Source organism: Rhinoderma darwinii, chromosome 5 (genome assembly GCF_050947455.1).
Source record: "Rhinoderma darwinii isolate aRhiDar2 chromosome 5, aRhiDar2.hap1, whole genome shotgun sequence".
Lineage (NCBI taxonomy): Eukaryota > Metazoa > Chordata > Amphibia > Anura > Rhinodermatidae > Rhinoderma > Rhinoderma darwinii.
In genome coordinates, this window is record NC_134691.1 from 115,410,161 (window position 1) to 115,554,339 (window position 144,179).

Consider the following 144,179-nt stretch of genomic DNA (forward strand, 5'->3'; position numbering starts at 1 on the left):
CACCGTTTACATTAATCTGATGCAGCGCCGTGAAAAGGCTATTGCATCAGAATAAAGCCCACTAATGACCGCCGTGAAAAGGCTTATCGGCGGTCATTAAGGGGTTAAAGGCTAATATTTTTCGTAGGCCATTAGATACCACCATGTTGTTATTGCAATGGGCCTACACAGCAAAAACATCAGAGAGCACCCAATAAAACAACATAGAGTAAAATAGACACCCCAAGATATTCAACGAGGGACATATTTTAAAATACATTTTGTTCCAAAAAATATATATGTTTGAAATTAAATGCCAAGTCAAATGGAAAATGGGGGAAAAATAAAGGTGCAGTTAGGTCCAGAATTATTTGGACAGTGACACAAGTTTTGGCATTTTAGCTGTTAACCAAAACCATTGAATATACAGTTATATAATCAATATGAGCTTAAAATGCAGGCTCTCAGCTTTAATTTGAGTATATTCACATCCTAATTTGAGGAAGGGTTTAGAAATTACAGCTCTTTAATATATGGCTGCCTCTTTTTCAAGGGACCAAAGGTAATTGGACAATTATGTCAAAAGCTTCATGTGCTATTCACTCATTAATCCATCATCTACTAAGGTAAAAGGTCTGGAGTTGATTCCAGGTGTGGCATTTGCGTTTGGAAGCTGTTGCTGTGAACCCACAACATGAGGTCGAAGGAGCTCTCAATGCAAGTGAAACAGACCATTGCTACGCTGAAAAAAATGAAGAAATACATCAGAGAGATAGCACATATATTAGGAGTGGCCATATCAGTTTAGTACATCCTTGAAAAAAAAAAAAAAAAGAGCGCACTGGTGATCTCGTGAACTCCAAAAGGCAACATAGAAGATGATCGCAGAATCCTTTCCATGGTAAAGAAAAACCCCTTCACAACATCTACCCAAGTGAAGAACACTCTCCTGGAAGTAGGTGTATCAGTATCTAAGTCTATCATAAAGAGAAGACTTCATGAGACAAATGCAGAGGGTTCACCAGAAAGTGCAAACCATTAATCAGCCTCAAAAATAGAAAGACTTTGCCAAACAACATCTAAAGAAACCAGCCCAGTTCTGGAACAGCATCAAACTAAGATCAACCTGCACCAGAATGATGGGAGGACGAAAGTATGGAGAAGGCTTGGAACGGCTCATGATCCAAAGCACACCACATCCTCTGTAAAACATGGTGGTGGCAGTGTGATGGCATGGGCATGCATGGCTGCCAAAGGCACTGGGTCACTAGTGTTTATTGATGATGTGACTGAAGACAGAAGCAGCCGGATGAATTCTGAAGTGTTCAGGGATATACTTTCTGCTCAGATTCAACCAAATGCAGCAAGGTTGATTGGACGGCGCTTCACAGTACAGATGGACAATGACCCAAAACATACTGCGAAAGCAACCCAGGAATTTTTTAAGGCAAAGAAAGGGAATATTCTGCAATGGCCAAGTCAATCACCAGATCTCAACCCAATCGAGCATGCATTTCACTTGCTTAAGACAAAACTTAAGGCAGAAAGTCCCACAAACAAACAACTGAAGACAGCTGTGTCCATGGGTTCCAGTGTTTGGTGATGTCCATGGGTTCCAGACTTCAGGCACTCATTGCCTGAAAAGGATTCTCTACAAAGTATTAAAAAAAACATTTTATTTATGGTAATGTTAATTTGTCCAATGATTTTTGAGCCCCTGAAATGAGGAGGCTGTTTAGAAAAATGGATGCAATTCCTAAAGGTTTCACAGAATTGTCATGTAGGGTTCGTGGACCCACTGGACTGTACTGCCTTGGCCGTATGGCAGCTGGCCAACAGGGCGCAGATCAGAGTCTATAGTTTATATAGGGTACCTGTGGCAGCTCGGACAGTAGCAAGGCAGGCTTGGCAGGAACTAGGCAGCAGGTAGACGTCAGGCGTGGAGAAGCAGGACAGGCGTGGTATACAGCACGGCTACAGCTAAGCACGGCACTAGATCAGGATACAGGTTACAGGAACAGGAACAGGAAACACTGGGAGCAGGAAACACTAGGGGACCATTTGCAAGACAGACTAGGAATACAACAACAAAGCTCAGGCGTGGGAGGATGGGGCTGGGACCTTCTTATAGCCCAGGGTACTCTGGACCAATTAGCTCAATCACAAACATTCTTGCGCTCTGGCTTCTCAAGTCTGAACTGAGCTCGTGAGCGCACCCTGGTGGTCACTGTGGAGCAGGACGGCCGTATGTGCAAACATCTCTTGAGCGAAGGGCGTCGACTGGATGGAAGGAGTTTGTTGTCAGCGACCACAGACGTTACAGTATCCCCCCTCTACGGGACCAGAACGAGAGAGAAACCTCTTAATGAGGGTAGGTGCATTGAGATTCTCCTCTGGCTCCCAGGACCTCTCTTCTGGACCAAACCCCTTCCAATGTACTAAATAAAAGGTTCTTCCTCTTACTTTTTTAATGTCCAAGATCTCCTTAACGCCGAAGGTGTCTGAAGGGCCACTGGAGGCAACCGTAGGGCTTGGAGCCTTGGTAAAGCGGTTCAGAACCACTGGCTTCAGGATAGAAACATGGAAGGAGTTGGGGATCTTGAGGGTAGGAGGCAGCCAAAGCTTGTAGGCGACAGGGTTGATCTGCTGCAGGATCTCGAAGGGACCGAGAAACCTGGGAGCAAATCTGTACGACGGCCCCCTCAGCCTAATATTCCTGGAGGACAGCCAGTCCTTCGTGCGAGGAAGAAACTGAGGGGGTTCTCTTCTCTTTGTGTCCGCCTTCCGCTTCATGCGGTCGACCGCCAGCAGGATGGAGGATCGAGTCTGCTGCCAGATTCTGCAGAAAGTCCCGAAAGGCTGTGTCAGCAGCTGGCACCTTGGACGTAACAGGGACTGGGAGAGGAATTAGTGGGTGCTGGCCATAGGCAATAAGGAACGGTGTCTTCTGTGTGGACTCGCTGTTATGATTGTTGTAAGACAACTCAGCCCACGGAAGCAACTGCACCCAGTCATCATGCTGTTTGGAGATGAAGTGGCGTAGGTAGTTCTCCAAGATCTGATTGATCCTCTCAACCTGACCATTGGACTGAGGATGGTAGGCTGAGAAAAAGTCCAACTTTATACCCAGGAGTCCGCAGAGGGCTCTCCAGAACATCAAGGTGAACTGAACCACCCGATCAGACACAATATGCTGCGGCAAGCCGTGCAGGCAGAAGATGTGTTGGATGAACAGCTGGGCCAGCAGAGGAGCAGAAGGAAGACCGGTCAGTGGAACGAAGTGGGCCATCTTACAAAATCGATCCACCACTACCCAGACAGTACTGCATCCGGCAGAGAGAGGCAGGTCCGTAATAAAGCCCATAGCTATATGGTGCCAGGGGGCATTGGGCACAGGCAATGGCTGGAGCAGACCAGCAGGTCTGGAGTGAGTGACCTTGTTGGCTGCACATGCTGAACATGAAGAAACAAAGTCCATAATGTCCTTGGGCAGCGTGAGCCACCAGAAATGACAAGCAATCAGATCCCGAGTCTTATGGGTCCCCGTGTGACCTGCCAGTCTAGAGGAGTGTCCCCAGCAGAGCATTCTTCCACGGTCAGCCAGACGCACAAAAGTCCTCCCTGGAGGAATGTCCCCAACTTGCAAGGAATTGACAGAGACAATGCAAGATGGATCAATGATGTTCTGTGGAATCTCCATGGTGTCTTCTGTCTCTAAAGACCTAGACAAGGCATCGGCCATCACATTCTTGTCGGCCGGGTGATAATGGATCTCAAACTGGAACCTGGTAAAGAACAGTGACCACCTGGCCTGACGAGGGTTCAGCCGTTGGGCCGTCTGAAGATAGGTAAGGTTCTTATGGTCCGTAAAAATCAGGATGGGATGAGCTGCGCTATCTAGTAGATGTGTCCACTCCTCCAGAGCCAATTTGATGGCCAGTAACTCCCGATCCCCAATCGAGTAGTTGCGTTCTGCGGAAGAGAAGAGCTTAGAAAAATATCCACATGCCATTGACTTGCCCTTGGAGCCTCTCTGGAACAGGAGTGCACCAGCACGGACAGAGGATGCGTCCACCTCCAACGAGAACTGTAGAGAGACATCTGGATGATGGAGGATAAAGGCTGACGTGAAGGCACTCTCCGGGCTATTGAATGCGGACTCTACATCAGGAGTCCACACCTTGGCGCTCATGCCCTTCTTAGTGAGGTTAGAGATAGGAGAAGTCAGTGAAGATAAGTTTGGAATAAACTGTCTGTAAAAATTGGCGAATCCCAGAAAGCACTGTATGGCCCTCAAGCCTTGAGGGCGTGGCCATTCCAGAACAGACTTTTCCTTTTCAGGATCCATCTCGAGACCTTGATTCGAGACGATATAGCCCAGGAAGGGTAGAGCATGATTTTCAAACACGCACTTTTCCAACTTAGCGTACAGACGATTCTCAGTTAACCGCAGCAAAACTTGATGGACATGTCTGTGATGAGTCACAGGATCTGGAGAAACAAATCAAGATATCATCAAGGTAGACTACTACACCAACATAGAGGAGGTCACGCAAAATGTCATTAACAAACTCCTGGAAGACCGCGGGAGCATTACACAGGCCGAAGGGAATTACTAGATATTCATAGTCTCCATCACGGGTATTAAATGCAGTCTTCCGTTCATCACCCTGGAGAATCCGGACTAGGTTGTAAGCCCCACGCAGGTCTAGTTTGTAAAAAATCTTGGCACCACGTATACGATCAAACAGTTCTGAGATCAGCGGCAATGGATATTTATTTTTCACACTGATCTGGTTGAGACCTCGGTAGTCAATACAAGGACGAAGGGAACCATCCTTCTTTTTGACGAAGAAGAACCCGGCTCCTGCCGGGGAGGAAGACTTCCGTATGAAGCCCCTCTCCAAGTTCTCTGTCACATAGGTCGGAAATGGACAGAGTCTCTGGCAAGGAGAGAGGATATACCCTACCACGGGGAAGGGATGCACCAGGAGTCAGCTCGATAGGGCAGTCATACGCCTGGTGTGGAGGCAATGTCTCCACCTCCCTCTTGCTGAAGACGTCCGAAAATGCAGCATAATGACCCGGCAATCCTGCCAATGACCGAGGCAGCGAAGGCTGAGCCGAACGAATCTGCACCAGGCATCGGCTTTGACACTCAGGGCCCCACTGGAGAACCTCTCCAGAATTCCAGTCCAGAACTGGGGCATGTAGTCAGAGCCAAGGCAGGCCCAGCAACACAGGGTTAACGGCTTTGGCTAGGACATAGAACGACAGGAGTTCGGAGTGAAGAGCTCCCACTTGGGGCCTCAGCGGCTTGGTCACAGCTATAACTGGGTCTGGTAGAGGTAGTCCATTCACTGATGCAACTGTCAATGGCCTCTCCAGAGGGGTAGTGGGTAATTTAAGAAGATCCACCAGGTCTCTACGGATGAAATTAGCAGCGGATCCAGAGTCCAGATACGCAGAGACCTGTTGCGTTCTCTCGCCGGACACTATGGTCACTGGTATGGACAATTTAGACAGAAGTCCTTTCTTACCCAAGGTTGCCTCTCCTAGCAACCCTAGGCTTTGGGATTTTTGGGGACACAGGCGCACAAGATGGCCACCGAGGCCGCAATATAGACATGTCCCGAAGTGCGTCTGCGTTGTCTCTCCTGGGTGGATAGCTTACATTGGTCCATCATCACACACTCCTTAGGAGGATCGACATCTGAGGACAGCAGGGGTTGCTGCAAAGTAGGGACCAGACTAGGAAGGCCTCCCTCCCGACGAACCTCTTGGAGGCGTTCTCGGATCCACATATCAATCCGGGCGGACAGAAGGATGAGGTCATCCAGGGTAGCTGGCAGGTCTCGAGCGGCAAGTTCGTCCTTAATTTTAGGAGACAGTCCATGCCAGAATGCAGCCACCAGGGCCTCATTGTTCCATCATAGTGCGCTCTGGCTTCTCAAGTCTGGACTGAGCTCATGAGTGCACCCTGGTGGTCACTGTGGAGCAGGACGGCCGTATGTGCAAACATCTCTTGAGCGAAGGGCGTCGACTAGATGGAAGGAGTTTGTGGTCAGCGGCCACGGACGTCACAAGAATATTTTTGTTCAACCCTTTGAATTAAACCTGAAAGTCTACACTTCAATTGCATCTCAGTTGTTTAATTTCAAATCCAATATGGTGGCATGCAGAGCCCAAATCATGCAGATTGTGTCACTGTCCAAATAGTTCTGGACCTAACTGTATAAATATCCTCTTTTGAGTTATGGGACCAAAGAAAGTAATCCTACCCCAGCCCTGTGTTTCAATATGTAAAAAAAATTAGATAAAAGGACTAAATAAAAACATTTTGCTTACAAAGGAGACTAGATATATATATATTTTAATTACTGAATAGCAAATTCAAATGCGTGCTTGTTTACGATAGATTTTAAAACAGTCTCCAATACGCCATGGTGGCAGTGAAGGGCAGTTAGGGCACAAATATCTGGGATGTCTTTTGTTTTGTGTTGAGGGCATAGCCACAATAAAATGCCTTTCTATCAATCTTCTTATCCCCTCTGCTTCCAATGGTAATGTGGGGCTTATAACTCGGTACATTAATTTCTTAATAATATTTTATTGATAAAACAGAAATGTATGTGTTCCAGTCTAGACATTTTGTACACCACATAGGAGATGTACATTGCCATCTGCAACTGATAGATGGATATTTTTTTTGTACCAGACATAGGACTTCGTAAGGTTTAAACACCTAGTCAGATCCAAAGAATAAACCTGAAAGCACTCTAGTAATCCTTGATTTTCAAAATAATTTTATTGTATTTAATTCGTAAATTTCGTCATACGATTTTTGGCGATTTTTTTGTGGACGTTTCGGCCCAACCTAGGCCTTTATCACAATCGCTATAGAAAAAATAATAATCATATAATACATATACTGTACAAGGTGATGCATCAAAACACAATAAACAAATGAAAAATAACATTACATATGAAAAAAATTTAATTGCAAGATCCTTTTCTAGCAATAGTAAAAGGTACAGAAAATTGCCATAATCAACAATAAATATATACATCATCGTGATAACGGTAGGTATTGTGACAATATATATGTCAAATAAGTATTATGTAAATATCCATAATATATTCAGTGAAATGTAACTTATGTATCATGTTAAGAATTTTATAATAGGAAAAGCTTCTATGAAGATAAAGGAGACAATATAGCTCAAAGGAAACGTCATGCCACTTAATTGTGACGATAGGTATTTAGAAGGGGAAGTTATACCAAGAAGGGGGGTATAACTACTCAGTCACAAGAGACCATACCATAAAATACCGGTATACAATGTGCACAGAGTCAAACAAGTAAAGAAGATAAGAAGAGGGAAAAAAAAAAAAAGGTGGGGAAAGGACAAGAACACATGAATGCATGAATGAAAAAACGAACTATATGATTAAATCAACAAGCGAGCATACCTGAATGTAGTGGTAATATTGGTATAGGCTGCAGCGGCGTCTGCCAGACGCTCTAATGTCAGAGTAATGTCTGATGCTGGAGTTCCTACAAGAGATGTTGATATAGCCCGGCGATACCGGATATCCGGTGTGTGGAACGCAAGTGACACTCCGGCGCAAGCACACTCAGCCTGGCAACAGTGTGTGTTTGAAACGCAAGCTGGACTCTAGATGGATACTAAAGGTCAATGACGCCAGGATGATGTTACGATACTGTGATAATCAATATAGTACAATAGAATAGTAGGATAGTATATGTATATTAGATAGGTATATAACTACAGAAATCCTAATGAGGTATATATAAAAAAACGATGTATATATGGATTAAGTTCAATATGATCGTGCATATTGTAAAACAATTGAAAAAAGATTATAGTTAATTTTGTTATAATAAATATATGAATATATGAATAGTATGTAAAGTGGTTTCAAATAAATTTTATTAGTAGTGAAGAAAGAAAAGAAAGAAATAATAATAATAAAACATAATAATAAAACATATTTATATGAAGTATAATGCGATAATACAGAAAAGAAAGAGGAAACACGTATAGAAGGAGGAAAAAAGGAAACAAAGGAGGAAAGAAAGGGGGGAAAAAAAGGTGAACCGGTTTTATGGTACCTGTATCTGGTCATCTAATCGATCTCGTGTTTTTCTAGCGAGCCTGGAAATAATTAAATATATATTATAAACGGGAATACCAAAAATAAAATAGAAATGTGAACAATATCTAGGAAAGAAGATCATATTCTCTATTGAGACCTTTAGGAGACAGAGACTCTAGTGTATGTATCCAATACGATTCTCTCTTTTTTAATAAATTGATATGGTTGCCTCCCCTCCTGGGTCTATGTACCTGTTCGATAACTTGAAATTTTAGTTGATTACATTTCTCAAAATGGTCCGGAAGGGGTAGCCAAGTTTTTTTGCATCGTATAGTGGATTTATGACTAGACAATCGATCCCTGATGTGTTGTGTGGTCTCACCCACATAGACAAGACCACAAGGACATTTAATTAGATAGATCACAAAATTGGAATCACATGTGAAAAAGCCTTTTATCGAAAAGGTCCTATTACTATGTGGGTGTTGAATTTTATCACCCTTGATAATATTAGAACAACTTGTGCAATGCAAACAGGGAAAAGTGCCGTTACGTTTGGTTTGTAAAAAAGTTTGTCTGGGGACCCATGTAGAACTGCCAATATCAGCTCTAATGAGACGGTCACGAATGTTAGATGATCTTTTTGAGCACATCATCACTGGGTTAGCAAATTCAGTAATTTGAGGATAAGCAGTATGTAATGTTGACCAATGTTTCCGAATATTCTGGTATAGTTTGGGTATTATTGGGTGATACGTAAGTACTAACGGAAATCTATTCTGTTTAGGTTTTTTTATAAGTGATGTGGCGCTGTTGATCGCAAGTGATCTATCCAATTCTTGTGTTAACAATGATTTAGGATAACCTCTCTCCTCAAATTTTGTAGACATTTCTTGTAGTCTAGTAGTTCTAATGTCGATGTTAGATACAATCCTAGAGACTCTTGTGAACTGTGATCTTGGTAAAGATCGTAACGTGCTTCTCGGATGACTGCTTCTATAATGTAGCAGACTGTTTTTATCCGTTGGTTTGGAATACAGATCAGTAGTCAAAAAACCATCATTATCTTTTATGATGGTGGTGTCCAAAAAACTAATGTTCTCATTGCTAAGGCTCATGGTAAATTTTAATTCCTCTCTAACCTGATTGATGAAATTGAAGAAATCATCTAGAGATCCTTAGGGACCATCCCAAATACAGAAAATGTCGTCAATATATCTGTGCCAACATATGGCATGTTGTAGAAATAAGGAATTTGTGTATATATATTCTTCCTCAAAGAGAGACATATATGCATTAGCATAAGGTGGAGCTACATTAGAGCCCATAGCTGTCCCGCAAATCTGCACATAAAAGTCATCACCAAATAGGAAGAAATTTTCATGTAGGATCAGATAAAGTAGTTGAAGGCACAGGGATATTGAGTCTGTATTCATCGTGGTTAAATTTAGGAGATGTGTGACAGCTTGAATTCCCTTTTGATGGGTTATGGAAGTGTATAGACTATTGACATCTAAGGTAACTAAAGTACACGTGGGATTCACCCTTGAGAGCTCATTTATTTTACTTAGAAAATGACCTGTATCTAAGATGAAAGATTTTGTAGTTTTGATTAGAGGTGTTAATATTTTCTCAAGAAAGATGGACAACGGTGAAAGAATAGAGTCAGTTGAGGCTACTATGGGTCTGCCAGGTGGATTATGCAGGGATTTGTGGATTTTAGGCAAGATATAAAAAACAGGTGTTATAGGATGAGGGTTCAATAGAAATTTAAATGTCTTATCATCAATTGTGTCCCGTTTTTTTAAATCTTCCAAGATAACAGAAATTTTAGCACGAATTTTGGTTGTTGGGTCGCTATCAATTTTAATGTAGGTAATACTTATTTGACATATATATTGTCACAATACCTACCGTTATCACGATGATGTATATATTTATTGTTGATTATGGCAATTTTCTGTACCTTTTACTATTGCTAGAAAAGGATCTTGCAATTACATTTTTTTCATATGTAATGTTATTTTTCATTTGTTTATTGTGTTTTGATGCATCACCTTGTACAGTATATGTATTATATGATTATTATTTTTTCTATAGCGATTGTGATAAAGGCCTAGGTTGGGCCGAAACGTCCACAACAAAATCGCCAAAAATCGTATGACGAAATTTACAAATTAAATACAATAAAATTATTTTGAAAATCAAGGATTACTAGAGTGCTTTCAGGTTTATTCTTTGGATCTTCAGTGTGAGTTTTCCAGCCCGAACCTCTACAGCACCATTACAGCGCAAATTTTAAGAGTGCATCCTTACATATTGATAAATATTATCGTTTGGTCTTGATAAGGTGCACTCTGATCCAGATGACGTCTGAAACGTTTGCTTATGACCAATCAACCACTACGTCCATTTTATCGCAAGTTACTAATTCTGGTGAGTTTCTCCGTATTCCACCTCAAGAATTACGCACGAGGGACTACGAAAAGGAGTTACGCAAATTCACCTCTCAAGATCTACATTGTGTCACCTTGGCGGAGTATCATCGTCTCTGTAGAATCCCACGGGGTCTACGTAGCCACCTGAGACCAACATTGTTTTCGGAAGACCGACAATATTGCGATCAATTCCAGAAAATATTAAATAAATGTTCCCTGGATTTGATCATACTCACAGTTGAATACCTACAGAAGTCTATCAAGGAATCAACAGAGAAAATTAAAAATTTGGAAACACAACTATCGTCATCCTTGTCTACTAGTGAATGGGAATCTTTAAAGAATCGCACCGATAACGCTATTAAAAAATATACCAAGGAAGTCGAGCTGAGGAAAAGGGAGAAATTCCAAAGAGACGCTAACGATTATCAAAACAACACAGTTTATAGATGGTAGGAATCCTCCGGTTCATGGCGGTCACACAGAGGCTTTGCGCCCGGCAACAGGTCCACTTCAGGGAGCGATACATCTATAGAAAGACCTACCTATCGTTCTCAATGTTTTTTAGGGAACCGCAGGGGCAGAAGCGCCCAACCCGAAGGTCAGACAGGCGAAGGGAGAAGTCGAGAACCTGGCATACAGACAAGGTCCCAGGTAAGAACTATAACTTGGTGGTGAACATCTCTTCTCATACCTTGGATCCTGCGGAACTCTCAGTTCTTCAAAAAGGTTTATCCTTTTGTCCAACCACCTCGTGCAACTCGTTTGCCTTGGAACAAGAACTTAACAGTTTTTATAGAAGTTTAAGATTGAAAACACATTTTGGTCTCTCAGATGTTAATGTTAATATCAATCCTACTGTATCTACGGTTACCCCCACACCACTATCTATCGATAAGCTAGGCTTACGTATTCGAAGTCGTTTTTCTCCACCCAGAATATATCATGCTACAGAGGCATTCATAGATTTGGTTAAGAGGGACACCCTATCCCTTCTGGCGGAGTACAGATTGGGACGATACCCACATAAGCATAATCTATCTAGAGTTGAATCAGATGCCCTTAAATCTTTAAGCAATAACAAGGAAATCATCATTAAACCAGCTGATAAAGGTGGAGCGATAGTGGTGTGGGATAAAAAAGATTATATTATAGAGATAGAGAGACAACTTTCTGATGTCAATACCTACATTAAAATTGATAGCGACCCAACAACCAAAATTCGTGCTAAAATTTCTGTTATCTTGGAAGATTTCAAAAAACGGGACACAATTGATGATAAGACATTTAAATTTCTATTGAACCCTCATCCTATAACACCTGTTTTTTATATCTTACCTAAAATCCACAAATCCCTGCATAATCCACCTGGCAGACCCATAGTAGCCTCAACTCACTCTATTCTTTCACCGTTGTCCATCTTTCTTGAGAAAATATTAACACCTCTAATCAAAACTACAAAATCTTTCATCTTAGATACAGGTCATTTTCTAAGTAAAATAAATGAGCTCTCAAGGGTGAATCCCACGTGTACTTTAGTTACCTTAGATGTCAATAGTCTATACACTTCCATAACCCATCAAAAGGGAATTCAAGCTGTCACACATCTCCTCAATTTAACCACGATGAATACAGACTCAATATCCCTGTGCCTTCAACTACTTTATCTGATCCTACATGAAAATGTCTTCCTATTTGGTGATGACTTTTATGTGCAGATTTGCGGGACAGCCATGGGCTCTAATGTAGCTCCACCTTATGCTAATGCATATATGTCTCTCTTTGAGGAAGAATATATATACTCAAATTCCTTATTTCTACAACATGCCATATGTTGGCACAGATATATTGACGACATTTTCTGTATTTGGGATGGTCCCCAAGGATCTCTAGATCATTTCTTCAATTTCATCAATCAGGTTAGAGAGGAATTAAAATTTACCATGAGCCTTAGCAATGAGAACATTAGGTTTTTGGACACCACCATCACAAAAGATAATTATGTTTTTTTGACTACTGATCTGTATTCCAAACCAACGGATAAAAACAGTCTGCTACATTATAGAAGCAGTCATCCGAGAAGCACGTTACGATCTTTACCAAGATCACAGTTCACAAGAGTCTCTAGGATTGTATCTAACATCGACATTAGAACTACTAGACTACAAGAAATGTCTACAAAATTTGAGGAGAGAGGTTATCCTAAATCATTGTTAACACAAGAATTGGATAGATCACTTGCGATCAACAGCGCCACATCACTTATAAAAAAACCTAAACAGAATAGATTTACGTTAGTACTTACGTATCACCCAATAATACCCAAACTATACCAGAATATTCGGAAACATTGGTCAACATTACATACTGCTTATCCTCAAATTACTGAATTTGCTAACCCAGTGATGATGTGCTCAAAAAGATCATCTAACATTCGTGACCGTCTCATTAGAGCTGATATTGGCAGTTCTACAAGGGTCCCCAGACAAACTTTTTTACAAACCAAACGTAATGGCACTTTTCCCTGTTTGCATTGCGCAAGTTGTTCTAATATTATCAAGGGTGATAAAATTCAACACCCACATAGTAATAGGACCTTTTCGATAAAAGGCTTTTTCACATGTGATTCCAATTTTGTGATCTATCTAATTAAATGTCCTTGTGGTCTTGTCTATGTGGGTGAGACCACACAACACATCAGGGATCGATTGTCTAGTCATAAATCCACTATACGATGCAAAAAAACTTGACTACCCCTTCCGGACCATTTTGAGAAATGTAATCATAATCTTTCTCAACTAAAATTTCAAGTTATCGAACAGGTACATAGACCCAGGAGGGGAGGCAACCATATCAATTTATTAAAAAAGAGACAATCGTATTGGATACATACACTAGAGACTCTGTCTCCTAAAGGTCTCAATAGAGAATATGATCTTCTTTCCTAGATATTGTTCACATTTCTATTTTATTTTTGGTATTCCCGTTTATAATATATATTTAATTTTTTCCAGGCTCGCTAGAAAAACACGAGATCGATTAGATGACCAGATACAGGTACCATAAAACCGGTTCACCTTTTTTCCCCCCTTTCTTTCCTCCTTTGTTTCCTTTTTTCCTCCTTCTATACGTGTTTCCTCTTTCTTTTCTATATTATCGCATTATACTTCATATAAATATGTTTTATTATTATGTTTTATTATTATTATTTCTTTCTTTTCTTTCTTCACTACTAATAAAATTTATTTGAAACCACTTTACATACTATTCATATATTCATATATTTATTATAATAAAATTATCTATAATCTTTTTTCAATTGTTTTACAATATGCACGATCATATTGAACTTAATCCATATATACATCGTTTTTTTATATATACCTCATTAGGATTTCTGTAGTTATATACCTAACTAATATACATATACTATCCTACTATTCTATTGTACTATATTGATTATCACAGTATCGTAACATCATCCTGGCGTCATTGACCTTTAGTATCCATCTAGAGTCCAGCTAGCGTTTCAAACACACAGTGTTGCCAGGCTGAGTGCGCTTGCGCCGGGGTGTCACTTGCGTTCCACACACCGGATATCCGGTATCGCCGGGCTATATCAACATCTCTTGTAGGAACTCCAGCATCAGACATTACTCTGACATTAGAGCGTCTGGCAGACGCCGCTGCAGCCTATACCAATATTACCACTACATTCAGGTATGCTCGCTTGTTGATTTAATCATATAGTTCATTTTTTCATTCATGCATTCATGTGTTCTTGTCCTTTCCCCACCTTTTTTTTTTTTTTCCCTCTTCTTATCTTCTTTACTTGTTTGACTCTGTGCACATTGTATACTGGTATTTTATGGTATGGTCTCTTGTGACTGAGTAGTTATACCCCCCTTCTTGGTATAACTTCCCCTTCTAAATACCTATCGTCACAATTAAGTGACATGACGTTTCCTTTGAGCTATATTGTCTCCTTTATCTTCATAGAAGCTTTTCCTATTATAAAATTCTTAACATGATACATAAGTTATATTTAACTGAATATATTATGGATATTTACATAATACTTATTTGACATATATATTGTCACAATACCTACCGTTATCACGATGATGTATATATTTATTGTTGATTATGGCAATTTTCTGTACCTTTTACTATTGCTAGAAAAGGATCTTGCAATTACATTTTTTTCATATGTAATGTTATTTTTCATTTGTTTATTGTGTTTTGATGCATCACCTTGTACAGTATATGTATTATATGATTATTATTTTTTCTATAGCGATTGTGATAAAGGCCTAGGTTGGGCCGAAACGTCCACAACAAAATCGCCAAAAATCGTATGACGAAATTTACGAATTAAATACAATAAAATTATTTTGAAAATCAAGGATTACTAGAGTACTTTCAGGTTTATTCTTTGGATCTTCAGTGTGGGTTTTCCAGCCCGAACCTCTACAGCACCATTACAGCGCAAATTTTAAGAGTGCATCCTTACATATTGATAAATATAAACACCTAGTCAGACAGGTCAATTTCCCCATTGTATTTGTTATAATGGACAACGCGACTGGGTTTTTGTTTTTTAGTGGTTGACCCCTTTTCTTTTACTGGCACCGTGACTTCTGTGTGAAGAGTACTCAGCATAAGTACATCTTCTTTGTCATTTTATCATATTGCCAGCTGGTTACCAACATCAGATTCTCCTTTTTGTAGTTTCTTGACCAGGAGTGATTGTGGAAAATGTTTGCATTTTTTCCTGAATGTTCTACATGCTGCCGTATTTGACTCTTGCAAGCCTTGGAAAAGAGGAATGCTTGTATAATAATTATCGAAATATAATTTCTACCCCTTCTTCAACACTGGGTCCAATAGCTCCCAGACCGTTTTTGCATTAGTCTCTAATCCAACTGGGCATCCTTGGCGATTTAGATGACAGTTTGTCTCCGTTCCGTAATAGTTCCGTTGTTTTGACGAAATCAATAGTGGAGTCGACTGCGCTATTTGTTCCGTTAAAACAACGGAACCGTTGCGGAATGGAGGCAAATAGAAACCATTAGCAATGGAAGCATTACCATTAAAATCAATGGTAATGCAAACAGAAGCTATGGTTTTTGTTTGCCTTTCCGTGGGTGGGTTCCTCTGATGCAACCCATCAACGGAAAGCAAACGCTGGTGTGAACACACCCTTATTGTGTCTGCTCTAGTGGCAAGTGTGAAAACGGAAATATGTTAAAAAAATTTATTACATGGAAAGTCACATATAAAACATAAACACTACTATTTGTTTTTAAAAAATGTTTATAATAAAATCTGATTTAAATAATATGAACACAACACTAGACTCATTTACTCTCTCCCCCCAAATTTGTTTTTGAAGTATGGCAAGAGGTAGGGGTTCAATTTGTCCCCCCATGGTAAAAAGAGAACTATTGGTATAAAGGATAGAAATTCGTTATTCTAGAGCAGGGGTCGGGAACCTATGGCTCGCGAGCCAGATATGGCTCTTTTGATGGCCGTATCTGGCTCGCAGACAGGGCTCCTACCTGTCTATGGGAAGGATGCATGCACCGCGCTCCATCAGCCCGTGCACCGCGCTCCATCAGGCCGCGGTGCACGCTGATATTGGTAGTTCTTTGATGGCCTGATAAGCATTGGCGGCAGTGGTGAGCGGCAGGGAGCATGGACTACATTTCCCATAACTCCCTGCATAGCCGCGCCGTCTGCAAGCACGCACCTGCGTCCCCTAGTGAAGCGGCATCTGCCTCCTCCCTTGTGTCTCCCTTGGACGTTAACGGTAGGAAGTATTCTATTCGTCGTTGGTTAGCAACAGCATTAAAACGTTATTATGTTATAAAAAAAAGAGTTCGGAGATTTGTTGTTCTTTAAAATTAAATACAAGTCAATGTGTGCACTTTATGTACAGTGAGACTATTTAATAAAGTTCAATTATTTATTACGCTGGGTGTGCCTGCTTGTATGTACCACTTTAAGTAGTAAATGCTTTAGTTCCCTATGGGTCTGAGCCTCTCTTTTTTGTTCATTTTCTGTAAGACCAACACTTTTAAAAGGGCCACTGACAGATACAATTGCTCCAGCGGTCACTTAGTACACAAAGGAGTGTTCCTCTCTGCTGCACTAAGCCACCGCTGGACCTAAACAATAATTCGCTGTAAAATAATAAAATAGATAATTGACATAACTGACAATGCGTTGTGTGACATGTCCAACATTCCAGCTTCTTTCTTCTGCGAATGCCTCAAAGCTGGCATTCTCTCAACATCAGGTGGGAAGAATGCCAGCTTCCAGTCATGCGCAGGAAAAAGAAGAAGCCAGACTGCTGGACTGATGTCATGCATCGCAAGCTCACAATGTAAGTTATTTATTTAATTTTTTTACTGCTAATTACCATTGTTTCAGTCCAGTTGTGGCTTTATACAGCAGGGAGGAGCATTCCTTGCTGTACTAAGTGAACATTGGAGCGATTGATCTGTCAATGGCCCTTTAAACATATTGTACGGCTCTCGCGGAATTATATTTCAAAATATGTGGCGTTTACGGCTCTCTTAGCCAAAAAGGTTCCTGACCCCTGTTCTAGAGTGTTACGTTTGAAAAGTGTTATAAGTAACAAAACTATAGGAGAAAAAATTTGACCCGTAAACTTTTTTTTTCAGGTGCCTCACCAGCCAAGCCATGGAGACATGTTGTGTGGATAAAGTCTTACAGAGTTCTCATGAAAATGACAACTAAGTGCTAGCCAAAATGACCCTAGTGCGTACAGTCGTATAACAAAGATATATTGTATAGCAATACCAAACACAGAATGTTTAAAGGGGGTTTTCCAAGCATGTTGGTGCCCACTGTAAGGAAGCTAAAATGCCCCTCCCCATTATACATAATGTCTGGAAATTTACAGACAATTGTTATAGCTAGTTAGCACCTAATAGTCTTGGTGGTTTAAGTCCAAATAGGTGCAGAATTCTTTATAGGAGGTCAGAACTATGTTTTTCTGAAAAAAGCTTTAGAAGCCTGCTTCACTTTAAGCCATACGGGGGAATTTCTTAAGACTAGCGATTCACACACCAGTCTTAATCTAAATAGCGCTGGAGTTAAATGACCTCACACGCCTCTTAATAAATTAGGCACATCTGTCATCGACTAAGCAGCAGAAAGGAAAATCTATGACAGGTTCGGTCCTTGGACAACGTCGGATTCGAGGACTACTTCGATGATGGCGTTTTTTATTATCAATAAAATGGTTAATGAGGGTTGCGTGTGGGTTTTTTATTTCAATAAAATATTTTTTCTATATCTTTGTGTTTTTTTTAAAACTTTATTACTACCACCTTAGTAATGGCCGCCGGCTGATTGAAAGCGTTCATTACTAAGGCGGGACTTAGTGTTAGCCAGTGCAGAGGCTAACACTAACCCCCATTATTACCCCGGTAGAGCCGAGTACGATTTAGTACTTGACCATCTGTAGTCATGGTAGGGTAATGGGGTGGCCGCAGGCTGGTATTATCAGGCTCGGAAAGGCCAGAAACACCGTTCCCCCCCCACGTAATGCTAACCTGCTGCTGCTTTATTGTATCTGGCTGGTTATAAAAGACCCACGTCATTTAAAAAAATAAATAATAATAGTAATTGTAAAGAACGATGTGGGGTCCCTCCCAATTTTCATAACCAACCAAATACAACACAGCAGCAGCTGCCTGGCATTACCAGAGTGGGAAGAATCACTGATTTTGGCCTTCCCCAGCCTAATAATACCAGCCTGCGGCCGCCCTGGTGCCCGACCATCACTGGTGGTGGGTACCGGGGTAATAATGGGGGTTAGTGTTAGCCTCTGCACATTTATAACATTAAGCCTCGCCTTAGTAATTGACGTTGTCAATCAGCCAGCGACCATTACTAAGGCGGTAATAATAAAGTTTAAAAAAATACAAAGACAAAGGAAAAATATTTTTATTGAAATAAAAAAATCCACACAACCCTCGTTATCCATTTTATTGAGAATAAAAAAACGCTGTCATTGAAGTAGTCCTCGAATCCGACATAGTCCAACGACCGAACCTGTAAAATAACACAAACACACAAAAATAATTAGTAACACATAAAGAAGCAAAACAATTATTATTCTTACCTTTCCTGGGTCCAGCACTGGAGCCGCAATGTCAGCGTGCTGGGCCCTATATCTAATCCTATCATGTGTGATACTGTCTACTGAGCCACTGTATCTAATCCTATCCATAGATTATAGGGTTGTAGTGCTATAGATATGCTGTCTCCTATACACACATATACACACACACACACACACACACACACACACACACACACACACACACACATTTTCTTTGGGGGACACATGTATTGGGGCTATTTCCCGTGACATTTTAAGACCTTAGTGACGCCCCTGGCTGCTAGTGCTGCATCGTTGGGTCACTTAGGATTAGGAGACCCAGCGATGCAACTGAAAGCTGCGGGCTGTCGGACATGAGATGTTTACGGGGGGGCCCAATAAGAATTTTGGAAATGAGGAATAGCATGAAAGCAAAGTAAATGGTGCCGGCATTGAAGCATATGCAGAGAATGAACGGCGCGGGCATTGAGGAGGCTGTGGACCAATAGGATTCCTCAAACCCGGGACTTCTGACGTACACCCGGGTTTGAGGCATCCTATTGGTCCACAGCCTCCTCATTACCCGCCCCATTCATTCTTTGATTATGCTTCAATGCCCGCCCTATTTTCTTCGTGTCCCTTCACATAGCTCAGCAAACACTAAAGAGAGGGACCGCAATAGTTGGTGGGCGCATTAGGAATCAATACAAAAAAATGCCTGCCGGCAAAATAGGCCCTGTTTTCCAACTACAAAATGATTTAAAATAACAAATTTTTATTAAGCTATTATAGCAAAAGACAGACTACACAGAAATTAAAAGGTTCAAGTCCGCAGCTGACAAGGATCAGCATAGTGCAATATGTAGCAATTGTATTGTGGGGATACAGAGTGTCAGCGGCTGCAGAATGCCACACTCTAGTTCATAAATGAATGTAGGAAGTCAGCAGGAACAAGTGTTTAAAATTTCAAAGAAAGCCCCCCCGACATGTTTCGCTACAGATGTAGCGTCTTCAGGGGTATCGGGGCTAATGACGGCGCGCCGCGGATTTCCCATGGTTAAATGCACGATAAATTGGCCACACATGTCCCTTCATTATTGCCTAGGCCAATAAGAAACGAGACAGAGGACCGTGCCCCCACCTCAGTGATGGACAGATAGTACTGCGAATGGTAAGTTCAGCAAGGAACCACCAATGAAAAATTGCGTGTGCACGCATGCGCAGTACACGATACGGCAAAAGTAGAGACAGAATATTACAGTCAGAGAAAAGCAGACCTTGGCGCATGCGCGAAAAAACGTGCTTCAAACGTCAGTGGAGCCGAGCATGAATAACACTGAAAAACAGTGTACTTATCACCAACAACTGCAGTATAGGAGGCCTGTGCTCGGGGAACATAAGTAGCAATTAGTATTGTAAAGGGATAGAAACTGCCAATGCGTCAGCTAAGTAAAGGGAGGGGGCAGCAACCCCTCTCCGCACTTATGCACAACATCACCACTAGGGGCAATGAGGGGAGCAACCACACCAGTCAGTTTGTAGTTGCAATTCTCACAAAGAGAAACCGCAGCGGTAGCCGTCAAGAAATATAGTCTGAATTAAAGATGGTACTAAATAAGATATTAAGTTATGAGGTAATAAAGAATGGCAAAGTGGATAGGTTATAGTCATTGTTTGTTTCAATACCAAAAGCATCTTCTAGGATAATGTGCTCAAAGGTAAAGAGCACATAAATACAAACTGACCAGCCCGATGGTAATCAAGCGGGTCAAAGATGCTAGAAAAAAAATAAATATATAATTTTAATGAGAAAGATGTCCAAAGGGTCAAAGAAACGCCGCAAAAGTGAACCCCTCATTGAGGCCACGTTGACGAAGAGATCCCAAGCGATGGATACAACGTGCCTCCTCCTGTAGCAATCTACGATCCAAATTGCCTGCTCTAGGGCCAAGTTTAATTTGAGTAATACCCCAGAATTGTAGTGAACGGATATCCCCGCTATGTATGAAACGGATGTGTCTGGACAGTGGTGTATCATCTTTATGATGTATGGTACTCAGATGTTTCGAAATTCTCCTCCTTAGCTCCTGTATAGTTTTACCCACATACAGCTTAGGGCACGGGCACTTTGCTACATAGATTACGCCTTTGCTCTGGCAGTTGATGAATTGTCTAAGTTGATAGGATCTACCATCCAGTGGGTTAGTAAATTGCTTGACAGTAGGCATAAGGTAACAAAAAGAACATCGGCCACATGGATGGGAACCAATAGCCGATGATTTCAGCCAGCATTTCGGTGCAACAGTAGATCTAGAGTGGTCGCTATGCACCAAATAGTCACGCAGGTTCCTGCCTCTGCGATAAGTTATGCTGTGGGTAGGGGGGACCACATCCTGAAGGTCAGGGTCGGCCAAGAGAATTGGCCAATGTCGATGCAGGATCTCACGAACCTGGTGAGAACCAGTGTCGAAAGTACCAATGCATCGAATGTTGGTCGGTCCCATAGACTTAATGGTAGTCAAAGATTGTTTAGCACCCTGGGGTTTCCGTTCACATAACAGTTCCTTTCTATTTGTGGCCCTTGCCCTAGCGTATGCTTTGTGTAGCCATTTCCTAGGGTAACCACGTGCCAAGAATTTGGAGAAAAGTCCATCACACTCCAATTGGAAGGACCGCTCATCGGAGCAGTTCCTTTTAGCTCAGAGGTATTGCCCTATAGGAATACCCTTCTTTAGAGCGGGAGGATGGTAACTTTCCCAATGTAATGGGCTGTTAGTTGATGTTGGTTTCCGTGAGATATCAGTGTGGACACCACCAGCAGGATCCAGAGAGATTTTAAGGTCCAGGAAAGTGATCTCTTTTTCATGTATAACGTGAGTGAATTTCATGCCCACCTGATTAGTGTTAAGTGTGGCCATGAAATCATGAAATAAAGTTAAATCGCCGTCCCATAGGAGGAGAATATCGTCGATATATCTCCCCCAGAAAAGAATATGACAGGTGTAAGAAGCTAACTTATCAGTAAAGACTATGGTGTCTTCCCACCATCCCAGAAATCAATTTGCATATGTTGGTGCACAGACGGTGCCCATGGCCGTTCCTTTTATCTGTTGATAAAAATTTTGGTAAAATAGGAAATAATTGTGTGTCAGAAGAAATTGAAGTAGAGACAGTAAAAATGGATTATGTGCATGAAATTGAGTGTCCTTTGTGCTAAAAAAATGTGCAACTGCAGTGAGGCCAAATTTATGCTGAATGTTGGTGTAGAGAGACTCTACATCAATACTAGCAATAAGTGTGGAGGGGGTAACGTGAATCTCCTGGATCCTGTTGATGGTGTCCTTGGTATCTTTCAGGAATGATGGTAGAGAGGTGACGAAAGGGGAAAGGATCTCGTCAAGATACATGCTGATACACTGAGTAAGGCTATCATTGCCTGACACAATGGGCCTGCCTGGAACTGGGCGGGATGCCTTATGGATCTTAGGCAGAGCATAAAAGGTCACCAACGTAGGAAAAGTATTGTAAATCCGTTTAAATTCCTCGCTGGTGATCATTCTCTGTGTCTTTGCCTCATCAAGTAGCGTGTGCAGATCCTTAAGAAAAAGATCAGTGGGGTTTTTTTCAAGAATGATGTAAGTGGTGATATCATCCAATAATCTGTGAGCCATAGCAACATAATCGTCCAAATTAATGACCACAATATTGCCCCCTTTGTCAGAGGGTTTGATGGTAATTTGGTGATTGTGGCAATGTTCATCTAGGGCCACCCTTTCTGGCTCGCTGAGGTTAGCAAGTGCTCTAGTTCTATCCATTTTGATTCTTTTCAGATCTGCACATACCAGCTTAACGAAAATATCTATGTGGGCATATTGTGAGAATGGTGGAGTGAGCTTCGACTTAGGGCGCAGCGAGGAAAAGGGACCAACAGCTGCAATGGGCCCAACTTCATTTTCATACAGGAGAGTTTCAATATCTTTGAGTGTATTGGCTTCGGCCCTATCAATATCTCTCGTGCTTAATGCATTATTTTTAAAATACTTATGTAGTGCCACCTTTCTGGCAAATAGATTCACATCCTTTGTCCAGACAAATTCGTCGAACAGAGGAGTAGGAGTAAAAGATAGGCCTCTACGCAATAATGTCAATTGAGAGTCATTTAGGTGAACAGAGGATATGTTATACACCTGCATTTCGTCACTTCTAGTTGGAACGGAGGGAATACATTGTGGTACCATTAGCCCAGGTTCCACCGGGGGTTGGCAGTTCCTAAAAAAGGAAACGTGTTGAGGGGTCCACTTGTATTGTTGGTAATGCCGGTAGGGCATCTGGTAGTAGTAGAATTTTGGCTGGAGACAATGCCAGTTGTTCGAGGAGTTGATGGTATAATTGAGGTAGTGTAGTCTGTCTTTTGCTATAATAGCTTAATAAAAATGTGTTATTTTAAATCAATTTGTAGTTGGAAAACAGGGCCTATTTTGCCGGCAGGCATTTTTTTGTATTCACATAGCTTAGTGCTCGTGCACTGTCTGCCGCAAAAATTGTGTCTACCTGGAAAACCCCTTTAGTGCCATAATACTGATGTATAGCTGTTAATAAATGCCCCCTATCGAGTTACATAATTAAATTCTATTTGCCTAGATTTGCCTAGAGCTACCACTACGGGGAGCTCGCTTCTTAGGGATTTATACAGCTCCCATTAAACTATAATAAATCAATATGCAGTGAGCTCCCACGAATGGCTTTAGAAAGAATTGCATAATTTAAATCAGCTTCTCATGAAAAGCTCATGGGGAGGTGGTGCCAGATACTAGGAAACCGCTCCTATGTGTGCCCCTGACCAAATTGAGACCAGTAGGAGTTGGTCTCAAACATAGTCTATTTGGAAGGACGTTAATATCCGCTAAATATCATGGATGAGCGTTATTTGTAACTCCTGATTGTGAATTGGTAACAGGTATTGTATGCAAAGATAAGGTAGAACCTGAGGCATATATATGTTGTGTAATTATACATGACTACCCCATAATGTATAATCTTAAGCCTAAGCAATGCCAACAACTGCTAATGTTATCTGGAATCTGTCAAGACTTTATTCTTTGGTGTAAAATGTGTAATATGTTAATATAAATCAAAGTTTCTTTCATATACATTTATGTACAGTATGGAGATATATATACAACAAATTTCCAATTTGGAGGGGTACATAAGCCCATCCACCCCAAACAGTAAAGGAGTGAAAGTATACAGGGAACAGTCTTCAGGTTAGGGTACAATACTGCATAAAGTATATCCTGATTTATCAACACTGTTAAAAAAAATTACCCAATATTTTGGAGCGCAATAAGATCACAACAGTAATATGGCACAGACGAGACTGAGACTTCAGTGGTGCATAAAATAGTTTTCTCTCTAGAATATATTAATACAAAATGTCTGCTGGCGTAAAGTGCAATTACTGTTGTGCAGTCGTGTAAGGCAGGGTAAGGCTTGGTGAAGTCCAGAGATCAAGTTTCAGATGGGTTTGGATTTACAGAATGGGGTGCTGAAGACTATGGAGGGAAAGAAATGGTTATCAGAGCATAAGTTCTCAGGCATCCTAGTGCGTCAAGTAAAAAAATATGATGTCTTCAAACGGCAACAGGTCCTTGGTCCCATGATATCAAATAGAAGGGTATTTCCTCTAACTTCAGTTTATCTAGTCCAAATGTTTATAATTGCAAATAAACACCAATAAGGCATAGGAATACTCAGAAATAATGATACTGAATGTAAGGGCGTTCCCGATCTAATTTTCTGGCTTCCCTCAATTGAACCTTCGGGTCTTAAGATTGAGGAAGAACATTTGACCAGTGGTACTTGGTATGATGTTGCTCTTTTTTCAGGTCTATCTGGACTCGAACCATCGCTTGGTCTTTGGCCATTATAAAGCAAGTACCTTCCTTGTGAATCTTGTTCCATCCTGAAGAGCTCATATTCAGTGTGGGGAAGCCTGATTCCTAAAGCCACGCAGCCATTGGTATGAGTTACATCTTGTTCCAGGCCGACATTCCATGATTTCTCTGTTCCACACTCATTTCCATTGAAAACATTTAGAAGAGAAGCTGTAGCATAGTCCATTGGAGTCACTTTCATGTGATTTACTGTAAAAAAGGAATCATTCATTTAAATTATGAATGCTTTATATACTTCCTGTAAATAACATGCCAAAATACATCATAAAACACTAATATATGTAGTAAATGGGTTCTACTACAGCATCCATAGTAACTGCCCAAAGGTAAAAGGGGCCTACTCAGGTGCTGCAATGTACCTTTTTGTAAGAAAAAAAACTCTGGAAGCTTTCTGCTGTCTACAGATGTTTCCACCTTTAACTTTTCTTGAATTTGTCTACTATTTGTCATTATACCAATTCAATACTGTAAATGTATAAGTTTTTTTTAACATAGTATTCTATGGGAGACAGATATCTAACGGATGGTATCAGTCACAGCCATCCAGTAAGAAATTATACATTATATGTATAGTTTTTTCAAAATGGGGGTCTATGGGCGATGGATGGCTGATGGATAGACAGCATCCATCAGGCGTATGGAGTTTTTTTCTTTACATGTTTGTTTAACACCTCAGGATATATTGGGTTTAGAGAGACGTTAAGGAAGGACACATCTGTAGCTCTACTAAGCAGTTTATTTGTGAAGAAGATCTAGTATATGACTACTATTCATTCTTGGTTACATTTCAAGGAATAGGTCCATTCTTGACTTTTTTATGTGGCCTTATGAATTTTAGTTATGCCCCGTTCTTCTGTTTCTTTTTTGTTATATATTGAAAGCTAAAAATGTAAACCTATGGATGGAATGATGTCATTGCTCCCAAGGATTACCCACCTTTGAAGACAAATTCTGTTCCTCCCATGACCTTAGTTGAGTGCACGCCTCTGCTGTAGCGGCCTTTGGCATAAATGGTGAATGTAGGATGCTTGCATATTGGGTCAGAGTAGTGATAGTAATAACCTTCCCAGGTATGGTTTTTGTCATGGAAGATAAAGTGTCTGGTGAGGAAGAGGACTTCTGGACGTACTTCACAACGTTGGCTCACCCATTCCCCATTCAGTCCAATAGTCAGGTCTGCATTGGGAGGTAATATTGGAGGATGATGCTCATCTGACCGGAAGATGATTCTACAGGAAATGCAGGACTGGTCATGGTTCTGAAACACAGCATGAAGATATGAGCATAGATACACACTATTCAACGCCTTTTTTTTTTTTTAATCAACTTCTTAACATTAAAAAAATTAAAAGTACTAGTAATGACTAGGGCCACCAATTACCCTCACCCCTATACAGGGTTGTATATTATTACATTAACTATACTGAACATATGATCATACACCAAATGAAGAAAATTATTGGGACACACGTCTTAATCATTGAGTTCAGGGTCTTTCATTCAGTCCCATTGCCAAATGTGAATAAAATCAAGCACCTAGCCATGCAGTCTGCCTTTACAAACATTTGTCAAAGAATGGGTCGTTCTAAAGAGCTCACTGAATCCCGGCGTAGTACTGAAATAGGATGCAGCAAGTCAGTTTGTGAAATTTCTTCCCTCCTAGATATTCCATGATCAACTGTTAGTGATATTATTGCAAAATGGAAGCGTTTAGGAACCACAGCAACTCAGCCATGAAGTGAAGTAAAGTTACATAGGGGGGTCACCGCGTTGCCAACGCTCTGCTTACTCAATAACTGCAGACCCAAAACTCCTCCGGCCTTAACATCAGTACAAAATTTGTGTGCCGAGGGCTTCATGGCATGGGTTTCCATAGCCAAGCAACTGAATGCAAGTATTACATCACCAAGCACAATGCCAATGGACTTGGAAACTTGGAGACGTGGAAACGTGTTCTGGGGAGTGATGAATCACACTTCTCTATCTAGGCAGTCTGATGGACAAGTCTGGGTTTAGCGAATGCCAGGAGAACGTTACCTGCCTGACTGCATTGTGCTAACTGTAAAGTTTGATGGAGGAGGGATAATGCAATGGGGTCGTTTTTCAGGGGTTGGCCGAGGCCCCTTAGATCCAGTGAAGGGAAATCTTAATGCTTCAGCTTACCAAAATATTTTGTACAATTGTATGCTTCCAACTTTGTAGGAACAGTTTGGGGAATCCCTTTTCTGTGACAGTGCCCTAGTGCACAAAGCGAGGTCTTTAAAGACATGGCTGGGTGAGTTTGGTGTGGAAGAACTGGACAGGCCCGCACAGACAACCTCAACCCCATCAAACAACTTTGGGATGAACTAGAACTGAGATTGTGAGCCAGGCCCCCTCATCCAACATCAGTGTCTGACCTCACAAATGCTCTTCTGGATGAATGGGAAAAAATTCACACAGACACTCCAAAATCTTGTAGAAAGGCTTCTCAGAAGAGTGGAAGATATTTTAGCTGCAAAGGGAGACCAAATCCATATTAATGCCTATGTATTTAGAATGGAATGTCATAAAAGCTCCTGTAGGTGTAATGTGTAGGTGTCCCAATACTTTTGTCAATATAATGTATATTTACTGTAGTAGTATAACACATGCAAAGCATTTAAAAGGTATAAAAAGTGCTATGAGCCCCCCAAGAAAAGATAATGGGGCAGATTGATTAATGCTGTCTTACCATGTAAACAGACCAGGCAGTCAGAAGATGCGCCAGATTTATCAAAGTGGTGCATGCTGTATGATAAATTTGGTGCATATTGCTTGACCTGCCTTGGTTTTGATTTTTTTCCCGTTTATACCACCTGGATTTAGCTTCTTTTGCAACAGAATTTTGTGCCAGATTTTAGTCGCAATTGTGGCGCACTTTGTCACATGTCAAGCCAAGACCCCCCTATGGGTCTGTTATATGGACCCTTAGGCACTCGGTAAGGAACTGTTTTCTTCCTTAGAAAATACGGCATGTGATTGGAACAAGCCACAATTTTTTATTCTCACATATTCTGCATGGTTCCGTGAGAAAAATAAACCTTTGTGTGCCAACATATAAAATTAGATGTACTGTATATACTGTAGGTACAGTATGGCACAATAATAGGTTATGTGGCAGTAAATGGGAGAGGAATCCTCCAGCTCACCAATCCTATGTCCGAGCCCGGACAGCGCACGGATCCTCGTGGCGGCACACGATGAAGATCAAAGCAGAAAAAGAGAAACCTGATACAGCGCTGGGTTCAAAAGGAAGTAATATTCCAACTTTATTCCAAATATATTAAAAGGTCCATATAGAAAGGGGAGGATGTATCATATAGCAGGCCTACGCGTTTCAGACAAATCACTTGTCCTTACTCATGGCAAGACGCCATGACTAAGGACAAGTGATTTGTCTGAAATGCGTAGGCCTACTATCTGATGCATCCACCCCTTTGTATATCGACTTTTTAATATATTTGGAATAAAGTTGGAATATTACTTCCTTTTAAACCCAGCGCTGGATCAAGTTTCTCTTTTTCTGCTTTAATAGGTTGTGCTCAGTATTACAGATCCATATAACAGGAATCTGTAACATGGTCACGTGCATGGGCCCTAATAGTTATTTTCTCTGAATAGTCTCCAATTTGATCTCTCTGGGCTTCTTTATTGTTTATTAACAAGGATTAAACTGTATTTCTTAAAATCTTCTTAATAGTTACTTACAACTATAAGTTTATTAAAGCAACCATGCAAACACAACATCAACATGCTGTACCCATGTTCTAAAGAAAAACAGCAACAACATGGTTAAGCTTCGTGTGGCCAGATACTGCAGCTTGGCATGTGTTTGCCAGGGCACTTCAGTGCTGAGGAGTCAAGATTAAGGAAAAGGCTGTGTTTGATGTTATATCAAAGCCCTCTTTGATCATGATTAGAATATTGTGCTGGTTTCCATAAAGGAAATGTTTGTCTGCAAGATCTGTATCACTAGAACTTGTCACATGTAATGTTTTTTATAGTCCTTTGTTAATGGCAAGAGACAAAAATGTTTTAGCTTTAACATAAAATTATATTTTATGCATAACGTATATATTATTCTCGAATACAGTATTGCTATTTATAATAGTAATAATAAGCTCTTATAATAAACATCGGATTAACTGATTTACAATTACAGCATAGACACAAACACCTAAATATTGATGATATAATGAATAAATTATACCGTTGAGAAATAGTTTTTGCAATACATATGAGATACTATTATGACCTTTATGGGATAAGTTATTAGCAAGATCAATGGGAGATTTCTTTTACATCAAAATGTTGGAAACATGTGGCTTTAATTAATGGATACAACCTAAAGGCTTGAGCACTTTAAAGCCATATTTTATTGCTATAAAATTAAATGTAAATATTTCAGCAAAGTCTTTTACCATTTTTTGTATACAGCTCCAATGCCATTTCATGCATCCTCTTGGTTACAAGCTACAAACCCAGGCTGTGTATGGTCTAAACCACCTGCACCATCAACACATATAGGCCTGCAAAGGAACCGTATGCACAGAACATTGGGATATTTTAAATCAAAACTATTTCCAAACTTATTTTTTTACATTACATGTTTTTGAGCCTATATATATATATATATATATATATATATATATATATATATATATATATATATATATATATATATAAAATGTATCTACGGCAATTTTTAGGATTTGCTTCTAGAACGGATATTTAGATCTGACATTAGAGTGAATTTATTAAGACTGGTGTAAGTCTTATTCTCAAGAACATTGGAGTAAAATATGCCTAATTTATTTAGAGGCACATGCCTCTTAATAAATTAAACGCACCTCTAGCCATCCGTGTTCCAGAAACTCAAATCTACGGCAGATGTGCACTGCGTAGATTTGCGCTGTAATTTATGCCAGGTTCTGGCGTAAATTATAGTAAATTTGTTGGACCGCAGTTAGCCTGTCCCTATTGCTAAGCAACAGTCCCCTTTTAAAAAAGTTCCTGGTGCGATGTAAAAGTAAAATAAGTAGAAAAAAATTATCACAAAACAAGCGTGCGCCATAATGTGCGTCTTTTTTTACGCAACTAGTCTTGTAAACCTCATAATAATTTTCCCCTATAGTGTCTTTTGCCTATACAGTATTTTTAACAGTAAAGATTATAACAGAGTTGTCTCATGAAAACAACCGCTTTTCAAATGCAAAGTGGTTGTTTTAGGGCTGATTTGACTAACCCCTTGTGATCAGCTGTTATTCTGGAGGACGAATCGTGTGGCCAGACACTTTCACTTGCATTCAATGACCATAAATTTAATGCATGGGTGAACCAGGTCTGCCAAATCGGGAGCCACTCTTAGATAGAGGCTTTATGTTCTAGTAGATAGAATAGAGGCTTTATATTCTAGTAGATAGAAGGGGTCCCCGAACTATGATGTTCATCTGCCCTAATAGGGTGTGTGGACAGGGGATGCCTCCATGAGACAACACCTTTAAGCTATATCCGAGCTCAATACAAATCTAAATGAATGGAGATGAATTGTGTTAATTTTCGAAAGCGTCAGTCAGAATGTGAATACTGTGCTATGTGTATTCTGTACTCAGTAGTGCTGCTTAACTGAAGATGTCAGCTCTGTACACAATATAATATGAATTGTTGCACAGTAAACCAGTTAAGCAGGTCAGCTCTGTATCTGTTGGCTGGGATCCTTCCGGCAGTTCAAAAAAGTCTTTGTGTTATTAGTAGAAAATTACATATTTTTGGCAACAGCGAATAATATAAATACAATGTAAATAAATATGTGCCAATGTTAGAGCTTTTGATGTTCTGTAATGAGAATAGTATCACTGAGGATATCCTGTATCCTTGAGAGACAAAAACATTTGGAGGAAGACAAATGAAAAAAGAACAGATGAGCAGTTCTTCCATATACAGCGGAAGGCAAATATTTTCTTATATGAATAATAAATGTAGACATGAAGATTGATGTGAATCCTTTCTACCAGGTAGTGATCCTAGAGTCTCATTCTTAAACTGTATGTTTCTGTGGATTTCGGGTAAATAGATGTTGACCAGAAAATTATCCAACCGACTGCTATCTAATGTGTATAGCCAACTTTAGTTGGAAGAACCTTTTAACACTACCATTGTTGCACTAGTCCAGAAGTGGGGAACGTCCGGCCCGTGGGCCATATAAGGCCTGCAAAATCATTTGGTCTGGCCCTGCCGACACGCACCGATCTCACTCAGACCACCTCGTCATTCGCTACTTGGCTCCATCCGCCCTTCTCCTGCTCCTAAATATGAGTGATGTCACTCACATTTAGGAGCAGGAGGAGGGCGGACGGAGCCAAGTAGTGTCATTCACTACTACTGAATGTGGCGGCGTTTTGAGTGAGGTCGGTGCGTGCTGGGAGTGGACCAGTCCAGTCCAGCACACACCGAACTCACTCCTCCTCCTGCTCCTAAAATTTTGAAATTTAGCTGAGGCCTCATGTAGAGTTAGGACCTAAATGCATCTGCCGCGAGCCACGGCCCACTCAGACACGCCTCATCAAAGAGAAGCATTTCCAGCCATCACATTAGGGGTGAGTGAATTAAATATTTGACTAAATATAGCAGGCTCATTTTTAAGTCATTATCATTATGCTCAGCAACTTCTTTGCATTTTGAACCTGCTTTCCTGCAATGTCTGGACAGATTTCATACTGTGCCAAGTTCTCACAGTATTCCACTACATGATATAGAATTATCCCTTTCAAGTTTTTAGTTCATAAATATGGCTGAATATATTTCTATATACAATTCAGGAATATGACTTTTCTGTTTTGCTTTCAACCCTGATTTATGATCCAGAATCTGATAGCATAAAATATACTTCATATTTCTTTGTATAAAAGAAAAAATGACATCAGTGTCCAATTTTATTTTTGGCATTGAAAGGGAAACTTCAATGCAACATACAAGTTATCTTGGTCTGTTGTAACTAGCAAGGACTATACAATCATTAAAATGTGTAGCGCTGTGAACCTGAACGACTCCAACATTGCTAAGAGCACAAAGATCAAATAAAATAATTGATATCCTGAACATAAAAGGAAGCCTCAACTATTATGAGGATCTCAATTAATTTATAAAGAAACATTCGACCTAGATATGTTTAGCAATGTGCCATATGGATGAAAAACTTAAAGGGGTTATCCTACTACAACAACTTGTCACCTATCCACAGAATAGGTGATAAGTATTTGATCGCTGGAGGTCACACCACTGATCACCTCCCGCTCCATTCATTCTCTAAGGGAATGCCGTAAATAACCGAGTACAGCGCTGAAACAGCTATCACCTATCCTGATAGTTGTTGTGGTGGGATAACCCCTTTAATTATGAACCATTATGAAAAGTCATGTAACTGGTTTGAGAAAACGAAGTGTGGCTGAAGAAGTCAAATAAGCTTAAAGAGGCTCTGTCACCAGATTTTGCAACCCCTATCTGCTATTGCAGCAGATAGGCGCTGCAATGTAGATTACAGTAACGTTTTTATTTTTAAAAAACGAGCATTTTTGGCCAAGTTATGACCATTTTTGTAGTTATGCAAATGAGGCTTGCAAAAGTCCAAGTGGGTGTGTTTAAAAGTAAAATTCCAAGTGGGCGTGTATTATGTGCGTACATCGGGGCGTTTTTAATACTTTTACTAGCTGGGCGTTCTGATGAGAAGTATCATCCACTTCTCTTCAGAACGCCCAGCTTCTGCCAGATCACGCTGTGACGTCACTCACAGGTCCTGCATCGTGTCAGACGAGCGAGGACACATCGGCACCAGAGGCTTCAGTTGATTCTGCAGCAGCATCGTCGTTAGCAGGTAAGTCGATGTAGCTACTTACCTGCAAACGCTGATGCTGCTGCAGAATCAACTGTAGCCTCTGGTGCCGATGTGTCCTCGCTCGTCTGACACGATGCAGGACCTGTGAGTGACGACACAGCGTGATCTCTCAAGAACACGCTATCTGCACTGCCAGAAGCTGGGCGTTCTGAAGAGAAGTGGATGATACTTCTCATCAGAACGCCCAGCTAGTAAAAGTATTAAAAACGCCCCGATGTACGCACATAATACACGCCCACTTGGACTTTTGCAAGCCTCATTTGCATAACTACAAAAATGGTCATAACTTGGCCAAAAACGCTTGTTTTTTAAAAATAAAAACGTTACTGTAATCTACATTGCAGCGCCTATCTGCTGCAATAGCAGATAGGGGTTGCAAAATCTGGTGACAGAGCCTCTTTAAATCATAAATACTGTAGAGAGTGCTGAGTAGTATTGTATATATGGAGAAAGGTATTTTACCTCCCATAACCCTAAGCATAGCTCTGGGCCAAATGCAAAATATGTACCAGGGCCCCTCACCTACCATGTACCATGTATAATAAATTTGTTTTTTAATGTGGCATAGTTACATATTTGATAAAAAACACAGGTCCATAAAATTCAACCTATAATCCTACAGGGTTGCTCCAGAGAAAGGAAAAAAAAACAATGAGACAGTTGCGAAGCGCTTCATTCTTCCAGACTCCAAATATGGCAATCAGATAAAATCCCTGGATCAACTACCCATTTCTAGCATTCTAGTACATGTAATGTGGGATATTATATATGTCAAGAAAGGCATACATGACCCTCCTTAACTTGTTAAAAAAAATCTGCCATCACAACATTTTTGGGCCAGCGAGTTCCATAGCCTAACTGCTTTTAGTAAAGACGTTTATGATGATGATGGTGAAACCTTCTCTCCTCTAAATGTAGTGGATGATCCCTTGTTATAATTTGTACACAGTAATTAAATCGCTCCTAAACCACCTTCATTACACACTAAATAACTCCAAGTTTGATAACTATTCTTGGTACTGCAATCCACCCATTCCATTAAAGGGGCTCTCTGGCAAATTATTTTTTTTTGCATATAATGCTAACTCACCAGCAATATTCTAGCAGTGTCATTTGTTTCTTCCCAGCTTCGTTGCATCTATACATTTTGAACCATTTCAATATGGGCAGCTGTGTCATGTGATCTCAGTCTGACCTCCAAAATAGACCATGGTCTCATGTGTAGACATGAGGTCATTTTCTTTTGTGCGTCTGACTTTCTGTGAACTACAGGATTACATCATCACAAATCAAATCCCTCCTGGCATAACTTAGACACCTCCCCTGCACACCCAGCTCCATCCTCCCTGTTGCTCTGTATGTCCCTCCATGCAAATTGTGCTACTAAGGCACAAGGAGTGCAGTAAAATAATAGGCGCGTTCATACGATTAGCAGCAGAGTTATAAACCTCCCCTGACACACACTGCCTTTCTATACTATCTGTGATTACTGTGTGCAGAGTCCAGTGTATTTCTACGAGATGCTGCTTCATACTGCCTCACTTAAAAACTGAAATGAAGAAACCTATCACTACTAGAATGCAGAATTCAGAGGAGAGACTGAGGCTGCATCACATAGGATACACTAAGACTCTGCAGTGTGAGGACAGAAGGTATATTTCACTTAACTATCTCTTGCTTCACTTAGATCGGACACAGAGCAGAGCACGCACAGTGAGATAAGACTCTGCCCCCTCTGTCTTTGCAAAGCTAGGAGCATCATGGGAAATGTAGTCTGCATTAGGGGAACCATATCAGAGGGGAAGAAGGAACCAAGATGGCAGACAACCCATAAATGATACATCAACTTAAACAGGTATACACAGGGCATACACAGGAGCCCCTACATTATTCTTTAATAGCAGCCTATGCTGCAATATATATATATAAAAAAAAGAAAAAAATAGCTGGAGTGCTTTTATTTCCTTGGCCGCACTCCATTGCAACCGATCTAGTTTATCTGTTCTTCTTATACACAGGTTCTCATAATTGTATAATTGTGCACAATATTCCATGTGTGCTCTGACTAGTGGTTTGTATAGAGGCAAAACTATGTTCTTGTCATGTGCATTTATGCCTCTTTTGATGCATCCCATGGTTTTATTTGCCCTGGCAGCAGCTGGATAACACTGGTTACTAAAGTTAAGGAGGACCTGTCAACTCTCCTGACATGTCTGTTTCACGAAATAATTTTATTTACATGGAGCAATTCTGTAGCATCTTTTCTTAGAACTCCAATTTTTGACGTTCCTTTGTTATTCTTCTTGGAAATGTATAAATAACAGATTAAGACTGTGTATAAACACACTCTTTTGACAAGCGGAATAGTAACACCCAGTTGTCCATTTATTCAAAAATTTCTAGGAAGAAAAACAGAGAAATAGCACAATGTAGAGTTCTAAGAAATATGCTCCAGAATTGTTATTTCATGGGGAATGCAAATATATTTACTAAAACAGACAAGTGCTGATTAGTCCTCTTTATAGAGGCCCTGTCACTACATTATAAGTGTCCTATCTCCTACATAAGGAGATCGACGCTATAATGTAGGTGACAGCAGTGCTTTTTATTTAGAAAAACGATCTATTTTTACCACGTTAGGAGCGATTTTAGCTTTATGCTAATTAGTTTCTTAATGCCCAAATGGGCGTGTTTTACTTTAGACCAAGTGGGCATTGTACAGAGGAATGTATGACGCTGACCAATCAGTGACCAATCAGCGTCATGCACTTCTCTCCATTCATTTAGTCAGCGCATAGTGACACTGCGTTGTTCACTATGTGCTGTCTTATACTGACATATTAACGTTACTGAAGTGTTTAGACAATGAATAGACATTCCTTCCAGACAGGACGGGATGTCTATTCACAATCCCGGCACTTCGTTAAAGTTTCTGTGGTACTTACAGCAGAGCAAAGCGTAATCTCGCTGTAACCTGTCATTTACAGCGTGATCTCGCGAGATTACGCTTGCTCTGCTGTAAGTACCACAGAAACGTTAACGAAGTGCCGGGATTGTGAATAGGCATCCCGTCCTGGCTGGAAGGAATGTCTATTCACTGTCTAAACACTTCAGTAACGTTAATATGTCAGTATAAGACAGCACATAGTGAACAACGCAGTGTCACTATCCGCTGACTAAATGAATAGAGAGAAGTGCATGACGCTGATTGGTCACTGATTGGTCAGCGTCATACACTCCTCTGTACAATGCCCACTTGGTCTAAAGTAAAACACGCCAACTTGGGCATTAAGGAACTAATTAGCATAAAGCTAAAATCGCTAATAAAGTGGTAAAAATAGATAGTTTTTCTAAATAAAAAGCACTGCTGTCACCTACATTATAGCGCCCATCTCCTTATGTAGGAGACAGGGCACTTATAATGTGGTGACAGAGTCTCTTTAAGTTTACCTTCTAATAATATCCCAAAATCCCTTTCAGTGACACTTTTAGCTAGAGGCCTTTGAGGCCCCGTCAGTCACCAGGGCCCTGATGCAACTGCTACCTTTGTACCCCATTAGATACTGCCCATAACTATAATTAACTATTGAATGAAAGTATGTGCCGTAATCCACAAAACTAATGGATACCATTTGCTTGGTTAAGCACAACATGAAAAGCTTACGATTATTTTAATCTCTAATCTGTGTTATGTGTCTTTCCATAATGCACAGGGATAAAGGCCCTTTTACACGGGCCAATGAACGGGCATATGAGCGCTTGTTCCCGATCATTGCCCTGTGTAAACAGGGAAACGATCAGCCGATGAACGAGCAAATGTTCGATCATCTGCTGGTCGTATCGTCTGTGCAGCATAAAATATTATCATTGTCGGGAGAACATCTCTGTGTGTAAGCAGGGAGATGTGCTGCTGACATGATGGAAATACATGTGGACGAGCAATTGTAGTAATGCCATTGACTCCACTTGTAAAGAAAAGGTATACTTTATTTTGCAGGATCAAATATGCCTTTCACGACATAAAAAACAGGTATACCGACATATACTGTCCAAACGTCTGTAAAAATTAAGCTTTTGGCATGCAATCTCATTGTGAACAAAGCTTTAGCTACAGGGGAATTAAAATAGATGGCATTGTCAAGGACCTTGGCTATTTTAGAGGTTAATGCTTGAAGTTTATTCTGTAATTTTGTATACAAATCTTTTATATGGCCTTGTCATTTGCCCCATTGTCGTAAGAAAAACTATTTTCTTTTTTTTTTAATGGTCACCCACTTATCCCTTTGTCATGGGCCTAATGAGGTTTAATGTGAATCTACACTTTTGTGATAGATATGTCATCCCTACACCTGCTAAGATCAGCATTTTATTTGAAGATTTGAAAGTTGTGTACGTTTTTAAAGTATTATTTGTTATAAGACATTGTTACATATGATATATAATACCAAGATACAGATATAAAACGTTGATTCCTGTGGATTTCTACTTTCATAAATGACCTGTTTATAAGGGTGTATGATGTATTATGCATTGTGTAACCCATTTTAATAGGGCCCCATGCACATGGCTATATTTAGGATCCATACCAAATGGATCCTGATTATGACAGCAATAGAAATCTTTGGTTCCATACTGTACCTCAGTGAGCTTCTGAATTTTGTGTGTAAATTGCAATATGTGCATGTCATATTATAGGGGTATTCTTCCTTAGTAGCATTTCTTCAAGGGGAAAATATGTCAAGCGTCTTTACACTGTCTCGGCAGGCAATGTGTAAAATTAGCAGACACTTCAGTGAAAGCGTTAACGCTGCTCCAAGGGTCAATCATAACATGCGGTGTTGAAGTTGATTTATATTTGGTAATTATAAAAACAAAAAGTTAAATAATGCTGAGTCTTGGGAGGTAGGGTAACCTGCTATTCTTTATATTTAGCTTGAGAGGTGAATTTATCACCTTGAAGTTAGATCAGGACTGCAAGAATCTGGAGTGTGGCCAATTTTCTCGAGGGCTGATTTTGTGGTTATGGCAGCTTTCCACATCATGGCGAGCCTGGACCTTTCATTATCACTCATTTGAAGCCACAAGTGAAGCCACAAGCAAGTTGAGAATTAGACACCGGTGTTCGCTCCCCTGCTCAGCAAGCTAAATGTTTAGTTTCTTTGAGTGCTTGTTTTTTTATTTCATCCACTGATTACTTTTGCCTGAACTTAAACTATATGAGTATTATTATTTTAAAAAGTAAATTTAATGAAATAATAACAGCACAAAGGCAAATTCTGCAGTTCACTTTATGTTATGTCTTAACATGTTCACGTTACCCTAGGGAGAAGTTAAAAGCTTAAGGAAACATGTATGTGTCTCAATATTGTTTCTTAGATTAGTGTACAGTTACTAAGTGTGGTCCCTGAGGAGCAACGATTAGACTAAATAAAAGGAGACAAGTGGCAGGGAAGGCTAAGTCTTATCTGTCTGCTTGTGCTGTGCTTAAATGGGTTGTCTCATGAAGAAAACACCCCATCCATATGATCTATTAGGGTATATTGATGACATAGAGGGGGATTCCTTATTCGGAAACAAAGAGCTGAGCCGCTCTCAATTTGGCAGAACTGACCTGTCCATGTAATATTACTTTTATGCCATGTCTAGCTAGAAGTGGCTTCTCCTACGATAACAGCTGTTCACCAGGGGCAAGAGAAGTCAGACCCGTGGCGATCAGCTGATTGCTGGGTCCAGAGCCAGAAATTGCAGTTTGTGGGAACAATGCAAAATCTGTAACAGTGCCCCGCCTAACGTGTGCCATTTATAATACTGGTGTCTTCTTAGGCTTTGTTCACATATCCGTTAGGGCTCTATTCTGATGTTCCGTCTGAGCTTTCCGTTGGAATGGAGCCCTGACTGAAACAAACAGAAACCATAGATTTTCGTTTCCATGACCATTGATTTCAATGGTGACGGATCCGGTGCCAATGGTTTCCGTTTGTCTCAGTCTATGGTTTCCATTTGTGTCAGTCAGGGCTCCGTTCTGACGGAAAACTCAGACGGAACGTCGGAACTGAACCCTGACACAGATGTGAACGCAGCCTTATAGCTACACACCTGGCTGGGTAAATTATATTATCACATGTCCATATTCATAAAACACTATAGGTGCTTGACCTCGACTAGAAATATTTAACTACTGTGCACTATATCAAAACCTGCTCAATGCTAAATATTATGCAAATAGACTAGAGACAAGAGAAGTTAGGAAGATACAGGAGAAAATTGTATGTTAACCTATATACCGTATGGTATGAAACTAGGTACACTGAATTTCTAACCCACATTTAAGTCAATGGTATAATAATAGACCAAATGGAAAATTTATTACAACCCATTCCTAATACATTTCTAATTCTCTTTTCCAAACCTCTCAGATTAACAAAAAAAATAAAAAATAATAAGGGTATGTTAACACGGGCTATTTTCAGCCGTTTTTCGGACCATAAACGTCCCGAAAAATGGCTGAAAAATCAGAATGCCTACAAACATCTGCCCATTGATTTCAATGGGAAATACGGCGTTCTGTGCCGACGGGGCGTTTTTTTACACTTCGTTTTCTAAAAACGGCACGTAAAAAGACAACCGCGAAAAAGAAGTGCATGTCACTTCTTGGGATGTTTTTGGAGCCGTTTTTCATTGACTCTATAGAAAACCAGCTCCAAAAACGGCCGTAAAAAAAGCAGCGAAGTTGCTAAAAAAACGGCTGAAAATCAGGAGCTGTTTTCCCTTCAAAACAGCTCCGTATTTTCAGATGTTTTTGGTTAAGCGTGTGAACATACCCTGACTGTCATAAATTGTGTGAGAAAATGGTTGATAACTGGATATTGAAATTTCACCATTGGCTCATGACCATTGACATTAATTAAAGCGGCATATTAGCTGGTCTGTCTTTGAAGTGAATTTTTCAACACTTTATATTAGGCCATCTATCTATGCTAGCTACACTAAGCAAGTTGGTACAATAAAACACACAGAAACTTCTAATCAAAGGGCGCTATGCAGTATATTCCCATTGACTGGTCAGATCAGAGGGACCCTGGATGGCTCAATGACTCTTTGACAACTAGGTTGTCAATCAGCTGACGAGGAAACCCTGTTTTTGATACCTTATGGCACTCCAGTTGGGAGCTCAGGTACCTGTTAGTGGGAACTACTAATGGCAATCGTATAGTGTTGCTAGAGCATATGTTGGACACTTTATTTTTCTTTTAAAGAGGTACACAGAATGGTTAGGTCAAAATATGAAAATGTATATTTAGACATGTGAACTACAGAGCCATTTCAAAAAGCTAAATTCACAATAGACTATTGTCTTTGAAATAATAAAAAGGTAGATGTACCTTGGCATTTTGCAGAGCTGGTTGATAACTGGATGGTCTGTAATACATTCTTTGGTTGACGTCCGTGTGAATATCTCCAAGGAATAGTTGCTCCACTAGATGATCCAGGTTATGGTGCAAGTACTGTTTTTCCACTCGGATAAGTTGAAGTTCGTGCATTGCAAAATTCAGAGCCTCTAAACATTTAAAACTGTTGTCTTCCTTCCACAGATCATAAGTGACATCTGTTTTCCATGGCTTGTCTGCAGGTATGATGCCAGTACATGTTTGGTTCACCAACCAAGTGAGGTTCTCAGATACACTTTCACTGTGAGGTATTAATTGCACATGATGAAGTTGGTAATCAGCTTCGGTCCCACCACGGACAATCCATGATGCCTGGCGGAGACGGATCTTGCCATGGATAACCAAAGTGTAGGTGGGATTTGTGCAGTGGTTCCCTCCGTAATAGAACTGATATGCTTTGAATGTATTATTGTTATAAAACTTGTAGGATCTTGTGATGAATTCAGGTCCGGACCGAACTTCACATCTAAATTGTTGATACAATTTATAATTAATAAAATGTGTATTAACTTTTTTAATACATTTTCATAATAAACAGAAATACAATCATGCAAATAAATGGACAATTGGTATCATTTACTTTTTCTAACATTATTCAAAGTTGCAAATTTGCAGTAAAGACATAGCAACCAGTTGCTCTACATTTATTTAAAAAAAAGTGGTGAAAAACCTTTTAAAGTGGTGAAAAACCTAAAGTCTAATTTTCTTCTACAGTTCTAGTACACATTCCACCAAATTTATGATTAGACCAACATGTAAGACATTCTACGCTTTCAAGTAATGCTAAAAATTGTCATCTTCATTACTGATTACACTTTGTATGGCAGCTTCGAAGATTATAATAAATGACAATTTTGTACAATAAATTTGGTCATAGAGAAGCAATTACTAACGGGCAAAAGTAGTTTGGCCAGCGCTTAACACTCAGGATCCATTAATGAACATACTTGTTCGCATGGCTGAATGTGCACGATGTTTCTATAAGAGAGTGAGCAGCATGACATCTCCTGCTCTCTTCTATAATAGGATGAACACCAATAGATAATTGGCTACCAGTTTCCAACATAACTGATCTTACCACTTATAACACATGGTCAATGGGATCTACCAGTACCCACAGACATGTTGGTGGCGGAAAACAGGATCTGCTGACCAAAAACAATCTCGGCAATTATGCCAATTAGTTACCGCTGTGAATTAATGACATCATCAGACCATTGGTGTAGAATGTAGCCCATATGTATTATAAGCTACATATTGAGCATAGAAACACAGAGCATACAGATTTGTACAGCCTCTGCCATCTCTGTCTAGTCTCTTCTCATGAAGCTATAAAGTACTACAGCAGGCTTCATATGGTGGTCACTTAAAGAGGACCTGTCAGTGCTCCTGACTTACCTTTTTTAGTAAATATTTGGATTTCCTATGAAAGGGGATATGTCATAAATGTCAGATAGATGTGGGTCCCACCTTCTCTAGAACGGGGCCCCCTGATCAACGTTCTAGCTTTTTGTACTCACGCTGACTCCCGGCCACTTCCTGATTACATGGTCGGGACATGGTCGGGAGTTACGGAAACAGCGTAACTCGCTGAGTTACGCTGTTTCCGTAACTCCCATAGTAGTGAATGGCAGTTATGGAAGCAGCATAGCATGCGAGCTACGCTGTTTCCGTAACTACTATTCAGTTCTATGGGAGTTACGGAAACAGCATATCTCAGCGAGTTATGCTGTTTCCGTAACTTCCGACCATGTAATTAGTAAGTGTCCGGGAGGCAGCGTGAGCACAAAAAGCTAGAACGGGGTTTAGGGGACCCCGTTCTAGAGATAGGTGTGGGTCACAGAGATGGGACCCGCATTTATCTGACATTTATGACATAAATGTTCCTCATGGGAAAACCGCTTTAAATAATAATTCCAGATCAACTTTTCTCAGAACTCTACATTGTTCCATTCCTCTGTTATTCCTTTTACAAATCCATGAATAACTTGACAACTGGCACTACCATTTCCCTTCTCAAAGGGGTGTGTCCCTACACAGTCTGGCACTGTTAGCACTGATTGGACATTGTCAGACTGCATGGGGACACCCCCCAACTGGTAACAACCAGTTGCCAATTTGTTCATAAATTTCTAGGAGGAATAACAGAGGAATGGTACGATGTAGACTTCTAAGAAAAGATGTTCCAAAATTGTTTTTAAATAGGGAATGCAAGTATATACTAAAATAGACTTGTCAGGAGAGGTGATAGGTCCTCTTTAACTAACATTAGTGTGGGATTATAAATGATGTGCATCATGGTCAACACACAAGAAAAAAAAAAATAGTTGGTTGTGTAACAGATCCTCATACTTTAAAAGTGATTTCCGAGTGGAGCTACTTTTTAAATAGTTTGACGAGACTTGTAATAATCAGTATAATAACAATAAGGCATATACAATAATCTGCTATTAATTCTTTTAATATAGGAAAACATTTAGACCTATGCTAGCCAAAGAAAACACCCTGTAATTTACCGTCTGTGTGTCTGTGAAACATTTCACAACTTTTATGCTTGATTATTCATGCCTTCAGGTTCGTTTTTTCAGTCAACATTTTAATGCCTATTACAATTTAATGCTGATATTTGTACATATTTTTCCAAAGATGCAAATCTGCTGTAAAACTTATTTGCTTCTGCTCTCTAGGGTGAACCTTGCAGATACATTGAAATTGGCAGTTGGTTATTATGGATTTAATGTACATGAGCAATATCAGGAAATAAACCTTAAATGGGTTGTCTTCTTTCAAAAACCTTATTAGGGCATTGGGAATTATTAGCATGGAGTACCTCATTCAAGACTTCCATCAACTAGCTGGAGCAGAAAATGGCTACAAACAGCGTCACTTACTCAGGAGGACCCAGGATATTCATGTGTTATGTGGACAGCCTATTTATTTCAATGGCACCATGTTATGCTTCATTTACCCTGTGGTGGCACTGCAGGGAAATGAATGCTTGCTGGCAGGTTCGCCTGCAGATTACAGCTGATCGCTAGGGGTAACAGGAGTGAGACACTCTGTGTCATTAGCTTGTTTTCAAAGGGAACCTTCCAAGAAAAAGTGAATTGTCCAAAGCGGATAACTCTTTTAGTGGGTTAACTCATTCTGAATTTTTTTTGCTTTTTTTTGGGAATAACTGAGCACTGCAGGTAAACTTCAGATGTGGTTAACAACTTATGTATAGTTATCTCATAACAAATCATCTGTCAATAGTATATAATGGAGAGAGAGTGACTAAGTAAGTAATTCTATGGCATAATGGGTCAAACATTGTATCATTTACTATGAGTCTGCGTCTGTGCTTTGATGTTTCCCAGTTGTTCTATTTTGTCTTGTTGTATTGTACCCAAGGATTTTTTTCCCCCTTAAATATGAACACAATCTCATATTCTTCTATAGAACCACAACATCTAAGTGTTTATATAATCCATTCTGAGTGGTATGTCAATTGTGGGGAATGTAGTTTTCAATGAAAGCTCAGATACATTAATAGCCACAAAGCATAATAGGGTGGGTTCTACATTCCAAAACCCCCAAAGAGCCCCCTCTGACAACAAAATTAAAACATGTGAGTTACAGCCTCATAAGGAATGAATGTACTTGATTCTAAATATAAATGTAAAAGAAACAGCAATGGTTTGCCAAAGTACTTCTAGAGCCAGACAGCAAGGAAACTCTCTATAGACAGGTTTCCCTAGTGTGTCCTATGCCAGACCACAAGGAAACAGGAGACAGCTTGTTGTGGCTGCGGGCTCCACCACTTCTTGAGTGGACACAGCAATCTTCAAACCAGAGCAAGCGCTATGACAGTGTCGCGGTTTTTCTTTGGTGGTTGAACTGCAGACAACGCAGGTTAACATTCTGATAGCGACGGTCAACAGGGTTCAGTGCTTTTGGGGTAGTGATATCATATGTCTAAACAAGTTAGATGTTACAAGCTGTATAGAAGAAATACATGAACATAAAATAGAAATGTGACCATAAAACTTTACACTTTTGTCACAGGACTGTCCTAGTAGATCAATTTAAATTCAACGGATACAAAATTTGGCATGACTAAAACCTTTTTTTACTCTATCTGTAGGACAAGCCTTGTGGTTCAGAGACAGAATTGCAAAGATAGAAGACTGACCCCTGTCTCATCATATACCTGGATATTTTACGATAAACAGGCACATAACAAGTGACCATTGGGCCCTATACCAAGAAATTATGATAGATATAAAAGGCTTATGATTATTTCGTATTCCATTTTCTCATTTTCCTGGCTTGCTTGTGATCTACATTGAATTTCCTTTCCTCTGCTCCTACTTCTGTACACTAAACCCAAAGCAACTGCTATGCCTGCTACCATTGCTTGCTACCATTGTAATTATTTCCATAACTACTTATAATTAATACTCAAGGAAGAATTAAATCAATTTCTGTTTAGTGCCCAGTTGAGCCATTTTTGGGGCAAAATAGTAGACCTATGGAGAGAGAGGGCCTTTACCAGTAGCTGTAGTTAAGCAATGTAGAGTGTGTGAGGCCACATGACAGGCCAACCAACTGTCAGCATCTAGAGGAACCTGCTAAATTATGTTTTCTTAAAGGGCAGGACAGGGTCGGAGGTCCTCATATTCTTTAGCGATCATTTTAATTAAGACATAAAATTTAGGAAGATTATAATGCCACTTAATGTAAAATATATCATAGTTACATAGTTGATAAGGTTGAGGAACACAAATATCCCCCTTAGGCATAGGCCAATTGCCTCATTAGAGGAAAAATTCGTCCCTGAATCCAAATATGGCAATCAGAATAAATACCTTGATCAACTTCCCATCTCGAGAATCTAGTACTCATAACCTGTAATATTATGTTATCAAAAGAAGGACGAAGGCCGTCCTTCAACTTGCTCAAAGAAACAACCATCGCAACATCATGTGGCAGATAGTTCCAAAGTCTCACTGCTTTTACAGTAAAGAATCCCTGTCTATGATTATGGTAAAACATTCTTTCCTCTAGATGTAGATGATGCCCCCTTGTCATTGTTACAGGTCTAGCTATAAAAAAAATCATTAGAAAGATCTTTGTACTGTCCATTCATACTTTTATACATTGAAATTTGATCAACCTTAAGCCGTCTTTTCTCTAAACTAATTAACTTCAAGTTTGATAACCTTTTTTGTTACTGCAATCCACCCATTCCCTTAATTACCTTGGGCGCCCTCTTTTGCATTCGCTCTAGTTTAGCCATGTCCTTCTTAAACACGGATGTCCAAAATTGCACACAATATTCCATGTGTGGTCTGACTAATGATTTTTATAGAGGCAAAGCTATATTCTTGTCATGTGCATCACGTCATGTGCATCACGTCATGTGCATCTATGCCACTTTTGCTAGATCCCATGATTTTATTTGCCTTGGCCGCAGCTGCCTGGCCCTGGTAAATTTAAATTTACTCTCCACCAATATCCCTGAGTCTTTTTCAGTGACAGTTTGACCCAGTGTTTTACCATTTAATGCATAATTATAGAATATGTTTCCTCGGCCCAAGTGCATAACTTTACATTTATACACATTAAACTTAATTTGCCATTTCTCTGCTCATGCCTACAGCTTCCCTTAAATCCCTCTGTAATATTATATTATCCTCCTCTGTGTTGATTACTTCACAGCGCTTAAAGGGGTTTTCCAGAACCATATAACTAATATCTATTTCACTGCACATATAAAAATAATGTAATTTGTAAAATACTTAAGTTTCGAACACCCGATTCCAGCGCCGGTCACGTGATGCATCTCCAGCAGAAAAACTTCCGGCGCTACTCCGTACATAATCTTTGACTTCCGTTTTCCGGCCTGCTCAATGTACAGGAACGTCATTCCTGACGTCATTGCACACTGAGAGAAGAGGTGGACCGGATACTCTGTCTCCGGCGTCTGAGCATGCGTGGTTGCTCTCATAGCGTGTATGACAGGCCTTGCTCCCAGCGCATGGCATGCTGGGAGAAAAGCGATGAATGCTGGGACTAGACCGGAAGCTGTCATAAGAGGCATGTAAACAGAGTGCGGAATGTAAAGAGAGAACGTTTACAGAACGGAAAGAAACAGAAAACTTCAAAAAAGTATTTAGATGAGTATATTTATAGATTAAAAAAAAGGTCGGACCATTAGGAACATTTTTTTTTAGATCTCGGAAAACCCCTTTAATATCATCAGCAAATATTGAAATTATACTCTGTAAACCCTCGACAGGGTCATTAATAAACATATTAAAAAATAATAACCTCTGTGGAATCCCACTGGTAACTGTGACCCAACCTGAGGATGTGCCATTAATAACCACTCTCTGTTTTCTATTACTGAGACCGTTTTTAACTCAATTACATGTCTGTGATATAATTTCCTTTGAAAATTGCATAGCAAATTATTGTCAATTTATCATTTACTGAGTAGGTATAATGGAAATCAGCAGAACATGTTCGAAAAAGATTTCCATTAGAAATCATTAGAAATGAGAAGATGTATATAATATAGACAACAGTGGTTTATTCGATATGCTTTGTAAGGTTAACAATAAACAATAAAGTAAAGGTAATGCAAGAGCTCAGTCGTTCTGATTTGACATGTGCTGATGGTAGCAAAGTATGACTACTCCAATGACAGTAATGCACCATGTTGGGGGTATTACTTTGGATTGCCCACTAGTGACCTGAGAGAAATGTTGTATCTAAGGGTCCTTTTACATGGGTAGATTTTTTTCCTGTAACGAGCAACAATTGACAATATAGCAAGTCAAAAGGCACTAATTCCATTTACATGGTACTGTATGTGCCCAAACGATCTAGTGCGATTGTATGGGCACACAGTTTCAATATTGTCGGCAATACATCCTTATTTAAACGGGAAGATGTACTGCCGACAACCGACCATTTTAATGCCCACATAAAAAAGTCAACAGCCGACAATCGATTGTTTGCTTGTTTGTGTCGGCTGATCGATGGGCATCTTTACACAGACCAACGATCGGGATCAATCATTCGAATGAGCACTCATTTGCCTGATCATCTACCCATGTAAAAGGGTCAATATCTGTTAGGTCACAAACAAAAAAAAACTTTGCTCATGATTGCAGTGTGGAAAAAAATATGTCAAACAATAAGGTAGATGTCTTTACCCTGTAGAAACCCAATGTCCTTCGATGTATGGAGGCATCTGCACAGTGACCCGGGCTCCATTGTGCAAATGTTTCAGCATATGTTGACACTGTGATTCTTTGTAAGTCCTCCATGCTGTTTTCTCCAGAGATCTGGGATGCGACCTGCTGTCACTTAATAGTAAGTTGGACCCTTCTCCTAAACCTGTGTGTGAAAATAAAAAATATAAAACAAATTGATTAATTGAATCATGCATTGAATATTCTATTTTGTAAAGCTATATTTTCGCAAATAGATATACAATGACATCAGCCAATATGAAAGATTTAATGAGGTAATATCAATAAGCGAAGTTCATGTCAGGACATGTGGGATTAAGTAATATTATTAAGGTAACTAAAACAAGCTGGTATAATGTAATGGTGATTGAAGTGAAGATAAAATCTCAATTACATGTTGTCGCTATATTGTCAGCAACTATAATATCAAACATCTATGTAATATACAGTACATTTATAAAAATGTTACTGTTTTCCAGTTTGTTTTTTCTAAGTAAAGGTTTAAAGGGGTTTTCCCATGAGGGACATTTATGACATATCCACAGGATATGTCATAAATGCCGGATAGATGCGTATCCCACCTCTGTGACCCGCACCTATCTCTAGAACAGGGCCCCCTAAACCCTGTTCTACCTCTTTGTGTGTCGGCTGATTTCCGACCATGAAGGTGAAAACAGCGTATCTCACTGAGCTCCGCTGTTTTCGGAAGCCCCATATAACTGAATAGTAGTTACAGAAACAACGTAGCTTGCATGCCACGCTGCTTCCGTAACTGCTATTCACTAATATGGGAGTTACGGAAAAAGCAAAGTTCGGCGAGTTACACTGTTTTCGTAACTCCCAACCATAAAGTCAGGAAGTGGCAGGGAGTCAGCGGTAGCCGACAAAGCTAGAACAGGCTTTAGGGGGCCCGGTTCTAGAGATAGGTGCGGGTCCCCGAGGTGGGACCTGCATCTATTCGACATTTATGACGTATCCTGTGGCTATGTCATAAATGTCACTCGTGGGAAAACCCCTTTTAAACAATACTAGTTGAATACTTTTAATAAGCAGGGTTTCTGATGGATTTTATTATGCGTTATTTTTCTAAAAATACATAAGACAGACCAGCTAGTTAACATACACCTTAGGCTTGCATCAAGGTATCTGTGGGTTAATGCGGTGGACTACAGAGGATATTAAGAGCAGGAAAATTCCCTAGCTCATTCCAATAGTTCACCAGTCTGTGTTCAAACAAATACATGCAATATAAAATATAATAGACATATTACAGATCAATTAACAGCATCTTGATGACTGTTTTCAGGTAACAATGGGAGATTTTATATGACAAAAATACTATATTTAGCACTTGCTGACTATATAGGCAATGTAAATGAAAGGTAGAACTTCACTTTAGATTCTAAAACTAAAGCAGTATATATTCCAAAATTAAATGCAAGACAAGTTATTGAAGAAACAGTTATGAATTATCAAATATAGTAGCATTTTTACCTTATTAACTCTACATAGTGTTAGATACAACTGGACAGAGTTATCATGTCCATTTATAGATAAATGGGCAAATATAATTTATGTGGCAACCTGTATTCACACAAACATGCAACACTCTTTTAATGACAAAAAAAATAAGTGGTCCATTGTTCGAGACAATACCATCCCAGATACAACAAACATGAATGTGACAGCTCGGAAATTAGTTTTATGTGGTTCAAAGATTCATCATATCACACTAGAAAAGAATTTGCCCTAATTACCAGACACACATTTCCAGCATATTGTCACATGTATTGAAGAATTGGAGCCCAGCATTGTAATTAGGGTAAATGCAATAAGTAAATGTCAAGAACTTGCAAGTTATTGCATTATAGAAATGCAACCTAACTAGCAGGATTTTTATTTATTTTTTGTAGGTAAAGCAGGGACTGGTCCCAGAAAGCGAAGAATAAGTTAAGAATGTATCCTTTTCCCCTTCTACTTTCTCAGACCCATTTACCAGATAATCTAAGTAAAAAAATCACAAGTAAAAACCACATACTAAGGTCAGCGTGTGAACCTAACTTAAAATGGGAAATATATAGTTCTAGTAATTAATTAATAAGTCTATTGTTATATCAGAGCAAGTGGTTATGAAATAACGGAAGTTACCTGATGTGAGTTGTATGAGATATATATTCCAGAGGTGTAACTTGAAGCCTCTGGGCTCTGAGGCAAAATCCGTATTAGGCACCCCCCAAACATCATGTTCCATTTTTAGTACTGGTGTCATCCTATGTGGAAGAAAGACCTTTGGGACCCACCTGGCACCAGGGCCCAGGGACGGCAAGTCCGTCACCCGTATTGTTGCACCCCTAACTACTATTAGTAATCATAAATATACATGTAGAAGAAAAAAGAGAAATGATCCAGCGCTGTATAGGGCTGTTGCCCAAGCTGTATAGGGCTGTTGCCCAAGCCTACGCGTTTCGAATGCCGACAGTGTTCTTATTCATGAAAGAAATGGTATTTCTGCCATGAATAAGAACACTGTCGGTGTTCGCAACGTGTAGGCTTGGGCAACAGCCCGCACTTCAAACCACCCTGACCCTGCATCTCTTGCCAATTTTTAAAGAATTTTTGAATCAATAAAAGTGGGAACGAAGCATCCCTTTTATCCCTATACAGCGCTGGATCATTCCTCTTTTTTCTTCTACATTATCTACCGTGGGCCGTCGCGGGGATCCGAGTGAGGTTTTCCATTCGAGACGCAGGATTGGTGAGCTGGAGGTTTCCTCCTTCTTGCTTTTCTCCATAAATATACATATATGATCATAAATATACTTGTAAACATTTGTAAAACTGAAAAACTGCTACTTGGCCTAAGGTGTACCCTTACATTACAATTCATCTTAGAAGACATCAATTGCTTATTCATTATTTTGCTTGTTGCTAATTACTTATTGTAAGCTTATATGGGAAGATTTCTCTCCTAATATATTTCTCTGTGGCAATATATATATATATATATATATATATATATATATATACACAATGATACCAACATAGCCCAAGTCTATATTTGAGAAAGATACTACTTTTAAGTGATCCACAGATTTTAAATTATTATACAATCTAATATATATTTTGGAAAGTTTGTTTGAAGCCTGATTTTTCAATGGTTTAAAAGCAGTCCATGTGACCGCTGCAGCCTGTGATTGGCCTGTGATTGGCTGCAGCGGTCACATGAGATGAAACGTCATCCTGGGAGGCCGGACTGGAGGAAGAAGCAGGAGTTCTGGGTAAGTTAACGTTTAATACTTTTAACTCCAGCGGTAGGCACTGTCCCGGGTGCTGAAAGAGTTACTGCCGATTAGTTAACTCTTTCAGCACCCTGGACAGTGACTATCCCCTGACGTTGCCTAGCAACGCTCCCGTAATTACGGGTGCACACACGTAGCCACCCGTAATTACGGGAGCCCCATAGACTTAGGCCTCATGCACACTTCCATCACCGTTTTCACGGCCGTTTTTCACGGATCCGTGTGTTCGTGATTGGAACCGTGTGCTTCCCGTGTGTACTCCGTGCACACTTCCGTGTTTCAATATTGTGAGTGATGCACATGCTATTCCCCGTCCAGCGGTACTCACTGTCCAGGGTGCTGAAACAGTTACTGCCGATCGGTGCAGCCCCTTAACTCTTTTAGCACCCTGGACAGAGACTACTGCTGGACAGGGAATACCATGCACGGCGCTCACAATATAGATTAATAGTCCATTAAAAAAAACCTGCAACAAAAAAAAGTTACTACTTACCCAGAACTCCCTGCTTGCGTGCTTCTTTCTCAAGTCCGGCCTCCTGAGATGACGTTTCAGACCATGTGACTGCTGCAGCCAATCACAGGCTGCAGCGGTCAAATGGTCTGCCGAGTCATCCAGGGAGGTCGGACTGGATGTCAGAAGAGGGACGCGTCACCAAGACAACGGCCGGGGTACGTATGAACTTATTTTTCTTAATATCGCTGCGTTCCAGCACTGATCAGCAGCCTCTTCTCTCTATCAGTGCTGACAGAGAGAAGGGGCTGCCGATTAGTGCAGTATCTGTCTGTATGTGTACCTCTGCCCGACCGGCCGTTGCTAGGCAACGGCTCCGTCACACACGGACAGCACACTGATGCCTTCCGTGTGCCTTCAGGTTTTTTGACGGCCCCATTGACTTGCATGAGCCTCACACTTACGGAATCTCGGACCAAAGAAGGACATGCTCTAATTTTGTCAGAACGGAGCAACGGAACCATCCAAAAAACTGAAGTGTACATCGGACCCATTGAAATGAATGGGTCAGGGTGCTAGCCGTCTGAAAAATGGCTAGCACCCTGAAGAAAAAGACTGAAGTGGGCATGAAGCCTTATATGGGCCTGCCAGTGCCGTAATTATGGCCTGAAATAGGACATGTTGTAATGTCGGGGTAGGGAGACAGACAGGTGAGCCCTAATCTACCCGCCACTCAGTCCCTGCCTACTTGCACGGCCCGTCCTAGGTGACGGCGTACAACTGGGCGACGGTCCCTACGCTCAATATGTGCACAACAGACAAACAGACAAGGGTACACAGAAGCTAAGGTAAATGGGGCAGTTGCCCACAGCAACACCGTGAGCAACAGGAGTAGTGAACGAGCCGAGTCAAACCAGGAGTGTACGAGGTACCAAACGCAGAGCAGGAGTGCAGTTAGTAAAGCCAGGGTCAAAATGAAGCAAGGTCAATAGTAATAGCAGGAGCAGCAGAGCCGGGAAACAGGAAAGAATCACAGGCAAAGACAAGCAGGAAATGAAGGTATAAATAGACCGAGGGCGGGAGCTAGAACCGTCTGGCCAGGCTGTGATAGGTTCTCCCACTCCTTAGCTTACCAGCCTGAGTGGTAGCAGATCGAGTCACTCTATCAGACCTAGGAGCAGATGCAGACTGATTAATCACGGGCATCGACACAGAAGCTGTGTCTGGCAGATCCTTTACACATGTTCTATATTTTTCAACGGCCCGGGCACCTTGCCGTAAGCAAACGGGAAGGTACCCGTGGCCAATAGAAGTCTATGGGCCCTTAATTACGGGCTGTAATTACGGCCCGTGATTACGGGCGTTTTTACGTTCAGTGCATGAGGCCTAAATCTGTAATGAATATTTTGCTTCATTTCATTTCTTTTATGCTTCCAATAACATTATTTACACTCTCTAGCAATTCAATTCATACTGAGAGGTATTTAAATAGTGAGCTTTTACTCTATCTATACCGTAAGTCAACCTCCCGAACAACGCCGGGTATAAAAGCTAGTTAATTATAATTTACAGTATTGCTCCAGATAGTCAGTCTAGTTTATAAATGAAGCTGTTCTATATTTTTAATATTTGTTTTTTATTGCACTGAGTGTATGTCCGGCCACTAAATAATGCTCCATAATCCTTATGTATAGTATGTAAAAAGGGTGAACTGTAAATCCTCCATTTGCAGACAATGGACTGCCCATGTATAATTTACACGCTTTCTCATTTCATTAAAAGGACTCATTGAGTTATATGAGAGACTGCTTAGTAGTTTGTTTTTGTCCTGTGCATACTATATGTATAATTGTGACTGTGTATACTGTAGATATGTTGCCTTTTTGCCTTTACTTTACATTTTGTCCGGACGGTGGGCCGCGATGCCCTGTGGTGCTGTCATGACAAGCTGCTATAGCTGGACACAGGAAATGTGAATATGATATGTATGCAGCTATTATATCAAGTTCTGTTGCAGATTGTGCCTTTGCCACTAGGTGTCTCTGTTGCTTGAGCTTATATAAGACACTGACTGCAGAAAGTTTGGCCAGAGTGACTGAACAGCCACATGGAGTGCTAAAGGAGCCTGCTACAGTGGGAGAGAGTGGAATAGCGCTAGATTCAGCCACTGTGAAGCAAGCCATGTGGGTTAAGGGAGAGCAAGTGACTAAGAGGTTTTATTGAGAGGAAGATATCAGTGTTAGTGATAACCATATAGAGAGTCAGGGGGGTCTGTGTAAAACAGCCTTTATGTTGCAGTCAGTGGCGGATCATCATTAGGGCGGTTCCCAGGGGGCCCATGGCCGCCTGAACCGCACATGATTGCATGGGCCTCCTCATGCCCGGTGGCGTCACTAGCACCGGAGGGGGCCCTGGTGCTAGCGACAGACACATTCACTTGTATCTGAGTCCTCTATAAGACGCTAGGAAGACTCCCTGCGCAGGCGGGCGTGATGACGTACTGCATCATGCCAGCCTGCACATGTGTCCAGCCCATAGGATGCGCATGCGTCCGACCGGAATGCGGCATGGTAAGTGCAATATATATATATTTTTTAGGGGGGGGGTAATATACAGGGGGAGTGCTGTGTGGCAATATACAGGGGGGGAGCAGTGTGGCAACATACAGGGGGGAGGGCTGTGTGACAATATACAAGGAGGAGGGCTGTGGTAATATACAGGGGGGGAGCGCTGTGTGGCAATATACAGGGGGGGAAGTGCTGTGTGGTAACATACAGGGAGGGGCTCTGTGTAGCAACATATGAGGGGAGCGCTGTGTGGAAACATACGGGGGGTGCTGTCTGGCAACATACAGTGGGAGCGCTGTGTGGCAATATACAGGGGGGAGCGCTGTCTGGCAACATACTGGGGGGGAGCGCTGTGTTGCAACATACAGGCGGGAAGCACTGTGTGGCATCATACAGGGGAGGAGCGCTGTGTGGCAACATACAGGGGGGGAGCGCTGTGTGGCAATATACAGTGGGGGAGCACTGTGGCAATATACAGGAGGGCACTGTGTGGCAACATACAGGGGGAGGGCTGTGTGGCCCTATATACGAGGGGGAGTGGTGTACCCCTATATACAAGGGGGGGGCTGTGTGACACTACTTACAAGAGGGGGAAGGCTGTGTGGCGCTATCTACAGGGGGCTATGTGTGTGGTGCTTTACTTTACAGTGTTTGACACAATTATATTCAGGGGCACAATGTTTGGTACTATTTTATTTAGGAGCGCAGTGCATGGTGCTATTATATTTAGGGGCACAGTGTATGGTGCTATTTTATTTAGGGGTAATGATAATTTTATTTTTGTTTATAGGTGTGGAAATGTTAGAAAAGTGAGGAGCCGAAGACATCCGAGTGGCAAAGTCTGCAGAAATGGGTCATGGCCGGGAGAAGTCGTCAAGATCCCTGGACCGGATGGAGAAGAAAAGAGGAAAAAAAACGACTAGAATCTGAGACGCCATCACCTATGAGTCACTGGATTTATAGAGAATCTGTCACCTCTCCTCGCATGTTTATTATAGGAAATCCTGTATTTCACAAAAAGTATTTGTCCAGTCCAGGACTGATAGACAAATGCGTGTTACCATTCCCCTTGTCAGGAGGATGTGTCCCTGCACAGTGTGATGCTGTCAGTATGTAGGGACACAGTCCTGTGACAAGGGGAATCGTAACACCCATTTTTTAATGCTCGCTCAGAAAGGTAGTGTTATCAATAGTTACTGTGTGGCAGGGCGGCGGTGGAGAAGAGGGGCCCAAGTTTGGGTAACATCTCAGGGCCTATGGTCTACTTAATCCGCCACTGGTTGCAGGCTCTGGTGAACAGGCTCAAGGATTACTAGTCCCAATCAGAGCCTGCTGGAAGAGGTTTGGAACCTTTTGAGAGAGAGCGGGCAAACCGTATGAGGTGCTGGACAGGGCAGCTGAGGAGGAAAGGCAGACCGTGTAGGAGGGTGGCCTGATGGTGGCTGAATGACTGTTGAGGACTGGTTGCTCTGCAAGCCTGAAATATGGCCAAGTGACCCTGGTGAGAAGGCTACTTTGATCCTGTTTTGACTTGGAGTATAGAAGGAGACATGACACAGGGTCTCGAGAATGCCTTGTAGAAGTGCCTGTCAGCCGTGACTGGTGGTAGAACATTGGGAGGTAGCACCCTTAAGTACCTAACCGTTGAGAGTCACGAAGACGTGATAAGAGGGAAACACTGCAATGTTACATAAGTCAGAACCCTTGAGAGTCAGGGAACTGTGTCTAGAAGATTATCTCTTGTAGACTGAAACCATTGAGATGGAAAGACGAGATACTGAGAGACAAGGTTGAAAGGAAGTAGAGAGCCTTAGAGACAGGTGTGGAAAAGAAACAGACATCTGACGGGAAGTCGGAAAATCTGTGAAGAAGTATGAGGCTGTGTGACAAAACAGCCTGGGTGTGGTTTTAGAAAGACAAGCATATACCTTTAGAGAGAGAAATCCCTGATTGGTTAAGTGTTTATCTGATTAAGTATACTTGTAATGTTTAAGAGACTGTCACTTATGTGTTATAACCGCTAAGTTACTGTGCCTCAAAGAGAGTAAATAACCATATGCTTGTGTGCCAATGTAATAACAGTTGTGTTTAGTAAAAACATTCTTTTTAACATTCAATTGGCCTAGGATTGTGTTTTATTAAAAGGAAACCACTCGAAAGAACCCCGCTATACAGGTAACTGCACTCTCTCTTATATAAGGTCAGTAGATATGAGCGCATTGATTCAACAATAATCGAATTCGGTCCCAATTCCCAAAAGTTTTGGACTGAAAATTTTGGGTTTCACGGTGAACCACTCGCGGCCAAATGGAGTCTGCCGGCACTTAATTACTAATACATATATAGTTATTAGAAGAATAGCGCCAATATCTTCCTATGTGAAACTCCCTTTCTGAACACAGCTGCTGATGCAGGGGCATATGTTCAGGCAGGTTCATCAGTGGCCTCCATTAAATAACATGTGTTTTCAGGGCAATCGGGGCACTTGCTAGTTTGACTGAATCGAATGAGAAGGCCGATTCCATCAAAACGGTAGGCCGATTCCATCAAATCGGAAGGCAGATTCAATCTAATCAGAAGGCCGATTTAATCGAATCGGACCCGAAACAAATTTTGGGAAATTTGCTCATCTCTAAAGCTCAGTCATTTTTCCTCCATACTTCTGCCTTGAGTTTCTAACACAAAAAAGCAACTTCCTCTCAGTTATATTAGTTCCAATTGCTCTATTATTACCAGCTCCAAATACAAGGAAAAGCTCCCACCCATATCCCTATCACTGTGCAGAGACATGTTTGATTGAATCGATGCCTGGAGCTCTGCACTCATCACTACAGAGGTCAAATCTTGCAGATTTTCATTTTCAGGGTGTTGTGAACAAATACATTGTGTGTGGCATTGTAAGATACCCATAAACAGGAATGTATATAGTGGTATCTAGGTATTCTGGGAACTGTAGTTCACTGATAACATTGAGGACGTTACTACATGCGTGGGAATTAGACTCCCCCGTTCACATAAATTAATGGAGTGTGCAGCCTGGTGCATTGCAGAATGGAAAAAAGCATAAGGGATTAAATCTCAACAAAAAAATAAATAAATAAATAAACCCAATAGCAATTTCTTGGTAGATTCTTTGACACGTTCTTTATTTTATTTTTTTTTAAATATCAAGGTCACTGGAAGTGTCTGAGAATAAAGGGTCTGCTTTTTTCCAGAAACATGGACAACTCTGGGCTGTGTCTAGAACTAAAGTTCAGTATTAAAAGAGACTTCCTGACATGCTCTACTATACCTGATTTTTAGTATTTATGCAGTGTTATGTAAAGTCATCCTCTGGTTGTGTTCAGGTCAAGATTTCCTATAATGATAAGCGTATGACATTATGTGCACATACTTGCCAATAATATCAGCAATGGCTTTACTTTGAGATGATCTCACCCTGGATTTGGATTTTGTCTTGTTATTATAGTTATAATAATTGTTATTGTGATAGCTACTGTAATCTAGAATATATTCTTATGATTAACATATATATATATTTTTTTTACACAAACCGACTGCAATTTATTACAAGGATGCCGGGAAGATTATAATTGCTGCCGCTGCCTCTCGGGGCAGCTTGCTACACATGGATTTATGCAGTTCCCATTGAGCTATGGGATGTATAAATCTGGGTGCAGTAAGCTCCCCCTAGTTAGGGGCACAAGGAGCATGAATTTCATAATTTATCTCCGTAATGGGTAGAAGGAGGTTTGGAGTTCCAACCTCTGTAAAGCTTTATGTTGCAGCAGTTTGGCTGTGGGCCACCTAATGCTCTGGGTCTCGGGCACTGCCTGGTTAGCCAAATTCTCAGTTTACCCTTGCTCACAGTTCACAATATCTCGTTAATTAAGACTGTTAAAAAAAATGTGTATGTACGACGGGTCACAGATATTACTGTTTTCACCCCCACTGAAATTTGATATAACTATACATCATAGTTGGTAGGGGGGAGTACGGAGCGGGCTCACTTACTGAGCCTGCTCCATTCTCAGCGGGTGTTGGCTGACAATTCCCTTCACTGTAACCACTGGGATCTGAGTTACCTCAGAGTCAATAGCGACCACGTCATCTAAGTCGTTAGAAGTGATAGAGGGGCCCCTGTCATTCCATCGCGCTCCCCCTACGACCGCATGGGTGATTGTCATGGCAGCATGGGGGCCTTATGAAGGCCCCTAGGCCTGCCATGTTTCTGCTCCTTAATAGGAGATGGTAAACAATCGCTTGTTCAAGTCCCCTAGGGGGTCTAAAAAAATATCTAAGAAATAGTTAAATAAAGTTTTTAGCACTGTCCAAAAAAAGAAAACAATAGACCCTTTTCCTAATTTTCCCCTTAAATAATGTAAGAAATAAAAAAAAAAATATAATTGGTATCACCGCGTCCAAGTCTAAACTATTACAAAACAACATAATTTAACCCGCAGGATAAACGACGTAGAAAAGTAAAAATAAATAGAAAACCGATTTTGGTTACTTTAGCTTCCAATAAAATGGAATAAAAAGTGATCACAAATGCGTATGTACACAAAATTAACCCCTTAACGACAGCCCACTGTCTTTTGACGGCAGGCGGTGCAGGTGCTTAGTCTACATCGACGTCTTTTGGCGTCGCTGTAGGAGAGGCTGATGAGCGCTCCTGTAAGCGCTCATCCTCTAAGGAGCTGTAACTTACAGCTCCTGATCTTAGAGAAGCCTCCTGAATACAGCTGGGGTCAGAAAACATTCGTCTGTGACCACTGCATGATCAAAGGGAACTCCCCTCTTTGATCGCGTCACTGGAAAAGGAGTTATCCAGGTTTTGAAAAATGTTTGCTAATGTGTTAAAATGAGATAAATTAACAAAAGAAGCAGTGCTCATCTATCCTTTTTCCCCGGCGATACAGCACTGACACTCCAGCAGCACTCCCAGTTATTTACATGCATGTAGCATGTGACCACTGCAGCCAATCAAAGGGCAAAGCAGTCATTTTTTAATTCTCCTGGTTTTATGCCAGAACTACGATGTCACCACTTAGCGCTCTGAATGGCTGCAGCGGTCACATGCTACGTGCATGTACACCATTACCGGGAGGGTCAGCTCTGGATCACCAGGGGAAAGGATAGGTGAATACTGTTTCTTTTGTTAATTTCTCATTTTCAGCCTTTTGCAAAACACAGATAACCCCTTTAAGTTTTATTTTTGGAGGCGCAAATGCTGGGACTATTATTGTGTGGGAGGACACAAAGGGGTCACAAAAGGGAAAATTGTTACTCAGGGCACTGTTACTATGGGACATGTAGGGCGTAGCATTACTTTTTCAGGGGCACTATTACTTTGTGGGGCACAAAGGGGGTACTATTACTTTTGGGGGGCACAAAGGGGGCACTACTACTTTGTAGGGGATTATAGAGGGAATTATATTGGGATTATTATTATGGGGGAGCATAAAGGTGGCAAGTATTATTTGTGAAAGGCATAAAGTAGTTATTACTGTGCGGGAGCACAGAGGAGGGCACTATTACTGTTGGACATAAAGGGGGCATTATTACAGTGTGGGGGACACAAAGGGGGAATTACTACTGTGTGGGAGCACAAGAGGGCATTATTACTGTGGGGCTCAATGAAGGCAACATTAATTTGAGGGCTTTGCAAAGGGGTTATTATTACTATGTGGGGGCACAAAGGAGGGCACTTACTCTGGGCCACAAGTGGGGCATTATTTGTGGTAGGCACAAACGGGGAATTATTACTTTAACACACTAGTACTGTGTAGTGGGCACTGTGAGGGGCACTAGAGGTAGCAGCAGGATGGGATGTTTGTTTGCAGAGATGAGTCATGGCTAACAAAAGTCTTCATGGTGATCCGGACCCGAAAAGAAAAGAAAAAGCAGACGACTACAATCAGAGAAGACTTCACCTGTAAGTCATTCGATTTAACTATACTGTATTACTTTTCACTGTGTAGAACAGGTATCTGACCTTTATTTGGTGATGGAAATATTTGAGCTAAACTATCAAACATAGACCTGAGCTGTGTTATAATAGTTTTCTTATAGATGTGTTGTCTCCGATTTACATATAGATTTTTATGTCTCTGATCTTTTAAGTCCTTAGCAACACCCCTGATATAAACTCTATGACATATAAAGTTTGTATTCCCCTAGAAACTAATGAAAATATAATAAAATGAAACAATAAATGCTGAGTGGGTATGTGCAGGTTTTCGTATCTGCTGTCAGGATGCAGAGCTTTACAGTCCTTACAAGTTGATAAGGAATTTTCTCAGCTATAATTGCCATGCTTGCACTTGGCAAATAGGGCAGGGCAGGGCAGAAAGCTATTTCTATTCGCAGTGAACAGAGGAACACTATGCAGAGACCTGGCTGTGGAGACAGTGACTGAGCAGGTGTATCCATCAGCACTCAGTTCATTAGGTGGATGTGCACATTGCTATATACTTTGAACACCAGGTGGCGCTATACTATGAAAGTTAATATGATAACTTTTTACTGGATTGTGTTTTCAACAGCATATAAATGTGTACTAGCCGCTGAGGGTTAGGTTCTATTTTAGGAACAACGTTTTAAAAAAGACACCTGTGCTTTTGATATAGGGCCAGCAAATAGGATTTATCTATAGGTATTAAAAGGGACAGCATACGTAACATTGATTCTGACACTACAATCCATTGCTGATGTCATACCTGACCCACTACTATAGTCCATGCTTATTTTCACTCACGAAGAGAACAAGTTTTGGATTTTTTTTTTTTTACTGTTTACTAACAGAAAGTTACCTTGCAATTGGTTGCCCAGTTCTTTCCAGTGAGTCTCAATAAATAATGCAAAAGTTTGACAAATATTCAACATGCAAAGAATCTGGGCTGGCAAAACATAACCAAAATGCCTTTTGGATATTTGCACGAGGACAACTGTAGGTGTTGCTCTGCGGTACGGTTAGTAGATACATGGAAAACAAACATGAGAGGAGAAATCTGCAGTACTCACCCAGTACTTTTTCATTCTACATGGCAGTATATTAAAATATAAGTATAGCAAAGACATGACAGAGCTGGTCTACGGCCAGAAATAAAGAACAAAAAAGGACTTGGTGAGTGCCATGGTTTTCTTATGTTTGACAAATAGGTTGTATTCTAATGGAAACCTTATGGCCTTATGCACACGACCGTAGCCATGTGCACGGCCATGATTTTCTGGTCGGCCGGCAGTGGAGTGTCAAATCGCGGGCTGTGCACATGGCCGCTTCCATTATTTCCTATGAGCCTGGAACGCAGAACACGGCTGTAGTAAGACGTCCGTTCTTTCTGCGGTCCGGGCTCCTGGGCCATGCACAGACCGTGGAAACCACGGTCGTGTGCATGGCCCCATAGGAATGAATGGGGTCGCAATTCTCCCGTGGATTTTCGGGGGAATTGCGGCCGCAAAATCACGTTCATGTGCATGGGGCCTATGTCTTCAAACATTTCAAAATCTTTAATTTATAAAGAATTTAGCAAACAAAATTACAGGAAAATATTTTTCCTAACAGAAAAAAAATGCAGCAGAAAATGACGCAAAGGTTACACATTTTTTTATGGTCTCTCAACATTGCGTTATTTATGATGAGGGGTTTGTGCTTCGGGGAAGAAGCTGCTTGTTTATTATAAGAACTGGCTCTTTTTGAAGATGACAAGAAGTGAAAGATAAAAGGAACATTTCTGTCTCAAGTTCTTTCTAAAGTAGATCTCCACTGATACAAAGAACAAAGGCATATTTTGTCAGTGAAAATAACCCCCATGTAGCTCAGCACTTGTGGTAGGGCAGACATCTTCAGAGAAGCTTTTATGACCTAGCTAGCATTTGTTTGCTCGTCTCGAAGTCAAGATACAGTAATATGTAAAGGCATATTCTATTTCCACTCGGATATGTCAGTCTGATGACTGGATGTAAGACTTGCTCATGTTATCAACACAAATATTCCAGCTGGGGGAGGGGATTAACAGCTACAAAGCACAGTGTATATTTCTTGAAAAGTCATGCTTCTTAATAACAACTTTCAGTCTCAGTTTTCCAAATAATCAAATGTATTTTTTCTAAACTTATAACTTAAAATAAAAGAGACATTTTGATCGAAAACCGGTTCAGTGTTTATAAAGTTATGCGAATATTGCAGAGGTCATTTTAATTTATCATCATACTTATTCGGGTGTATGTATGAACAGTGTCTCCTGTACAAAATTGTCATTCTCAAATGGATTAAAGACCATTTAACGGGAAATACCAGTTTTGTTATTATTATGGCTACAGTTCCCAACCAGGACTTCATGAAACCCAAACAGGGGTTGTTTCAGTAAGCTGCGCTGTAGCTTTAAAGTGGGGTTCCCTGATGCATACATCTCTCTTGTCTATACAGTTCAGTCAGCCAATAATACTTGTTGTCACTTGTGGAATGTCTTTCTTAGGGCGGGTTCACACGTGGCGGAATTTCACTTAAATTCCGCTGCGGACACTCCGCAGCGTTAATCCGCAGCGGTGCCGTTTGTCCATTGACTTACACTTTAATTTAGCAGTGTTCGTTTAGACGAGGCGTAAAATTCCGCTGCGGAGCATAGGCTGCGGAGCGGAATTTGGTGTCCGCAGCATGCTCTGTCTGTTGCGGAGCAGTGGCGGACTCATGGCGGAATTTCTCCATTGACTTCAATGGAGAGTCAAAATTCCGCAATGAAGTCCGCAGATCTTATGTGTGCTGCGGAGCGTATTGGTTTTACTACCATGACATTTCTTCATTCTGGCTGGACCTATGTATTTCTAGGTCTACAGCCAGACTGAGGAAGTCAATGGGGCTCCCGTAATGACGGGAGCGTTGCTAGGAGACGTCTGTAAATAGTCACTGTCCAGGGTGCTGAAAGAGTTAAGCGATCGGCAGTAACTGTTTCTGCACCCGGGACAGTGACTACCGATCTCAATATACATGTATCTGTAAAAAACATATAAGTTCATACTTACCGAGAACTCCCTGCGTCTGTCTCCAGTCCGGCCTCCCAGGATGACGTTTCAGTGTAAGTGACGGCTGCAGCCAATCACAGGCCAAGCACAGGCTGCAGCGGTCACATGGACTGGCGCGTCATCCAGGGAGGTCGGGCTGGATGCCGAAAGAGGGACGCGTCACCAAGACAACGGCCGGTAAGTATGAAAATCGTTTACTTTCACTAGGGAAAGTGCTGTCCCTTCTCTCTATCCTGCACTGATAGGGAGAAGGGAAGCACTTTTCCCGCAGTCCGCAGCAGCTAGTCCGCATCAATGTACTGCACATTTTGTGCAGATCCGCAGCAGAATCTGCAACGCAGATTCTGTGCGGCATTGATGCGGACAGTTGCGGAGGAAATCCGCCACGTGTGGTCATGCCCTTAAAGGGGTTTTACCAGAATCCACAATTATCACCTTTCCACAGGATAGGTAAGAATTGTTGAATCCCTGGGGGCCCCACCAGTCGCGAAAACGGGGATCCTGAATCTTCCATTCAACCTTACTGCACCCCCGCAGTGAGTCGAGCAGTTTTTTGCCGCTCCATTTAATGTCTATAAGAAGTGCGCGTGGGGCACAGGGTACCCTACTTGGTCTGTATGTCCCTTGTTAATTGTCATTGTACTGACTTGTTGTACTGGTTTAGATACCATAGAATGAGAGAAAGTTCCTCTAAGGGTATGGGCACACGCTAAGCTAAAAACGTCTGAAAATACAAAGCTTTTTTCAAGGGAAAAGCTTTTTTTAGCAACTCACGTTTTTCACTGCGTTTTTTACAGCCATTTTTGGAGCTGTTTTTCTATAGAGTCAATGAAAAACGGCTCCAAAAACGACTCAAAGAGTGACATGCACTTCTTTTTCGCGGGTGTCTTTTTACGTGCTGTTTTTTGAAAATGAGGCATACAAAAAAACGCCCCGTCGGATCAGAACGCCGTATTTCCCCTTGCAATCAATGGGCAGATGTTTGTAGGCGTTCTGATCCCGTTTTTTCAGGCGTTTTTCGAGGCATAAACGCCCCGAAATACGCCAGAAAACACTACGTGTGCACATACCCTAATACTCTTACTCTTTCATGCATATACTTAAACCTGCCTTTACTATAATTATTTTGCATGCTTGATGTTGGCCATTTTTTTATCACGTGACCATGTTGGCCATTTTTTTATCTATTATGTGTGATGTTCCTCTACCTTTTCGGGGTCCTTGATAAGTTTACTATAGATTATCTCATTATTTTGTTTTAATATTATACCCGAGTGGGATGACTATTTCATACAACAGATTTTTGTATCCTGGCAAAATTGGGAATGAACATGTCTACTCTCTCATGGGTGTTTTTGAAGAACCGAATAAGGGTTTGCCCGGGACACTGCTGTATCAAACACCCCCAATCTTGTAGTGGGACTGGCACCTGCCTCTTATATTCAGGGGATTTAAACAGTGGTTTCACTTAGCACTATGGTCCCACAAGATTTTTGCCTTCAGCTAACTGCAAGCACATGTTTACAGACACATTCAAGAGCTGTTTAATTGTTTTGTCTTGCACTTACCCGCATGTAATGTAGCGGAGAACGTCAAGGACAAGTGCCATCCACAAATGCTTTCATGCAGAAACCACTTATATAGTGATACATGCTATGTGGACCTGATAGACACCTGCAATTTATTTTACTAAGGCTAAGTTCACACTACCGTTGTCTCCTGTTTAGGTCTCTTCCATCAGAGGAAGAGATGACCGAAAATCCAAATGGAAAGGATCGCTTCTGTTTGGATTACCATTGATTTCAATGGTAATTCTTTTGTTTCAGTTGGATTCTGTTTGCCTCCGTTCGCTAGGTTTCCGTTATTTTTTACATTGCCTAGAACTCTTAAAAAGCAAAAATACTGTTTAACAGCGTTTTTTTTTACATAAAGGGAACTGCACAGATGCTGACACATCTGGTCCCATCCTTTCTGTGTCGGGGGCTTGATAAAAACAGTGGTCAGCATGAACGCAATTCTTTTCAATACAATTATGCGAGAAAACTATTGTCATTGTGTTGAGAAATATGCCCCATTATGCAAATAGAAATACATATTTTTACATTCATAAACATGTAACATCTGACCTTTGCCGTTTTGCCGATATAACAAATGCAAATGAAGAACCATACAAGATAGAGTTTAAATGTGAAACTAATGTACACAGTGTACACAAATGGACGAGCAACAAAATAGTTAGAATAAATGATTTTCATGGTTGACTTTTGAGATAATATTTCACATAAGCAATGGAAATGGGTGATAATGGACACGTTCCAGCTGCAATTCTCTGACACAATGCAGGATCTACAATATTTTTACTTGTAACATTTCCCCAAAGGAGACCTTGTTCAACATTAAGGAACTGTCTGCATTATTGCACGGAGGATTGCTTTTTATAAAAGGCAGTTTCATGAATCTGGGAGAGCTGCTTCCAATCAAGTGTTCTTGGTCTACGTTTCATAGTAGGAATATATAAGTTTACTTAATCAAATAAAGAAATGGCCTGATGATGTCTGAATTTTCAAAATACTGAACTATTCCTGTTGGCATAGAATTAATGCACATAAAAGGTCAAGACAAGTTTTCATTCCTTTGCTTCTACTGCCAAAATTTTGGGTGGGCTTTTTGGACTGAATTTTATCATTCTGTGATTAAATTATTGTTTTGGTGTGAAATAAATAGCTTTCTATAGGCATAATTATAAAACAAATAACATGACTTCTAAGTTAAGGCTCCTTTCACACTACCGTTAAGCTCCGTTTAGTTCTCGTCTGTCCGAGGAAGAGATGTACAAGAGTCCAAACGGAAAGCATCGCTTCGTTAGAATTACTAATGATTTTAATAGTAATTCTTTTGTTTCAGGTGCAATCTGTTTGCCTCCGTTCGCTAGGTTTCCGTTTTTTTCACTGAAGGAAAAGTGCTGCCGATCTGACATTGATGGCCTATCCTAAGGATAGGCTGTCAATATAAAATGCCCGGAGAACCCCCTTAAGGCTAGGGCTTCACAGCAACCTGAAGTCATGTGGTAACTGTAAAAAAATCACGCTTGTGAAGGGTCTCTAATTGTTGCATATGGAGGAAATAATTACAAGTAACTTTGTGGCTATTTAAAAAAATTCGGACCTTGTAGGAAACATTGCAAAAGGTATAAAGCTGGCTTGCAACGTTTTTCCCTAGAGATAACAATTGAAGTTGCAACACTAATTGGGAGCCCCAGCCCTAAAGCTTTAAAAGAGTCATGGCAAGTTTACCCTCACATATATGGTGCCCCTTTCTCCTGGTGTTGGTACAGTGTATGACCAAGATAGAGAAGTGCAGGTGTTATATTAGTACAATCTCCTTGAGAAATGTCCCAGAACTTACTGAGCAGTAAAGTCCTATTACATTAAAATATCAGAATTCCCAAAGGTGGGACTGTTTTTTTGCTGAGCTTTGATGGGAAGCAAAAACATACAACAAACCACTGAGCAAATATACTTCTGAGTTGAGACCGTATTCACTAAGAAAATGTTGAGCTGGAGATGAACTGGCTGCAGATGTCCCAGACATGTGAGGTCGGGGAATGCACATGTGACAGCTTGATGATATTACATGCCTAGCCTCAAAATACACAAATTCTGTCCTATTTACAACTGTATAATCTACCGTTGTGGAACATAAGATTAGATTAGATGCCAGGCAGAACTGCACGCCAAGGTCCATGTTTTGTAGCTTTGGTTGTATAATATATATACATGAAATGTAAGACCTGAAGTTTTCTGCAGCGGCGGACATACTATGTGTGCAACCTGTGCATATGCATGGGGCCCAATAGGTAAGGGGTCCACTGCCAACTTAAAATCAGCTACCTGCTGTCTATTAGAATACATGCAAGACTTTTATACAGATGTGTCCACCCTTATTTTTGCTTGAATTTGGTTAAAGATTCCAATTTATCATGAAACAAATTCAATACAATTTCGGGACATGCTAGCAAAACCCTTGACAGTCTGCAATTAACACCACAACCACTTGGTGGCCACGCGTAGACTCATATAGCATAGACAACTTGTGTATCAAGAACACATGGTTTTTTCAAAGCTGGTTACCTTATGCCACACATCTCTGGGTATGTTGAGATGAGAGGAAAGGTAAGGAAGGACACATCTGTAGCTCACAATAATGGGTGCATAGTTAGACAGACATACAGATGTGTCCTTCCTTAAAGGGGTTGTCCGAGATTTTATGACTTTGTGTTAATGCTTGTAATTTATAAATGTAAATACATTTGTAATATACTTACATTTTCTAAAGTGGCCCCGTTTCCAGATCCTGCCGTGGGGAACATGACGGGTGACGTCACTCTCTGCTCTGGCCGCTTTGTTGATCTAAATCTCAGACAACTCCTTTAACTTTCCTCTTATATCTATATATCCTGAGATGTGTGGCGCAAGATGACCAGCTTTGAAATAAAACATGATTTTGTGATACTCTGTTACGAGTTGTCTATGATATATGTTCTATGTGTGACCACCCAGTGGTTGTAATGGGAATTGCAGCATGTCAAGGGTTTTACTAGCATGTTGCAACAATGTATTGAATTTGTTTCATGAGAAATTGAAGCCCTTAAACAAATTCAAAGCAAAGGTAAGGGTGGACACATCTGTAAATGGGGTTCTTTATGATAAACTATTGGAGAGGATAAGGCCCATATATTGTTCTTTCATGGGGCCCTCTGTTGACTGTGTCTAACATTGGTTTTCTGAATCTAAAACATGAGACACTATCCCAGAGAAGAGACCTGTGTCTTAGATAAGTGTACGCCTTTAGAACACATATTTTAGCTGAACACTGAATTGTTTCCCCATTTCATCTATTTGGCAGCTGTTGTTTTGATCTGTCTGTGGGCTCTGAATTTTCTCAAGGTTATGATGGATTAAAACTTCTCTGTAATTCTAAGCAGATGGGTTTAAGAGAGCAGCCCTATAATTATTCTCCATACCCTCTAACCACAGACTTCATCTTGAATCCCAGGCAGATGATCACAGAGGTACCTAGGTATCTTGAAAGTGTAGCAAGGACCAATTAAAGCAATCTACAGTTGTTATGTGAGTGACACATGTCAGAATAGATGATACTACATCAGAATAGTAGATAAAATATATCATTCATTATTACAGTATCCGTAGTATTATACTACAGGTATGACCCGTGGTGCTGACTACTATGTTAGTCCAAACCTTTCATATACATCATATGTATAGATAATTTATGGGTAGGTGGAAAGGAAATCTAATCTCCTGGATAAGACATCAACTGTTTTCTGGCAATTTTGTGTTCTCATACCCTCAGATGTTTCTCTTTTATCCTGTGTTTCTGCACCTGGAAGGACCGAAAACGGCCTAACATGGTAAAAATGTATAAAAGGTACACTGATTTACTTTTAACAACTTATTATTCTTCAGTGCGTTTAAACTTTAGTAGAGAGAAACTTTTCAGAGCTGCTGACTGGTTGAGAGGGATCATGTGATACACCATGTGACTCCACAAAACCAGGAAGTGCTTTCTATTCAGCTCCCGTTAGGCACTTGGTGGCTGTTTAGCGGATGTATTTACGCTCACTAGTATAACTCTATTAGGAGATCGCACTGAATCTCCCATTTAAAGTGGACCCTCATGGTGACAGGTTCTCTTTAAACAACTGTTTATAAAACAAAGAAAGACATTTAAAATAGCACAGTGCCAAGTTAAAATGAAAGGAAACAGTAAAACCTCCTTTTATAACCTGATCAGTGTGGAGTAGATTAGGTCATAATACATGCCGGAATCTATCTTCTAAATATCACGATACCCATTATTTTATGTAAACTATGGAACTATATACACCGCGTTCCAAATTATTATGCAAATGTTATTTTTTGCTGATTTTCCTAAATAGTCGATGCAAATGACAGTCAGTATAATCTTCAAGCCATCAACCGTTGGAGTATAATATTGAACAAATCTCCTAATGATAACAGGTTTTTTTTTAGGAGTAAAAAGCTCAAAATGCACTGTTTCAAATTATTATGCACAACAGAGATCAAAACATTTTAAAGGTTGTAAAGAGAACTAAAATGGTAATTTGTTGAATTTGCAGTATCAGGAGGTCATATTTACAGAAATCAAAAGCTCTTTCAATAAAAAAAAAAAAACTTAACAGGCCAAGTTACATGTTAACATAGGACCCCTTCTTTAATATCACCTTCAAAATTCTTGCATCCATTGAATTTGTGAGTATTTGGACAGTTTCTGCTTGAATATCTTTGCAGGATGTCAGAATAGCCTCCCAGAGCTTCTGTTTTGATGTGAACTGCCTCCCACCCTCATAGATATTTTGCTTGAGGATGCTCCAAAGGTTCTCAATAGGGTTGAGGTCAGGGGAACATGGGGGCCACACCATGAGTTTCTCTCCTTTTATGCCCATAGCAGCCAATGACACAAAGGTATTCTTTGCAGCATGAGATGGTGCATTGTCATACATGAAGATAATTTTGCTACGGAAGGCACGGTTCTTCTTTTTGTACCACGGAAGAAAGTGGTCAGTCATAAACTCTATGTACTTTGCAGAGGTCATTTTCACACCGTCAGGGACCCTAAAGGGGCCTACCAGCTCTCTCCCCATGATTCCAGCCCAAAACATGACTCCGCTACCTCCTTGCTGACGTCGCAGCCTTGTTGGGACATGGTGGCCATTCACCAACCATCCACTACTCCATCCATCTGGACCATCCAGGGTTGCACAGCACTCATCAGTAAACAACACGGTTTAAAAATTAGTCTTCATGTATTTCTGAGCCCACTGCAACCGTTTCTGCTTGTGAGCATTGTTTAGAGGTGGCCGAATGATAGCTTTATGCACACTTGCAAACTTCTGGAGGATCCTACACCTTGAGGTTCGCGGGACTCCAGAGGCACCAGTGGCTTCAAATACCTGTTTGTTGCTTTGCAATGGCATTTTAGCAGCTGCTCTCCTATTCCTATTAATTTGTCTGGCAGAAACCTTCCTCATTATGCCTTTATCTGAACGAACCCGTCTGTGCTCTGAATCAGCCACAAATCTTTTCACAGTACGATGATCACGCTTAAGTTTTCTTGAAATATTCAATGTTTTCATACTTTCGGCAGCAGAGAGATCCTTTTTCTTTCCCATATTGCTTGAAACCTGTGGCCTGCTTAATAATGTTGAACGTCCTTCCTAAGTAGTTTTCCTTTGATTGGGCACACCTGGAAAACTAATTATCACAGGTGTCTGAGATTGATTACAATGATCCAAAGAGACCTAAGACACAATACCATCCATGAGTTTAATTGAAAAACTAATAATTAAATGTTTATGACACTTAAATCCAATGTGCATAATAATTTGGAACACGGTGTATTGGTCAATGATTTTTACATGAGCCAATGTGTGTATATGTGTTCTCGTCTGAACTCCATCTCTTATGTCTAGTCAAATAAATCTAATATTATAAAATTCATATTGGCCATGATAGCTACTATAATGTTGTCTTCACTGAGCTGAATTGTAGTACATTTGCTGTTATGATCACCAATATGTGTTTTTAAACGATTTGTATGAGATTAAAAAATGAACTTCTTTTTTATCCAAAAACAATGCAACTACAACACATCAACAACAACACTAGCTTTGGACTCTGCACATGCGGCAGATTTTTTTCAGAAATCCATGCACATGCTGCAGAAACAACCCCATTCAGATTTATGCAACAAATGTATTGTGTATGAACATACTGTTTACAGGCCGTAACTCAGGACCAGGCCAAGGTAAATGATACAATGTATTGACAAACGTACTCAACTTTTATGAAGATTATATATAAAGAGTACAACACAATATCCAAATATGAACCTATAAAACAAGGTATAAACACATGTATATTTCTTATAAGCGTTAAAAGGAAGTGAGATTAGTTTGGAACAAAAGCTGGAATCACTCCACAGCCCATTTACAAGAGGATCCCAGGGACGGTATTGAGCTACTGGGCATGTGTGACCACCGACACTGGACGCATTAGGTGGGCGTTCTGAGAGGGAATCAAAACAACACCATGGGGCACCACCTGTGTTCCCTGTAAGCCGTGCGCTATGCAAAGAAAAGAGTTAAAACAATATGCTAATGAGGTCAAGCAGCCCAATAGCAGCTCTACCTCTCTGCAGGGTGTGGAATTTGTAACCCTGCCATTTCCAGAGCACACAGCTTAGGGGGAACAATGGGCGCCACAGCTTAGAGGGAACAATGGGCGCCACAACACGAGGAGTATTTTTTTTAAAATTTCTGAATTGAGAAATTGTTATGTTTTGTATGATCCAACAGAGAAGTGTAATATTGAATCGTGGGACTACCCCTTTAATTAATTGAATTCCTTCAAATTTTTCAGCTTTTGAATAGATTAATTTGTATTTAGATTTAACAAAAAACTAACTTGAGTCTGTGACAAGGACAAATCTCTTATAAATCAGGTAATCTTCAGCTGTTCTAATATTTCTATGGTCGAATATAGGTAAGCTAGTGAGTGAATTTGCACCCACTAAATACCCACTGGGCAGAACTTTGTCAAAAACCTTACTCAGCCTAATACCCTCTAGAGTTATCTGAAGATTGTAATGAGAGTATTAAAGCAAATGTGCAGAGAACTGATGAGCGGATGATGTCACTTAAAGTTTCTGAGAAGGACAATGAGCCTGATCCTGTGCTTATCACTCCCTTATCATTGGTCATTCATTTTAGATCTATCAAGAAGAAGACATATGAAAGTAGAATAGAAAAAATCCTGGTAATCTGTTAAATACGCAGTTGTATATAACTGTCAGTTCCACTTTACATTTTCTGTTAGTTTCCCTTTAACAACAGTGTACAAGCTCGCTCAGTAGCATGTGTTGTATGAACATTCAGTGTTGCCCATAATCATAGAGCCCATGAATACGCACATTGTGCTGCTCTCTGTATATATGGAGGTGTTGGCATATGTGTGAATATGTCACTTGACAGATTTTTAATGAACAGTATTATGAGGCTCGCATCGCTTCTGTGTATTGATATAAGCGGATCTCTACTTGCAAACCAGTCTATTAAGTATCTAAACCTAGAAATCATTAACATCTAGATGTGCAGAGGCTGAATAGATGGTCCTTATAGGGGACCATTACTATTTATCTATCGATATGTGTATACTGTATGTGACACCATTTGGCTCCTAACTATGGCCACCCTTAGGGCTGAAGGAAGCACCAGAAATCCTATTAATTGTAAAGCACTTTTTAATATATTATGCATGGAGCTGTTATTTGGTGACTATATGTTGGTATTTGCTTAGGCATTGTGTGGCTCAGCTGTTTAGGCAGTGCACAGTATATAAGTTTTGCAGCGTATGGTGGCGGTGGCTGCAGTGTATAGCATTGATATTTAGAAAACTGTATAGAAGTGCTATGAGGTCACCATACGCCACTGTATGTTACTTATAATTAGGCACGGTTTGGTACTTTATGTTTATATATACACTGTATGACAAAACACTACATTCCGGAAGGCGGGCACCAAAAGAAGGTACTGCACTGGACCACATCGAATATAAGGCCGGCCCTGCTCCTTACCCATTACTATGCTGTTAGGTTGTTGAAGGCACCTGTGACATCAGAGTCACCTATTCTTGCAAGAGTCATCTAATACCCAATGGAGTGGTCCGCAGTTTCCTGTAAGAGTGTTACGGATACCCTATGAGACTTGGCAGCCCAGTACCAGATGGGAAGCGATGTACAGACCTACTGAACTGTGTGGAATAATACACAATTTTGGGTTAAACATAATACATATTTTTACTGTTCTTTTACTTAAAAATGCAGAAATGCTCACAATGTGTTGATGGTCCTACCACTATAATCATGTGAGTGCTAAAGAGGGTGATTATACTGTGGCCTATTCATGGATAGAATTCACAGAGAGAAAGAAGGGGCATCACACAGCTAAAAAAGAGTGAAGTGAATGGTGAATCTCTGGTTGAGGAAAATAAATTCTCCATAAAAAAAGGAAGACCATATATATTCCTATTTGAAGTTTTGAGGTGCGTCTGCATAGGTGCGGCTACATAATGTGTTGTCTTTGAAAAGACGCTCCTGAATGTTGCTCTTTGGAGTTGCTATCTAAACCTTGAAGTGCAAGGTATTATTTAAAAAAATGGAAGATTATTATTAACAGTCAAAACAATCAATAAATTCTAACCTTAAATTAAATCCTGATTGTATATCCCAGTGCTTGCGCTGTGCACACTTACTGTACATATTATATGATGTATTAGTATCATACAATAGCGTTGCTGTAATTTATACTGCAGGTTCCCATTAACGTTGCTGTAATTTATACTGTAGGTTCCCAATCTGTAGAATGTGTGCCCCAGAGGGTACACACCATGTCTCCACCTGCACTACCCTCATGCTACACTTCTGGATAGGGGTTACTTTGGCTAGAGACATTGAGAAATACTGCCATAAAGCACACGAGGAACTTTATATATTTGCACAATAGTCATGTCTGTGACAATTTGCTTATCTAGAATAAACAGATGATGGATTATTTGCAGCACTCAAGATATTATTGAAGACTTCCTGGGCAACTGTGGAATGTACAGCAGTCAGAGGGGTATTGCCTCCTAGCCCTATGAGCTAACAAGTTAAAATCCTCGGAAAATAAAGCCTTGCTAATGTTAACTGGCCAATGGACATGGGGACAGCAGACTTAAATATGACCTCACTTCTGCATCCACATCTGATCTTTTTCACACAACTTTCTAGACAATTTCTCAAAATAACTTTTAAGAGGAAAAGAAAAACAAACTGTGTGACCTGAATAATCTAAATGCACAGCCGAAAACTTCACAAAGTTGAGCAAAAAAAGATTTGGAACCAGTCTCTGGCAAACAGGTTACAGCTAGAGTGATTGGCGATCACAAAGCATAGAATAAACAGCCAGGATTATTGCACAAGTAAAGTCAAACAGCATGCTCCTGGCAAGCAACGATTCTCATGGCTCGCAACGAAATGATATTCTTCATTCAAACACTTCTAAATATGTGTTGACTGAACCCAACGACTACAAAGACAAGATTGCAAACAAACTGACACAAGGAACTTTACTTTTAGACTAATGTAATAAATGCTTGACTTGTTTTGTAAGATGCTGAGACCGAATTTCTTTCACCCCACTAAACACTGAGGGAAATCAAGTAATTGAAGAATGACAATGGGAGCAATGCAGCGGCTCAACTTAGAGATTCCTAAGAAAACATTGTTAAGGGTCTCTAAGGGGCCAGCTCTTACACAGGGAATACTAATTCATCAAGCAAGTGTATTATAGCCAGTATATCTCAAGCCTTTCATTATTCAATCAATCAATCAATCAATCAATCAATCAATCAATCAATCAATCAATCAATCAATCAAAGACCAGCATTTACAACATGAAAAATACATTGTGATGTGGAGTGGGAAGCCCCGTGAATATACAAATATGCCACATGCCATATCTTCTGTAGATCACTGCAGACATGTCAAAATGTGTTGTGAACCCCCAGAAATTAGCTAGTTGGGGGAAGGATTACTGAAGCTACTAGCTAAGGAATATATTGTACTAATTTGGGAAACAGAACTTTCACTCCATCTGTATTCACTGTGCAGTTGAATTTTATATATTGGTGTCCGGGAGAAGACATCTTTGGCGGGGGTGAGGTTGACTTTAGTGTTCTTCAATGTGGTTAGTGATAGGAAGTCCAGAAAAATGTCTGCCCTCATGATCTCTACTTCATGTCACATATCTGCAGTCCTGAGAACCTCCAGAAAGGTTTACATATGTGTGTGAATGATCGCTCCACTTATATTAGATATTACGTTTAGAGTACCTGCTAGCCATATTTATACAAGTCCTTTACTTGTCTTGGAGTTATGTCCTAAAGATGGTAATGTCAATGATACTTAAAGGTACTATAGTTTGGTAAGAAAACATACGTCAAAGGAAAGTCTTACATTATTGTTCATTGGATACCAAAAATAATAATAATAGCCGTGTATGCATTTAGGGTAAGTTTTCTGTATTTCTTCTAGTATAACCTGGTTGATCATTACCTTTTGTGATTTGCTTGCAAATCACAGTTTGATGAACAGTTTGTTGGATAGGATGTGGAGTAGTTTAGATGGTATGTGGCCATTTATGGTCTATTCATAGATATCAATAGATCACAAACTGAAAAATCATCATTTAAGATCAAGTAACTGGTCAATGGATAAGGTTTGGATAATGTTCACAATATTTGGAGACCACTTTTGCTCATTATACCTGTATATGATTGAAACCAGCAATGTTCCACAACTAATTCACAATAATGTTTTATATACAACATCAAGGATGCATTCCTACACCAATGACCACAGTGTGAGTAATCCTAATAAAACCAGAATAATCTATTTCATGTAGAATGAATGTACTAAGAACATTGACAGATGGATCATCGTTCAAACATCTGATAATCTGAAATAGCAATGATCTAATAATGATTATAAAAGGTCATTCTAAAGAAAGAAGACAGTAAGGTTTACAGCAGAAACAGAATGTAGTGGACGAAAGATAAGCGTTTCTATATATTTCTCTTCTCTAATTGTTTATACCTTCCAATTGTCCAAATCACTCTGTTCTATTATGTTTTTTTGCATAATGATCTTTTGGGTATTTTAGAATATTCTAGGCCACACACTGTTTTGCCATTTTAGATAGATAGATAGATAGATAGATAGATAGATAGATAGATAGATAGATAGATAGATAGATAGATAGATAGATAGATAGATAGATAGATAGATAGATAGATAGATAGATAATACAGATACTGTAGATAGATAGATAGATAGATAGATAGATAGATAGATAGATAGATAGATAGATAGATAGATAGATAGATAGATAGATAGATAGATAGATAACTTGAATCTCCTTGGCCCCAAAGCAAAATCTGTCACAGGGCTCCCTAAGTAAGGTACCGCTGTCCTCTTATTTGGTAGAGGGACCAACTGTGGTGCCCCCTCAGGCACCAATGGCAGGCCAACCTTTGTACCCCAATAGAAGACCTATCTTTTTACATTTGGAAGTGATCTGATATGTGCAGTTATATGTCGATGTAGAAGAAAGGTGCTTTCTGAGCATCACATTCTTTAACCAACCTGAGTTGTGAATGGATACACCTTTATTCCCTTTAAAAACGTCCTCTATATGTATTTTAAGATAGTCTGCCATTATTTGTCCAAATTGTTAGAACTCAAAAAGTTTTTCGTTTTTTTAGAATTCATAAAGTTATGGCCCAATTACACAGTGATTATTGGTCCAGTGTAAATGAGATTATTTATCAGGGAAATTGTGAAACAAACATTAATATGATCACTCGACCAGATATATGAAATCCCTTGAAGTCATTGTTTCTATATTTTTCTACACTTAAATAAAGTATTACGATGTGGTCATAATATTGTGATGGCTCTGTGTGAACGGCCTTTACAATTGTGTCAACCACACATCAAGAGAAAAGCATGTATGGGTATTAATGTGATGGCTACGTAGTGAGTTAAGTATTTTTATCAGAATATAATCTAATCTATTGTGACCTCCAATAGCACCAGTATCTTCTGTACTACTGCCAGTATTCCCTGAGCTACAGTACATGTTGTAGGAGAATATTAAAATGAATGTATATGAAGGCAGGCACTATGTACAACAAAGTAACACAACTCCAGATTGTAGCAGCCAGAAATATACACACACATACCAGACGTGATGAGCACTGGAAGCAAAGAAACGATCGCTGCAAGACACAGGCATGGGATCTCCATGGCTTCTCACTTTTACTGAACCTTGTACAATTTACAATCCAAGCATCTAGATTATAATCCAGCAGCAGTATCCCCTGGGTGAGAGGAGTCAATGCCCAGGGCTCAGTGCAGAGCGCTCACTGCCATCCATACACTGGCTCTATGAGCCACACTCCAGCTTCAGTCCTCTCCTCCTGTATGTTCAGACTATTGCAGGGATGAGCTTGTCTCCTCTCAGTGGCTGAGTTCCTTCCTATTCACTGCTATATAAATGGAGTGGGCGTTGATGGGGGAGGGGTGTCTGACATCTCAGCCCTGTGATCAAGTCTACACCAGAGTCCTGATAAATTGTAGCTGATGTGATGTGTATCTCAGTGTGATACCGGTGATACCACTGTGAAGTTATCCTTAGAGTCATAACACAGATTTATACAGACCATAGACAAAATGATTTGTGCTAAAGTTTAACATTTATTGCAGATGCTATCTATCTATCTATCTATCTATCTATCTATCTATCTATCTATCTATCTATCATTATCTATCTATCTATCTATCTATCTATCTATCTATCTATCTATCTATCTATCTATCTATCTATCTAATCTATCTATCCCAATGAACCATTTTGCATATGGCTTTAATTAAATTATGACACAATATAAGGATGTTACAGGTACTTAGAATACTGTAAATGGGAAATAGCAGATTTATTACGTCATATAGCTTTATCAAATTGCATTAGGTTCTTAAAGGGAGTATCTCAGAAATTACTTTCATATGAAAAGTCCAGAAATTCTGTAAATAGCTGTTTCAAAGTAATTTGCAGTGTTTATAGAATATCTGTCTCACCTTTTTTTCTGCTGCCCTGTGTTCCCCTTGGTGCTGCTGCTGATCTGTACTGCTGGGGAAAGGTTCTGAGCAAACTCAGAGGGGGCATGTGCAGGAGACATATCTGCTGTCAGGATGCAGAGCTTTATAGTCCTAACAAGCTGAAAAGTAGTAGTTTCCTCCACTATACTACCATGCTACTACTGAGGCTCTGCTCCTTCCCTGACTGCTCTACAGTGAACAGATGATCACTATTCAGAGAACTGTCTGTGGTGAGGGTGACTGAGCATCAGCAGTTGTGGACATGCACATTGCTATACACTTTGGGCACCAGGTGGCGCTTTACTATGTAAGTAAATGTCAGAACTTTGGATAGTTTTTCACTGGATAGTTTCTATACATGGCAAACATTGTTAATTTTTTATGATCTATACCAGTGGCTCGAAAGCCAAATGTGACTCCTAACCGCCTGCTGTTTGGCTTGCCATAGGAACTTTGAGGTGTAACCATATGCTCTTGCTACATTATGATATCCACATTAACAGTATTACAGACATATCCTATCCCTAGGAAAGTGGCAATTTGGGTGGTGGAATACCAGTGTGTTACATTTCAAACTGAAATATTAAGATTTTGTGTTTCTCTACGTTTCATATGTTAACAATTTTATAATTAAAGGGAGTCATCAGTGCATGCGCAGTAGTGCCGATTACAACGGCGGACATATTGTTTATACTGCGCATGCGCCGACTAAGATGCAGGAATGTGCGCGCGTTCACTACACTACGGGGCCAGGCGTGAACTCGCCGAGTACACTGACTGGCCCATGTCAATCACATCCAGCAGGGAGGGATGGGGGGGTTGAACAGGGCAATGATGCGCTAGCATTTTGGTGCAACGGAGACGCCCTCATTGCATCGAAATGCTAATTTGCATAAACTTAATAAAAGTGTTTCTAATGATTAATGTATATATTGGTGATCCAGATATACTAATTGTTTTAGATTCTCTGTTTTTGTTTTTGTTTTTTGATGTTATTAATAAAGATTGTCTATTTTTCATATTTGATAAACACGGACTCTTTTGTTCTCTAGTTTATACTATTCATTGTTAGAGTCCTTATCTCTAATTAACTTGAGTGGGTGTTTGAGATCTGCTTCCCACCCTGACATTTATATGCCCTGTGAGACTTCTTGTCTAATTACATATTTATAACGTAGAAAAATGGTTGGTCACACTTCTTAATGATAGTACCGGTGAGATGAATAAATCCGAGTGAAATCTTTTTGAATGTGCATTTCCATATATAACGGCAATTGTTTAATATATACATTGTTTTTACCTTTCTTTTCAAAAGAGCCTCTAACAGTGTCCTATATGCATACCTTATGGAACCGCTATGGGTGATTCTCTATTCATGAAATCTGTTCAGCATTACCCTTACCTAGTGACCTTTAAGACCACCCCTGTATTTCTTTACACATGTTCTTCACTAACTGCCATTCAGAAATCAATGCTGCTTTACAATAAGCAGTAATCAGTTTCTTCTGTAACTCCAACCTAAAAATGCATGAAAATTAGTTCTGCGATTCTTTTCTTTGCAGTCTGGGAGAATAACAATTTTATGAGTCAGGCACTTTGAATAGGAACAAAAACAGATCTAGGCCATTGAGTGCCCAAAGAAAGGACCTTCAGGACTTCTTTACTATTTAAACCTAATAAAATTATTCTATCTATCTATCTGTGGTAACGCGGGCGCCGAGTCGTGGTGGGCGGGGCTCTCTGAGCTGAAATTGGTTTTCGCGCCCTTTGGTCATGGTGGCGCACTTTCTCTCTCCCGCTCCTCGGGCCGCAGAACCAGTGAAATAAGTGTTGCTTGTGGGATACACTGTTCTCTGTCCCCTGGGATGTTATGTGGTGTACCCCGAAATAAGGATGTTCCAGGAGACAGGGTTCAATAAACTTTCACAGTAGTTTTACTGGGCACAATATGCTTGGTGGTTACTTTTGTTACAGAGGCAATGTCTTTAAGTAGAATAAACATATCACAGGGTATTGCAAATGGTGGTACCCTCTTCACCTCCCTGACTCTGTCTGTAATTCCTCCAAGTGTGCTGTGAGCTCTGGTCCCCTTTCTTCTCTATACTGTGCTGGAAGGTGCGCTGCTGACTGTCCCAATCCAGTTGCACTATCACAGAGGAATGGTGTCCCTTGGGGATTCTAGGCTGTGTGCAAGCTCCTTGCTTTGCTCTAGGCACTCTCAGTAGTGTCCAAGCTCCTTGTCTGGCTTCTGTACCACATGCAACACACACTGACCTGCACTCCTTTCACTTCCACATGGCTGTAGCTGATCCTCTCACAGAATTCCTCTCAGTTCCACATGGCTGCTGCAGCACCTCACTGAATACAATTTCAGACACTGACTTGTCTGCTCTCCTCTGCCTGCACGCTGCTGCACACTTCTCCTCACTTCTGCACTCCTCTGCTCCACACTGCTGCACTCCTTTGCTCCACACTGCTGCACTCCTCTGCTCCACACTGCTGCACTCCTCTGCTCCATGCTGCTGCACTCCTCTGCTCCATGCTGCTGCACACTTCTCACTTCTGCACTCCTCTGCTCCACACTGCTGAACTCCTCTGCTCCACATTGCTGCACTGCGTGATGTTTGTTCCTGTGTCCCAGATAGCTACACCCCTTCCCTCTCTCTGGAGAATACATCTCAAAGGTGAAACAGCCCATTTATGTTTCTGCTGAGTCATATAGGGAAGTGAATTCAGTACCAACCATGATTACAGAATAAAGCACATTAAAACCTGCATACTAAAGCAACAGTACAATGACAGTAAATAAACAGAAATTTTCCTGGGTATCACATTCGTCCCTGGTAAAATCAGGGTCGTCCCCGACACTGTCTCTCCTGCAACGAAAACGGGACAAAAATATGCAATATAACATATTCACATATCAAAGGTAATCTTTGCATCATAACGGCATATGTCCATAGTGCATTCCTGAAAGGCAAAAATATTAAGGCAATACTGTAAAACTAGTGTCTCTCAATATATCCGGCAACAACGTCCATATGGCAAGACATCTTCTGGCGCCATTTGCAAGGCGCATGGTACAGCCGACAATCCTTGCGATGCACTTCAATAGACTCAATAGAGATGTGGCGCAACGTGCGCAACTTGGGTTTCAAAGTAAAGTCCAGGATAGTCTCTGGGTCTCAAAAATCAAATCAAGGCTGCACCAGCCAACTGGGGGGGGGGGGTTACATGTAACTATAGGGCTCCATAGAAATAGTCTGTAGCATAGAAATATCTATTCAATCACAGTATCGTTCAGCCATTTTACCTTTGGTGGCTCTCTCCGACCTTCTAGGAGGATCACAAGTAGTAGGGGGCTGAGAGTCAATAAGTTCACAATAGCTTGGAACAACTTCTGGGTGGGACTCAATCGGCACACTTTGGCTATGGACAACTTGTGGGACACCTAGTTGCATCCAAGGACCGAAAGGCCAGACAAACGGGAACAAGTTACCTGCATTTTCCATGGGGGACTCCAGTCTTCCCTCAGAGGGTGTCTCATCTGGAATGGTTTCCTCTCTAGAATCCTTCAACAGGCAAAGTTTCAGCTGATTACGGTGTACCACCTTGGTACTCTCTACGTTTTCTTTTCCTATCTCGTAGATTTCTATTTCTGGATGAGGAATGGCTTTCAAAGTGTACGGCCTTGGTTCCCAATAGTCATCTAGCTTGCTGGTTCTGTGGTTCTTCTTTAACCAGACTCGATCCCCAACTTTCAAAGGTTCAGCGTTGGCATTGGAATTATAGTCCTCTTCTTGTCTCTGACGTACGACTTTCATCCGGTTCTCAACCATTTCATTGGCTTCATTCAGGCGACGCTGATGGTCTGCTACTCAGTCTGTTCGTGGTAGTGGATTGATGGTATCGCTGACTTGAACTTCCATAGCTATATCAGACGGTAGTTTGCCTTGACGACCAAACATCAGGAAGTATGGAGTGTATCCGGTGGAACAATGGACTGTATTGTTGTACAAATAAGTTAGCTCTGGAAGAAGAATGGGCCAATCTGCTCTTCGATGAGTAGGCACAGTTTTCAGCATTTCTATCAGTGTCTTATTCATTCTTTCACAGAGTCCATTGCATTGTGGATGGTACGCAGTTGTTCTTAACTTCTTACAGCCATAGAGGGTGCACAACTCTTGAAACAATTGTGACTCAAACGCAGACCCTTGGTCCGTCAAAATCTGTTTAGGATATCCATAAGGTAGAACAAAGGTTTTCCAGAAGACTTCAGCTGTGGTTTTGGCTGTCAAATCCTTCACGGGCATTGCTACAACAAACTTTGTGTAATGGTCAATGATGGTCAGAGCATGGGTGAAGCCAGTTCTAGTTGGCTCCATCTTCACATGGTCAAGTGCAACTAATTCCAGCGGCTTATGACTCACAATCGGATGTACTGGCGCTTTCTGGCCAGGTTGCTCTCTTCGGCTCACTGTACAAGAAGTACATTCTCGACACCATTTTTCTATGTCCTCTCTCATTCCAATCCAGAAGAACCGTCTTCTTATAGTGGCTTCAGTCTTTTGACACCCAAAATGACCAGACTGGTCGTGGTAAGCTTCGAGGACTATGCTGGCGTCCTGCCGGGGCACCACAATCTGATTCACACGTTCATATGTGATTGGATCTAGAGTGCGTCTGTATAGCTGACCCTTCCCTATGAATAGCCATCTTCTCTGCCTTAACAGTTTGACCAACTCTGGATCGGCACTGATACGCTGACTCCTGCTGAGTTTTCTTCCAAATTCAAGAAGGATTTTTAAACTTTCCAAGACTCTGCTTTCTTTCTGGACCTGAGCCCAATGTACTTTCTCTGTTTGTAGATTAAGAGGCACTTGTTTAGATGGGGGCGGGGTTCCTCTCCTTGTTGTCATGGGATTTTGGTTGTCAAATTGTGCATGACCACGCAGACCCATTCGTGCCCTGCACCATATCATAGTCTCTGTACCTGGTTGCAGCAATATTGGTCGTCTGTCAGTCACTCGGACCTTGCAAATTTCTCCATCTGGGTTGGCAAATTTCTGGTGTCCATGCGACAAGCGGAGAGTTTGCTGGATTACTCTTCTTTCTGACGATGGGGCTAAGCCCAGATCCTTCTTCAGGGCCACCATGAGTTCCTCAAAACAGTTCTGCAGCACATTCATGCCTAGGACCACTGGGGGAAATTCATCATCATGAACGTCAACCACTATCAGGCCTTGTTGTGGGAGTTCGGTCTGTCCAACTCTGACTGTTGGCTCCCAATATCCTTGACGGGGAATAATCTGTCCATTACTGGCTATAACATTAATCCATGTTTGTGGAGGTTTCAATAGCTGATCTAGCTTCCAATTGCGTTCATAATGTGACACTTGTATTGTTGTCACCCGCAAACCGGTATCTAGCAATGCTGCAAACGGGATTCCATCTATCTGGATAGTGACCACAGGACAGCGCCCAATGTATCGGGGAATCCACTCTGACTGATCTTGACCTATGCGCTCTCCTCCCGAGGGTTGGTCCTTGGCCTGGGGAGATTCACATTTAAATGCTGGCATTCTTGCTCAATGTGACCACTTCTCCTACACCGCCTGCAAATGAGTCTTCCGTGGGAATCAAACTGGTCAGTGGGCCTTCTCCCAAAATTTCTATAACTGTCCCCACCGGGGCTGTAATGTTGCCTACCTCTCGGAGACCAGCGATCTTCATCTTGTCGGCGTTGCTGTTTAAATTCTTTCAGCTCCTGGCACATTTCTGTCAGACCTTTAGCCAGTTCTGCAACCTGCACTTGCAACTCCTTTGCCACATCCTGCACCTGTGTCTGAGCACACTGCGTGACAATTTAGTTAATGCCAGACATTGGCGCTGCACCGCTGGGGTTCGGTTCAGGGCGGGTTTGGACTGGGTTGGACTCTGATTTGGTCCCTAGGACTCTGATGGCCATCTCTTTAAAGTCTAGGAATGAGCTGTCAGGGTTCTGCAGTGCTAAGATTCTCAATTGCGTCTTTGTAGCTTCTTTCCTTGCTCCTTCAACGAATTGATCCCTCAGGGTTCTGTCTGTATTCAGCACTTCATGTGGATCCACGGTTTTAATAGCATGCAGCACTTCCTGCAAACTGAGGGCAAAATTACGTAACGACTCATCAGGCTGTTGCTTCGTGCCAAAGAACCGCATCTTTAGTTCAGAGATAGTCCGGGTATCAAAGGTAGTGCTCAGCCACTCAAAAATCCGTTCCATTGTCAGTTTTTCAGTGTAAGGCCAGGACTTCACCTTCCTCAAGGCTGCTCCTTCTAACTGACCGATCAGCATTTCCACTTTTTGCTCTACGGTAACCGGGTACAGCCGGAACATGGCTTGTATCTTCTCCTTGAAGTCTCTCAGGCTGTTTGCATCTCCATTATAGTTGGGGAGCCAGGGCGCTCCAAAATAATACGGCATCATTATCGGCATTGCATGCACTGTGCTGGGGGTCCCATTGCTGCCAGGCAGTTCATGATCTCCCTCCATCGACATCTTATCAGAGACCTTACGGTCGTGCTGTCTGTACTTAATAACAGTCCGTCCCTGCAGACAATATGCAGCGAGAAAACATTGCAGTCATCCACTTACTGTCACACACACAGAGCGTTCTCACAGTCCTGCGCTCTCCAAGCGAATCGCGGCTTCCTTCACAAGATGGCTGCCGCAAGATCTCCTGTTTAAGGTCACACCTCGTGGTATATCCTGTTCGTGACGCCAATTTGTGGTAACGCGGGCGCCGAGTCGCGGTGGGCGGGGCTCTCTGAGCTGAAATTGGTTTTCGCGCCCTTTGGTCATGGTGGCGCACTTTCTCTCTCCCGCTCCTCGGGCCGCAGAACCAGTGAAATAAGTGTTGCTTGTGGGATGCACTGTTCTCTGTCCCCTGGGATGTTATGTGGTGTACCCTGAAATAAGGATGTTCCAGAAGACAGGGTTTAATAAACTTTCACAGTAGTTTTACTGTGCACAATATGCTTGGTGGTTACTTTTGTTACAGAGGCAATGTCTTTAACTAGAATAAACATATCACAGGGTATTGCAAATGGTGGTACCTGCTTCACCTCCCTGACTCTGTCTGTAATGCCTCCAAGTGTGCTGTGAGCTCTGGTCCTCTTTCTTCTCTATACTGTGCTGGAAGGTGCGCTGCTGACTGTCCCAATCCAGTTGCACTATCACAGAGGAATGGTGTCCCTTGGGGATTCTAGGCTGTGTGCAAGCTCCTTGCTTTGCTCTAGGCACTCTCAGTAGTGTCCAAGCTCCTTGTCTGGCTTCTGTACCACATGCAACACACACACTGACCTGCACTCCTTTCACTTCCACATGGCTGTAGCTGATCCTCTCACAGAATTCCTCTCAGTTCCACATGGCTGCTGCAGCATCTCACTGAATACAACTTCAGACACTGACTTGTCTGCTCTCCTCTGCCTGCACGCTGCTGCACACTTCTCCACACTTCTGCACTCCTCTGCTCCACACCGCTGCACTCCTCTGCTCCACACTGCTACACTCCTCTGCTCCACACTGCTGCACTGCTCTGCTCCACGCTGCTGCACTCCTCTGCTCCACACTGCTGCACTCCTCTGCTCCACCTCTGCACTCCTCTGCTCCACGCTGCTGCACACTTCTCCTCACTTCTGCACTCCTCTGCTCCACACTGCTGAACTCCTCTGCTCCACATTGCTGCACTGCGTGATGTTTGTTCCTGTGTCCCAGCTAGCTACACCCCTTCCCTCTCTCTGGAGAATACATCTTAAAGGTGAAACAGGCCATTTATGTTTCTGCTGAGTCATATAGGGAAGTGAATTCAGTACCAATCATGATTACAGAATAAAGCGCATTAAAACCTGCATACTAAAGCAACAGTACAATGACAGTAAATAAACAGAAATTTTCCTTGGTATCACCTATCTATCTATCTATCTATCTATCTATCTATCTATCATCTATCTATCATCTATCTATCTATCTATCTATCTATCTATCTATCTATCTATCTATCTATCTATCTATCTATCTATCTATCTATCTATCTATCTATCAGCAATAAGAGAGAGTTCTGTTCGCAAGAGCTGACAATCTAAAGTGGTGAATAGAGGGACATTGTATGTACTTGCATGAAGAATAGCAGGATATTAATAAAGCTCTATGAACCAGTTACTTAGCTAGTATCAATGCCAACACATATATATATATATATATAAAGTTCTTAGTGATGTGATGAGGATAGTAAGTTAAGGACAACAGAGTTACACAGGTTTTCTTATCGAGACTTCTTAAATTAAAGCCAGTCCGGCAATCAGCTGATCATTGCAGGTCCAACTTCATAAATCAAAGGGCAAAGACTGTTATGTGCCAGCCAGTCAAATGGATGGACGACCAAGTAATATGGGGAAAGACAGGGTCTGACAGAGCGAGAGCCTCTCTCTTTGTTTGCAGCTCTCTGCTATGGCTATTAGAGCATGGTCCCAAGCGGGGGATCCCCCATTATGATGTCCATTTGCCCTTATAGAACATATAGAAAGGGGTTGTCTTCATTAGACAAACCTTTAGGTGAAGAGATTTCTGTGACTACTGTACGTCAGGTTGTATGTGACCTTGTATGTGTCCTTGGACTGTGGTTGTAGCTGTAATAGAACTATGTGGAAAAGGTTTTAAGGCAAGTATAAATTGGTAAATGTTAGTAACAAGTCTGATGGTATAAGACACAATTCTGTAGGATGAATGTAGCACAGTAGAAGTCCTGTAAGTAAGAGTAAGGATCTGTTCACCTCACTTTAAAGCTCTATTTTTTGCGTATCCCAAAAGAATGTTATTTTGGCATACGCCAGGCTAGTATTGTTTTCTGCTGTATAGAATAGCGTATAGAGACGATACGGTAAAAACGTATACCATGTATACTTTTTTTTTATAATTGGAGCAACAAGGTTGAAATTAATGGGAGGCGGAAATTTGTGATAAAAATTCCGCTGTGTGAACATGGCCTAAGGGGCATGAGTTGATTGGTAAAGAAGATCGGAGGAGAGAAGAAATATAGGACAGTACAGAATGATGGAGGGTTTGTAGACTAGTAAGAATGTTTTAGTTTAATTCTTTAGGAGACTGGTAACCAGTGTAATGGCTGACAGGGAGCAAAGCTGTTAGTACAGTATAACCAGTAGACAAAAAGCTCAACCTGGCTGCTTCCTCTATGAAACATGGAGTCAGTTTGTTTAACAGTTAGTATGTATTTACAGTAATAGAGGCAAAAAATGATCACAGTCTGGGTTAGTGGTTCAGCAGTGTCAATAGCAAAATAGTACAAAAATAATGTCATTTAATATCTCGCAGTGCAATTGTAATCTCTGGGTTTTCAAGTCATTTTTATTACATTCAAACTTTTTGGCATATTAAAGAAGACTTGTCACTTATAGGAAGAGACACTAAACCCATTCATTGAGATCATTGTTAAGGATCTGCCAGGCACAGCTTCTGTATCTACGCCCATAGGTAATCAGTCTGCACCTGCTTCTATGTCTGTGAGACTGACTCCATCTTCCACCACTCAGGATGGCAGGCTTAGGAGTGGGAGAGCCTATCACAGCCTGGCCAGACGGAGCTAGCTCCCGCCCTCTGTCTATTTATACCTGCCTTTCCTGTTCCTCCTTGCTTGTGATTCTTCTCGTTTGGTTTCCTGGCCCTGCTGCAGCTTCTTGATCTATTTGACCCTGCTTCATATTGACCCTGGCTTACTGACTACTCTGCTGCTCTGCGTTTGGCACCTCGTACACTCCTGGTTTGACTGGGCTTGTTCACTACTCTCCTGCTCTGCGTTTGGTACCTCGTACACTCCTGGTTTGACTCGGCTCATTCACCTCTCTTGTTGCCCACGGTGTTGCCGTGGGCAACTGCCCCTTTTCCCTTGCTTCTGTGTACCCTTGTCTGTTTGTCTGTCGTGCACTTATTGAGCGTAGGGACCGTCGCCCAGTTGTACCCCGTCGCCTAGGGCGGGTCGTTGCAAGTAGGCAGGGACTGAGTGGTGGGTAGATTAGGGCTCACTTGTCTGTTTCCTTACCCCTTTTATTACAATCATTGTATTAAACAGGTGTAAAGCGCTTTATCTTAAAAACATTCTTGTCCTATGTAGGAATGGTAATCACAAGGTCCGTCCAATGAGCTCCAAAGAGTTACATACCCAGAAGCTATTTTGGACGTCTAAAGTAATATAATCCTGTTTTACCAAGCATTTTGGGAGTTTAAGCATATATTAAAATAGACAAATTCTACACTATACTAAAACAACAAATATTTCATAATGTTTTCACACTCTGATTAATGTGAAACAAGTTTTGCAGTATGTACCTAGACCATATACAATGTAATAAACCTTATGATCTAATCAATATCTAGTTTAATCTATATTGTAGTTTTTGCTTTTACACTAGATATAACTATAAAAATAAATTAATGTAATTCTTGGATTTCTGCTGTGTTACTGTCAAGGCAGTCCAGCTTCATAAATCTATAAAGAACGGACGATAGGGAAATCATCTGTGCACAAATTATCAGTACAATAACTCTACTGCATGGAAATGGGTTGGCGGTCTTCATTGTGTATATGGAAAAGCAAGATCAAGGATGTATATTGCACTGGGCCCCAAAGGAACATTAACCTCTGGCCCGCATCATTCTCCCACTCACATGCATCAAGAGCCCAAGGAAATATTTATTAGCATAATCTCAACAAGTGAACTTAGTCAAGCTGCCAGTGTGGCTCATTATATGTACATACCAGAAAGGACATTAACTCTTTCACTGTGAAAGGGTTTTAAGCTTGATGTATATTATACTATAGGCAAATACAAAGAATGATTGCAATGATTGGTTTATTTTCAGAACAAATGTTGAAAAACCGAATTATCCTAGTAATATTGCCTTTCACATTGTCTTTTTACTTTTTCTCAAAATACTATTGTATAGATTGTTAGTGAGTGAAGGCAATTTCTGTACAGCACTGTAAAATACTGTATGTTGGCGGTACAAAAATAGCAATATCGGTAAAGCTCTTCTGTTTGTTTAATACAGAGCCACCATGGTATGGTATGGTGCTGTATGCATAAATATGAGATTTTCTATAGCTGCTTTCCCCAGAGAAATCTCCTGTTACTCATATAGCGTCAACATATTCTGCAGTGCTGTACGTAGATTGTGTACACTAACATCAGTCCCTGTCCCCAATCTAATTCTCCTATCTCAAATACACACATACACCAGAGGGACAATTTTTACGTTTTTTTTGGAGTGTGGGAGGCAGGGCGTAACTAGCAGAGACAGCAAAATGTCCACCACAACCCCCGCCCCCCCGACAATGAACATTTATCAGTTCTGTGGGCAATCTAAAAAATACAGCTAGGCCATCAAGTGTACTCCTATTAACTTTTAGTTACAGGGTTTTTTATCACTCAATTATGTTATTTCATAGTCATAATAGTTACTTTAAAAAAACGTACCTGAAACTCAAAGCACCAGGACAGGAAGGACTTGTTTCCATCTGTTTTTGCTAACTTTTAATGTGTAAAGGGGAGGGGTAAGTATAGCCTAGTTTATTATGTTACAGCTATCCCTGGATGCATCCCTCCTCCCTCCATATTGTATAAGATCCCATTAATATAGATCTATGGTAGATCTATATTAATAGGCTCCCATAAAATAGGAAGGGGGCCCTTGGGGGTAGATCATCTACCCCTCCCCTCTGTAGAGAGTGCCCCCCTGTATATAGTGTCACCTCCCCCCTTTATGGTGCCACACACAGTCACCCTGTAGATAGTGTCACATCCTCCTCCTGTATAGTGCCACATACAGTACCCTTGTAGTTAGGGCCACAAAGCCCCCTGTAGATAGTGCCTGTGGATAGTGTCACACACAGCCCCCTGTACATAGTGCATCACAACCCTTGGAGATAGGGCCACACAACCTCCCTGTAGATAGCGCCACAGAACTCTCCTGTAGATAGTGCCACACAACCACCCTGGAGATAGTACCACACAAACCCCTGTAGATAGTTCTACGCAGCCCGCTGTAGATAGTGTCACGTAGTCCCCTCTAGATAGTGCCACACTTCCCCCTTTGTAGTTAGTGCCCCCCGCCCTTGTAGAAAATATCACACACCCCCATTGTAGATAGTGCCACACAGGCCCGCTTGTAGATAGTGCCACACAGACGCGCTTGTAGATAGTGCCACACAGCCCATCTAGTAAAAAGTGTCACACACCCCCTGTAGATAGTTCCCCCAAACAAATGAAAAAATAAAAATAAGTATACACACCTAGCTCCGTTCCCACGTGGTGCCGGCGTAAGGGAGACAAACTGGGCAATTGCCCAGAGACCCCATACTCTTAGGTCCCCCTGCCCACTATAGCAGCCATAGCAGCTGCAGCGGGGCCCACGGCATGAGGGGGGCCCGTGCTGCCCGGCCCATAACATTTATGGGCCGGGCGGCACGGGCCCCCTTATACTCGGTGGTGTTGCTAGCACCGGGGGGGGGCCCGGTTCTAGAAACAGCCACATTCACTTGTATCTTCATCCCCAGGATGCAGATACATTTGAATACTATAGGCTGCAGGCCACGTTCGGCCTGCAGCCTAAAAGGCGCTGGGAAAAATCCCTACGCAAGCCGGCGTGATGACATCACTGTACCACGCTGGCCCGCGCCCGGATTCTGTGGAGAGCTCCGTCCGTCGTGGGCACAGGGCGAGGTAAGTACAATTTTTATTTTTTGGGTGGCCGTGTGGCACTTTAAACAATCGGGGAGCGGGAACTCTGTAGAACTATATACAAGGGGCGCTGTGTGGCACTATTTACAAAAGGGGGCTGTGGGGTACTATATACATGGGAGAGGGGGCTTGTTTTGCACTATATACAAGGGAGAGGGGGGCTATGTGGCACTATATACAAGGGAGGGGGGCTGTGTGGCACTATATACAAAAGAGAGGGGGGCTGTGTGGCACTGTATACAAGGGAGAGGGGGCTCTGTGGCACTATATACAAGGGAAGGGGCTGTGTGGCACTTTACAAGGGAGAGGGGGCTGTGTGGCACTATATACAAGGGAGATGGGGGCTGTGTGGCACTATATACAAGGCGTGGCTCTGTGGCACTATATACAAGGGGCACTGTGTGGTACTATATACAAGGGGGAGTTGTATGGCACTATATACATGGGGCTGGGTGGCACTATATACAAGGGAGGGGGGCTGTGTGGCACTATATACAAGGGAGATTGGGGCTGTGTGGCACTATATACATGGGCGATTGGGGCTGATTTGCGGGTCCCGAGAGACACATCAGCTATTGATGGCCTATCCTGAGGATAGGCCATCAATGTTTAGGGACTGTACAACCGCTAAGCCTACGATGTAGCAGGCTTAGGGGGCCCATGAGACAGGATCACAGATTGTGTGATCCTGTCTGCTGGGCCCTGTATCTAAGCCAATCACATGGTAGACTTAGATACATGGCCCATGTGTGATCCTGTCTGATGGGCCCTGTATCTAAGCCAATCACATGGTAGGCTTAGATACATGGCCCATGTGTGATCCTGTCTGCTGGGCCCTGTATCTAAGCCAATCACATGGTAGGCTTAGATACATGGCCCATGTGTGATCCTGTCTTATGGGCCCTGTATATAAGCCTACCACACTGTAGGTTTAGATACAGGGCCCCAGCACACAGTAATCTTATACTGTATAAGATTACTGTCCGCTGGACCCTGTATCTAAGCCTACGTTGTGGTAGGCTTAGATACAGGGTCCCACAGACAGTATCACACATGGGCCCTGTATCTAAGCCTAACACACGTGTTACTAATCATTTTTTGTGTGTTTTCTTACAGGTTCGGTCGTTGGACTACGTCGGATTCCAGGACTACTTCGATGACAGCTTTTTTTTTAATTATCAATAAAATGGTTAATGAGGGCTGTGGGGTTTTTTTTTTATTTCAATAAAATATTTTTTCTATGTCTTTGTGTTTTTTTTTAAACTATATTACTACCGCCTTAGTAATGGCCGCCGGCTGATTGACAGTATCCATTGCTAAGGCGGGGCTTAGTGTTAGCCGATGCAGAGGCTAACACTAACCCCCATTATTACCCCGGTACCCACCGCCACCAGGGGTGCTGGGAAGAGCCGGGTACGATCCAGCACCTGATCATCTGTAGCGATGGTCGGCCACTGGGGTGGCCGCAGGCTGGTATTATCAGGAGGGGAAAGGCCAAAAACAGTGGCCCTTCCCACCCTGGTGATGCTAGGCTGCTGCTGCTTTATTGTATCTGGCTGGTTATGAAAAATGGGGGGGACCCCACGTCATTTAAAAAATAAATAAAATAATTCGAAAGAACTATGTGGGGTCCCCCCCAATTTTCATAACCAGCCAGATACAACACAGCAGCAGCAGGCAGCATTACAAGGGTGGGAAGGGCCACTGTTTTTGGCCTTCCCCAGCCTTATACTACCAGCCTGCGGCCACCCCGGTGCCTGCCCGTCACTACAGATGGTCGGGTACTGGTTCGTACCTGGCTCTTCCCAGTACCCCTGGTGGCGGTCGGTACCGGGGTAATAATGGGGGTTAGTATAGCCTCTGCACCGGCTAACATTAAGCCTAGCCTTAGTAATGGAGGTTGTCAATCAGCCAGTGGCCATTACTAAGGCGGTGATAATAAAGTTTAAAAAGATACAAGCACATAGAAAAAACATTTTATTGAAAAAAAAAACACAACCCTCATTAACCATTTTATTGAGAATAAAAAAAACGCCGTCATTGAAGTCCTCGAATCCGAAGTCCAACAACCGAACCTGTAAAAAAACACAAACACACAAAAATAATCAGTAACACATAAAGAAGCAAAATTATTATTCTTACCTATCCTGGGTCCAGCGCTGGAGACGCAATGACAGCGAGCTGGGCCCTGTATCTAATCCAATCATGTGTGATACTGTCAGCTGAGTCCTGGATCTAATCCTATCATGTGTGATACTGTCTGCTGAGCTGTGTATCTAATCCAATCATGTGTGATACTGTCTGCTGGGCCCTGTATCTAATCGTATCTTGTGTGATACTGTCTGCTGGGCCCTATATCTAATCCGATCATGTGTGATACTGTCTGCTGGGCCCTATATCTAATCCGATCATGTGTGATACTGTCTGCTGAGCCACTGTATCTAATCCTATCATGTGTGATACTGTCTGCTGAGCCACTGTATCTAATCCTATCATGTGTGATACTGCCTTATGAGCCACTGTAGCTAATCCTATCATGTGTGATACTGCCTTATGAGCCACTGTATCTAATCCTATCATGTGTGGTACTGTCTGCTGAGCCACTGTATCTAATCCTATCATGTGTGGTACTGTCTGCTGAGCCACTGTATCTAATCCTATCATGTGTGATACTGTCTGCTGGGCCACTGTATCTAATCCTATCATGTGTGATACTGCCTTCTGAGCCACTGTATCTAATCCTATCATGTGTAATACTGCCTTATGAGCCACTGTATCTAATCCTATCATGTGTGGTACTGTCTGCTCAGCCACTGTATCTAATCCTATCATGTGTGGTACTGTCTGCTGAGCCACTGTATCTAATCCTATCATGTGTGATACTGTCTGCTGGGCCACTGTATCTAATCCTATCATGTGTGATACTGCCTTCTGAGCCACTGTATCTAATCCTATCATGTGTGATACTGTCTGCTGAGTCATTGTATCTAATCCTATCATGTGTGATACTGTCTGCTGGGCCACTGTATCTAATCCTATCATGTGTGATACTGTCTGCTCAGCCACTGTATCTAATCCTATCATGTGTGATACTGCCTTCTGAGCCACTGTATCTAATCCTATCATGTGTGGTACTGTCTGCTGAGCCACTGTATCTAATCCTATCATGTGTGGTACTGTCTGCTGAGCCACTGTATCTAATCCTATCATGTGTGATACTGTCTGCTGGGCCACTGTATCTAATCCTATCATGTGTGATACTGCCTTCTGAGCCACTGTATCTAATCCTATCATGTGTGATACTGTCTGCTGAGTCATTGTATCTAATCCTATCATGTGTGATACTGTCTGCTGGGCCACTGTATCTAATCCTATCATGTGTGATACTGTCTGCTCAGCCACTGTATCTAATCCTATCATGTGTGATACTGTCTGCTGAGCCACTGTATCTAATCCTATCCATAGTTTATAGGGTCGTAGTGCTATAGATATGCTATGCTGTCTCTTATACACACATTTTTTTTGGGCGGACACATATGTATTGGGGCTATTTCCCTGACATTTTAAGCCCTGAGGGTATGTTCACACGGCAGCGTCCGTTACGGCTGAAATTACGGTGCTGTTTTCAGGAGAAAACAGCACCGTAATTTCAGCCGTAATGGCATGTGCAGGCGTCTTTCGCTGCGTCCATTACGGACGTAATTGGAGCTGTTTTTCTATGGAGTCCATGGAAAACTGCTCCATTTACGTCTGAAGAAGTGACAGGCACTTCTTTGACGCGGGCGTCTTTTTTACGCGCCACCTTTTGACAACGGCGCGTAAAAAAAAATGACCGTCGGCACAGAACATCGTAAAACCCATTCAAATGAATGGGCAGATGTTTGCCAACGCTTTTGAGCCGCATTTTCAGACGTAATTCAATGCTAAAATGCCTGAATTACGTCCGTAAATAGGGTGTGTGAACATACCCTTAGTGACGCCCCTGGCTGCTAGTGCTGCAATGTTGGGTCACTTAGGAGACCCAGCGATGCAGCTGAAAGCTGCGGACCGTCGGCCATGAGAAGTTTGCGGAGGGGGGGCCCAGTAAGAATTTTTGCATCGGGGCCCATGAGCCTTTAGCTACCCCCTGCATTTATGTCATTATTCCTCATACATTTAAGAGCACAGCAATAACAGATATAGCTATAGGGGATGCAAAGAAGTAAAACACATCAGGACCTTGGTGCTGGAGGGGGCCTCAAAGATATATAAAAAAAAAAAAGACACCAGCACTTTAAACGGCCTGTGACAGTTGGGGACGATGGAACAGAATTCACATTGGAGCCCAGGAGCTCCAAGCTAAGCCCCTGATTTAAATAATAAATCTGAACTAAAATGTAAAAATTCATTCTGTCACTTTCAAAACTACCTGTAAAATCTGAATTTTTTTAATGTATTACATACAGCACATGCTTCAAACACAGCTAGTTCAACAGCCTTCAAATGGGTCTATTATTGCATTAGTTGTATTTCATTGCATGAAATCCTAACAATAATTTGCTTGATGTTCACCCATCATGATATATTTGGCCATTGCTTTTGTCTAACTACATGATAAGATGGGCCCCTTCCATTTACATAAGTATGATATGAATGCGTTGTAGGCTTCATTTGCATAGAAAATATATTATAATATTATAATTATGCCACCTGGTGCCTGTGTTGTTATAATCATAGAACAGTGCATTGAGTTTTAACCAGTTCAGGACCAGGCTATTTTGCGCCTTCAGGACCAGACACCGTTTAGCCATTTTTAGCACGTGTTAGTTAAATGGCTATAACTTTTTTATTTGTTGGGCTAACGACGAGATTTTTGCGACGTTTTTTCCATAGACAATGCAGGTTTCTTTTTTTATCATTTTTATACGCACCTTTTTTGCTATTTTAGAGTTTTTATTCATAAAGTTTGAAAATAATAGTAAAAAAATACGCTTTTTTACGTTTCAGCTATTTTTTTTGGTAATAACATAGTTTTACCCTAAAATATACCGTTTATTTGTGATCGTCATTGTCTACCGTAAATTTTAATATATTACATGTCTATATTAGGGTAATTGGGTCAGCGCTAGCGTTACAACAATGATTGGCGGGGGAGAACAGGTTTTTTTGGGGAGGGTATTTTATGTGTATTTATTATTACATTTTTTTTTGCACTTTACTTTATTATTTTTTTATTACTATGGTCTGTCCCCCAAAGGTCAGAAAAGACCATTGGGGAACTTTATATCTTTTTTTTCTTTCTTTTACACCAGACTTTTCCCCTGTAAAAGGGGAAATCAGCCCTCTCATAGTGACGATTGTCACTAATAGGGCTGTGCTGGGTCTAGTAAGACCCAGCAGCAGTCTGTCAGTAACGGCACCCGGCGATCATGTGACCAGTCAAATGAACACCGGGAGGAATAGAGACAGCGCCGCTTCTGCTGCCTCTATTCATATACACAGCGTTCATTGAGCGCTGTGTAAAAGTGATCAGAGAAGACAGAAGAAGCAAAAGCTGCTTCTATCCTCTCCTCAAGGTCCCCGGCAGTCACTGACAGCCGGAGACCCGACATTCAGCTGCCCGATCGCGCGGGCAGCAAGTTAAAACCTGAGCCGTAAAAAGTCTATGGCTCGGGTTTTAAGGACCCTGACCGCTGGCCGTAAAAACACAGCCAGCGGTCGGGAACCAGTTAATGGGTATTAGGCGTTTATGTGCTCAGTCAATGTTTGCCTAGGTAAGCCTTGAAAGGGTTAAGTTATGTGCATAACCTCTCTTGACAGCCCAAGTCCAACTTGACAAGTTTAGCAATAACAATTCCTTCTTTTGTGTTAAAGTAATCATTTTGGACCATGTCTTTATACTTAATCCTTTGAAAATAAATAGTGAAAGAAATTCTTTCTGATTAAACTTCAGGACTGTTTATTTATTTGTCATGAATTTGGCACTTCATGGCTGTCATATCTGATTTTGATAAAATGAAAGAGGGAAACATTACATCAGGGATTATTCAAATAAAACATAAACTTGGTTAACTGTTATATTTCTGCTAACTGATATTACAGTATAAATGTTGCGTTGTTGTACAATAATTATTAGTACTATGTTACCACAAAGATAGTGGTACTATTTCCTCCTGTGATATTGCAAGCACAATTTGTATTTGGGGCTCAGCAATGGTACACTCAGACTTGCCGTTCTGTATATTTGACCTGTGAATTGAATTTCTATATACTAATTTTATTTTTTCTATTCTAGATGAAGATGCATCTTACGGGATATCACTTCTGTGGATCGATTGGATCATTTTCATTTATTTTATGTATGGCTGACAATCCTGGTTCTGTGTTTTATGGCACTGTCTTCCCATGTATTCTGTGTTTAATATTGATCTGTGGTGACGTTAGGCAGATATGTGTTCTATGCTACTATGACCCATTGCTGGTATGAGGCTCTCCAGTCACGCTAATTACGCACGTCTTACGACGCAAGTAGGGAGGCTTGGGACTGTACTTTGTCATGTTTACGTTACGTTTGCATGATAAGGCGCTTTTCCTGTCTGTGAGTGTCACGGATCTGCTTGTCGCGGATCTGTGACCTCCTACCTTCCCTGCTGCAATGTTTAAACGTGGTGTTCTCTTTTTGCTGGTATAGAGCCCGGTAATATCGGGGTCTGCGACACTATCTTGCCTGTCATCTTGGTCTAATTTCGTATAACTTATATTTAATTAGATATGGGCAGAATGCCTACACTTTCCTACTGATCCAGGATCCAATATGGCGTCGGCGCACTCAGACATACAGTGCGCATGCGCCGATTACGACACACTTGAGTGTGACCCTTACCCTCAGCCATACGTTCACACATGCGCAGTTGCGCCTTGTGGACGCCGCCATTGCGGTTTTAAGATCTGACATCCCCAGGTGATATCCTTTTTAGATTTCACATTACCTTGATTACACGATTGTTCACATATGTGCTTATATTATAATATACACGTACTGGATGTATTTCTCTGTTTGTGTATTCTGTAACACGCTTGTATTGCTATATTTTGTACACATGTACACTGTCATATCACTAATGGAGTTACTTTGCTCATTGTGTGTATATATTTTCGACTATACCTGTATTTGTACTTGATTGCTGTTATTAACTTGTTAATCAGTGTTCTGATTTATACCACGGTTGTTTCACTTGTCATTTGCTTGAGAAAGGCTCTAGTGGATAGAGCTGAAACGTCGCACTTGGGGCTAATAAAGTACCCTCTTTTTTTCACTTTATCTATGGTGTGCTGCCTATTTTTGCATTTCTGTTGATATTGAGAGCTTGGTCTGCTCCCTGGGATCTGCACCCACATCTTCTTATTACCGGTGCTGCTGGATTTTGTTTTTTTGTCTAGATAGATAGATAGATAGATAGATAGATAGATGATAGATAGATAGATAGATAGATAGATTCATAATTTGGTTCCCCAGTTGCATTCTACAGTATCTTGAAAATGAAACTTTTAAGCAAACATCTATTTTTTTCCCTTTCTGGAGATCATTTGCTTCAGTATATACTGTATATCATGCCCACTTCAGTCTTTTTCTTCAAGGTGCTAGCCGTTTTTCTGATGGCTAGCACCCTGACCCATTCATTTTAATGGGGCCATGCACACTTTTTTGACGGTCCCGTTGCTCTGTTCCGACAAAAGTAGAGCATGTCCTACTTTGGTGACCGTGAGGCCCATGCCAGTCAATGGGGCCATCAAAAAAACTGAAGGGAGACGGAAGGCATCCGTGTGCCATCCGTGTGTGATGGAGCCGTTGCCTAGCAACGGCCGGGCGGGCAGAAGTACATTAGAGATTTTACACTAATCGGCAGCCACTTCTCTCTATCCAGCACTGATAGAGAGAAGAGGCTGCTGATAAAAATAAAATAAAAAGCAGTTCATACGTACCCCGGTCGTTGTCTTGGTGACGAGTCCCTCTTCTTCCTCCAGTCCAACCTTCCCGTATGAGGCAGCAGTCCATGTGGCCGCTGCAGCCTGTGATTGGCTGCAGAGGCGGTCACGTGGGATGAAGCGTCATCCCTGGAAGCCGGCCTTCTGACGTCATCCAGTCCGGCTTTCTGTTATGACGTTTATCCCATGTGACCGCCAATACAGCCTGTGATTGGCTGCAGCGGTGACATGGGATGAAATGTCATCCCAGGAGGCCGGACAGGAGGAAAAAGCAGGGAGTTCTGGGTAAGTATGAACTGATTTTTTTATTTTTTATTTCATTAGAATTGTATTTTGCGAGCGCTGAGCATGGTCATTCTTCAGCGCTAGTCAATGTCCAGGGTGCTGAAAGAGTTACCGCCGATCAGTGCAGCCCATTAACTCTTTCAGCACCCTGGACAGTACCATTCTCGGCGCTCGGAAACGGAAACATGGAGTTCACACGGAAACCACACGGCTAACAAAACGGGCACACGGATCCGTCAAAAACGGCTCATAAAACGGTGAAGGAAGTGTGCATGAGGCCTTACCTTTTTTTTCTGACTGGTCATTTCAATACTGTACCTGTAGATTATAATTCATCCATACTTGTTGTTCCATGCTATGACTTCTTGGTGAGCTTGTGGTTGGCTCACAGCAGCCAGTCTGAACAGGCAGAGCTACAGGGAGTAGAGACAGAACAGCAGCCTGAACCAATGATTAGACAGTATGTGGATTTTCAGGCAATCACAGATTACAGCCCTAATGGAGCTGAGCAGGCACCAGTGGTAAAAACAAAACTGAAAAGAAGGTATTACTGACTGACATCTAGATATATGCTTTAACCCCTATTTTTTAAGTTTTTCCATCGTCTCACTCAAAGAGCTATAACTTTTTTATTTTTGCGTCGACATAGCTGTCTAAGGTCTTGTTTTTTGCGGGACAAGTTGTAATTTTTAATAGCACCATTTTGGGGTACATAGAATTTATTGATTAACTTTTATGAACTTTTTTTTGGGGGGAATAGAAAAAAAACTGCAATTTCGCCACACTTTTTTTGCGTCCTAAATTTACGCCGTCTACGGTGTGGTATAAATAACACAATAACTTTATTGATTGGGTTGTTGTGATTGCAACGATACCAAATTTATATAGATTTTTGATGTTTTACTACTTTTACACAGTAAAAACAGTTTGTTTTTTTAAATGATTTGTTTTTGTGTCTCCATAACCATAACTTTTTTATATTTTCGCAGTTGTATGAGGGTTTTTTTTTTTGCAGGACGACTTGTAGTTTTTATTGGTACCAGTTTGGAGTAGATGCGACTTTTTGATCACTTTTTCTAAAAAAAATTTGAAGGCAGGATTCAAAGAAAACAGCAATTTTTGCATTGTTTTTTATTTTATTTTTTACGACATTCACCGTGCGTGTTAAATGATGTAATAACTTTATAGTTGGGGTCATTACATACGCGGCGATACTAAATATGTGTAACTTTTTTACTTTATTTTATATTTTAATAATAAAGCATTTTGTAAGGGGAAAAAGTGGGTTTTTCTTTTATTTTTTCGAAACTTTTTTTTAAACTTTTTACTAGTCCCACTAGAGGACTTCACTATGTGATCGTCCTATCGCATTTATAATACACTGCAATACTTCTGTACTGCAGTGTATTATGCCTGTCCGTGTAAAAGGGACAGGCATCTGCTAGGCTATGCCTCTGGCATGACCTAGCAGGCATACACTGCCATTATTAGGCCCCCGCCTGCCATCGGAGACACAGACACTCGGCGATCTTATCGCCGGGTGTCGGTGGGATGAGAGGGAGCTCCCTCCCTCTCTCCAAAACAACTCAGATGCGGTGCTGGCTATTGAGCACTGCATCAGAGGGGTTAAATGGCTGAGATCAATACTGATATCTATCTCACCCATTCGAGCAAGGACGCCCCCAGCCCTCAGCTACCTCTGGCAGCTGAGAGCAGGGAGATTTAACGGCTCCCTGCTCTGTTTATTCCGATGCAGCGCCATAAAAAGGCTATTGCATCGGAATAAAGCCCGTTAGTGGCCGCCGTAAAAACAATATAGGGTTAATACTGTCTGAGGTATGGTGTAAGTAAATATGTCTATAAATGAGTAGGATAAAAGATAACCAAGACATCCTGTCATTTCATCATTACTTTTTTTTAAATGCAATAGTGTGTATTATAATAATAATAATAATAATAATAATAATAATAATAATGATGATAATCATAACAATATTATTTTTAATAATACAAATAATAATACAAGTTATAATAGTAATCATAATAATATATTATTATGATTATTATTATTCATTAAATTAAGGAATTAATACAAGTAATAATAATAATAATAATAATAATAATAATAATAATAATGATATTATTTTTAATAATACAAATAATAATAAAAGTAATAATCATAATATCGTGTTATTATTATTATTCATAAAATTAAGGAATTAATACAAGGACTCCAAATGTTGATAAGCTTTCCAAGGTTCATTCCATTCTATATCCTCACTTTATTATTTACATAAACATGGATAAAGGGGTCTAAACATATTTGAACAATACGTTTATATCATACTAATAGTAATATACAGTACTTGTACCAGGTAGCTTGTGTGTTAATGATGGTAACATATTGAAGGTATGTTACTGAAGTTGACCATAGATGTCAATGATGTGTCTTGAGAATCTGTGTCACTTGTGTCATTGGTTGGAACTCAGTTCTCTCTAGATCAGGGGTCTCAAGCACGCGACCCGCGGGCCACATGCGGCCCCTGGGGCTGCTCCGAGACTCTGGAATTCCCTGACATTGCTGTCCACATATGAACAGCGATGTCTGGGGCTTCCCCAGAGCCGGAGTCCCGGGCAGAGCGCTAGTACAGGCTCTGCTCCGGGACTCTGTGGAATTCCCTCACATCGCTGCCCATATATGGACAGTGTGTAAGGGTCTTGCCCAGAGCGGAGCAGAGCGCTGGTGTCGGCTCTGCTCCTGGACTCTGTGGAATTCCCTGACATCGCTGTCCACATATGAACAGCGATGTGTGGGGCTTCCCCAGAGCCGGAGTCCCGGGCAGAGCGCTAGTACAGGCTCTGCTCCGGGACTCTGTGGAATTCCCTGACATCGCTGTCCACATATGAACAGCGATGTCTGGGGCTTCCCCAGAGCCGGAGTCCCGAGCAGAGCGCTGGTGTCGGCTCTGCTCCGGGACTCTGTGGAATTCCCTGACATCGCCGCCCATATATGGACAGTGTGTCAGGGTCTTGCCCAGAGCGGAGCAGAGCGCTGGTGTCGGCTCTGCTCCTGGACTCTGTGGAATTCCCTGACATCGCTGTCCATATATGAACAGCAATGTCTGGGGCTTCCCCAGAGCCGGAGTCCCGAGCAGAGCACTGGTGTCGGCTCTGCTCCGGGACTCTGTGGAATTCCCTGACATCGCTGCCCATATATGGACAGTGTGTCAGGGTCTTGCCCAGAGCGGAGCAGAGCGCTGGTGTCGGCTCTGCGGAATTCCCTGACATCGCTGTCCACATATGAACAGCGATGTGTGGGGCTTCCCCAGAGCCGGAGTCCCGGGCAGAGCGCTAGTACAGGCTCTGCTCCGGGACTCTGTGGAATTCCCTGACATCGCTGTCCACATATGAACAGCGATGTCTGGGGCTTCCCCAGAGCCGGAGTCCCAAGCAGAGCGCTGGTGTCGGCTCTGCTCCGGGACTCTGTGGAATTCCCTGACATCGCCGCCCATATATGGACAGTGTGTCAGGGTCTTGCCCAGAGCGGAGCAGAGCGCTGGTGTCGGCTCTGCTCCTGGACTCTGTGGAATTCCCTGACATCGCTGTCCACATATGAACAGCGATGTCTGGGGCTTCCCCAGAGCCGGAGTCCCGAGCAGAGCGCTGGTGTCGGCTCTGCTCCGGGACTCTGTGGAATTCCCTGACATCGCTGCCCATATATGGACAGTGTGTCAGGGTCTTGCCCAGAGCGGAGCAGAGCGCTGGTGTCGGCTCTGCGGAATTCCCTGACATCGCTGTCCACATATGAACAGCGATGTCTGGGGCTTCCCCAGAGCCGGAGTCCCGGGCAGAGCTCTAGTACAGGCTCTGCTCCAGGACTCTGTGGAATTCCCTGACATCGCTGTCCACATATGAACAGCGATGTCTGGGGCTTCCCCAGAGCTGGAGTCCCAAGCAGAGCGCTGGTGTCGCTCTGCTCCGGGACTCTGTGGAATTCCCTGACATCGCTGCCCATATATGGACAGTGTGTCAGGGTCTTGCCCAGAGCGGAGCAGAGCGCTGGTGTCGGCTCTGCTCCTGGACTCTGTGGAATACCCTGACATCACTGTCCACATATGAACAGCGATGTCTGGGGCTTCCCCAGAGCCGGAGTCCCGAGCAGAGCGCTGGTGTCGGCTCTGCTCCGGGACTCTGTGGAATTCCCTGACATCGCCGCCCATATATGGACAGTGTGTCAGGGTCTTGCCCAGAGCGGAGCAGAGCGCTGGTGTCGGCTCTGCTCCTGGACTCTGTGGAATTCCCTGACATCGCTGTCCATATATGAACAGCGATGTCTGGGGCTTCCCCAGAGCCGGAGTCCCGAGCAGAGCACTGGTGTCGGCTCTGCTCCGGGACTCTGTGGAATTCCCTGACATCGCTGCCCATATATGGACAGTGTGTCAGGGTCTTGCCCAGAGCGGAGCAGAGCGCTGGTGTCGGCTCTGCGGAATTCCCTGACATCGCTGTCCACATATGAACAGCGATGTGTGGGGCTTCCCCAGAGCCGGAGTCCCGGGCAGAGCGCTAGTACAGGCTCTGCTCCGGGACTCTGTGGAATTCCCTGACATCGCTGTCCACATATGAACAGCGATGTCTGGGGCTTCCCCAGAGCCGGAGTCCCGAGCAGAGCGCTGGTGTCGGCTCTGCTCCGGGACTCTGTGGAATTCCCTGACATCGCCGCCCATATATGGACAGTGTGTCAGGGTCTTGCCCAGAGCGGAGCAGAGCGCTGGTGTCGGCTCTGCTCCTGGACTCTGTGGAATTCCCTGACATCGCTGTCCACATATGAACAGCGATGTCTGGGGCTTCCCCAGAGCCGGAGTCCCGAGCAGAGCGCTGGTGTCGGCTCTGCTCCGGGACTCTGTGGAATTCCCTGACATCGCTGCCCATATATGGACAGTGTGTCAGGGTCTTGCCCAGAGCGGAGCAGAGCGCTGGTGTCGGCTCTGCGGAATTCCCTGACATCGCTGTCCACATATGAACAGCGATGTCTGGGGCTTCCCCAGAGCCGGAGTCCCGGGCAGAGCTCTAGTACAGGCTCTGCTCCAGGACTCTGTGGAATTCCCTGACATCGCTGTCCACATATGAACAGCGATGTCTGGGGCTTCCCCAGAGCTGGAGTCCCAAGCAGAGCGCTGGTGTCGCTCTGCTCCGGGACTCTGTGGAATTCCCTGACATCGCTGCCCATATATGGACAGTGTGTCAGGGTCTTGCCCAGAGCGGAGCAGAGCGCTGGTGTCGGCTCTGCTCCTGGACTCTGTGGAATTCCCTGACATCGCTGTCCACATATGAACAGCGATGTCTGGGGCTTCCCCAGAGCCGGAGTCCCGAGCAGAGCGCTGGTGTCGGCTCTGCTCCGGGACTCTGTGGAATTCCCTGACATCACTGTCCACATATGAACAGCGATGTCTGGGGCTTCCCCAGAGCCGGAGTCCCAGGCAGAGCGCTAGTACAGGCTCTGCTCCGGGACTCTGTGGAATTCCCTGACATCGCTGCCCATATGTGGACAGTGTGTCAGGCTCTTCCCCAGAGCGGAGTCCTGGGCAGAGCGCTAGTATAGGCTCTGGTCCGGGACGCTGCGGAATTCCCTGACATATCTTCCCATATATGGACAGTGTGTCAGGGTCTTCCCCAGAGCGGAGTCCCGGGCAGAGCGCTAGTATCGGCTCTGCTCCAGGACTCAGTGGAATTCCCTGACATCGCTGCCCATATATGGACAGTGTGTCAGGATATTCCCCAGAGCGGAGTCCCGGGCAGAGCGCTATTATCGGCTCTGCTCCGGGACTCTGTGGAATTTCCTGACATCGCTGCCCATATATGGACAGTGTGTCAGGGTCTTCCCCAGAGCGGAGTCCCGGGCAGAGCAGCCTTATCTAAAGAGGACACTGGCATTATCTAGGGATGTGTTGCATTATCTACCGGACGCACTGTGGCCTTATCTACAAAGGGCACTGTGGCCTTATCTACAGAGGGCACTGCGGCAGCATCCACAGAGGGCACTGCGGCATCCACAGAGGGCACTGCGGCACCATCTAAAAAGGGGCTGCCCAATCTTGACATGTGTGCTAACTGAGCCGCCGGACTGCATTTAGCGACACTTAAACTGGAAAGCTGGATTGTTGAAATAAGCACGTGGAGAAATATCTCAAATTTTAAACCTATCGCTATTATTATAGTAATGTAGTATTATTATTAAAGTAATATAGTGTTATAGTAGTTCAAATAACTAATTGATTAACAATAATTTGAGATTGTATCAAATTTTAAAGTAATGCGGCCCGTCAACTTCCCATTTTTTCTATATGCGGCCCACTTACCCGGCCTAGTTTCAGACCCCTGCTCTAGATGTTATCACAAATATGCAATTCTTAGAGTAGAACAGTTTTGCTTTGTATACAATGTCGTAACTTGTATGACTGCAGCGACACTTATCTGTTATGTCTTTTTAATGGATATAACATTTTTCCATAAATCAGGTATTCTTGTTGTTGTCCTGTAGAGCACTTTATTACAGCTGTGGACTTTGGTAGAAAGTCTGCAAAAAACATAAAAGCTCTAAATCAGTGTTTATGAGCCGGTGCTTACTATACAATTCCCTAAAATATCAGAAGGCACTAAAACTAAATTTCTGATATTTGACACTTGAACTCCTGCAGGAGTCTAATGGACTGAGGCTACAGAGGTGTGCACAGTTTATATACAGTGCACACTATAACAAAGCTCCTAATGATCAATAATTTCAGCTATGAAATAAAGTTAATGGTTAGGGAAAGCTCTTTAGTGCAGATTTTATGTGATGTAAAGAGAAGCCTTTAGTCCCTGTGGATACATTTGTCTAGTTAGTAAATTATTGATTTTCACATTCAAGTCATTTGCTTCTTGCAGAACTTACAAAGTGAAGGTTGTGTGGTTTCCATCTCCCATTGAAATCCCAGCAGTGTTTTCAGTCTGCGAGAAGCAAGACCACTTCAATGGGTAGACAGAAACATTTACCGTCATGTTTGTTGGCAGTAAAGCATGTAGAGAAAATTCTTTATCAGTTCAGTATGGTGATGCCATATGCTCCAATAGTTACTATGGACTCCAGAAACATGATAACATCTGTAGCCAATTTGTTTAATGTAGCGAAGTGTTTGATGTATCTGATGTCAGTCGTCAGGATGACAGGGAGAAACTGCAGCTTCAAATCTTGTGGTTTTCATGATAGTTAGAATGGGCATCCTAATGGAAGGAAAATGTTACCTGTGACTGGAATGTCTATCAAGTTACTTCTCTTCTCTAAAGACCAAATGGAAGTTGATACAAAACACAAGACAGCACTTTTAAATACTGGACTTGTATTAGCCATCTGTGGCAATAATAGAAGAAAAGAAAATAAAATAGGTGAAGACAGGAACACAAACTTTTATCCACCACAAAAACTTGGTAACAAATACTTTTGCTTAAAACCCTTGTGTTTTATAATAAATACAGCTTCATAAAAATTCAGATAAACTAATGTAAAAATTCTTACTTGTCAAACGTTAGGATATCTGATATAAACATGTTCAGAAGGCTAAATATGATTGTTTTTAGGAAATAGAAAACAAATTACTACATGTAAGGGGATAATAGGCTTTAACCGGTTGAGGACTGCCCACTGTGTATATATATATATATATATATATATATATATATATATATATATATATATATATATATATGGCACTGGTTTAAGGAGAACCTGTCACTAGGTCATATAAGTTTAACTGGTTTACTGACCCCTGTCTCCCTGATTCCAGCCTGTTTTTTTTTTCCTAGACCCAGCCGTTCCAGATATGTGGATCACTGCTGTGTTGGTTCCCTATATGCTAATTTACTGTAGTTAATCAACAGGGTGCTGATTGGTCAGCATCAAGGGCAAGAAAGCTAGCTCCACCCTGTTGGCTAACTAGAGCAAACTAGCATATAGGGAGACAACACAACAGTGGGCCATATCCCTGGAACGGGTGGGTCTAGAAAAAATAAATAAATAAATAGAATCAGGGAGACAACGCTATTCAGGTCTGTTAATCAGTTCAACTTACATGACCTAGTGACAGGTCCCCTTTAAACTTGCTGCCCGAGCGATTGGGCAGATGAATGCTGGGTGCCTTGCAGTTAGAGACTGTTATGGACCTTGAACAGAAGACAGAAGCGATTTTCACCGATTTTTGCCTTCTGTTGACTAAAATACACAACGCTCAATGAGCGCTGTGTGCAAAATAGAGGTAGGGAAGTCAGTAGTAGGAGACTACTGCTGGGTCTAACTAGACCTAGCACAGCCCTAGCACTGATAATAGTCACATTAATAGGGCTTATTTCCACTTTAACTGCGGCTGCTGTGCAGCCCCATCTACAGTGGAAGAGTAGCAATCAAAAACATAGGTTTGCTCACCACGTTTTCAGATCCATTTAATACCGTGCTGTAATCTTGTTGGTGCTCGTAAATACAGGATATATTTTGTGTCGGCAGCAGATGCAAAAGGTAGTAATATTTGGTTGGGATACTTAAAATTGGTTCCCTTTATGATTCCACATCCCTACTCTCATTTCAGACTTTAATGCAACAGCACAATTTACCCAAACAGGATTTTTATAAATATTTGCAAATCCGACATATCTCACAGTTTGTACGATTGGATACCCCGATGTTCCCCTCTAGTGCCTTTACATTCTTTACCAGTATACATTCAAAGCTTAAGGGGATCTCTTTATTTTACTCTAATGTTACACACCCTCACACATTGGTAAAACGGTCAACCTTCAGAAATGGGAAACAGATTTAGCCCTTGATATTTCTCTTCAAGACTGATATGCTGCAATTCATTGGGTTAAAAAAAAATCTCCAAAGGCGCTAGTCATTGGGAAACTGCTCATAAAATTTTACTTAGATGGTATAGAACACCCTCTCAAATTGCTAGAATTAACCCATCATTCTCTCCCTTGTGTTGGAGGGGATGCGGTAAAGTAGGAGCTTACCTATATGTTTGGTGGGATTGCCCGTTAGTATTATCCTTTTGGACAGCCACATTTGCTTTTATTGGCAAACTAATTAATTTCAATGTTTCCTTGTCCCCGGCCCTAGCCCTTTGTTTAATTGGTCTTTGCGAAATTCCACAGGATTTACGTTATGTAGTAGGTCATATAATTTTCGCAGCTAGATTACTTATTGCTCGGACATGGAAATCCCATGTTGACGGTAGCAGAGCTTATTAATCTGGTTAATTTCGACTACACCATGGAAAAAATGGTGGCGATTCGGCTTAATTCTGTAGGCAAATTTACAAGTCATTGGTCCACATGGTTTGACTTTGTGACATCGGGAGCTTCTGTGCCTGCTATTACCTCAACTTAAATATTTCGCCCTCCGTTTATATATGTAATTCTGTGTAATTAATTGCGGACCTATTTATTTATGTGATTCTCATGTATAACTATACGAGCCAACAAATTATAAGCTCTGGAGAGACCTGTTCCCCATGTTCTTCTCTTCAGGGCCTTTCAATCTTTGATGTGAGAATCTACCGACCTGACCATTTGTATAATTTTAAGTGCCTAATTATAGGACATACAATCCTTTTTCTCTGTCTAACTACATGTGTAAGCAGCCATGAATGTTATTTTCTTTGTTCCTTATTCTTCGTTTACATATATTGCAGTGTATGCTTTATAATGTTAATTAAGAGTAATACTACTTTTGTAGCCATGTTGGCTAAACCGATGCATACATTCTCTGTTTATGTCATAGTAAAAAGTTCAATAAAAACGAAATTTCAAAAAAAAAAAAAAAAAGGTAGTAATATTTGGAGAAGGATGTATCCAGCACTTATTTGAATAAAACTTCCAATTTATTAATCCATTTTAAAAAACAACAAAAACAAAACGATTAAAACAATCCCAGGAGAACCCTTATGCGTTTATGCGTTTTGAACCGCTAGGGTTCTTAATAATAGCCAGATAAATAAATAAATAAATAAAAAGTATTTTTTAGGGTAACACTATATTTTAACCAGAAAAAATTAACTAAAAAGTAAAAATAGTTTTACTATTCTTTCAAATTATAAGCCTAAAAATACTAAAAAAGCAAAAATAATGTGCATAAAAAGTAAACCACCTCGCTGGCCTAACAAATTAAAAAGTTATAGTTGATTAACTTACGTGTGCTAAAAGTGTCTAAATTGCTGATCCTGATGTTTTTAGCCTTTTCAGTGCTTTTCCACAATGGGTTTATGCTGATATAATATTACAGGAGTATTCTGTAGGATATACAATAAATGTCTGATAGGTGGGGTCCCGAGTCCCCTGTTGTTCCTTAGGAGCCAACAGAACACAGCTGTAAAAGTGAGGGAGAGGTGGTCACGTGTGTGACATTCTACGTTCTGTGGGGATTTACGGAAACAGCCCCAAAGGAGTCATAGAAAATTGTACAAACCATATACAACATAACAAAGATAAATTATACTTTAAAACTAAACAAATCAAACAAAAAAATATATATAAAAAATGCTTTTACTCAGTTCCAATATGCTTTTTACTTCAGGGAGTTGAAGCCGCCATATTTACCATTGCATAGAATGACTTTTCCGACACCGCTTACTCATTTTCAGTCATTCTGAGAGCTGTAAATGCTTGGTTTGAGAAAGAAGGATTAACATATGTGGTGTTACTTAAGCCTTGTCTCACCTAATAAAGGATTTAGTGTGATTCATACTTGGATTGTGCTGCAGTTGTTAGTGTCGATTTCTGTCCAAATTCAGAACATGTTCAATTTATTGAAATAACTGGTTAGTGGACAGTTAGAGCATGAAACCATTTATTATGAGAATTTTCAGTTTTGGGTGGATTTAATCTTTTTCTTAGTGATTTGATGCAGTTGTCATTGAGTTACGTTTATCCTTATTGACCTTTTCATTTGATCATTGCACTTTTTATTACTTGGTTTTAACTTATTTCTTGACTGATTTTTGCTTTTTCCTGCCTCCTGCCTGTCATTGTCGGGTTTTTATTTTTCGTGTTCTGTGTTTGTTCACAGAGACTATACTAATTCCTGTACTGTATTAGCTTCTATAGTTTTATGACTTGATGGCAATAAAGTACTACTAGGTGAATATAGCTACCTACATGCTTGGATTTATCAGAGTAGAAATTAAGAAAACGGTGAAAAATGTAGACAAAAATGTTTCTATTTTAATTCCTGAAGAATTGTCAGAAAATTGCTGTGATGTTTGAGGCTCCCATTGAAAGATTAGACAGTATTTCCTACTCTCCAATGAATTTATGTTTTATTAAACTAGATTATTATCATAAAAAACACGGCTATGATATAGAGGGAGGTGTGGCTGCTTCGCAGGAGAAGCTTCTGCTAGCATACAGTTGCCTAGGCAATTGGTCTGCCTATTCTGCTGGCAGCATCTCCTGCCATAACTTCTGGTGGGAAATGCGAGCGACATCATCATTGGAGGCAGGGCCGGCCTTAAGATAAATGGCGCCCGTGTAATGGTTTTTTTCGGCGTCCCTCCCCATCATAAAAAAATGCCCCATAGAAAAGTATAATGCCCACCCCCCACAGTATAAGGCCCTTTTTAGTGACCCGACAGTATAATGCCCTTTATAGTGCCCCTACACAGTATAATGCCCCCTTTAGTGGCCCCACACAGTATAATGTCCCCTAAGTGCCCAAACCCAGTATATTGCACCACACAGTATAATGCCCCATTAGTGCCCTCCACACAGTACAATGCCCCTTTAGTGCCCCCCATACAGTATAATGCCCCCACAGCTGCCCCATACAGTATAATAATAATATTTCATAATATAATATGTTCTAACCCCTTTAAGGACACAGTATTTTGTCCTCTAAGTGCGCCCACACAGTATAATGCCCCCCACACACGGTATATTACCCCCTGTAGTGCCCCTACACAGTATAATGTCCCCTTAGTGGCCCCCACACAGTATAATGCCCCCTTAGTGCTCCCCACATTATAATGTCCCCCTCCCCTCCCCTTGGTGCCGGGCAACACACAGCCCCCCTTGTAGATAGTGCCCCCTGTAGATTGTGTCATACAGCACCCATGTAGATTCTGCCATACAGTCCCCTGTATATAGTGTCATACAGCCCCCCACATCCCCCTTGTAGATAGTGCCATACAGCCCCCACCTCCTCCTTGTAGACAGTGCCCTCCATCTCCCCCTTGTAGGCACTGCCATACAACTCCCAACTCCCCCTTGTAGACAGTGCCATACAGCTCCCACCTCCTCTTGTAGACAGTGCCCCCCAAACAAATAAAACCAAAAAATTATACTCACCTAGGCCCCATTCCCGCGACTAACTGAGCTGCTCCACAACACTGATTGGATCCTTGCGTAGGCTGGCATGATCCAGTGACGTCCGAAGGACGTTGATACTATTGAATGTGGCGTCGCTACCGCTGTAGCAGCCATGACCGCTGTAGCAGCTATAGTGGCTGATAGCCACGCAACCGGTCATGGGGGGCCCGTCCCAGCGGACAGAGCTGGCCTCCTATGGCTGCTGCAGGGGTAGTTACGCCGCTGAGCAGAGAAGGAGCGCCGGGGCGGAAAGGCAGCTGTAGAGTCGGCAGGTCTGGTTGCTTCAGAAACACAAGCAGGGGAAGGGAGCTAGCGCAGCGCCCCCTTCTACCTGCTGGAGTGATGCGCCCTGTGCAATGGCACAGGTCGCACAAACTCAAAGGTCAGGCCTGATTCGAGGTATCCTTTAAGAGTATAATTGCCGTGCTTTTTACTGATTGCTATAAATTAAGTTTGAAATTAATTTATAACGAATGTGATAAATATGTTTTTTTTCAAGAGTATTGCTTTATATAGTAACCTCCAAAAGATCTGATGTAGTCAGCACTGTTAATAGCATTTGTATGATGCCGATGACAGACAAGCATTCACCCTTCACTTCTTCTAGTTATGACTTTAGTTGCAACAGACACATATTTTAGATGTCAAAATCACATTCAAGTTTTTATATTAAATTAAAGGGTTAGACAAAAACAAAAATTACTGTAAAGCTGGGTCTAGTCAGAAAGGTATATTTGTCACCATTTTCCATTTAAGATTTTTGTAGGTTATTAAATGATGACAAGGAAAATAATTTGAGTAACTGATCATTCTGAAAGAGAGAGTTGGTTTTATTTAATTATAATTAAACAGTTTGTCCGTTTTTGGTAATACCTTTTTTTTTAGAATATTCCCCTAATGATGAGCTGATCACAGAGAGTCCCACTTCTGGGACCCCCAGTGATCAGTTGTAATCTGTGGAGGAACTATTCAGCAAGAGATCTGTGTTCCTGCAGTGCCACCACAGGGAAACAGAAGCATTGCATGCACTCATTGACATCTGTAGGTTGTCTGTGTATTGCATGGACAGGCCAGGTCCTCCAGAGAGACAGATTTTCATTGTAGCTGCTCTCTACTACAGCTTATTGATGGAGGCAGGCGCATACACAGGAATTAAAGGTTCCCATAGTAAAACTTAGTATGTGCCCAATCCAGAACTGAGAGCTCTGACTAACATACAATTTTTTATTTTTTTTAAAGTTAATGTTCACTGTAAATTTATATCAGAACTTTATAGGGGGAGCTCTGTTATTACTGATGCTGATACTGATTCATCATATGAGCGGTGAGAGGTATCTCTACTCTATGCAGTGGGGTGCACTTTCTGCTGATGAATCTGGCTTAAGATAAAAATATCAGGTTGTACCATTCCCAACACTTTTCTAAGTATAAAATAAACAAGTTGCGCTCCGCATGACTTTTAAGCCTCGCCAACTTTACCCGACTTGTGTTAGAGAAAAAAAAAAAGTGTTTCATGTATATAAATGCATTGATAAATATTCCAACTACAGCACTAAATCCCTTGTTTTTCTTTACGTAGCTCTGTACATGCTAAAACTGGCTGCCTAGAGCCCCCATTAGGGGGAGCCCAGTGCATATTAATTTGGACATAATCGAAGCTGTATAAATCTCTATGCACTGAACTCCCCCTAGTGGTGGCTGCAGAAAAAAATGAGGTAGATGTATTAAGACTGAATTGTTGCGTCTTCAGCTGTCCGTGCAACACTGAATCAAATCTAGTAAATGTGTAGGGCCGCTGGCGGCCATGCTCCTTCCGCTAGACTTTTTTGAAAAGTGGTGAGAACACAGAAAATGACCCAAAAGTCACAATTTTTGAAAGTTTTTGTCTATTAGCGTAATTTTCTTTTCTTTCCAGAAAACTGGTGTAGAAACGTTGTTATCTTCCCCCTTATGTTGGGTAACAGGAGGATTTCAGAGCTGGGCCCCCTTCTCACCAGGGGCCCCATAGCAGGGGCCTTTATGGTGAGTACAACACTGGATGAGGGTCCCGAATTAGGTAGTCTGTAATTCAGTCCCTACATTACCTTAGAATGCCCTAATAGGGTATTTGAAAATGCTTCTTCTTAACAAGAACTTCAAATATGGGCAATTTATAATACATATATATCTATCTATATATATATACGTATATATATACATACACATATATATATATATATATATATATATATATATATATATATATATATATATATATATATATATATATATATATATATATATATAAAATCAATGGTAAGCCTGCAGGGCTACAGTATATGACATTGTATTTGTATTTCACAGTCTAAATTTGAAAAATTCCCTGCAGCTCTGCAGAATTATTCTCAGTTTATTCCTTCTTATAAAGTGTAACATTATATGAGGGAATTGCTCATAATGCATTTTTGTAAAATATAATTTTTCTACTTTTTACATTTCTTCAAGATTGGCTATTTAGAGTATGTGAACATGTATTTTTGTTATTTTTCAACTGCACATGGTCTTCAGGACAACACGGAAATGTCAAATTCAGACAGAAAGTAGGCCCATGGCCCCCACCAAAATGTATACAATGTATTATACCTAGCGCATGGTCTGAATTGGCATTTGCATTACACAGGGATTCAAAGAACATTAAAGAGGTTATCCAGAGAACAAAAATGTTCTCTTAAACACTTATTCAATACATAATAAATCACTTTGTAGTATACTTTATATTTAGTTTCCCAAACATACAGTCTGTTGGCACTGCGGTCACATGATCCGTTCTTTCTGTAGTTTTCCTGTTAGTGATAACGCTACACTTGATATTGAAGTTCTTCCTCATTTACTTGGTGTCGACGCATCATTCACCATGTGACCGAAAGGGGCTGTAGGTGATTCGAAAACCCAGCCCCCTGCATCAATACCTCAATGCGCCGGTGCAGGGTCTAAGTGATGTTGGGAATCCCCCATGTTCATTCTGCGCTATGGCTGGGGATTCCGGTACCATAGAAGCCACTAACGTTACTGGATAGGGTCATCAGTGGCTTCTCCAGCAGCGAAATGCATGAAGAAAGTCATTCACTACAAGGTTGGTGAGCATCGGCACTAACAAGGATTCAATGGATGCTAACAAGAAGTTTTACCTCTGACATCTTCTATTTCTTCTGTGGAAGTAAAGGGCTGAAATAAATGTGGCACATTCAGGATAGAAAGGGCAGAGGAATAAAGGAGGAAGGGCAGAGGAATAAAGGAGGAAGGGCAGAGGGATTTTTTTAGGGGCGGAGATAACTTTGATAAGAGTAATGAAAAGCATCATGGGACATGTAGGATAAGAACTAAAGAATAACTCGATGTCCCGCCTAGAACCAGGAAGTAATACAGATTGTAAGCTGAGATAACGTTCTAATGGTAGGAACTTTTGGAGTTATTTTTTGGGGATAAAAATAATATAAATAGAGTGTAGATCAATGTTATAGGTGTTTGGTGAATTTTTTTTTTTACCGCTGTCGGATAACCCCTTTAAAGAGTGCTCCAACCCCTCAGGTTTTGCACTAGGCATAACAGAATTGGAGGGATTTCTTAATCCTGTCCTGTTTAGACAGGATAAAACTAGACCTGACAGATAGAATCTGCACTAAATGGCACATGCTTAATAAAAAATGTGTCTCCGCTTGCTACCCGTTAGACGCTTTTCTCTGTCTTACACCACTAGGCTGGTGTACTTTACAACAATTTTGCACCAAAAAAAGGTGCACGCCGTTAATAAATCTGACACATTTTATGACCTTTTTCTAGACAGTTTTCAAAAAGTGTCTAAAACACATTATACATTTGGAGCACACCATGTATGCCACTTTTTGGCACAATTTGTGTCAGAATTCTGGTGCATTTTGCTTAATAAATTTGACCCAGTGAATCAATTTTGCCTGCGAAGTCAGGCTCTACTTAGGAATTAGCTTAAACCTCATATTAGGGAAGTCTATTATTACCAATTCCAAATCCCAATATGTATTTATTAGTATAATTCGTATCACTCACTTTATCAGCACAAGTGATTCTGATTATGCTTCCCTGCAGGATCTGTTACAGTGAACCCTGAATGGAGCAAGCAGAAAGGCACCTGTAGACAGCACCTAAATTCTGCTGAAGCTTTCAGCAGGGAAGGAGATAGAAATTTTAACTGAGTGTAGGGTTTAAAGGCTATGGACACCTTCCATTTTTTTATGAAATGCATGAATTTTTACTTAACAAAAATAATTGTTGTCATTGACTTTTATTAAAAATGTTGCACTGTTCAGCTTCTGCAGCTACTATCTATCACAGTACATAGCAAGCTGCAGCCTTTTTGGCCAGAGAGCTAGTCTGATGGCTCGGTCTTCAGCGGCTCCTGTGTGCTCCTGAGTGATTATCTTAGCTTAATTCTGATCAAATGAAAGTCAACTTTGATTTGATCAGAATTTAGCCTAAATGATCGTTCAGGTGTAGCTGCTAATCACTGTGAAGTTTTCAATGTACTGTGATACTGTATTCCAAGATGAAACGTTTCTTTATCTGGGTGACAGCCCCTATTGGCAAAGGCGAAAAATACCATAGAGACAGACCATGCGGCTGCTATGGGATCCATAAAATAGATAGGGTTAGCCCTAGTTGGTCCCATCCCTTTTGCTACAGAGTGCTAAGAACCTGTGCTAGACTCCCTTCTTCAGAGGAACTGCATTTTTAGCAAGTGGGTGACAAATATTTCCAAGGGTGTGGAGGAGGAAACAAGCACCCGATCCTTCTGTCTTGAGATTTAAAGCTGGCGCCATAATCATAGGCCCAGTATGATCTTTGCTATGGAGCCCCCTCTCTATTATGTATGCCACTACCTGTTGGAGCTGTAGTGGCTGTAACCGTTATGGTTGTCATCTAGTTTTACCAAAAACAGATAATATACCAATTTGCACCAGATTTTCATAGCTTCATAATTGCAAGTCTTTCAGTGTAAAAGAAATCTAAACTTTACTAAATTTGACAGAATTTTGGAAAAGTAGATTGTAATGGAATATTTTAGATACATTTTTTACTTTCTATGCAGTTAATAATATATTTCTATGAAATAATGTTTAATAACTAACATCTTTATGAGGACCTATAGTCAATTCCACACTGATTGCATGGTCACATTTACTCTATGGGAAGAGTTTCAACACTGGCTTATTTTTCAATCTATCAGGTGATGTAGTATGAGATGATTGTATGATCTAGAAGTGAATATGGATTCTACTAACCACCAAGAGAAATGATACTTGGCGTGCTTTAAAAAATATTATATTACATCACTAAAAGGCGTCCACTACCCTCACGGACCACTCCTTAGTTTATCTTCTGAAATCATTTCCTTGGCTTTCTCTAAAGTCCCTACTTTATATCCTTTATGAGGAGAGGAACGTGACAGACATAAAAATGCAAGTTGATCCATACCTTGTGCGTGCCAAAAGTGTGTCATTGTTGTCCTGAAGTATGTGCAGCCTTCGCTCTTTTAACTGGCACGGCCCCCACAGAGGCCTGATCTCAACCTCATCAAGGCTCTCAGGGATTTCCTTGCAGAGAAAGATGGTCATAGTTAACTGCCCTTAAAGTCATTTTTTTTTATATTGTAACTTGAAAATATTGTAACTTAAGACCATAACTCAATGGGTAAATATTTATAAGGGATAACATGGCACTCTATATATTATAGTGCAGTAGTAGAATCCCAATCTGCATATAGTAAAAACATGGACTCCGCAATAGATTTATGCTCATTCAATTTCTTTATTTATTTATTTAATAGGCAATCCACAGAATCCCTCTGTAACATTTTGTTATGGAACATCAGCTTTTTTTTCAGATAATCTTATTGCCAGTGGAAGAAATAGAATAGTAGATCAGCAGCAAATGTGAAGATGTCACATCCGTCGCTCAGAGCATAAGTGCTCATTTTTGGATGTCGCTTTTTCATGCTGCGCTGTTAATCTACAGGGTGGGCCATTTATATGGATACACCTAAATAAAATGGGAATGGTTGGTGATATTAACTTCCTGTTTGCGGCACATTAGTATATGGGAGGGGGGAAACTTTTCAAGCTGGGTGTTGACCATGGGGGCCATTTTGAAGTCGGCCATTTTGTATCCAACTTTAGTTTTTTCAATGGGAAGAGGGTCATGTGACACATCAAACTTATCGAGAATTTCACAAGAAAAACAATGGTGTGCTTGGTTTTAACGGTACTTTATTCTTTCATGAGTTATTTACAAGTTTCTGACCACTTATAAAATGTGTTCAAAGTGCTGCCCATTGTGTTGGATTGTCAATGCAACCCTCTTCTCCCACTCTTCGCACACTGATAGCAACACCGCATAAGAAATGCTAGCACAGGCTTCCAGTATCCGTAGTTTCAGTTGCTGCACATCTCGTATCTTCACAGCATAGACAATTGCCTTTAGATGACCCCAAAGATAAAAGTCTAAGGGGGTCAGATCGGGAGACCTAGGGGGCCATTCAACTGGCCCACGACGTCCAATCCACTTTCCAGGAAACTGTTCATCCAGGAATGCGACATGTTAATGGCTGTAAACAAAGAGAAGCTTGTAAATAACTCATGAAAGAATAAAGTAACGTTAAAACCAAACACACCATTGTTTTTCTTGTGAAATTCTCGATAAGTTTGATGTGTCACATGACCCTCTTCCCATTGAAAAAACGAAAGTTGGATACAAAATGGCCGACTTCAAAATGGCCGCCATGGCCAACACCCAGCTTGAAAAGTTTCCCCCCTCCCATATACTAAAGTGCCACAAACAGGAAGTTAATATCACCAACCATTCCCATTTTATTTAGGTGTATCCATATAAATGGCCCACCCTGTACTACTCTTCCTTCTATTGGTAATCGGACTCTTTGAAAAAGGTTGAGACTGAAAAGTTCCAGAGAGATTCTGTGGATTGCCTATTCAATAACTTAAAAACTTAATAAGCATAAACTGAGTGCAGAGTTTATATTTCTACCCAATGGGTAAATAGCAATTGTTTCCAAAGCCCCCAAAATGTTTGCCCCAAAAAATGTAAATGAAATAACAATAAGCAGATAGCTTATATAGATAAAGCAAGCCCTTAAATATAAAAGTCAGAAAGAGCTCTTCGAAGCTGCTTTGCCACTTTCTTTGTTGAGGACAGAAACGTCTTAACAGTCCTCTAAATTACACACTGTGTACAGTAAAAATATAATGGAGCTACCCTTGTGTCCAATAGAGCGGCTCATCTTGACACAGGTAGAGAGCAGTACAATACATGTGGAAAGCAGTATAGTGCATGTAACACTGTACTATATCTCAGAAGTGGCACTAGACAGCCAATCAGACCATGCACTTCACTAATCCAACACCGCTGATTGGCTCTACTTGCACCTAATGTGATGTGCTTGTTCACAGGCATTTTACCAGTGTTTCGCACATGCTGAATGGCTGGATCTTCAATTCAACTACATATACCACAAATTGACACTGCCCATGGCATTTTCAGTTGAATGTGGTTTTAAAATACGATGGCCCAAAATAGGCCATTGTAACGTGACAATATTGTGAACTGAGGATATTGTAACTTGAGGTACCAATGTATAGATCATACATATCTAAGCACCAGGTAAGTCCTGAATAAGCACACTTGACTATGGATGCATTAGCTCGAGCAAACACTCCTTCCTTCAATCACTGAAGATCTATGACCTTTTAAGTGCTCCTCGATCTCTTTTGATTGTTTGTGATTTAAGGAATTCAACGTACTAAACTTTTCATCTTGTAATGTTTGGTTAAGGTTGGAGATTTCTAGCACTTAATAAAAGAGGTAAAATAAAAATTTATATTTAAAAAAAAAACAAAAAAAAACCAGAGGCATCTTAGATTCTCTGGAAGAGGTGTTCTGGTATCATGGTTTACGGATGATGGATGAAGTCTAGAGTAGCATAGTTAGGGTAAATGCACATGGGTCGGAATTGCTGCAGAATTCTGATTCCGCAGAGAATTCCATCCGCAACACTGCACAAAATTGATTTGGTACAGATTTTTGGCCAGTATTTCCGCTGCAGAGAAGACGAGATGATAAAAGGTGCAGAGACGTGTCTGTTGGTCTCTGTTGAGCCCGATTTCTGGGATGACGACTCCTACCATGTGACGCTGCAGCCTGTGAATACTAATAAATATATATTTATATAATTAGATTAAAAAATCTCCCCGCTGCGCACGTAGCATAATTGCTGCTGATTTTCCATCCAGATTTGCAGGTGGAAAATCTGTAGCGTATTACAGTAGCATTAAAGTAGATGAGATCTAAGAAATCACATCCACACGTTGTGGAGAATTTCCGTGCAGAAATTGACCTAGAACGGTTGCTTAATTGTTGAAGATTTTCCCTATTGAGTTCAACGGAGAACTGAAAATCTGCATCTAATTTTAACTGATATGCTATATTCACCTTCGCTGGTGCTCCCGCGGCTGGTTTCTATTGAGCCAGCCTCCTGGGATGACGCTTTGTCCCATGTGAGCACTGCAGCCTGTGAAAATCTGCAACAAATGAGCAATCATTCTGCAGCATAAATTTACACCCTGCAGATTTAAAAATCGGCACCGCAGATCTCCTAAGTAATCTAATAGGTGCTATGATGCTGATAACTACAGTGTAATTTGTTTTATTAAACGTTTATTATTTTAAAAGTTATGAGCATTTTTATATATAAGCTAATATGGCTCTAATAGCCAAATAGGAGGTGACATTTTATTTTCTCTGGGTGGTGTAAAGACAACAGTATGACGCTGTCCAATCAGCATCATACAGGTCTCCCCTTCACAGCCCAGTGTGATCTCAGCTTCAATCGCGAGATCACGCTGTGTTGTCACGCTGTGACGCAGGTCCTTCACTACAGCGACTCAGCAGTTCTGCTGCTGTGGATGAGAGTCGCCCGTCACGGCTGGAGGCGATGTAGGGACCGCTGAGTCGCTGTGGTCGCTGCGGCCAGAAGTGACAACACAGCGTGATCTCGCGATTGAAGCTGAGATCACGCTGGGCTGTGAAGAGGAGACCTGTATGTCGCTTATTGGACAGAGTCATACTGTTGTTTTTACACCGCCCAGAGTGAAAATAAAATGTAACCTTTTTGGCTATTAGAGAGATATTAGCATATTTATAAAAATCCTCATAGACTTAACATATAGATGGACAGATGTTATGTCTTACCATTTTGGTTTTGTTCACTATTCAGTGTCTGGGTTACCTATTATACCTGAGTTGTGGAAGAGGCTATGAAACAGATGGCTACACAGAAGAGCTGTTTGAAGCTTTAAGCCATTTTTCTTGCGTTTGCTAATGAAGTCATTTTACAAGCAGGAAATTAATAGCCAGGAGCAGTACATACATATCCCTTAAGCACTTTAGTACATTTTTCTAATGCGTTAGATATATCTATACAGACATCTGCTGTACATAATGTGCAAATCATCAATCCTGATCATATACTTTCCAGGCCAAACATCTTTGTGTACTGTACTGGCCAAATCTGTTTAAAATTCAAGAGTGCTTTATGTAATCCAAGCATATGCACATTTATTTATCTGTGTGTCAGAAACATATATCACTGTGTAGCCCTTTAGCAGATTTTCCTCTTCTTATCCTAGCAATGAATTGTTCTATATTTGTGCTATAACAACTGATATTTCCAAGGCTAGTTGTAGGTGAAGCTACAGTAAACTGTGAACTCTTCTGTATGACTCTCTCTGGAGCCATTTATAAATTGATCACAAGTTCCATCCAAAGTAGAGTCCATCTTCCAGCACAGTGGTCTCCAACGAGTGGCTCTCCAGCTGTTGCTTAACTATGACTCTCAGCAGGCTCTGTAGCCTCCAAATTCCACCCATAAATGCTTTCATTCCAATGGCCATTTTCCATATCTGGCCACAACCCATTGTATCTCAATATGTTGGTTATTTGGTGGCTCATACTCATTGAGGTCCGTGCTAAGGTGTGGCCCATATTTAGGGAAAATTTGTTTGTTTAGGGAGCTTTCTCTAGGTTGTTACATTTTATGTCCACTGGGATTGAATTGTTGAACTAATGCAAATACAGGTTTAAAATAAGCTACATGATTTTATATACACAGGGAATAAATAACAGCGCACATGTAGAATAGTGATCTAAAATAGTTGTCAGGTAGCATATGTGACACTGTTTGATGGTATATGATTGTCCATATGGTCAGAATAAGGGTTAGCTCACATTGCATTTGGCCACTAAATTCGGCATATACAGTATGTTGAAAAATGCTTCCAAGCGAAACATCTAAACATCTAATGCTCCCATTAGCCAAATGTATGCAAATAGCATTTCCTTTTGACATACATTTGGCCAGTATACATCAGTCTGCTTTTTTTTTTCTTTTAAACAAATGTCTTATGTATTTCTCTTTAGTTTTATTAATTACATTTAATAGGAACTACGGTACACATTTATCAAACATTTGATCTTTCACAGAGACATATCAAAAATTTGGATCGGTGGGGGTCTGGGTGCTGAGACCCCCACTGTTGCTGAAACGAAGGCGCAAAATCACGTGATCATTGGTCAGGCTGAAGATGGCTCACATAGACATGGAGTGCTGATCACGGCCGAAGATGCAGGGTACCCCACTTAGCGCTTCTGAACCTTGGTTTCAGCAACATTGGGGGTCTCAGCACCCAAACTCTATGACATATCAAAAGTTTGATGAAAGTTACTTTTTAAGTCTGTAGAAGAGAAATAATAGGAGAGATTTACTAGGCAAAATGTTTTAGAATTCTGGCACAAGTTGTGGCAAAAAAATGGCATATATGGCGTGCGTCAAAATTATTATGTGTTTAAACATTTTTACAACTCTTTGTCTAGGTAAAGGGGCGTGGCTAAGAGTTGCAAAATAAGCCAGATTCAATAACAGTGTGCACCCCTTTTTTTGCCGCAAAATATTTATCTTAACCCCTTCCCGCCGGATCACGTACAGTAACGTCATTTAAACTGGTGTCTTACCGCATTTTCACGTTACTGTACGTCATGGAGATGAAGCTGGCTCAGGAGCTGAGCCAGCGACATCACCGCCGGGTGACAGCTGTATGTTACAGCTGGCACCCTGAGGTATCGGGCAGGACCGGAGCTAGCCTCCGATCCGACCGATTAACCCCTCACATGCTGCGTTCAATAGAGATCGCAGCATCTGAGGAGTTTATAGCCACCGGCACCCCAGCAACGTGATCGCTGGGTTGCCGGTGGCTGCAAAGGCGATCGGAGGGCTAATGCTTACCTCCCGATTAGCCTGTAACGGAATCCTCCTATGCCCCGTCGTCGGCGGGGCCCAGGAGGCTTCCGGTACCATCGGCAAGATGGCGCCGCCTCAGCTTCCGGCTCAGAAGCTGAGCCGGCGTCATCAGCAGTGGGTGTCCACTGTATGTTACAGCGGACACCCCGATCTATCGCCAGGAACTGGAGCTAGCTCCGATTCCTGGCATTAACCCCTTCGATGCAGCGATCCATTGTGATCGCTGCATCCTAGAGGTTTGTAGAAAATCGGCAGCCTTGCCATGCGATGACAAGGCTGGTGACTGTTACTATGGCAACAGGAGCCCTAACAATGGACTCCTGTCTGCCATTACGTAAGCTGATTAGGCCCCGCCCAGAGGCGGAGCCTGATCGACTTGCTGTCAGTGAACAACTGACAGTTCCAATACATTGCACTACATAGGTAGTGCAATGTATTAGAACATCAAACAAACAGTTGGACATTCAAGTCCCCTAGTGGGACTAAAGAAAAGTGTAAAAAAAAAGTGTAAAAAAAGTAAAAATAAAAGTTGTAAAACATACAATAAAAGTTTCAAGTAATAAAATAAAACACAATCGCCCTTTTTCACTAATCAAGTCATTTATTATAGAAAAAAATAATAAAGCCATACATATTTGGTATCGCTGCGATCGTAACGACCTGAACTATAAAAATATTATGTTATTTATCCAGCGCAGTGAACGCCGTAAAAAAAAACTAAAAAATACTGACATAATTACTGTTTTTTTGGTCACTGTCTTCCAAAAATTGAAATAAAAAGTGATCAAAAAGTCGCATGTATCCAAAAATGGTTCCGATAAAATCTATACCTCGTCTCGCAAAAAACAAGCCGTCACACAGCTCCATCGATGAAAAAATGTAAAAGTTATGGCTCTCACAACTTGGCGACAGAAAAAATACATTCTCTTTCCAAAAGTAATTTTATTGTGCAAAAAGTTATAAAAAAGTTATATAAATTTGGTATCGCCGGAATCGTACTGACCCGCAGAATAAAGGTAACATGTAGTTTATAACGCATGGTGGATGCTGTATAAAAAAAAACTATGGCAGAATTGCTGTTTTTTTTGTCACCTTGCCTCCCAAAAAAAGGATAACAAGTGATCAAAAAGTCGCATGTACCCCAATATGTACCAATAAAAGCTACAGCTCGTCCCGTAAAAAAAGAGCCCTCATACCACTACGTCTATGAAAAAATAAAATAAGTTAAGGCTCCAATAATTCAGGAAAGAAAAATATCCAGTTGCAAAGGCCCGAGGGGAACATTTCTTCTGTTTCAAAAGGCGATGTATCAAGGCACTAAAATTAGGGAACCAGGAAGGGGAGGGCCCAAGCATATCTGCTGGAAGCGACGGTGCCCGTATTATACCAGGACAACACTTTCCCGGCAAAAATCCCCAAACTGCAAAGGTGCGGAGTGTGGACCAAAAGGGGGATAAGGAAGGACATTTATCAGTGCTACACCGGCCTGTGCAGAAAGGATCGATCACAGCGTAACACACATCTATGGATCATTTTAATATTTGTTTTACCTTATTATTATACCACCTGACTATGTCCCTGATGTACTCTGCCCAGCTCAGATATGCCCCACATTATAAACGGAAACAACAGTGATACTCCAAACAAAACTATTACCAAGCAAATTCCACGCTCCAAAACCCAAATGGCGCTCCCACCCATCTGAGCCCTACAGTGTGCCCAAACAGCAGTTTACTTCCACATATATGGCATCACCATACCCGGGAGGACCCTTTTAACAATTTTTGGGTGTGTGTCCCCAGTGGCACAAGCTGGGCACGACATATTTGACACTGAATTGGCATATATAGGGAAAAATTTAAATTTGTACCTTCCGCAGTGCAATCATTTATGGAAAAGACACGTGGGGTGAAAATGCTCACTACACCTCTTAATAAATGCCTTGAGGGGTGCAGTTTCCAAAATGGGGTCACTTCTCAGGGGTTTCTTTTATTATTTCACATCAAAGCCTCTGCAATTGTGAACCAATACTTTATATGTCGCCAAATTAGGCATCAATTTTACTCTTTCACTCCTGAGCCCTGTCTAATGTCCAGGCAAAAGATTAGGGCCACATGTAGGGTGATTCTAAAACAGGGAAACACCGCATAATAATTGAGAGCTGTCTTGTTATGGTGGCACAAGCTGGGCACCACATATTGGCGTATCTAAGGAAAAATTCCCATTTTCATTCTCCCACATCGTGTGCACACGAATTTCTGCAAAACACCTGTGGGGTTAACATGCTCACTACACCCCTAGGTGAATACCTTGAGGGTGTTGTTTCCAAAATGGGGTCACTTCTGGGGGGGATCCACTGTTTTGGTCCCACAGGGACTTTGCAAATGCAACATAGCGCCCAAAAACCAAATGCAGCAAAATCTGTACACCAAAAGCAAATGGCACTCCTTCCCTTCTGAGCCCTGCCGCGTGCCCAAACAGCATGTTATGACCACGTGTGGGGTATTGCCCTACTCCAGAGAAGTTGCTTTACAAACGTTGGGGTTCTTTTTTTCCTTTATTTGTTGAGAAAATTAAAAAAATATTTCGAGCTAAAGCTACGTCTTATTGAAGAAAAAGGATTTTTTTTATTTTCACTGCCCAATTCTAATAAAATCTATGAAACACCTGTGGGGGCAAAATGCTCACTACACCCCTAGATGGATTCCTCAAGGGGTGTAGTTTTCTCAATGGAGTCACTTTTTTGGCGTTTTCACTGTTTTGGTACCTCAGGGGCTTTGCAAATGCGACATGGCCTGCGCAAACCATTCCTGCTAAATTTGAGCTCCAAAAGCCAAATAGCGCTCTTTCCCTTCTAAGCTCCGCCGTGTGTCCAAACATCCGTTTATAACCACATGTGGGGTATTTTTTTACTCGGGAGAAATTGCTTTACAAATGTTGTGGTGCTTTTTCTCCTTTAGTCCTCGTGGAAATTAGAAAAAATTAGCTAAACCTACATTATCTTTGAAAGAATGACGATTTTTATTTTCACGGCCTACTTCCAATAATTTCTGCAAAAAACCTGCGGGGTAAAAATGCTCACTATACCCCTAGATAATTTCCTCAAGGGGTGTAGTTTCCCAAATGGGGTCACTTTTGGTGGATTTCCACTGTTTTGGCACGGAAAGAGCCTTTGAAACCTGACATGGTGCCTAAAATATTTTCTAATAAAAAGGAGGCCCAAAATCCACATGTGGCCGGTGCTTCAGTCCATTACCACACTAGGGCCACATGTGGGATATTTCTAAAAACTGCAGAATCTGGGCAATAAATATTGAGTTGTGTTTCTCTGGTAAAAACTTCTGTGTTACAAAAAAAATAGATTAAAAATGAATTTCTGCAAAAAAAAAATGAAATTTGAAAATTTCACCTCTACGTTGCTTTAATTCCTGTGAAACGTTTAAAGGGTTAAGAAACTTTCTAAATGCTGTTTTGAATACTTTGAGGGGTGAAGATTTTAAAATGGGGTGACTTTTTGGCGGTTTCTAATATATAAGGCCCTAAAAGCCGCTTCAAAACTGAACTGGCCCCTGTAAAAATAGCCTTTTGAAATTTTCTTCAAAATGTGAGAAATTGCTGCTAAAGTTCTAAGCCTTGTGACGTCATAGAAAATAAAAGGACATTCAAAAAACAATGCCAATCTAAAGTAGACATATGGGGGATGTTAATTAGCAACAATTTTGTGTGGTATAACTGCCTGTCTTACAAGAAGATACATTTACATTTAGAAAAATGCTAATTTTTGCAATTTTTCACAAAATTTTGGTGTTTTCACTGGTAAATATTGAATTTATTGACCACATTTTTCCACTATCATAAAGTCCAATGTGTCACGAGAAAACAATCTCAGAATCGCTTTGATAGGTAAAAGCGTTCCGGAGTTATTACCACATAAAGTGAAATATGTCAGATTTGAAAAAATGGGTCTGGTCCTGAAGGCCAAAATGAGCTTGGTCCTGAAGGGGTTAAAGAGGCTCTATCACCAGTTTATAACTGCCCTATATTCTACCTAATCTAATAGGCGCTTTAATGTTGATAACAACATTTATTTATTTTTTGGATCATTTTGATGAAATTATGATCATTTTTAGTTTCATTCTAATTTGTTCTAAATGCCCAACTGGGCGTTTTTTTTACTTTTCACCATGTGGGCGTTGTAAAGAAAAGTGTATGACGCTGACCAATCAACGTCATACACTTCTCTTCATTCATGCCCAGCTTGCTTCACTGCATATCGTGATCTTGCGAGATCACGCTATGACGGGACTTCCTCCCATAGGTCCTTCACCGGAGCCATGGAAGACTGAACAGACATCGGGAGACAGACTAGCTGCTTATGAGTTTAGGCAAAACATGCCCTGTGACTAAGGGTCTGTTTTGCCTGAAAAGCTGAAGTGGTGATTCTGTTTGATTTTATCTCCTGATTTCCTGAATAATTTACTATTCTCACTCTCATGGTGCTGGATTATTCTCGCTACTTTGAACTCCTACTAGACCTTGTGGTGTCACACCAGTACACATCCGTGCCTGTGGGGATATAGCATTATTGGAACTATATTGCCTGGTTTTATTTCTTTCTATTGTGACCCAAATTTTGATCTAAACATTGTAGTTATTTATTTTTTTAAAACATTTCTGGGTGCTGCCATATTAGGGAAACACACCTAATAATCTGTATTGAACTTATAGACAGTTCTGCCGAATGTGTGCGCTTTATGGCAGCTAAAATTAAAGGGAATCAATTGACAGAGAAATGTCGTAGATTATTACAGTCTCCATGGAAGTGATTGATCCCCAAAGAACAGGGAGTCACAGAGGAGATGTATTCAGAGCCTAATCTCTATGTACAGTGTTAGGCCGGATTCACACGAGCGTGTGCTTTTTGCGCGCGCAAAAAATGTGGCGTTTTGCGCATGCAAAAGGTCCATAAAAGCTCCATGTGTCAGCAGCATATGATGCGTGGCTGCGTGATGCCATCATTATGACACTCTGTTTTTATGTTTGCAAACAGAAAAGCACGTGGTGCTTTTCTGTTTTTATTCATAGTTTTGACTACTGTAGCGCGCATCACGCGCGGCACACGGAAGTGCGTTCGTGTGCCGTGCGCGGTTTTCACGCACCCATTGACTTCAATGGGTGCATGATGCGCGAAAAACGGGCAAATATAGGACATGTCATGAGTTTTACGCAGCGGACATATACGCTGCGTGAAAATCACAGACAATCTGGACGGCCCCATTGACTAACATAGGTTCGTGCGACGCGCATAGCACGAACGTATTATATGTTCGTCTGAATAAGTCCTTACTGTCCTGTCTTATCTAGGCCTCCAGCAGTAAAATAGAGCGGTTATTAACGCACCCACCTAATCGTAATAAGATGACTCTGCTATACTATACCAGTCTATACAGAAAAGTTGGCAAGTGAGCTACAGAAAATATAAAGTATCAACCTATTGTCACCATTGAAAACTGGAATATTTAAAGATTTTATTTTTTTTATGGAAAGTCACAAAGAAATTAAAAACACCCCCAGAAATGTTACAATGGGAGTCAATGGTATCCTGTATAGGCTTACAGTCCCATATGTCTGAGGCATATGGTCAATGGCAGTCTTCAAATATTCACACCAAATATAACCCCGGACTGCAGTATAAACATAGCCTAAATTGTACATTTCAAAATAATCTTAGAGACAAAATGGCAAAACAACCAATCAGAATACAACTTTAATTTCCTAAATTGTACGGCACTTTGTTTGTTTGCTATGGGCATCTAGGCCATGTTTTCACTCAGAAAATAGTTATTCCTTTGTTTGGTTTGTGTAGGGCACATTGACTAACTTCATCCGATCTGTTATCCTGTGTTGACATGCTGGTTTGAATTCTCTTACAAAGAGTCTTTCACTGTTTAGGAAATCCACATTCTCCTCATAACAGGCTGGTGTATTGCTTGCACAGGAGTCCAGTTTTCAGAATAAATCATTGTGTTTTGGTGTATAGTCAGTCTTTTATGACTTTTTATACTGTACAAGTGCTTTTCTCCAAACTGATTAGCAGTTTAAGTTGAGGGCACTCCTTTGCACATTAGTAACCCAATGCAAAAACTGCATACCATGTGGACTATCAATCATTCTTAAGTTAATAGGAGTCTGGTATGAGTGCAAAGATTTCCGCAGTTTTAGGATGTTTTGTTATGTAAATGGATGTTACTGTACTACTCGACACAGAAGCATCCTGTTTTCTTTTGCTTTAGTAGAACATTTAATAAAACATCTGTACGTCTATGCATTCTATATTGATATGACCTCACTTCTGGCCCAGATTAACTGGAGCTTGACCGTAATACTACACTTATTTTTAATGTTCTTATTCTCAGTAGGGAATCCCTATGTAAGCAAATGACACATGTATAATGGAGGTGATGGTGTATACTCTGTGTTTTATTGACCATTATACCATTGTACAGTATTATGGGATAATTGTCATACAGTATGTCAAGATCTTTATATTGTGCTCTCTTACCGAAACGACCTATATGAAATCCACCTGCTTATTTATGAATGTTTTTAGGTATAAATAAGGCAGGTCAAGGTCTGGTAATAGATGAACATATGTGCGGAGATAATTGCCAATCATGCGCATTAGTGTATTGGTAAATTAGCATCTATATGGTGTCTTTTTATCTACACCAACATTTAATATGCTTATAAACTAATAATGTTTTATGAGACAAGTTATTAAGGTGAATGTAAGTGTAGGTTGCATTACTGCTACAAGAAATACATAAATTTAGTTCAGGAAAGGGGGGGTTGCACTGATTACATTTTTGCACTGGGTCCACAAATGTGTTAAACACTCCTGGTCTGCGTAGTAAAAAAAAAAAAAGTGACCTATTTCTTGGTGTGAGAAATCTTTTTGCATGTGTGCATGCTTATAGTGGAGTTGGCTGAGATAGTTGTTGACCAAATGAGCAATGGGCCAACAGTTTTGTAAAGCTTGTGTTGGCTGATCCTTCAATCTTTTAGCAGAATTTTTTCTTGCGTTTCAGTTTTTTTTATATATAGTTCTCTATCATGTTGTGTGTGTCACGGCACGGGGTGTGGACCCACTGGGCCGTACCACATAGCGGGATAGCAGCTGGCCAACTAGGTACAAAATAATGTCTATAGTCCAGAAAGGGTACCTGAGGCAATGTAGACAGTAGCAGAGACACAACTTGACTTTCACCGTAGATGGAACAGTAGATGCAGCGGAAGACATAACCTGACTTTCACTGTAGATGCCACAGTAGATACGATAGCACGGGATACAGGGTACAGGCAGCAGGAACGGGTAACACTGGGAACTGGAAAACACTGGGAGACCATTTGCAAGACGAACTTTAGGTATACAACAACGCTCAGGCAAGGATAAAGTGGGCAGAGCCCTTTTATAGTACAGCAGCATTCTGGGCTAATTATTGACTAATGACAGCTGGACACGTACTGGCCATTTAAGGCCGTGCACGCGCGGGCGCGTGGGCCCTGGGGGAAACAGAACCCAGAAGTGAGTGCCGGCGTCTAGCTGGAGGGAGATGTCGCTGAGAACACAGATGTCCATGGCCGGGGCCGTCAGAGGGTAAGTCTGAACGACAGCCCTCGGCCATAGACGTTACAGTGTGTACATAAAGCGTATTTTGTAAAATTGAACAGATTTTCTGGACAAAGATAAAATGAGGATGTGTCCTGCTGAACAAATTCTTAACATTGGAAGGGGGTCTTCCTGGAAACACGGCAAATATTATAAAAAAAATTCACTATTTTCTACATCAAGCAAATTCTGAGAATTTATATTCCTGCAGCTCAAAATTCATTAGAGCTCAGGGGGTTCTCCAGGAGTTTAATATATATATATATATATATATATATATATATATATATATATACATGTATATATATATATATATATATATATATATATATATATATATATATATATATATATATATATATATATATATGCTATACCATAATAAAAGAAAACACTGCATAGTTAAAATATAAAAATACTTACTGTTACAGTATTGGCCATTGTTTACACAGCTAAGCAATTCACTGTGGGCAGGAAAACAGACAGACAAAAAAAACATACTGTACATACACACATATTGTGCACCATTCAGCCATATCATAAAAGACACCTGCCTAATATTGTGTAGGATGCCCTCATGTCGCCAAAACAGCTCTGACCAGTCAAGGCATGAACTCCACAAGACCTCTGAATGTGTCCTGTGGTATTTGGGAACAAGAAATTGTGAGGAGGGGCCTCCATGGATCAGACTTGTTTTTTCAGCACACACCACAGATGCTCAATTGGATTAAGTTCTGGAAAATTTGGAGGCCAAGTCAACACCTTGAACTCTTTGTCATGTTCCTCAAACCGTTTGTAAACAATTTTGTCAATGTGGCAGGGCGCATTAACCTACTGAATATGTCACTCTATCAATAGGTCACTTCTGTTAGGGAATACTGTTTCCATAAAGAGTGTATTTGGTTGCAACAACGTTTTGGGTAGGTACTATGTGCCAAAATAACTTTCGCATGAATGCCAGGATTCAAGGTTTCCCAGCAGAACATTGTCCAGAGCATCACACTGCCTCTGCTGGCTTGCCTTCCTTCCATAGTACATCCTGTTGCCATCTCTTCCCCAGGTGAGTGACACAAACACACTTAAACGTCCACATGATAAAAAGGAAAACATGTTTCATCAGACCAGGCCACTTCCTCCATTACTCCATGGTCCCGTTCTAATGCTCAAGTGCCCATTGTAGGTGCTTTTGGCGGTGGGCAGGGATCAGGATGGCCACTCTGACCGGTCTGCGGCTACTCAGCCCCAAACGCAGCAAGCTGTGTTGGGATACCTTTCAATCATAGTCAGCATTAACTTTTTCAGCAACATGTGCTGCAATAGCTCTTCTTTGGGATCGTACCAGATGGGTGTTTTTTCGCTACCCATGCGCATCAATGAGACTTGGGAGCCCCTGACCCTGTTGCAGGTTCACGGGTTGTCCTTTCTTAGACCACTAAGACACCCCACAACACCTGTTGTTTTGGAGATGCTCTGATCCACTCTAGCCATCACAAATTGGACCTCTGGCAAAGTCCCTCAGATCCTTACTTTTGCCTATTTTTTCTGCTTTCAACTTCAAGATCTGACAGTTTATTTGCTGCCTAATATATCCCACCCTTTGACAGATGCCATTGTAATGGGATAATCAATGTTATTTTCTACTCCTGTCTGGAGCTTTAATGTTATGGCTGAATGGTATGTATATATATATATATATGTTTTCTGTTTTTTATAAACATGATATTGTGTTATACACTGAAGGATGTTGGAAGGCAGCAGAGGCCGATCTATTGCGATCATCAATTCAGATTCCGATTTTTTTCTGTTATTTCTTCAATGTAATGTCCAGCATAGACCTTTGTGATGTTATGTATCCAACTATTATGTTGTCCTGCAATTTTGAACTGGAGCCTAGGTTATATCTAAAAAAAAATAAAAAAAAAATGCAGAATTGCTCGTCATATTACCAATAAATATGCAATTTACACATGTGGAACCGATGGTTTTCTCTATCGTGACATGTTTTGTCCGATATATCTTACATCCCTGGGTGGGATGATGTTTATTCTGCCAAGTGAGGTTCCTTTATATGTTTCTATGGTGACTATTGTCACACTATATTTGAATGGGTTGTGGGTGTTCCCAAACTCTGTGATTGCAGTTCCAGTGTGATCAGTACAGATGATCCGCTGTTTACTATGAGCGCTGCATTGCATTATCTATCAATTTTCTGTTGATGATGCATTGCAGTGCTCATTCTACTATGTGGACGATGTATAAATTGCAGACATTTCATATTTTATTTATTCTTACATCCATCTTGTGGCTTTGTTGATACTGTCACATTCGTGTCAGGACTGGAACGCATGTTCCGTGCTCGCGCATGCGGAGTGACAACTTCTCCGCTCGATGCATTCCACCGGATTGAACATCCGGTCCGGACGCCATCTTGGAGCATGCGCAGTTGATGTACGCCTACTCCACACGCTGGCTATGCGGACATTGCATACAGACTTCTTACTGTAAGTGTATTGATTTCCACTTGGATATAATTGGCCCCTGCCTCCTTCCTTATCATTCTAATTACCCCTATTTGTCACTATTTATGTTGTTTATATGGGATCTATATATAAATATAACACTCTCCATGATTGGCCTTTTAAATACAAAGAGATGCACTTTTTGCACTAATATTTATAATGTTGTTGATATTATTTTCACATATGTAATGGGCTTTGTACATTTAATAACTTGATTGTTAGCTGATGTATGCTCCCTCTATTTAAACTTGACACCATTGTTAGTTTGTCATAGCTTGAGAAAGGTTCCTGTTGAACCAAAACATTGCTGTTCATACTACTTTGGAAATATATCAAGAGAAGGACGTGTATGCAAGTTAGGCCTCATGCCCACTTCAGTTATTTTCCTCAGAGTGCTATCTGTTTTTGTTAACGGATAGCACACTGACACATTCATTTCTATGGGGCCATGCACACTTCCGTTGTTTTAACGGAACCGTGTGGCCGTTCCGACAAAAATAGGATAGGTCCTACTCCTGTCCGTTTTTGACAGAACAGTCTCGGCCAGTTCATTCATTTTGTCCAGTGAAACAACAGACTGCACACGGAAGCCATCCATGTGCGGTCCGTGTTTCACAGATCCGTCATTAGCGGCCGTACGACGGGTGACGGAAGTGTTTATGAGGCCTTAACAATAGAAGCAGCACTCAATGCAAAAACAAAAATAACATTTTAGAGTACATAAGAATAGATACATATGTTTTTTAAATACATAATGACCCCTGTAGTAATAACTTGTAAGGGACAACATTGTAGCATATGCACATAGATTAATAAAAGAAAAGTGAGGTCTCTCTCAAGGTGTCACATTTTATTTCTGGAGTGTAGTATGGCACATTTAAGTGTTTATCAATTGAAATAAATTAATCTTTGCAGAATTGATAGAGTAAGGCTGCAAATATAGTCATCTGTGAGATTGATTTCTATCTCACCTGTATTTCTGTGGAGGCCTTAATACTCCAGCTTCTAAACATTTACCCTAATTTTCCTTTCATTAAAGGCTATGTACACCTTTGAAATTTTTTTTACATTTTTTTTTTAAATATCAGTATGTTTGGTGCAACTTTCTAAATATTTTTTATTCAAAATTATTTTAACTTTTTCAGATACAGCTGCTTTGAAACCTGTATACAGAGCACCTATATCTAGCACTGAAACCTGTATCCGTCAGGTTAGCGGGACTGGCGGGTTCAGGGTCGGCGGGTCCACGCACGATACTCCTGTTATGATCACATCTAAGTTATGAAGGCAGGATCGGGCTGTTATCTAGGTTCATAACTTAAAGATAACCTTTCAGCATGTGCAGCATGTAATAGGCAGTGCTTCACAAACCCTGTCTCTGAGCCACTAATCTAAGTTCCTCCGTTATTTACATATCTGTGCTGTTATATTTGGCGCCCGATATGTAAATAACCCCCTGAACCATCAATGGGGCGTGTAAATGGCAAGGGGGCGTGCTACTATCGCTGTGACACTGTCCAATCAGCTACGGACAGTGTCACAGCTGCTTGTGCTGTGTGAACACGCAAGGTTTCCTCCACTGTCTTATATGGAACAGAAGAGGAGAATAAGAATGTGAATTCCTCTTCTTCTGTTCCGTGGCGGCGGGAATATCGTCGGTAGCGGCGTCGGAGCTGTGCGCTTGCGTGCAGGCACGCGCGCACGCTCTCACTCCTTCAGCTCTCGGCAGACAAGGGCGACAAGACTGTGTGATCTCTCGCATCACAGATGTCACAGATATAGTAACACGCCCCCATGCCATTTACACGCCCCATTGACAGTTCGGGGGGTTATTTACATATCGGGCACCAAATATAACGGCACCGATAGGTAATTAAAAGAGGTACTTAGAAAAATAATTTCAAGTGAGAGGGTTTGTGAAGCACTGCTCATTACATGCTGCACTCAGTTGCACATTTATGGGCAGGTGAAAGGTTCTCTTTTAATGTGATGGATAGCAGGTGGATCCTGCGTATCAGAGACACGCAAGACCTGCTGTCACTGAACCCATCAGTGCCGCAGACCTGTCGGTTTCAGGTCTCAGCACAAGATACAGCTGCTCTGTGTACAGGATACAAAGCAGTGGTATCTTAAAAAGTTAAAATATTTTTTAATAAAAGGTATTTAGAAAGTTGCATCAAACACACTTTTTAAAAATAAATAAATACAACTATTTCAAGCATCAACTAATTATACATTATTGCATAAAATAATAATGAGACAAGTCATAAACAAAATATTAAAGAAAACCCAAATGGTAAAAGTGAAGTTTTTATTTATAATAGTATATTTCCTCCTTAAGTATCTCAAGTAACATTATAATTAAGTAAATAAACCATGGTTGAAGTTAGTTCATTTCTTTGATGTTAAAAGAATTCATGTATCTTTTCAAGTGATAAAATTTATAGTAAACTATTATCTCTTAATTAAACAAGATATTTGATACTTCTCTTGCTTGGCAAAGATAATTGTAACAGTTACGCAAGGCAAATCTCTTTGACAGCTATTACACAAGAACAAGTATACTTCAAACAAAGTGAGTATGACTTCTGCCAAATATGCTTTCTTAAGTAAATTCACAGGGTATATTAAACAGGGGTCTATTGTTCCCAGTGTTACCCCTTCTTTAAAATATACTAGTAGTGGATTTACAGTAAATTACTTTTCTCTAGAGGTGCTTGAGAGGCAATGAAGCAATAAATTGGGTGAACCTGAAGCTACTTTCTTGTGCTTTCATGACTCATTAAGGTAAATGTACAAATATGCAAAAACTGAACAGATTATATGAACCCTATTTTGCATTGTCATGCATTTTTGAGTATCTTTAATAAATCCTCAGCAGCAGAAGAAAAAAAAAACAATCCAAAACATATCTTCTGAGATTTGTTCTTAGATATATATATATACATAAGCATACATACATACATCATAACTTTTGAAGATGAAAAAGATGGCCCTGAAACAGGGAAGGAAACAGAGTCATTTTTCTGTATTTTATGGTTAGGCAGTGTACAGGAATGCTCATGTCTGATCATTATCCTGGGGTATGGAACTAAATAAATTTGCCGTACACAGGAGCAGCACATAACAGGCATTTGAGGGGCCACATGCTGCGCATCATTGTCATATAGTATTCACAGGGGTGGGATTAAAATTTTTAACAACAGGATCTCTGTTTTGCTGACAAAGACATATAAGCGCCGGGTGGGGGGGGGGGGTTAGCGGTGTGTCGCGCTATGGAAAATGATTCTAATAATCAAGTAAACAATTACAATATTCCACATACACCCTATATTAAAGTGGACTCTAAATAAAAAAAAATCCCTGTCCAGAATGTTTAACTAGATGTTCACACTATGTATATAATTACCAATATCCTAAGCGTGCTCAGCCCATTTAGTTATACTGTGCACTGTGGGAAGGGTGGAGGATAGTGCGGCGATGCGCAGAAAACTGTGACAAATCTCCCGGTCAATGCACAGATACAGTGCCAGAACCAAGCTCAGTACATAAATACAGCACCAGAACCAAACTCAGCACATATATACAGCACCAGAACAAAGTTCAGTACATAAATACAGCATCATAACAAAGCTCAGTACATATATACAATGCTAGAACCAAGCTCAGTACATATATACAACACCAGAACTAAGCTCAGTACATAAATACAACACCAGAATCAAGCTCAGAACATAAATGCAGCATCAGAACCAAGATCCGTACATATATACCGTGCCAGAACCAAGCACAGTACTTAAATACAGCACCAGAACAAAGCTCAGTACATATATACACACCAGAAGCAAGCTCAGTACATATATACACACCAGAACCAAGCTCAGTACATATATACAACCCCGGATCCAAGCTTAGTACATAAATACAGCACCAGAACAAAGCTCAGTACATAAATACAGCACCAGAACAAAGCTCAATACATATATACTGCACCAAAACTAAGCTCAGTACAAATATACAACTCCAGAACCAAGCTCAATACATATATACTACACCAAAGTGAAGCTCAGTACATATATACAACTCCAGAACCAAGCTCAGCATATAAATACACCACCAAAATCAAGCTCAGTACATGTATATATGTTTTGAGCTTGGTTGTTATGATGTATATAACTCCAGAACTAAGCTCAATACATATATACAACCCCGGAACCAAGCTTAGTACACATATACAGCTCTAGAACCAGGCTTAGTACATGAATACAGCACCAGAAAAAAGCTCAGTACATATATACAGCACCAGAACCAAGCTCAGTACATATTTACAGCACAATTACAAATACAGCTCAGTACAGAGATCAATTGCGAATCCAGTTTAACTCCTACCATATAAGTTTGTATGGCATAAAACTTCAGATCGCAGTATAGCCTGAACAATGGTAAGGATATTCTGGGAGTTGTTGTTTCACAAAAAAGAACAATACATGCATCATCTCGCTGCAGATAATACAGTGGCTACAGTACTGATCAGTCACGGAGAATAAACATTTACATTTACATTTAGTGACTCGCGGATTACCTCTTCTCAGATTTAAGTAGTTAATTTCGAATATCCATAGCCTGAGGGACGAGACAGGGGTGCACTCTATCCCATATTCTTTTTGTCTTGGCAATTGAGCCTCTGGCCCACCTGATCAAGATGAATAACGACATAAAAGGAGTTCAGGTTAGGGGTCAGACACATAAATGTGCACTTTATGCGGACGACATCTTATTGGTATTGTCGTCCCCCCCTTACGTCCCTCCCGAATCTCTATCACCTTTTAGACCAATTTTCCCAAATCTCGGGATTAAAAGTCAACCATGATAAGCCAAGTCAATACAATTGAACTTTGAGCTGAGATGGAGGGAAGACAAAAATCTGCTATCTGGGGGTTCACCTCACTCCTTGCTATTCCACCATTTTTCGCACAATTTTCCTCCCTCTTAAACAAAAATTCAAAACAGACCTGTTGCACTGGGCTTCTATGCCTCTGTCCTGGTTCGGTAGGAAAGCAGCTGTTGAAATGTTGGTTCTTCCCAGAATCTTATACTTCTTCCGCACTTTATCAATAGATGTCCCTGCTACCTATTTAAAAGACCTTCAAAGGCTTATATTGTCCTTCGTTTGGGGTCCTAAACGATGTAGAGTCCTACAAAGTACTCTATATGCTCATAAAGTATATAGGGGGTTTGGGTTTACCGAACCTCACTAAATACTACTATGCTGCTTGCCTGACACCTGTAGTCTCACTCCACAGTATAAGTAAACAAACACGTTGGATTTCTATTGAACAAGCAGCTACTCCTGATGTTCCTGTAGACCAGTTGTTATGGCTGAAGCCCAGACAAAGACCACCTGTGTTATGTCCACTCCTCTCTTCTTCCTTGGTGCTGTGGGATAGGATGAGTCATACGTTCCGGCTCTGTTCCGTGCATACACCTGTAAACAGATTATTTGATAATACTATTTTTGCTCCTGGAATGCAACCGTCAGCATTTCAATCGTGGCTGGATAAAAATCTATACAGAATTTGACATTTCTGTGATAGACTAGGCATAAAACCCTGTCATTTTTACCAGTCCATCACCACATGCCAGACTCTGAGATTTTTTGCTTTCACCAGATTCACAATTTTATGTCCTCATCTAAATCTACTTCGGTTCTGCAGAATACTTCAGTATTTGAGAATTTATATTTGAATAATTCTAGTGGTTATCATCCCTAGTCTAATATTTACTCATTTTTGGTTTCTCCGTCGGACAAGCTGTCATATATGTCTATGTGGGAGAGGGACTTACACACATCCTTTACTGTTAGGAAATGGCAAGAAATGGCAGAATGTAATGCGAAAATTTCCATCAACGCTTCGCTGGTTGAAGCCAATTATAAAGTATTTTTACGATGGTACTTAGTTCCCTCTAGACTTGCCAAGATGTTCCCGTCTACCTCATCTTCTTGCTTCAGACACTGTGGATGTGTGGGAGACCCTCTGCATATATGGTGGGGTTGCCGGAGGGTACGCCGGTTTTGGCGACTAATCTGTAATATGTTATATTCTATAACTCAGATTAACTTGAAACTGTCCCCGTCTCAGGCATAACTTAATGAGACCGTCCCTGGATTATCTAAAGCCTCTCATGAATTTGTATCCTTTCTTGGCAGCCAAAATTGCTATAGCTACATCTTGGAAAAGTCATGTGATTCCTCTTCATCTGGTCAAGACTAAACTGAATTGGATTATGGTCAATGACCATTTACACTGTATGGTCTTTCTTAGATGTGGAGGAGCTCTTCCTTCAAGTTTGGCAGCCATGGCTCAGATACCTTGGTACGATCTCTTAGGTCCATTTTGCCTAGAGGACACTTAACCCTCCTTTACCTGTCTTGCCCCCCTCTTTTCCCTCTTTCTCTCCCTCCCTTTTATTCCTTCCTTATTATTTTTTTTGACATGTGGCAATATTTGGAATATATTTGTGTTATGATTCGATTTACGGGGAATGCCCCCGACTGCTATTTGCATTGTTTGATGTACATTTTACCTTTTCTTGTAAACCTTCAATAAAAATTATTGAAACATAAAGTCATTCTTTTTCTCTTTTCTTTTCCCTCCGGTCCAGACCTCTATGATGACGCCTCCTAGCCCTGACCCATTTCTGCAGTTTGCCTTTCAGATGTCTTCGGTGGCTCACTTTTCCAACATTTCCGCACCTATAAATGAAGATAAAATTCTCATGGTGCCACACTCTATGCCCCTGAATATAATAGCATCATTGACTGTGCCCCTGAATATAATAGTATTACAAACTGTGCCCCTGTACCTTACACTGTACCCCTGAATCTAATAGTACCATTCACTGTGCCCATCATTAAAATTGTGTCAAACACTGTAAAGTATTGCACCACACACACAGTGCCCCCTGTAGATAGTGCCACTCACAATGCTTCCTGTAGATCGTGCCCCTCATAGAGCCTCTTGTAGATAGTGCCCCCATAGAGTCCCATGTAGATAGTGGACCCTATAGATCGTCGTCCCTAAAGTGCCCCCTGTTGTCTACATGCTGTAAATAGTGCCACCTGTAGATAATGCCGCTCGTAGAGTCCACTGTGGATACTGCCGCCTGTAGAGTCCTCTGTAGATAGTGCCCCCTGTAGATAGGACCTTCTATAGATAGGGGCCCCTATAGAGTCTCCTGTAGATAGGGTACATGGTATTCTCCTGTAGATAGGGCACCCCTAAATTCCCCTGTAGATAGGGCCCCCTGTACAGTCCCCTGATGATAGAGCCCCCATAGAGTACCCTGTAGATAGTGCACCATGTAGCATCCCCTGTAGATAGAGCCCCTTATAGAGTCCCCTTGGATAGTGCCCACTATTTCATTCCCTGTATATAGGGTCCCCTATAGAGTCCCCTGTAGCGTCCCATGTAGATACTGCCCCATAGAGTGTGCCCTGTAGAGTCCCCTGTAGATAGGGCCCCCTATAGATAGTGCCCCCTGTAGGGTCCCCTGAAGATAGTGCCCTTGGTAGCATGCCCTGTAGATAGGGCCCGCTATAGAGTCCCCTATAGATAGTGCCCCCTGTAGCATCCCCTATAGATAGGGCCACCTGTAGTATCCCCTGTAGGTAGGGCTCCCTATATAGTCCTCTGTAGATAGGGACCCCGACACTAACCACTGTAAAAGAAAAACAAATAAACCATTATATGCTTTCCTGTCCCGGTTCCCATGCTGTCCTACAGCGATGTCAGGCCTCATACATTGGAATGACGCAGCGACGCGTTTACGTCATCTCGCTGACTGCATCATCGCGAAAGTGCCGAATGGAAAGGCATATTGTTCCTCGCCAGGGCAGCGATAGCCAAATCAATTGTATTTGCGTCCTAAGGACGCGGATACAATTGATTGCAGGGAACCAGTTCCAGGTTCCTGCTTCACCCCAGTTCTCCGGACCTGCTGTAATTTTAATAGCCAGTTCCGGAGAACTGGTGCGAACCCATCCCAGAGTGTTGATTGATATATAGTGACATTATTCACCAAAAGCTAAAGCTCAATTCCTCAGTGGGTTTTGATGGACACCCTTTGTCTTTAGGTGCACACATTTCACCTCCTTGATTCTAAAGTGCTAGTAGTGCAAAGCTCCAGCCCAATTTCTTAAATGTTTAATTAGTACACAGCTCCAGGGCATGTTTCTGTCTATGTGATGGACTTAGTCTGCTTCTGACCCTAATGACTTGGCACCTCCTTTTCCATTCCATATTTCTGTTAAATTGTATAAAAGGAGGTTACTCTGATTCAGAATGTCCATATCTCCTTTGGGTTGAGGGTAAAAAATGGAAGGATGCCTATGATTCCACGCACTGGTTTAGTCAGTACCAACTTAACTGAGACATTAAAGATCTGCTCTCAGGTAACTGACATATCTGTAAATTTACTGGTGGTAATTTACAAAAGTGTCACGATGCGGGGTGTGGACCCACTGGGCCGTACCGCTTAGCGGGATGGCAGCTGGCCAAACAGGTAAAGTACAGAGTCAAAGTTCAGAGAGGATACCTGAGGCAATGTAGACAGTAGCAAGGCAGGTATGGCAGGTAGACGTCAGGCGTGGCGTAGGCCGAACAGGCGTGGAACGCAGCACAACTCGGCAACAGCTCAGCACGACACTAGACCATGAAAATACGAGAACAGGATACAGGAACAGGGAACACTAAGAAACTGGAAAACACTAGGGGACCATTAGCACGACAAACTTTGGGTAAAAAACAATGCTCTGGCAAGGAACAAGAGGGCAGAACCCTTTTTATAGCCCAGAGCATCCTGGGCTAGATTGCAGACTTCCTGCAATATGCGCGCACTGGCCCTTTAAGGCCGTGCACGCTCGGGCGCGCGTGCACTCCGGAGACAGTCTCGGAATCCGGAAGTGAGTGCCGACGCCTCACAGGAGGACGACGATGCACACGAGTCTGATGTCCATGGCCACGGCCGTCGAGGGGTAAGTCAGAATGACGGGCCGTGGCCATAGACATTACAAAAAGTTTTATGTACATTATATCAACAGCCTGTAGCCAGAGTTCTGGATAATCTATCATGAAACTCGCAGATGCAATGGTGTTTTGGGATTTAAACATAAAAAATTGCATTAAAGGAGCATCAGACCAGAGGTTGGGTTCATTAGGTCATTTAGAAAAATATTGGAACCATCTTAAATGATGGTTGCTGATTGTGGAGTCTGGCTAGATACACTATAGAGATGACCAGAGCAAATATTGAACAGATGTCAACAGCTGAGAAATTCCAGTCCACATAATTTAGTACATTGTCTAGAGCAGGGGTCTTAAACTCGGTCGGGTAAATGGGCCACACATAGAAAAAATGTGAAGTTGACGGGCCGCATTACTTTCAAATTTGATACAATATAAAAGTATCGTTAATCAATTATTTATTCGAATTACTATAACAATACTACATTACTATAATAATACTACATTACTATAACAATACTACATTACTATAATAACACTACTATGTTTAAACTTAATCGGAAATTTGCGAGTTTACCCCACGGGTTTATTTTAACAATCCAGTTTTCCAGTTTAAGTGTCGCTAAATGCAGCCTGGCTGCTCAGTTGGCAGCGTTTGGCACACAAAAGAATATCAAGATTGGGCAGCCCCTTTTTAGATAGTGCCACAGTGCACCCTGTAGATAATGCCACAGTGCCCTCTGTGGATACTGTCACACACCCACCGGTAGATAATGCCACAGTGCCATCTGTAGTTACTGCCACAGTGCCCTCTGTAGTTACTGCCACAGTGCCCTCTTAAGATAATGCCACACACCCCTTAGATAATGCCACAGTGCCCTCTGTAAACAATGCCACGGTGCCCTCACAGCACCACTCACACCCTCTATAGATAGTGACGCACGCACGCACGCACGCACGCACACACACCTCAGTGTAGACAGCGCCATTGGGGCTACCTCTAGGAGTGGAATCCCCATGCTTAGGCCGGGTATTCCTATGCTGGAAGAGCCCCTGACATCACTGTCCATAGACAGTAACGTCAGGGGATCCTCCTGGACCCGAATGAGATGTCAGGGGCAACCCCGGAGCCGGAGTCCCAGAGCAGAGCACTAGTATAGTCTCTGCTACAGAACTCTGGGGAAGCCCCTGACATCACTGTCCATATATGGACTCTGCTCCTGACATCACTGTCCATATACAGATGTAGCCGTATTTACCTTGAATTTTAACGCATTAAATAAACAATGGCTAGATCTCTTATCTTGACTTTTTCAATGACTTTTCAATGGCTTTTGTTGTGTGATATCACGCTGCAGCAAGTTATCAGAATAAAGTTAAAGATGACTACATGTGTATGGACAGTGATGTCAGAGCCAAGCCCAGAGCCAGAGTACCGAACAGAGCACTACTAGCGCTCTGATGGGACTCCAGCTCTGCTCCTGACATCACTGTCCATATATGGACAGTGATGTCAGGGGCAAGCCCAGAGCCGGAGTCCTGGGCAGTGCGCTACTAGCGCTCTGCCTGGGACTCCAGCTCTGCTCCTGACATCACTGTCCATATATGGACAGTGATGACAGAGGCAACACCGGAGCCCGGGGCAGAGCGCTATTAGCGCTCTGCCTGGGACTCCAGCTCTGCTCCTGACATCACTGTACATATATGGAGAGTGAGTGATGTCAGGGGCTTCCTTAGAGCAGTAGTGTCCAGGAGCAGAGCGCTAGTATAAGCTGTGCTCTGGGAATTCATAAAGGAGCGATGGCCTGCTCTCTCCTCTCTCTCGGGAGCTACAGTGCCCCGCAGGCCGCATATGACAGCCTAAGTGGCCGCATGCGGCCCGCGTCTTTGGGACCCCTGGTCTAGAGAGTGTCTCATGTTAATGTTGAAAAACTTTGTATTAAAAGTCGATGTAATAGATTGGAATGTAGCAACAATATAGGTCATTAGTTTCTAAGGTTTGATGACTATTGAGTGAATTTGTAAAACATTGCTTTTGCCTGACGACATACCATGGTTAGTACTTCTTGTAATAGTCAGATGCCTAATCAAGACACTGGTACAATGCCGAAATGCGTTGCATATGTACTAAGAGTACTAATAAATACCTTTATACTTTTAAAAATACTTCTTTGTGGAAGAAAAGGGGTTTCACCTCCTCACCCTCTTTGTTTTATTGTTGAAGTATACTGCAAATAAGTTCACACTAGCATCAGAGCTTTTAGTTTTATGTGATCCATTATAGATATGACAGATCCGCCATAATCCATCTTAAACCCTAATGGATAGGATAATGCAGCATTTCACTTTATTCAGAACATCAATAAGCAACTGAAACCTGATGAAAAATAAGTAATAGAAATGTGAACAGAGCCTAAACTAAACTTATTCATAGAAGATTTCCAAAGTGAAAAGTCATTTTCATTCTATATACTATTTGGGAAAATAATATATTAAAATCTTATAAAGCACTTGATCTTGTAGAGCTTCCTGGTCGTTATACTGACACAGTTACTGCATTTAGACATAAACACTATGAATGTATAATCTAAAACAAAAGTAGAAATTGCTTTGCAAACGTTGAAATACAACATACATTGCAACTAAACATAGAAACCATGAGTCTGTATCAAAACGAAACAGTAACTGTACATTTAAGGACTCTTAGACCGAATTCAGACGAACGTGGGGCAACTTGGACTTGAAAAACTGATGTCTTTCACGTCCGAGTTGCCCCTGTGCAGATC

The 144,179-nt window shown here is 41.3% G+C and overlaps 1 protein-coding gene across 1 annotated transcript; it reads right to left on the bottom strand.

The window, feature by feature from the left end:
• Nucleotides 1-23,722: 23,722 nt before the first annotated feature.
• Nucleotides 23,723-76,728, bottom strand: APCDD1 (APC down-regulated 1). The gene is made up of 5 exons (XM_075828368.1): nt 76,458-76,728; nt 47,195-47,378; nt 39,924-40,455; nt 25,566-25,887; nt 23,723-24,818 (listed from the first exon to the last, which is right to left on the bottom strand). Exons 1-5 carry the CDS (start codon nt 76,519-76,521, stop codon nt 24,370-24,372), a joined length of 1,551 nt encoding a protein of 516 aa, XP_075684483.1. The 5' UTR covers nt 76,522-76,728; the 3' UTR covers nt 23,723-24,369.
• Nucleotides 76,729-144,179: the final 67,451 nt, after the last annotated feature.

What these genes read in the sequence shown, in the direction of transcription:
- APCDD1 (XM_075828368.1), bottom strand. Translation starts at nt 76,521, where the DNA reads ATGGAGATCCCATGCCTGTGTCTTGCAGCGATCGTTTCTTTGCTTCCA. An exon ending in GGACATTGGGTTTCTACAGG is followed by an intron (nt 40,456 to 47,194) that starts GTAAAGACATCT and finishes TCAACAATTTAG; the next exon opens with ATGTGAAGTTCGGTCCGGAC. An exon ending in AACAGAATTTGTCTTCAAAG is followed by an intron (nt 24,819 to 25,565) that starts GTGGGTAATCCT and finishes CCTTTTTTACAG; the next exon opens with TAAATCACATGAAAGTGACT.